The 144,179-nt window shown below is 45.3% G+C and overlaps 3 protein-coding genes across 4 annotated transcripts in view; 2 read left to right on the top strand and 1 right to left on the bottom strand.

Annotated features, from left to right (window-relative positions):
- Nucleotides 1–41,387: 41,387 nt before the first annotated feature.
- Fhip2a (FHF complex subunit HOOK interacting protein 2A) lies at nucleotides 41,388–71,401 on the bottom strand. Its single transcript, XM_006978446.4, has 17 exons — nucleotides 71,088–71,401; nucleotides 63,326–63,404; nucleotides 57,892–58,061; nucleotides 56,205–56,309; nucleotides 55,658–55,780; nucleotides 50,951–51,244; nucleotides 50,616–50,812; nucleotides 49,124–49,238; nucleotides 48,712–48,788; nucleotides 48,279–48,471; nucleotides 47,789–47,958; nucleotides 47,329–47,469; nucleotides 46,389–46,479; nucleotides 45,266–45,409; nucleotides 44,013–44,153; nucleotides 43,039–43,142; nucleotides 41,388–42,951 (listed from the first exon to the last, which is right to left on the bottom strand). The coding sequence occupies exons 1-17, from the start codon at nucleotides 71,130–71,132 to the stop codon at nucleotides 42,846–42,848; spliced, it is 2,295 nt and encodes a 764-aa protein (XP_006978508.1). The 5' UTR covers nucleotides 71,133–71,401; the 3' UTR covers nucleotides 41,388–42,845.
- Nucleotides 71,402–75,648: 4,247 nt separating this feature from the next.
- Nucleotides 75,649–76,145, top strand: LOC102906194 (large ribosomal subunit protein eL32). Its single transcript, XM_042266368.2, has one exon. It carries the CDS (start codon nucleotides 75,709–75,711, stop codon nucleotides 76,114–76,116), a length of 408 nt encoding a protein of 135 aa, XP_042122302.2. The 5' UTR covers nucleotides 75,649–75,708; the 3' UTR covers nucleotides 76,117–76,145.
- Nucleotides 76,146–142,481: 66,336 nt separating this feature from the next.
- Nucleotides 142,482–144,179, top strand: part of Ablim1 (actin binding LIM protein 1) — a 314,113-nt gene continuing 312,415 nt past the window's right edge. Inside the window, exon 1 of one of the 2 annotated variants that reach the window (XM_076563380.1) lies at nucleotides 142,482–142,655. In XM_076563380.1, coding sequence (XP_076419495.1) covers nucleotides 142,643–142,655 — 13 coding nt within the window. In that variant the 5' untranslated portion in view covers nucleotides 142,482–142,642. The remainder of the gene's footprint in view (nucleotides 142,656–144,179) is intronic. The other variant, XM_076563383.1, reaches the window with a different exon arrangement.

The raw sequence follows: 144,179 nt of genomic DNA, 5'->3' as shown, positions 1-144,179 counted from the left end.
CAAGCCAAGCTAAGGCCGGGCACTCATAAATAAGAATAAGCCTTCATATATTCATTTGGAAGTTGGGTGACAGGTCCCAAAAAGTAAAGAGCAAAGAATAAAAAAAAAAAAAGAAAAAGAAAAAGAAAACCCGCCAACTACAGACCATCATCCAAATTTGTGCTCTAAGCTCCCAGTGCAAGCCATGTCGTGTATGTGGCTACATGCACACACACAGTATATGCACATCCTCTCTTGATTGCACTAGCCCTTTAAAACCCCAGTTTACATGCCAGCGTGCCATTCATATCTGCCAGAGGTCTTTTCTACTTCCCAGAGATCGTGTCCCACCAGGGCGCTCAGCAAAGCCACCAAAGTCTCATACCAGCCCAAGGGTTCTTCCAAACCAACTTCTTTCTTAGTTCTCCAGCCTCACTCACCCCAGTGACCTGGCACCCAGCACTGCCTTTCACAAGCCCTACCTTCCTCGCTCACGCATGTGTCTCCTTTATTACCCTCCAGTCCCTGATGCAGCCCTTGCCTCAAGGAGGGGAGAGTTCTATTACTCATTTTCTCCATTTCGACAGCATTCAGACCAGTCCCGCCCCACTCCATGTCCCACAGACCTATAAGCCGGGTACAAAGAGGCTCTTCCAGGTCTTGTTTAAAATTCTTTCCTGGGCCAGTGAGATGGCTCAGATGGTAAAGGTGCCTGCTGCCAAGCCTAATGGCCTGAGTTCAATCCCCGTGCCCCACACCATGGAAGAAGAGAACACTTTCACAAGTTGTCCTCTGACCTCCACATGTATGTCACTACATTCACACACACACACACACACACACACACACACACACACACACACTAATTTAAAAAAGCTTTGCCTGCCAGGGTAGTGGTACACGCCTTTAGTCCCAGCACTTGGGAGGCAGAGTCAGGTGGATCTTTGAGTTCAAGACTAGACTGGTCTACATAGTGAGTTGCAGGACAGTCAGGTGTCTATAGTGAGGCCCTATCTTGGGGTGGTGGGGGATAGGGTTGGAGGGGAAGAGCCTTTCCCATTTCAAGCAGCTCATCGGCAGGCAGAGAGAGCCCAGAGCGCTTCCTGTTGATCACAGTTTCCTGTTGACTAGTAAAGCCCGTCTGGATGCTGTGCCCTAGATTACTCTACTGAAGGTCAGGCCTGAGGGTGTCTTAAATCACATGCACCTTACTTTCCTGCCTCACTGTCTGAGTCTCCCCATGGGCCCCAGCTTTGGGGTCCCAGAGGGCTATTCACACAGCTCTAATGTGGACTCTTCCCTTCTGCCCGCCTGGCATAAGGAACAGCTGGGCAGCACTTGGCCTCAGCTCTTTTCCTCCCAGCTTTTCTGCCAAGCCAGGAGCCGGCAGAGAGAACAGCGTTCACATATCTTTTCTTGTCAGTCTTCCTTTACCAGTTCTTTTGTGACAGATAGCTGGGCCTGGGCTGGGGGTCACAATGTCTACGGCAAAAGCCACAGGACTGCCATCACAGCCTGCTTACTCTCCTGACCAATTCCTGCCCCTTTCTGAGGTTTCCATATATTCCCTAGTCTACCGGCTAGGTTGGGGACATCCCTGTGCTCATACTGTGGGTCTCATCATCAAGGAGGTGTACCACTCCCCACCACACAGAAGATGCTATCCTGGAACTCCCCACCAGGTTCACTGCACACTCAGAGGGCTTGAATGTCTCATCACCCATGGCTGAGGTGATGCAACCTCTCCCAAATTCATCTGTGGCTTTGCTGTATTCCTTTTTGAGTGACAAATATGGTATGACTTTTCCTGGGGGCAATATTAACAAATATCTGCTCACCTCAGACAGGACACCAATGGCAGACCAAAGCAACAGTTTAGTCTACAGGAGCATGTGAAGCTCAGGTACAGCTCCTCCCCCAGCAATTCTCATCCACTCTCCTCAGGAAGGAAGGAAGGAGCCGTGGGCTCCTGTCTCATGAGCCCTCCCCGATTCCACAGCGGGGTGTGTGACCAAATCTTGTGAGGGTTCTATGTGATAACCACAGCTGCTTGCCTTCAAGATGGCAGGAACCATGCCATGCCTGGACGACAGAGTTCCACAAGTTGAGGGGTAGGCGGGAGGATTGATCCCCAATTTTCTTTTCCTGTCAACACAATCTCTCTCTCTCTCTCTCTCTCTCTCTCTCTCTCTCTCTCTCTCTCTCTCTCTCTCTCTCTCTCTCTCTCTCTCTCTTTCCCCCTTCCTCCCCCTCCCCTTGCCCCAAGCTGTAGGATGGAATGGTTTCCTTCCTTCCGGCTGCCTCCCCTCTCAACTTCATTCCCTTGGTACTTATGTCCCTATCAAAGACTTTACTCTTAATCACAAAGGGAAAATACAGACACATTAAACTTACATTATTGATTTCTTGTTCCCTTTTCTCATTCAACCATGGTAACTAAGAATCTGGAGAAGTTCTAGGCTCTGATATTTTAATCCTTAGATAAAACTTGCTGTATTCTAAAGGTGTTCTCTGCTTTTCACATATTGAAACCTAATCCTCAAGTTGATGGTAGCCAGAGATGAGGCCTTTGAGGGGTGGGGACCAAGTCATGAGGGCAAAACCCTCGTGAATGGGATTAGTGTCTCTATGAAAGAGGTTTGAGGGAGGGTGCTTGTCCTTTGCCTGTGCTCAAGGGGTAGACCTTCAACAAGTACTGAGTCTGATGATGTCTTGGTCTTACACACTACAGGCCTAAGAACTGTAAGCCCCAGATGTATATTGTTTATACCTCTCCCGGTCTAAGGCATTTTGTTACAGCAGCCCAGGTATGCTGGGATGACCTCACGCTCCCTGTCAGTGGTCCTCTTCCTCGTCCATCCTTTCTCTTCTTCATAGACCCCCGTGTGGAACCATTTGGTATATTTTCTTGAGAATGTGTGTGAGCTTTCTAGAGCTGCTATAGCAAACTGCCACAAACCAGGTGGCTTTCTGTAACAGAAACTCCTCCCAGGGGTTAGAAGTTCAAACTCGAGGCGATAGATGGTCGCGTCCTCTCTGCGGTCTCTAGGGGAGGATTCTTCATCACCTGTCCTGGCTCTGCAGCCCTTGGCATTTCCTGGGTTCTGATGTCACTCCAATCTTGCCTCCTTCTTCACGTGGTCATATCCCCTCTGTGTCTATGTCTATGTTCGAATTTCTCTCTTTTTATAGGGACACAGTCACATTGGATTGAGAGCCTACCTATGCAAATGTGACCTAATTTTAGCTTCAGTAATCCTTCTGTGATGACTTATTATGAAAAAACGAGAGAGATTACAACTTGAAGTACTGTCAAAGGAGTGCATAGGACTTCAATCCATCCTTCGGGGAGAGCCCATTCAACCCATAGTAGTGAGACTTTTTACTTCTTGTAATTGCTGACCACGTGACAGATAGCATCATGATATCTCTACCTCTCACCCACAGTGGACGACTGTGGACCGGTCCATTGGGACATCTGTTCTGCACCAGCCTCAGATGCTTCATGGTCTCCCAGGGGTGATGGATTTGTGCAGTTTGCCTCATATAGCCATGGCATTTGCTTATACATTTTCAATATTAGAAGCAATCACAAAACACACAGGATCTACGTGTCCACATGAGCAGGGCATACCCCCATGTAGGCAAGCAGCATGGGGGACATAGTATGTTGGACAACTGTTGGAGAGAGTGGGAGAGTCTGGAGCTGTGGGGATGCGTGGAGCCCAGTGCCTTGCTCAGCACTCTCAGGCTCGGCTGGTTTATCTCTGATGAGAAATCCGCAGCCCCCTTTCCGTGGATATGTATTTGTGTCTTCCATCTGGTTGCATCCATTCTCGCTGCCCAAGGAGCCGTTTGAGCACTTGGAGTACCCGCTGATTTCCCCTCTGATCCATTAGGAATTCACTTAGAGTTCAGCTCTGAGATCAGCTTCGTTCCTGAGGCTCCAAGGCCAGTGACACAGTCACATTAAAGGATTAAAAGTGTCCCCATCTCCCAAAGAGAGCGGGTGGTAACAGAAAAAGAGAGAGGTGGCGATGCCACAAGAGGATGTCATCTTGTGACAATGCTCTGCAGTCCCTCGGGAGTTCCAGATGACAGCAGAAGGGACTCAGGGAAATGAGAGGCTCCGAGGGAGGGATCCAGAGTGACAGCAGAAAACAGGACTGAAGGCCGATGCAGAGGCTCCCATTCTCCCCAGTTCTGATGCAGACGTCTCCTTCCTTCCTCGTCACAAAGAACAGCCAAAAAACCTGACGTGGTGACAATGACTTCTTTTTCAGGCGTATGTGTGGTGAATGCACATGGAGGTCAGAGGTCAGTGTCAACTGCTGTCTATGTACTGAAGTAGGGCCTCTCACTTGAACCCAGAGCTTGCCTATTTGGCAAGACTAACTAGCTGGCTCACCCTGGGGGTCCCTGTCTTTACCTCACGAGCCCTGGGACTATAAATGGGCCGCCACATCAGCCCTGCGTCAATGTGGATGTTGCTAACTCAGGCCCTCATGCCTGCACAGCAAATGCTTGACCCACTAAATCATGGCCCCCTCCCCGCTCCCCTTCCTGACTGGGCTCAGTCTGAGGCAGAATATTAGTGGCGAAGGGATCACTATCTCGTTATCAATCTCCGTGGGCATATAGTCTCCCTAAAAGACCTTATTTGAGTAGATAATGACAATAGGTGAGCATTGGTCAGCTCATCACATGCATTTTCATAGACTCTTCTCTTTTAACCAGTACTTTGAAATCTGCAATAGTCATACATAACTACATAGATGTATAGAATCTATACATAATGACATATGTATAGATAACTCAGATTTAAGGATCATTAAGTCCCTACAAGCCCTCAAAAGAAAAGCAGCTGCCTTATTGATTTACCCAGGCCAGGAAACACAGTGTCTAGATCCCCTCCCCCACTTTCTTTACATTCATTGAGCCAAAAATAGATTGAGGCTTATACCAATTTTCTCAGGAACCTGGTTGAAGGTGAACTTGAGGTCACCTTAATGACTATCAAAACGACTTCTGATTGCCAAGCCTGAAAAACTTTCCCCCGTTCTTTGTTTGAAAGTATGTCTTTGGGGGAACTTTAACCTCTCTCTGACTCCTAATTAGCTCTTCTTCAATGGCCAAAGTTCAGAGGAAATGAAGGTAGCAGCCGAGGTTGCCTGGGGCACAGGTTACAGAAATAATGGGGTCCCTTTCATCTCATCCTCTGAGGTGATGCTGGGGATTGATACCGTTGTCTTTAAAGTAACCCTTAGATCCAGGCCTCCCTAAGAAGCCAGCTCTGTGTACAAGCAGACCAGGTTCCCGGGGTAGCTGATTGATTGATGCTGGCACGGGCATCTGCACTCACAGATTTGTCTTCAGCATCAGATTTCACAGGACGAGCCATTCTTCTCTGGACTCTTCTTCCTAGACAGCCTGCTGTAGACCCTCCGCCTCAGCAGGAGGCACCTTCCGAGGTCAAGTGTTTTTCCATCAGGTGGGGACATCTTCTGAAGTAGAAAAATAATCTGCTCACTTGGACAGTGATAGAAGGGTGAATGGCAGACTCCTGTCTCAGAGAGCCCTCCAAAGTCTCCAAAGTCCCTTCTTGCAGTATTTTCTCATTACTGAAATAGCCGCTCAATGGGTTCTTTAAACAAAGGATCGATCTGTTTTCAAACATGAGTTTATCCTTTAATTTACCCCACAAGCCTTTATATAGTGTCTGCCCTGGGACAGGAAGAGTGTTTAGTTATTAGTTAGAATGTAATTTTGTCTTTTGTACACCTGACATTCTATCGAGAAGATGAATAAAATGAGAGCAGAGACACAAACTGACTTTTCCCAGCAGAGATAAAGTTCCGTGCACTTGTTTGCTTGGCTGCTTGGCTGGCTGGTTGGTTGGTTGGTTGTTGATTGGTTGGTTGGTTGATTGGTTGTTTTTGGCATAAGGACCTTACTGTGTTACCCAAGCTGGCCTCAAACTCCTAGACTTAAGTGATCTTCTACATTAGCTCCTTGAGTAGTTGGGACTTCAAGGGCATACGTATGTGGCTGTCAAGGAAATTTTATGTTAGGCCACCCTGATAAAGTAAAATTGAACTAAAATTTTAAAAAAGTAGTGAGAAGTGCAGGAAAAGTAGAGGAAGGTCCCCCTCACAGAAAGGTCACCAAAAGCAAATTTCTCAAAACCAGGGAAAAACAAAAACCAAAGTGGAGCATTAGGACATAAAGGAGCCGAGAATAGAGAAGTGAGCAGGCATTTTAGCTGGTGGTGAACTACCCAGAAGGCTGCAATCAAGAATTTTCTACAGGTAATGAGGAGCTGCTGCGGGGTCAGTCACACAAGTCAGGTGATGACGCCGTCCAATGAGTTCAAATATCGACCGCAACTCTTTTCCTTTAATTATAAAATTTAGAGCGATATACAGTGGGGTTCGTCATCTTGGTTTTGTTCTGGCTTCCTTTCTGTTGCTTTGATAAAACACTCTGGTCAAAAGCAACTTAGAGAAGGAAAAGATTTAGTTATCTTAGACTGCCAGGTCTCAGTCCATCATCGAAGGATGCCATGCAGGAAACTCAGTGGAGTTCAAAGGCAGAAACTACAGAGGAATGCTGCTTGCTGGCCTGCTCAGGCAGGCTTTTGTTTATCTAGCATTCTGAATACAGCCTAAGATCGCTTGCTTAGTGATGGTACCCACAGTAACTGGTCTCTCCCACAACTAACAATCAGCACAATACCTCCACAGATATGGCTCAGGCCCATCTGAGCCAGACACCACACTTTCCAGCCTCTCCTCCCACAAGACTCCAGGCTGTGTCAAGCTGATGAAGCTCAGAAGACCCATGTTGTAGAAACTACGAATCCTTAGAAACTACGAATCTGGAGATGTCTCTGTAGCACAAATCTTAGAAGGTCTTACTAATAATAACAAACCTGGAGCCAGGTACAGGGGTGAACGCTGAAAGATCAGAGAAGCAGAGTAAGCCACAGCTTCCTCACCTTGCCAGTTCCTCAGCTGATCTTGTTTCCTCAGACTGGAAGCCTCTGAGTCCTCATCCAAATAGATTTCAGCTGAACTGCTTCTAAAAGCCTAAAAGCTTAACTAGGCTTCTAGTTCCTTGTTCTCACGCCTTAAATACCTTTCTGCTTCCTGCCATCACATCCTGGGATTAAAGGCTCTTGTTACCACGCCTGGCTGTTTCCAGTGTGGCTTTGAACTCACAGAGATCCAGATGGATCTCTGCCTCTGGAATGCTAGGATTAAAGGTGTGTGTACCACCATTTTCTGACCTCTATATCTAGTGGCTGTTCTGTTCTCTGACCCCAGATAAGTTTATTAGGGTACACAATATTTTGGGGAACACAATGTCACCACATGTCTCTCAAGTGCTTGTTGAATGACTCTGAATTTTTTCTTCTTAGCAACACATTGTGGAATGACTGAATTGATGGCAGTTCTTATGATAGTTTTGTGTTCTGACACATTTAATATCAAAATTCAAGTGCAACCTATACCTTAATATTTCACGGAGGAATATTTGTGTCTGTAGGGATTTATTTCTGATCTTTTGTTGTTGTGTTAAAATGTAATTTTCTATTTATCTACTCTTTTAGCACTTAAAAATTGTGTGTGTGTGTGCCACATATGTGAAGGGTTTTTTTTATATTTTATTTATTTAAAATATATATAACTATATTATAAATATATAAATATATGATTATAAATATATATAAATATATAAATGAAATATATATTATGTTTTTATATTAATTTTATTGTCTCTTTAAAGACTTTATTTTTTAAAACTATATATTTGTTTATATAACTGTATATATCACCTTTGTTGTCTCTTTCAAGCCTACGTATATTTTACACACATTGTGAACTATTACATCTGAATCTGTCTTATTGTGAATCTATTGCTTTAAACTGCAGCATTTGTAAGACTGAAATGGCGCTATGACTGCTGGCTCCGCACCTCAGCTCCCAACATGGCGGTGGTATGTTTACCGCCAGCTCTGGGAGCTATCGTGGGTCTATGCTTTTATCCAAGCAGCGTGTAGCCCAGAAACCTCTTTTTTTTTGTTTTGTTTTGTTTTGTTTTGTACTAGCAAAGGCTAAATCCACCATACAGCTTAATGTGCCACTTGCAGAGGCTTCATTCCTGCCATACTGCAGGTCGAGCGCACACGCCAGGAACCCACAAGTAGCTCAAACCAGCAAGCTGCCGCTCATTTGAGAGAGACAATTAGGAAGCTGTTTTTAGCTCCGTTTTAAAATCTTTTCTCAGGTTTTAGGTGGAAACTCTTGCCAACTCGTTGGGCATCATTTGTAGCTAGAGTTTTCCTGCCTTGCCCACAGTCAGGACGAATCTCTGTCACCCGCCAGTCCCACAGCCGCTCAGACCCAACCAAGTAAACACAGAGACTTATATTGCTTCAAACTGTATGGCCGTGGCAGGCTTCTTGCTAACTGTTCTTATAGCTTAAATTAATCCATTTCCATAAATCTATACCCTGCCACGTGGCTCGTGGCTTACCGGCATCTTTTCATGCTGCTTGTCAGGGTGGCTGGCAGTGACTCCTTCTGCCTTCCTGTTCTTTCTTTTCTCCTCTCTGTTAGTCCCGCCTATACTTCCTGCCTGGCCACGGCCAATCAGATTTTATTTATTTACCAATTAGAGCAATTTAACATACAGACCATCCCACAGCATGCCTGTGGAAGCCAGAACAGGGTGTTGGATCCCCTAGAACTAGAGTTAGAGGCAGCCATGAGCTGACTGACATGGGCGTTGGGAATTGAATCCAGTCCTAATACAAGAGCAGCAAATTCGCTCAACCACTGAGCCATCTCTGCAGCCCAATGTTTGTGTATTTAAGACATTTTCACCTTTATTTCAAATGAAAATCAATGTCTTTTGCTATTTATGAGTCATACCCCTAGTTTCTTAGGTGATATGGTTGTTCTTGTCTCTTGGCACTTCCTTTTTAGTATTTTTAAAAAATTCTTCTAAATTTCTCCTTAACAGTTTTAGGCTTGTGGCAGAGGTAAGTTTGAGCTGCTGATGCTCCAGACCTTTTAGAGGTATGCTGTCACTAAGTCAGGTAACTTCCTTCCTTCACTTACAGTTTGTAAATTGGTACCGAGTCTACATTTATACTTTATAACTTTCCATGTCAGAATTGAGAATTTTAGGATTTGATACCTAGTGTGGCCAAGGAAGCTACTTCTCACTTATTTGGATTACCGTGTATGTTAATTTGAATTCAAATATTATTTGAAAATTAAGGACTGTTATTGAAATCATTTTAAAATAGATTTTGATGACTGAGCAAGTTTGATAAATATGACAAATTGTTTATTTGGCAAATTATCACTGGATAAAATAATCTCAAGTATAACTTGGCATTTGATGGGTTTGTTGTTAGATCATTCATCAAGAAATGACTGAATTCCATGATTGAGAAAGGAAGACTGGCATCAGATGGAAAATGTGTGTTGAATTTGAACCTCCAGCTTCGGAGAAAGGCACAAATCTGCACACAGACTTACACTGGCACTCTAGAAATTCCAATAATTAGAGTTGCGGAGAACCCAGCCTGCCCAGCCTGCCAGCTCTCTAAATGCAGTTTTAGCAAACGTATCAAATGTTCTGTTTTCTGCTCTTGCCCATGACAACCTTCCTCTAGGAAGAAAACACAGTAACTAAGGCCGGTGGCTTGTTTCAAGGCAGCAGATGCTGACATTCATTACAGCTTACCATTTAATCTTCTTTGAAATTATTTTTCCTCTACGGAAGTACCTGCTAGATAGCCAGATGACTATCCAAAACGTTGTTACAATTGTGGGACGTATTTTATGACTTAAAAGTAATTTAAAAATCGATTCCCGTCACCATTTACTCTAAGGGACATTTGCTTTGTATTGTTTAAAATGTGAAGTGGAAGTCGCTTCCCTGGGCGTCCACTCTCCTGCAGCGGGCGCCCACCCTCCTCTCAAGCGTTGTTTTCAGGAGCCCAGCAATGCCTTTCCTGTGTCTCTGATCTCCACTCCTTGTGCCTGTTCCTGCAATGTTAGAACTGGATTCTGAATTTCCCACCTTGCATCCTTGCCCAGACATTTCCATCTTTTCTCATCCTTGTCCATATTTTATGTTTCTGCACAAACATGTACAAACATATACATGTATAAACTTAATGAATATATCATTGAATTTAGGAAAAGAACCCACTCTAAAGGCAGTAAATACACTTGAGGTCTTAACTCTTCCTCACCCAGAGATTAGCCCTCTGTAATTAAGAGACACACTATTTCCTTTAAATGAATGACTTCAACTTTTTTCTATATTGTACAACATCTTAAGGGCAATATAGATGGGTTGTGTATGTTTGGATTTTGAGATAGGGTCTCTCATTTTCTCACCACTGTGTAACCCAGGCTGGCCTCCAATTCCAGGTGATCCTCCTGCCTCAGCCTCCCCCAGTGCTGGGAGTATAGATAGACATGAACCTCCATACCTCAAATGAGTAGCTTTTGACTTAATAAATAAATGTACTTGGCTCATTGTGAGACCTTAGGTAAGTCACATAAGGATTCCGAGCCTCTGTTTTCTCAGCTGTAGGACCCAGACATCCGTCCACAGCTGGCAGGATTAAAATGAGAACATAACTGGTTAAAGGTCTAAAGAACACAGTATACGCTGGTAGGTTGTTTCAAGCTGAGGTGTGATTTTTTTTTTTTTTTAAGAATTTTACAAACTCTATCTATTGCTTATCCAACCAAAAATCTGGTTAATTCCTTGCATATCTTAGTTTATGAAAAGTACCCTCTAGTAGGAGAAGGTGCTGTCATGGGCCACAACTAGGGTAAAATCCAGTAGGAAATGTAGATTGCATGGGCACCGTCTGGGTGGTGGACACCGAGAGAAGTCCTTGAACCAGAACCTCCAAGCCATAATTATTATTATTTTTTTTATTTTTTCCAAATTGTTCTTTAAAGTCATTTTGGTAGATGGCTAAGTGCATGTCTCTATTTTATTAAATCTAAGAACCTCATTAAGTCAAACCATCAGCAGGGCTTTATGGCCAGGAAAAACTGGGAAGCCTCAGTGTTTATCACAAAAACCTTGCAAACAAAATCAAGACAAACACAATCCCCTCCCATCGCCCATTCACACAAGATTAACTATTGTGCCCATTCACAATATTCAATCAGCCTTCCTTCCTGTTCAAGAGCTGCTTGCATGAATTAGGAAGCAGAAAACAGCAGGATCCATGACTGGTCCACACCCACAGTTCTAGAAGATGGCTTAATTCAACACAATAAAGACACTGGCACTATTTTTATTAAGAACAAAAAATGCTAAAGCTCTTTCCCCTCCAAATTAAAGGAAGAGACAACAGGACAAATTCAAGTGTCTGTTCCATTTTCCATGACCTTCCAGGCTGCCCTCTGGTTTTGTACATTTCACAGGTCATTCATTACCCCCAACCTCCCTCACACATACCAGCACTTCATATCTTGCCTTACCTGTTACATCGGTGGTCTCTGCTAAAAACTAGCCATGAGCATGTTTGAAGGGAATAACAATTTCATATGGTTATTGGAGAAATTATTTTGGCCACTCTACGTAATTAAAAGGATATTTATTTAATGGCATAACTCACAAATTAAGTAATGGGTAGGTCGCAGGGTCTGGGGAAGGTGTAACGCAGTCCAGCGGTGTTCTCCGGAGCTCTGCACAGTCAACCTCCACCGTTCAGCGTCCCGGCACCGAGAGAGTGCCCAGAGAGAGCGCTGGCCCATCCAGCTCTCGGGTCCCCAGGCACCTCCCCTCGCCCCGCCTCGTAGGCGTGACAGTTGCCAGAGTCTCAATGGGGGTTGGAACTTCCAGAACCAAGCTGGAATGGCTACCCACTACATATGGTCAGCAGCATAATTTACGATAATAACCTTTTCCACACAGTTTCAAGAAATTCCTACATCATTAAAGCGGAACTAATATCTTTGCACTTGCCTGAGTGTCAATATGGTGTCTGGCACACAGGTGGGCAGGAAGTATTCGTGGAGTGGAATGTGGAGCCACAGAGGTTTCCTAGTGAGGCCTGATCTTGCTTTATCCAGCAGGGCTGCATAAGGGGATGGACTGACCACAAGCGTGGTTACTAAGTGATTGGAAAGGTCTGCACTTGGCTGTGCTGGGGGAGGTCTTTTGCTCCACCCCTTGGCATTCCTTTAAAAAGCCCTTTAGAAGAGACAGAAGGGGCTGGTGGATAAGGATTCAGGCCCTCCCCAGGCTATCCTGTGTTTCTGTCTGTTTCTCTCCCCTCCACCCTTATATCTAAATCTCTTATCCCTCATTCCTCAAGAGTACCCTGGGGAAAAAGGTGGGGACAGGTCCCCCACAGTAGAAGCCTTGGGTTCATTCATATTGTTTTCTGTTATCATTGAAAGACTTGTCCAAGAAAGACCCACAAAGTGACCTCAACTTTCTAGGGAGCAGAGTTACCTGATTTAGTGCTATAATGCTAAACTAAGATTTTGTTTTGTTTTGAAGAATCCGTTTCTCCATGCAGTAAGGAAAGTATTTGCTGTGCAAACACAAGGACCTGGGTTCAAATCCCCAGCACCCATGTAAACAGCCACACATGGCAGCACATGCCTGGTTGCTCGATGGCCAGCTGGTCTGAACACTTGTGAGCCTGAGGTTCAGTGAGAGACCCTGTCTCAAGATACTAAGGTGGAGAATGATAGAGAGAGAGAGATGCCAAGGTTGACCTCTGGCCTCTACAGGCATACACATGGGCACAAACACCTGCATGAGTGCACAAACACACACATCACACATATCACCCACACATTAGTGCACAAGCATGTATACCATACATACAAATAAAAGTGCTAAAAGAGGGAGAGAGAGAGAAAGAGAGAGAGAGAGAGAGAGAGAGAGAGAGAGAGAGAGAGAGAGAGAGAGAGAGAGAGAGTCATTTTAGGTGTGTATGGGGGAATGAGACTCCATGGCCCCACAACACGTTTATCTACTCTCCCCTCTTCTTTCCCCCACTGCCCTATAAGATTGTACAATACAGTTTTATAATCAGCTTTTTCATAGAATATATTTTAAAGACCTTTCTTTATCATTATATGGTCCTTGAAAATAAAATTGTATTTACGTGTGTATGTGTGAGTGTGAATGTGCATGCTGAGGCCACAGGTCAACCTCAGGTGCCATTCCTTGTCTTGTAAAGCAGGGTCTCTCGTGGCCCAGAACACACTGGTCAGGCTCTGGTGGCTGAGCAGCAAGCCCCAGTCATGCATCTGTCTCCATTTCCCCAGCACCAAAATTACAAATGGTACCACCACACCTGGAGCAGGAAGTTTCTCTGGTCCCGCCTGGCTCCGAGGTCCAGACAAATCTCTCCCACCCGCGATCCCACAGCCGCTTATTAAATAATTACTCAGAGGCCTAATACTAATTACAAACTGTACGGCCTATGGCTCAGGCTTCTTGCTAGCTAGCTCTTACAGTTAAAGTATCGCCTTGTGTTCTGTGGTTTTACCTGCCTGGTATTACATCTTGCTTCCCTGGGTGGCTCTTAGCATCTCCCCGACTCCACCTTTCTCCTCCCTGTATCTCTGCTTGGATTTCCCACCAGAGCAGCTTACTTATTAGCCAATAAGAACCACACATATTCACAGCATACAGAAACACATCCCACAACACACACCCAGTATTTTTTTTTAATGTGAGTTTGGGGATCAAGCTCAGGTCTTCTTCATGCTTATAGGACAAACACCTTACTGACTGAACTATAAATATCTCACTAATTGAACTATTTCCCCAGGACCCAAAAATATATTTTTTAATTTTTAAATATTATTATATTTATTTGCATGTACATACATGCATGTGTTTGTATACATGTATGTACAAGCATGTTCCACGGCATGTGTGTGGAGGTCAGAGGACAATTGCAAGAGTTAATTCTCTCCTCCACCTTGTGGGTCTTGGAGATCAAACTCAGGTTGTCAGTCTTGGACTCAGAAATCTTGGGGACCACCAAATAGACTTTTTAATGAATGTATGTCATCTAGTAGTATGTGTATGTGTTGACCCTTCCATGTGTGTACATAGACAAGTGGACACTCCTGTGCCTGAATTTATCACTTATCATAGCAAAGAACACACACACTCTATTGCTTACTACAGTAAGGAGAGCAATGCAAACCTCACTGAGCAGAACAAACTGAGGATGTTAAATATGAGCTGGGAATGAGTGGAGTCCTGGATTGGCAGAATTTCAGGGGCATAGACTAACACCAACAGCAGACATGTGATTACTTCTGTGGAGCTGTTAACTGGTATTTAGATGAATAGCTCATTTCTGATTATTTGTCTTTCATGCAGATTGGTGATTGGTTGTCTTTCTTACAGACTTATGATTGGTTGTCTTTCATGCAGACTGATGATTGGTTGCTTTCATGTAGACTGTTGATTGATTGTCTTTCATGTAGACTGTTGATTGGTTATCTTTCATGCAGACTGATTGGTTGTCTTTCATGCAGACTGATGATTGGTTGTCTTTCATGCAGACTGTTGATTGGTTGGCTTGCCAAAATGTGTTCATTCAAACAACTTACATTGACTGATAGGAAGAGTTAAAAATCCTCCTAGAGTGGCATTTGTCATTGTGGCTACAGAACAATAGCCTTTTCATAGAAATATGAAAATTTCATTACTTTCAATATAATAATGTATCTATTTTATCCTTTTGGGAAAATCAGATTATTTATAAATTTTCCAGCTTTACCTATGTAGCTCTCTTGGGTATCCCAGTGACCCTTCATGCATGTCTTCAACTATTCCCTCAGGTAAAAGTCTAGATGTGGGTGGCTGATTCAACAGATGGTTTTTTAAAAAATCAAAAAGGCAATATAGGTTTGTTGTTTGAATCTTAGGTGGTCTTTTAATTAAAAAACAAAACAAAAACTCCTAGAGCCAGATATTGGAGTGAAAGCTGAAAGTTAGAGAAGCAAAGCAAGCCACAGCCAACCTCACCTTGCCAACTCAACAGCCAATCCTGTTTCCTCAGACTGAAATCCTCTGAGCCCTCACCTGAAAGGATCTCAGCTGAACTGCTTTTGTTCCTGTCTCCTCACGCCTTATCTACCTTTCTCCACCCTGCTGTCACTTCCTATGTGCTTCCCAGTACTGGGATTAAAGGTGTGTGCCACACTGCCTGGTTCTGTTTCCAGTGTGGCCTTGAACTCACAGTGTTCAAGAGATCCAGTGTAGATGGATCTCTGCCTCCTGAATGATAGGATTAAGGGTGTGTGCCACTACTGCCTGACCTGTATGTCTAATCTAGTGGCTGGCTCTGTCCTCTGATCCTCTGGCAAGCTTTATTGAGGTATAAAATATATCACCACATTTCCCCCTTTTTGTCTAAAATGATAAAAGGTTATAACTAATATAAGAAAAATTATATACAGTAAGTATATACAACACATACAAGTCAAGAGTTACATTGATAATGTCCAGTCCATAGACATTTGACAAATTCAGAGAAAATACTCCATTATCTGTCCTATTTTGGTGAGTCCAAAGTGTTGTACCTAATTCACTTTCTATCCTAACTTGTGTTACCAACTGAAACTATATTTTGATGTCTTTCAAACTTACACACTTTACATATCTTTAGTGAGTTTCTTTTCTGAATTTGTTAACAAGGAAAACTATTACTATAACTATCTAATCTCCAACTCCCTCAGAGTTCTGAGAAGGAAATAATATTAACTGAGTAATCAGGAAGTGCAAACAAGTGACTTCCAAAAAAATGTGAGAAATGATAGAAACAGTTGGCTACCTAGACAGTCACCCAAAGTTTCTCTACAATGTTGGGGCATCCATCTTCAGCCTACAGACCTAACCTATCTGACAGACTAATCTGTGAAGCAAGATTTTCTAAAGTACCTTCCTACCTTGTCTTGGCAAGATTCAGCAGTCCTTTCTTTTATGTCCTGCTGGTCCATTTTAGACAGCACACTGTCAGCAGTTGAGGAAAAGGCATTTTCTTGCCCAGTGGCTAACTTGCCACAATGAAAGTAAACGCCATAAGGAGTTTTTTCAGTGCCCATCATCTTCTCTGAAATAGATTGGCGCTGCCAGGAGCATACATATCACATTGTCAAAAAAAAAATAAGAATCTATGTTATTAAAATATCTTAAATGCCATATTCTGTAGATCTCTGAAATGTTTGAAGATTACCTATCTAAAATATATTTCTGTTTGACCTTGAAAGCATACCTAATATGACTACAAGTTAAATTGTAATAGGTGACTAAATACTAGCTTGCATTTCTTTATATCCTAATTAGTTGGTAATAATAGCTTTCAAGGACTAGCAATTTGCATTACATTGTTAAATGGATTGTATAGGTACAATAACTTGAACAAGATTAGAAATATATGTACAATATTTTCTTACAAAATTGATCTCTAATTTGAATCATATACATATACAAAAATCCAATTCAATGTAAAATATTTAAAACTAGTGCTTGCTTTTTAAAAGTAGATTCAATAATCTACTCCCACCCCCACCCCCAAGACAGGGTTTCTCTGTGTAGTTTTGGTGCCTGTCCTGGATCTTGCTCTATAGACCAGGCTGGCCTCAGACTCACAGAGATCCACCTGGCTCTGCTTCCCAAGTGCTGGGATTAAAGACATGTGCCACCACCGCCCAGCAATAATCTATCTTTTTATCTTATCATACCCATATTCCCCCTTTTTTCTTTTCAGAGTAGATTCAATAATCTGCCCTTTATCCATCATTTCTATATCCTTTTTTCAGAGTAGATTTAATAATCTATCTTTTTATCTTATCATATCTATACCCTCCCCTTTTTCTTTTTAGAATAGATTCAATAATCTATCCTTTTATCCTATCATTTCTATATTTTTTTCAGATTCAACAATCTACCTCTTATTTATATCCTCTTTTTTTTCCTTTTTTTTGCAAACAAGAACCCTGAATCTAATCTCCTTTGTTTAACTTTTTTTGTGACAATTATCAGTTAACAACTTGTAATCAACCATCCTAAACAATGACAATTATCCAAAACCCATTGAAAGGCCAAAAACCATTCATCTCATCTCTTGGAAATGTGGGCATGTGTTCTTAAAACTACCTCCTGCTGTCTGGGAGCAATGGCATCTTTAGAGGATCCTAAAAAAAAAAATTCTGGGTTAATTGTCAAGTCCTGGGAGAGGTAGCTGTATCATTTGTTGTCCAGTTTTTGCATAATGCAAAAGTATAGGGCTTGGTTCAAGTCCTGGCTAGAGTAGTCTGTGAGGCTGGATCATCTCAGATAGCTGTCTTGATATTGTCCTGAGCAGTTTGTAGTCCAAAGCTGATCTTTGGGTGGTGTTTGTCAGCTTGGTAGCATTATCATAGTCCTGATGGAATCATTGTTGTGGGGTCCCATCATCTTTTTGGAGACTTCAAAGATTGCACTGGGTCAGATTATTCCTTTTCTTGGTAATTTTTTTCCAGGTAGTTCTCTCTTCTTCTTTGGATGCTTTTGTTCAAAGATCTTTAAATTTTTCAAGATAGTTGTTTTTATTTTCCTAAAAGACAAAAACAGAACCCTTCCCCAACCCTAATTTTGGGGAGTTTCCAAATCTAATCTTTATCAATTTTGATTTATTTTTTTTTCCTGAATTTTGTGTTCTCTCTTTTATAGCTGTTCTACCATACAGATCAGTATGGTTTTTTACAATAGGCATTAAGTTCTTTAATTGCTCTGGGAAGGAGTTTCTTCCCTGGTAACAGGAAAGAACTGCACAGAATTTGACAGGGGAGTCTGTGAGAAGCCCCTCAGGGAGTTTCCCCATGGAAAAGGCAAATGATTACCTTGTCTGTCCCTTGCTGATCTACATTCTTTAGTCCAGTGTTTGCCTCTGCCACACCATCTGCTTAATCCAGAAAGGAGTTCTGTTGCCATTGTTCCTTGAAAAACCATTGTTTCTAGGAATGCCCTGTTTACAGTCCCTTTTTAGGTGATCTTGTTTACCACATTTCAAACATTTGACATTACTCTTTTTCTTCAAACCTCTGAAAATCACCTCTTCTGTCCAAGTATCATCACGGTTATGAGATTCAATATTCATTGTATCTCAGATCTATTCCTCCAAGGGTGCTGATCTTGCCTTTAACAGCCTAATTACCCTTTTCCACTGTGATTAGCATTTTCAGACCCAGAGATTCAATTATTATCTGTCTAACTTCTGAATTGGGTATTATTGTATTTACTGCTGAAGACAGCCTTTCTAAGAAATCAGTGAAGGTTTCTTTAGAGCCCTGTGTAGCTTTTGTAAATGACTTAAATTTCCTTCTACTTCTTTAATTCTGTCCCAAGCATTCAAGACTGCCATTTGGCATAAAACCAGGGTGTGCTCATCATATAGAGATTGCCTTTCTACATTAGCATAATCTCTTTCTCCAAGAAGTTGATCTTGGGAGAGTTCCATACCTCTAGCCCTACTTCATTGTTCAATGGTGTTAGCCTCATCCTTCTACCAGGTCCTCTATTGTAATTGTGGACCAGCTTCTAGGACAGCTGTAACCAAATCTCTCCAGTCTTGAGGGATAATTCTATTACAAGATTACCACAAGTTTAATATCTGCTTCACAAATGGGGAATGCACACCATATGACACTATAGCTTCTTTGAATTTCCTCAAAATCTAACATTTGCTCAGGAGTCCACTCAGCTCTCACACAGCCTTGAGCATTTGGCAGTTCCTGTAAGGTTACTGGATAGATTAAGTTTGGCTGTTTGAAAGTCTTGGGCTGTTTCTCTGTAACCTTATATTGTAATGCTAAGATTGGTTCACCTTAAAATTCTTCTGTCTAGGTCTGAATATCTCTATGATCTGTTTTAACAAGTTTTTCTAAAACTTTTTATCTTGGCACTCATATTAACCAATTTTTAATGATCAAACAAATAATATTTATAATTGACATTATATCTATCCTATCAACATTAATTATCCTCTCATTTAATTGTTCCATTTCCAGAACGTCAATCGTATTATCAAACAGAGACCAAATTCCCTGCATTGAAAAATGTTTTTTGCCGGGTGGTGGTGGCACACGCCTTTAATCCCAGCACTCGGGAGGCAGAGCCAGGCGGATCTCTGTGAGTTCGAGGCCAGCCTGGGCTACCAAGTGAGTTCCAGGAAAGGCGCAAAGCTACACAGAGAAACCCTGTCTCAAAAAAAAAAAAAAAAAAATGTTTTTTTTATGTGGGAAAAAAATTCTGTTTTAACTAATTTCTCCCTTTAAGAAATCCCTATTGTCTCACCAAATCTGCCGACAATGATGGTTCAGATGTGAGGCTGGCTGCTTCTACATAGAACAGAAGAAGCTCAAGCAGGTTTCAAGGTAGCTACCTAGTGTGGTAGCAGCCCAAGATGGGGATTCAGAGAGCGTCCACAACCCTTCAGGAGAGAAGAGGCCAAAGAGCCAGCTGTCTGCACGAGGGAACGGGAGAAAGCGGCTAACTCCCGTGGTTTTTGGAGTGTGTGCACCACTGTCTGGACTCTGTGTCTAATCTAGCTTTATTGGGGTACACAATATATCACCACACAGGTTTGTTATAGAACATCTGGGAAATATCTCTAAATAAGACGTAGGAAATGAAAGCAATCCATATTCCACTTCCCTCCATGGTGTACAATCCCTGCCCAATGTTTGTGCTTCTGTAATCCCTGCAGAGAAACACACACTAAAACTCTAGATGTTTCTTCCCTGAACTAACTGCCGAGTCTCTTCCCTTGATGTCACCCAGTCTCAAGGAATGATCGGATACCCTGTGTGCTCTTGCTGTGTAGAATATCAGCACTTACTGGTCTTTTTGTTGTCCTAGGAGTTAGGTCTCCCTTCTTTGTTCCATGCCTTCCTTCTTCCTTTATTATATTTATTATTATTTTATGGTCTTTAACATCTTTGTCTTTATAAATGATTGTATAAATACTGCATATATCTGTTCCTAAATATGTATACTATCTTAGGTAAAAATATAGACATTGGATTTCTTATCAAGTAGCAGGACAAAGTTTGAGGAATAAGTTTTGATAAATAAGTTGCAAATCAATCTCCAGAAAGATTTTTTTTTTAATTTATGCTATCTATGCTGCCCATTTTCTGTATCTCCAGATAGACTTCGTTTCATTATTCTCTCTACTTATTGCCAATTTCATTGAATGAAATAATGTAGTATAATCTCGAGTTGTATTTTACAGGTTGGAGAGTTGAATAGGTATTTCCAATTTCATTAATATTTTTCATCTATCAACTTTGTGCTCACAAACTATGTTCTTGCTCTGTAGATGGGCTTATGTTGTCATATATGTTTGTTAAAATGCTTTATGTAAAACATCTTTAAGGTATTTGTGGTATTCAAGTTTTTATTATGTGGTTAAAATACAATTTTTAGAGCCTTAAAAATCTAACATGAAAAACTTCAATTTTTCTAAACTGTTACATTTGATGTGCAACTCCAGATAGAGCAGTATCTGTTCCTGAATACGTGCTTCCATTTCAATGATTGTCATGGTCCATGTAGTGTCTTCTATGCCTCCCGTCTCCTTTCGCCCTGTGGTCTATCCCAAGCAAATGTCAACCATGACAAGGTCTCTCCAGTAGCAGGCATGGCAGAGCAGATAGGTTTTTTTTTTTTTTTTCTAGCACTGTTTACTGTTCCTAGAGCATCTGCCTGTCTCCCCATTCCCAAATGGTAATTCTTGTGGTGGTTTGACTGAGATTCCCGTAGTCTGGGACGTTTGAAGGTTGTGTCTCTCATTGGTGGTGCTGTCTGGGGAGGCTTGGGTGGTTTGGCCTTGTTGGGGAGGTTTGTCCCTGGGGGCAGGCTCTGAGAGTTTAAAGCCATTTGAGTTTGCGCTCTCTGTCCTTGCAGCTCAGCTTCAGCTTTCCTGTCTGCTGCTTGCTGTGGTCTTCCACGCCATGACAGACTCTCCGCCCTCTGGAACCACAACAGACCAACCCCTCCTCCTAACGTTGCCTTGGACACAGTGTTTCATCACAGCAATAGAGAAGTGGCATGTATAATTCCTGACCATCCTTGGGGCATCACTGTAGATTTCCTGTCTTCTGAGGAACCCCCTTTCTCTCCACGTCTGGACTAGGTATCCTGTCTCTTGTAATCTCCCCTGCTTACGCCTGGGATAGCAGGCACCAGGCAGGCAGGAAGGCATGCATGAAATGCCCTCTGCAGACTTCTGCCTCCCAGACACCATCTGGGACACGTGGATATCTGGACAGCATCCTCTGGCACAAATTCCACAGTCGGTGGTTAACAAAACTCTTCTAATGTAGACAACAGTGTCAAGGAGGAAATCCTCCTTACAGCCCAAGGAAGACTGTCTAAGCCAAAGGTGAAAAATCGGCTTCCATGAGGACAGACTAAGGAACAGAAGGAGTAAGTGTCCCTTCATGGTGTCATATGTATTTCTGTCCCCACAAAGCACAGGCTCCAGGCAGACATTCTCAGGTTTTCACGCAGGGCCTGCCTGCTTGGCTTTCTTCTCAGGAAGTCTAATGTTTCTGCTTCCTCATCTTTGTGTCGCCCCCCCCCCCCCAGGCTCAGACTGCACTTGCCTCTCCTGTTATACAGGGCACCCTCTCTCTTCCTGTCCCCATAAACTCCCCCAAGTTCCCTCTGCATTTGTTTAAAATATCATTTTTATTTCTCTCTGTCTGTGTGTGTGTGTAAGTATGTGTGTGTGTGTGTGTGTATGAGTGTGTGTGCATGTGTGTGAATGTGTCTGTGTCTGAATCTCTTGCTCTTTGTGTGTGTCTGAGTGTGTGAGTGTGTGTGAGTGTGTGTGTGTGTGTGTGTGTGTGTGTGTGTGCCATATGTGTGCAAGTGCCCTAGGAGGCCAGAGAAGGGTGTCAGATTCCCTCGAGCTGGAGTTACAGACTTTGGGAGCCCTGCACCATACGAGGGTGCTAGGAACCAAGCTTGGGTCCCCTGGAAAAGCAGCAAATACACTTAACCTCTGAGCAGCCTCTCTAGCACGCCCCATGACCATCCTTAACGTCCTTTATCCACAAGGCCAGGAACGGACAGGGGTGGGTGGGCTGTGTCCTTGAACAACACTGCTGTGTCCCCACCTCACACCCCGCTACCCCTCAGTGGTCCTCAGGTATTATCTTCTGACACCCTGACCAAGTCTTCCTTCTGAGCCCTCCCACACCTCCTGCCTGTCAGTGTCTTCCTTAGTTACAGTAGTACCTACAGTGTGGGTCCCTCCCTCTCAGCTGTTTCCTCATCCTCCGGGAGTGGGGGAGCATTTGTGACACAGGTAAGCAGAAAGTGCCCACTAGGCTCTCCCGCTCTGTGAGGATGAGACGTGCTGGGATGGACTCTGTTCATGCTTGGCTTGGCAGCATCTGCCTGAGGCAGCTGCCTCCCCAGCTCCGGATGGATGAGCTTGTCTGCTGCTCAGAAAAGTCCAGGAGCCTCGCTGGTCTGCAGGCAAGCGTGCCCCCCCCCCACGCCCCGCCCCGCCCCGCCCCCAGCACGGCAGGCAGGGCTGATTTGGGTCAGTGAGTCCAAGCTTGCAGCTCCATGCACAAGCTCTTTAAATAGGAAGACATGGAATCGGCTCCTCGGTAAAAACCAAAGCCACTGCCAACCAGCAAAGCGCACGTGCTGTCCTAAGAGCCATTTAGTGACGGGGCTTGATCATCTCGGGATGGATCGTAAATAAACAAATGAAGCAGACCATGTTTGGGTTTTTCTAAGGAGAGATGTATAGATGGAGGGAGGGAGAGAGAGACTTGTGATGTCCTAGAATGGGCGTTTTGGGAGAATGGCTGAACTAGTCAACCTTGAAACGTGGAGATCTTCCTCCTTCTCCCCGCTGAGGCTCTGCAGGCTGCAAGGCACTGTCAGAGTGAATGAGTAGCTCCATAAACCCAGCCTCTGTGGCTAAAAGGCGGGGGCAAAGCATTCTGAAGCTCTTTGAGCCCAGCAGGTTTCTCTAAAATATTTATGGCAGGCAGCAACATGACCAGCCAAGGCTTAGAAATCCGGGATGAAGGCTAGGGAAGGAGGCTACAAAGGATGGATGGATATCTCTGGTAAACTTCTTAAGGACTCAGAACTTCCTCTATTATATTTAAAAATATCCCATATTTAACCGGGGTAGCGCTGTCTACAAGATGGTGAGGAGGTGGGACAGGCATTGACCAGGCCCCCGGCAGAGCGGGTCACAGCTGGGGTTATGTTTCAAATGCTGCTCCAGTCTGCCAGCCCTCCCCTGGGGATCGGGGAGGCTTTCAGAGGGCTCTTCCGGAAGACAGGCCCTGGCATCTCACTTGTCTAGAAATGTCTATAAATCAAAGGCATACAGTGAGACTCAGCTAAAGGAAGCTGATCCCTGGGGATAGACCACTTGCAGGCCCACAAAGGAGAGCAGGGAAGCTGAAGGGCTGTTTACATCATCTATGCTACTCAGGGTTCGAGGCACAGTGGTGGTCTGAAGTTCCTCAAATGCCCTGTGACAGAAGTAAGGTGCAGAGGGTTGGGGTAGCTCCAGGGCTCTCTGTTATGTTTGTGTGGAAAGGGTTCCTTTGGTCTCTGTGAGAACAGGAGGGCCATATCATAACTGGGGTGGCCCTGTGAGGAGGTGGAAACCCTGTCAGGGCCAGGCATGCTGGATTGGCTGGGTCCTGGGTAAGCTAAGGGAATGTCTGCTGTGGGTCTCGGAGCCTCCCATGAATGTTTAGTCCACTGCTCTCCTCACACTGGGATTGCTCACAGCACTTACTGGAAATACAGTTGCGGGTATGCAGACATACAGAGCCCAGCTAGACCTGGAGGACGTGGGAGTTCAGTGTCGATGCTCAGTATTCAAAACATCTCCAGAGCTTGGTGTAATCCAGACCTGGGCGGATGAAGGCCTGGGAAAGCTGACCCTTTGGCTTCCTTCAAGACAGCGTTTGTTTCCTGGTGCTGTGGAGCAAATTCCCCCAAGACCGAAGCATTCCATCCTTCAGGGAATGTTTAAGAAAGAAAGCAAATACCTCAAAATAGCCTGAGGAAGTCCCCCAAACCCACCAGATTTATCAGCCCCACCCACCCCACCTCCACGAGTAAGCAGTCGAGAAGGGGAGTCACTCTCGACCTGCTGAGCCGCTGGGAGAGGCTGCTGTTCTCCAGCCTGTTGAGCGGCCTGCAGCCTGCACACTGTGCTCCAGGTTCCCAGCCTTGGATACCTGTCAGCCATGCTGGGGTGGCTTTAGTGATACAGCCGCCATTGAATCATTCTGCTCCTGTAAGAAGCCCTCACCCATATCCCTTTAAGTGGCCCCAATAAAATGCATTGGTTCACCAAGTGGTACTTTGGTGGCATCTATACTTTGGTCTGTCGTCGGCTCCTTAACTGGGGTGAGTAGATGTTTGTGTGTGTGTGTATGTGCGTGCGTGTGTGTGTGTGTGTGTGTGTGTGTGTGTGTGTGTGTGTGATGTCTCCCTAGGAAGAGTCTGTCACACTCCAAGCGGGAAGAAAATCACAGAGCTCTCGGCCTTTTTTGGGTTGCTTGCTGCCCATTAGGTCTTCTCCAAGCTTGCAAACCTCACTATGTGGCCACATATGACATGATTCCATGTATAGGAAATGCTTGGCGTAGATAAGTCCACAGAGACAGGAAGCAGTTTTGCAGTTGTCAAAGCCCAGGTGATGGATTGGTTGCAGCTAAGAGGCTCTGGGTTCTTTGGAGTTTATGAAAATGTTCTAAAATTATGTAGCTGGAAGCTCAGCTCTGTGAGTTGGGCAGGTTGTATGGTACATGAGCTTCACCTCAGAACTTAACTTCTCATCCTGCAGATCCTAAGCCTAGATTCAAAGCCAGTCTGGGGTACATAGTAAGACCCCATTTCAAAAACAAAACCTAAACAGACTTTCAAAGCTCTATTTATGACACATTTTTTCTATACCATTGTTCTTGGGGTTTTGTTCTGTTTTTGAAATAGGGTCTCATGCAGCCTGAATGGCCTCAAACTTGCTCTGTCGTCAAAGATGACCTTGAACTTCTCATCCTCCGGTCTCTACCTCCCAAGGCTGGGGCCACAGGCATGTGTCACTGTTGCAAAAATTCCTTCCCGGGGGAGATAAAACAATGAGTACTCCTTCTTCTAAGGTCCCAATGATAAACTGAGGCAATATCCACCAGTGAGTTTACTGGGGCTTCCATACAGAACACAGGTGAGTGTTCCTTAGAGAGGCATGGGCACTCCTCCCCCGTCAGGCTGAAACTGCAGTCTTTACCCGTCAAGGATAAGGGCTTTCCTGTAGATAGGGATCACTCCCTCGTCACCCCCACCTGTTCACTCCAGCCCTCGAGGCCTCGTGCAAATAGGGCACAATCATACACAACTGGTTGAGAGAAGGGCTGGATACTCAGGTGAGGGTCTCACAACCCCCCATCCACTCCGGCTAAGCAGGAACATAAACAGTCAACAAACCCAGATGTGTTCATCTTCGTCAAGCACGCTCAGCTCAGCTGGACTCTTGAAGATGGCAGCAGTTAGCGGGGAAGACAGTCCTGACAAAAGCCAGCACGCACGCCTAGCTTATGCTGCTGGCCTTGAAACACATCAGCGTGTGTGTGTGTGTGTGTGTGTGTGTGTGTGTGTGTGTGTGTGTGTGTGTGATGTGTGTGTGGTGTGTGTGTGTGTGTTCGAAAATATGTGAGTGTGTGTGTGATGAGTGTGCTTGAACGTGTGTGTATATGGAGGGTGTGTGTGTGTGTGTGTGTGTGTTCGAAAATATGCGAGTGTGTGTGTGATGTGTGTGCTTGAACGTGTGTGTATGTGGAGGGTGTGTGTGTGTGTGCATGTGTGTGGGGTGTGTCTGAGTGTGTATATGTGGTGTATGGTGTGTGTATGTGGTGTGTGTGTTCGAAAATATGCAAGTGTGTGTGTGATGTGTGTGATTTAACGTGTGTGTATGTGGAGGGTGTGTGTGTGTGTGTGTGTGTGTGTGTGTGTGTGTGTGTTCGAAAATATGCAAGTGTGTGTGTGATGTGTGTGATTTAACGTGTGTGTATGTGGAGGGTGTGTGTGTGTGTGTGTGTGTGTGTGTGTGTGTTCGAAAATATGCAAGTGTGTGTGTGATGTGTGTGCTTGAACGTGTGTGTATGTGGAGGGTGTGTGTGTGTGTGTGTGCGTGCATGTGTGTGGGGTGTGTCTGAGTGTGTGTGTGGTGTGTGTGTGTGGTGTGTGTGCATCTGTATCAGATTCCATGCAGATTTCCCACCTGTGGTTTGGTCAAGCTGCAGCCTACCCATTTTGGGGGAACACGTTCCCATCTCTAATGCTTCTTTCGGGTTTATATAAATCCCGAGGGGCAGAAAGTAAGATAAACAGTAAAGACTTGGCTTTGTTTTTTAAGATGATTCTGATTTTTAAAGCATTTTAGTGATCTGATGGAGTCACTCACTAGCGGGCGGTGGCAGGCGCCCAGCACTATGTGACTGGGCGTTGGCTGCCCGAGTTTACGTTCTGATGGACCCACTTAACAGCTTTACCTCCTTCTGCCTCAGTTTTGTAGTCTGTAAATCTGGAATGTGGGTACCTTGTTCCTGGACTGCTTCCAGAGAGTTAATGATCAATGGACAGAGTCTGGCCCAAATCTGCCCGGTAAAAACGCAGCAAGTGATACTGCAATTTGATTCCTCATGTTACGTGTGGCACGTGTCTTCACTGCGATTCTAACTTTTCAGCATAGTCCCCTGATGCTGTCTCAGCTTGCAGCACAATTCTCATACCCAAGGAGGGAGAGATGGTTCACAGAGGACAAGAACAGGCCACACGCCCAGCTCTCTTTTAACAAAATTATTATTGTGGGGCAGGCCGGTGGAAGAGGGGGTGGGCATGCACGCCCCAGCACACAGGTGGAGGTCAGAGGTCAACGTGGTGGTGTTGATTCTTTCCTTCCTTCTGCATGTGGTTTCTGGGGGACAAACTTGGGCAGCCAGCTTAATCATGCAGCAGGTGTCTTTATTGGCTAAGCCATCTCACCAGCCCCCAGCTGAATTTTTCTAGGTCCAGCTATCCTCATCCCAAATCCGCCCAACGGATTGTGGAAACAGGCTCCCCGCAACTTCTGTGGGTAGTGCCAGTCCTGTAATCTGTTGTCCCCGCCACATATGATTGAAGACACCCAACCCAAGCCTTGATGGTGAGGTTGTGTGTGTGTGTGTGTGTGTGTGTGTGTGTGTGTGTGTGTGTGTGCACTGGTTTGTTTTCCTGGGAATTTGAAGTTGGGTCCATGAGATTCTAGCCTGTCTATGAGATTCCTGCCTCTTAGAAAAAAATATTTGTAACCTAACCACAGTAGGCAGTCATGTTTTACTAGAAGCACTAAACACAGTCTATGCTGGACAAGGTGGCACAGAACTCATATCCCAACACTCAAGAAGCAGGAAGGTGGCAGGTTACGGACCAGCTGGGGCCACTTGAGTGCATTCCATGCCAGCCTGAGTTGCTGGTGAGCTCTTGTCTCACAAAACCAAATAAAATAAATACAAGGTCTATGAAAGGTGCAGACATAGACCAGCCTGTGTATAGCCACAATGCAATTCCAGACAACCACTCATGTGCTCCTGTAGAATTTTCCAACCTAAAAAGTTTACATTATATTGAGCTATGAAAGGATAGGACAAAATTATGTAGGATGCACAGATTTTAAAACAATGCATAAATGTGGGAGAAAAACAAGTGTAGGTAGTAATGAAATAATTGTAGCTGATTTTATTTAATTTTTAATAGTTTTGGGTCTTTCAGAAAGTCTGTATCGGAGAGCATGAAAAAGTCCCCCTTCCTTTTAAACATGTATCTCTTCTGGCCTCATTTTTCTCCAAGCCCTATTTTGTATCTGATAAATTAACTCATACACAAGTGTTAATAGCTTAGCTGATAGCTAGTTCCTTGTAAAGGATTATCTTAAAAACGGTTTTCCAAGGGGTGATAACTTCAAGATTGTTCTCACCCCCAGGCTCTTCCAGAACTAGGCAAAACAGTATTCTAAAACCAGACATCAGCAGTGAGGTCTCAAGCCACAGGGGAAACATGATAAAATGATCTAAAATGAAAACTTGCTCCCATGATTCCCTTTGGATCCCCCACCCGCTACCCCGTGTGACTAGATGCTTGGGGTCCCTGTTAGAATGACAAAGGAGCCAATGGAGGGCTGGAGAGGGCCGGGTTGTCAAGAGCACTCACTGGGCTTGCAAGGGGACCACTACTCAGCTCCCAGCACTCAGGCTCACAGGCAACTAACTGCAACTCCAGTTCCCGGGCATCTGAGGGTGATTCTGAGGACCTGAGTTCCACCTTGAACCTCACGTGGGGGGAGCCGATTCCCACAAGTGGTCCTCTGATCGCTAGGCATGCACGGTGGCGTGCGAGCACCCCACCAAATAAACAAGTTAGTATAAAACAGAGACGGCTTCCGTGGGCCTCACTGCTGTGTGTGGGCTTAGAGCTTTTTAAAGGGAACCAGGACTGAGAAGCGCGGGTGTAGAATAACTGTTTGGATGCAGAATTTTACATCGGAATTTCCAAAGGCGCCTCGCGGCTGCCATCTGCTCCGGAGCGGAAAGAATTTGGAGCCGAGCCGGGGTCTGACCCCCCGGTGGCCTTCCCCGCAGGGAGAGACCGTTTGGCGCCATCGCCCCCTCGCGGCAGCACTTGGTAATGGTCCGCAACCGCGGCTGACCTCGCTTCCGCTGTTTTCAGGCACCGAGGCTCCCTGAGCTCCAGGAAACACATCTGCATCCTGCTGGGTCAACAGGGTCCCCTGATGTGCTGTCCGTCCGCCCCTGCCTGCCACGTCAGCAACGGACTTGGAACCATAAACCTGGGACAAAGTTTACAGACAAGCTCTGGTCGGAGTAAACAGTTGGAGATAACACGCTGCAGGGTAGCTTATCACACTGGGAATGCTGAGCAAAGCTGGGCTCACTCCAGAAACCTTGAAGAAAATGCAGGACAGGGGTTGTGGGTGTGGGAAGGAAGGGGAACGCAAGTGTACAGCGAAGCTGACTCTCAGTTCTTACCCTTCTGTGAGGGTCGGAGTTCAAGGTCAGTGGGTGCCATGCAGGGAGAGACAGTTGGGAAGTCTAGCCAGGGTGGACCGGGCCCGCTGTAGCTGCTGTGTAGGAGAGATGGTCTCTCTAAAGGACATCTGATAATCCATCAGCAACATCTGGGAAGCTTGCCCAGGCAGCCGCTGGCAGAGCCGCCGACTGCAGCCATTAGGATCCAGGAGGCCTGCGGGGCTGGGAACACGAGGAGACGCCAGCCAGAGCTGCCACCGTGCACTAGGTCGATACAGCAACCCTCCGAGATGGATGGCACCATCTCCATTTTACACTCAAGAGACAACAGTGGGCAGCCGAAGCCTCACAGCTGCGCAGCAGCCTCACAGCTGGGCAGCGATAGAACCTGGGCTGAGTCGGTAGGGTGGGAGTGAGCGTGGAGGTCACAGGAGCAAACCCTTCGTTTTCAAGCTGAGTACCAAATGCCAAAGCAGGGCCTGAGATAGGAGACGGCCCCGGCCTGAGGCCACGCTGCTCCCTAGGAGTGGGGTTAGTTGTGGAGAGGAAACAGAGTGTAAAGAGAGAGAAGACGGGGTCCGACCACCAGGCAGCCGTCCAGGCTGTGGTCTACACGGGCACAGAGCAGGGCACAGCTTAGCCGGGAGTTCCAGGGCGGGCTTTCCCCTGCAGTGCCTCTCTCCTCCATCAGCCTCCCACCTGTCTTCTGTGGTCTCTCGCATTCTTCCTTCCTGCTTTCCCTCTTCATTAGAGGGGCGTTCTCTTCCTTCACACAGCCAAGGCACACCCTCATAGCTCACCCATGTTCTTCTCAGGGCGTTAAGGAGAAGCAATCCCATAATCATTCCCACTCCCTCCCCTCGAATACTCACACCGAAATCGGGGGCTGGGCCGTAGCGCAATGGATAAAGTGCTTGCCTAGCATGCATGAAGTTTGAGTCCCCAGCTCTGCATAAACTGGGTGTCGTGGTGCACACTTGTAATCCAGAATTTGGGAGACAGGCAGGAAGATCAAGAGTTCAAGGTCATGCTGAGTGTGGTGGCACACACCTTTAGTTACAGTACTACGGAGGCGGAGGCAGAGGCAGGCGGATCTCTGTGAGTTCAAGGCCAGCCTGGTCTACAGAGCTAATTCTAGAACAGTCAGAGATACACAGAGATACACAGTCTCAGGGGAGAAAAAAGGAGTTCAAGGCCATCTTTGACTACATGTCTAGTTTGAGGGTAGGCTAGGTTGCATGGAAACCCTGTCACATAAAAATATCATAATCAGGCCCATCGGCCAAAATCCACTCCTGTCTTCACAGAATGCTCAATGCCTCACTTGTCCCAAGCCCTCCTCAGCCCAGAAGCTTTCTTCACCCGGAGCAAAGCTCATCCTGGGCTGGGAGGAGCTGCCTGCAATTCCCTGTGGCAACCACACTGGTCTGGTTCTCATGTTTAATGCAAGCAAGTTTTTAGAACAGTAGAGCTTCTGGATGTAGCCGAGGACACACAAGTGCTGCCCTTGGCCGAGCAAATTGGAGTGCCGGGCTCGCCCACCTTACAGTAATTGTGTTCTCATCTGTACAGATGGAAGCAAGCCATTTCTGTCAGAAGACAAGAAAAATGCATATACAGGGGCCAGTGGCCTGGAGAGCCCTGGATCCGCTCTGCTGTTTGAGTCTCCTGGTGATTTCAAAATGAAGGGATGCCATTGTAAGTTTAGGAAAGTGCAGTTCTTCACAAACGTTTATTATTGGCAACTTAGTATCTTAACACACAAGAGAGCCAAATAACCCTGTCCTGGCTTCAAGGTAATTACAGGATTTTTAAACTGTCATCATTCATCTTGAACGTCAGTAAAGATAGAATGCTCTGCGTGCGTGCGTGTACGTGTGTATGCACATGTTCATGTGTAGGGGTAGGGATGCAGGTGCATGTGGCATCCAGCTTATTTTTTTTCAGACAGGGTCTATCCCTGACTCTGGGGTTGACCTGCAAACTTCAGGGATCCTCCTGCCTCCACCTCCCCAGGGCCAGGACTGCAGACGTGTGTGTGGCATTGTGATGCTCAAGCTTTCATGCCCCCATGGCAAGCACCTTCCTACCTGTGCCACCTTTTCAGCCAACGAATGACTTCTTGCAGACCTTTCAGTATCAAACTCCTTTGGAAATGGAGCCAAACATCTGAAATGGAAGTCTTATGCGTGGCCATGTTCACATTCGTAACGCTGGTAATTATGGATGTATTCCTTCTGCTAACAGACATTCTTGTCTCAGAGCAAGATCTGCCCTGCCCAATTCGCCACCTGCTCAGGGTAGTTCTGATAGAATGCCAATGTCTCCGAGCCTAAGAATATGCAGGTCGGGAGGTTTTTAGTACAGCAGCCTATCCCAGACTGTTTGGCCCCGAGCAGTGAGTCAAGCAAGCATTGCTGTGGAAGTGTTTCTAAAGGGACTCTGTGCTGCCTGAAGAACTAAGGCACGAGATGTGTTAACTGAGCCTGAAACATCTTATAGTCCAAGGAAACAAAGAAATACTCAGAACCAGACAAACATGCAAACAACCTACATGTGTCAAGAGCCCAACTGGACAAAACTAGAACAGTTTTGGAGGGAAAGATCAGTGAGGTGGTACTGGATTTCCACCACAGTCTAAAATAAATGTCCAGACTTTAAAAACGGACAGGAAACGAAGGGAGCACATTTCACTAACTCTCTGAAGCTATAGTGGTTTGCTCCACGGTAGAAAACATGACAAGCAGGGTTGGGTGGGGGTTGCAGGGCAGCAGCATGCTGAGCGCTTGCTCTTGATGAGGCGGAACCTCATGTTTGTGGCACTTGTGCTTGCTCTTGATGAGGCAGAACCTCATGTTTGTGGCACTTGTGCTTGCTCTTGATGAGGCGGAACCTCATGTTTGTGGCACTTGTTTTGCAAACCTACAACCCTGCTTTAATTGTGAGGAGGAAGACATCAGAGGAATTCCAGTGTGGAAAACTCTACAAAGTACTTGACCAGTACAACTCGGAGTTTTCAAGGTGCTGTGGGATATTAGTTGAAGATGTGTTACATTCATTTATGCTGTGCAACATTTGTTTAATAATGCAAAGATGTGTTGCATTCTTTTATGTTGCATTTGTTTAACTCTGTGAAGCTGTTAACTTTGCCTGTCTTACACACCTGATTGGTCTATTAAAGAGCTGAATAGCCAATAGTGAGGCAGGAGAAAGGATAGGCAGGGCTGGCAGGCAGAGAGAATAAATAGGAGAAATCTGGGAAGAAAACATTGAGGAGCCAGAAAAGGAGGAGAGGAGGATTCCAGGGGCCAGCCACCCAGCTACACAGCAAGCCAGGGAGTAAGAAATAAAGAGAGGTAGATAGAATAAAGATAAAGGCCCAGAGGCAAAAGGTAGATGGGATAATTCAGGAAAAGCTGGCTAAAGCCAAGCTTAGGCTGGACATTCATTAGTAAGAATAAGACTCTATGCATGTATTTATTTGGGAACTGGGTGTTGGGCCCCCAAAGAGTTTTACAGTAAAAAAAATCAAGGTCATCAAAAACAAAATTCAGGAGCTGCTTGGAACATAAGGCACCAGAGCAATGCTTTCCTGGGGTCTGAGACGCAACTCTCCAGGGTGTCCTCCTCCATTCTATGTCCCCATAATGCCAACTCCTCTTTGAATCCTCAGCTTAGGGGTGGCTCTGCTTCCTCTTGGTTGCACTAATTTTCTCTTTAAAAAAAAAAAGATGGTTTTTAAAAAGATGGTTATTTATGTGTATGTGTGTGAACCTGTACCACATGAATGCAAGAGCCACTGGTGACCAAGGCAAGACTGAAGATTTGGTTAATCCAACATGTTTTTAAAAAAGAACAGTGTAGCAATTGGTACAGACAGGAAGAAAAAGAAAGAAAGAAAAAAGCTCTTGTGTGGTTTCTGTTCTGACTGAGCTGACTGATCCAGAAAGAGACCCTCAGAGGTGAGTTCGGGAATTGGTTTGGTTAACCACTCGACCTTACATGTCAGGATGTGTTCTTTGTCTATGGCGGAAACTACACCAGGGCTCAACAGCACAGAGAGGTGGTTCAATCAGCATTCTCATTGATCAGGACTGTAATGGGTCTTTCTTTGGACCACCAGCTCCTGAATAATGATACAGAGACTTCTTATTAATTATGAAAGCTTGGCCTTAGCTTAGGCTTGTTCCCAACTAGCTCTTATAACTTAAATTAACCCATTTATATTAATCTATGTTCTGCCACATGGCTTGTTACCTCTCCTCTGTACCATACGCCTGAATTCCTCTATATCTAGCTGGCGAATCCACCACTTCAGATTTTTCTGGAAGTCCTGCCTATCCTCTCCTGCCTAGCTATTGGCATTCAGCTCTTTATTAAATCAATCAGAAGGTGCCTTAGGCAGGTGAGGAAGGATAGAGAAACACCTTCACACAGTGTGACCAAATATCCTGAACACAGGATGAAGTAGCTACTGACAGGGATGGTTAGTGAGATGGCGTGGATTTTCATATACAAGCAGAATGTAAAGGGACAAGAGGCACATGATTCTTACTGCCCCTTGCTTACTCAACTGGACTAAATATGTCAGTCATTATATCTGAGAATCTGTCTGTTTGGGGGGTTTCCCAAGTGCTGGGATTACAGATGTGTGCCAGATTATATTATGAATCTAACATTATAAACTATGAATACCAGGCAATATGTGATAGTCAATACTGTCTACTTGATAGAATATAGACCCACGAAAGGGCCAAGCTTCAGGTATGAGGGGGATTTTTTAGATTAGGTTAAGGTTGAACGACCCACCCTAACTGTGGGGTGGCACTGTTCGATGTGCCGGGTCTTGGACTACATTAAAAGGAGAAAGTCAGCTGAGCACAGCGTTCATTGTATCTCTGGCTCCTGGCTGTGGATGTTCTATGATCACATGTCTCTTGCTCCTGCTTCCCTCACACTATGGACTGTGAGCCCGAATAACCCCTCCTCCCCTGAGCTTGCCGTGGATTTGGCCACAGCACCAGAAAAGTTTGAGACACAATGGAATAGGATGGCCTCGGCCAAGCGGCAGTTTTCAACTGCTACGTTTCTGCCCATGACAGAGGACCAGAGACGATCTACGGCAGCTCTCAGGGGATCTCATTCTTATTTCTAGCAGCAAGGACCAATTTTCCACAGAATCGCAACCAAGAGACTCAGCCAGGCATTTACTGAGCCTGGCCATGACATTGACGTGGAAATTCATTATTTGGAAGGGGTTTTGAATGGCCACATCTGGGAAGAGTCAAACGAAGTTAAAGCCAGATTCCTTCTCTGCCAACAGGTGCTTTCTACTTTTAAAACAATAACTGGGGTCAGATCTCAGTTCCTGTGAGAAAAAATGAAGTCTAACAGAGGGAATTAGCTTATACTCAGCAGAATGCAGTATCTGACTGACTTGTGCAGGCAGCGGCCTGGGGCTTATTGTGGGAATGGAGTCATGGACCATCATCATTAAATCGAATGCATGGAACCGGAGTCTGGATTTGATGTGTCAGTCTGTACAGCTGGAAGTGTCACTACAGTTTTTTCAGTTGATTTAACGAACTGTCCAAAGCCCAGTGACCTCAGTGGTGAGGGGTGGGATGAGAAAGACTATTTGCTGAAGTCTTCGGAAGTAACCCAGGAAGCAGCTGCCACTACAGGGCACCACAGGGTTCCAGATGGAGATGCTGTCGAAAGGGGCCCTGGGAGACAGAAGTTAGTCCTCTGACAGAAGCAGCTGCCACTCTGCTATCCTGGGGGCTTAAAGTACACGGAGGGTTTTGACCCTTTGTGAACTTGTGCTGAGGTGATCTTGACAAACTCAAAGGAAGGTCCCTCTTCCTCTGTCCCCAACCAAACCAAGCAGACAACACATTAGTAAAGGGACAATCTGTAGATTCCTTACTCAGCTACGCAGCAGAGCACAGGAGTGCAGATCTGAACTGAAGGGCACAATGCCTTGTCCCTCATACCTTAAGAAGCAAATGTTGACCGGACAGGGACCCTCCCCTTGACAGAGCCGTACCGTACTTAGTAAATATTTGCTGAACAGCATGGTTGACACACAATGTCCCAGTTTCAGACCTCAACAATGGCTTTCAAATAAGGGGTTCTGTGTCTAGTTAGAAATGTCATTCTACTCCAAAAAAGATAATCTAGGAAGGTCTCTGTAAAGATGGAATGTCTCTTGGGATAAGTGGTTTACTAAATAGAGAACCTGAGGCAGCTTATCTGTTCCTGAAAAAGAAAATTTTAAAGGAAAAAGTTATTGCAGCCAAGTATAGTGATCCATGCCTGTAATACTAACATTTGGGAGGTTGAGGCAGGAGGATTATTGCAAATCCCTGGCTCTCCTGACCTACAATACATACTGAGTTCCAGGTTATCCAGGACTACATAGCAAGATAACTCTCACGCTCCTCCCTCCGGGGGCTGGGGAGACAGAAGTCATTGTTAAGGGTTAGACGCAGCTCCCATGGTGACAGTGTTTCTGAAGAGTTTGCAGATAGAGATATGACGTAGCTTCTGAGGAACTGGTAAGGACCTGGTAAAGCTCAGGAGTTGATAGAAAAACTGAGCTTTGGTGTCTATCCAGCATCTTGGTTTAACCAAGAGGTCCATCCATGGTAGTTGAGCCATTGATGACACAGATCAAGAAAAAGCCAGCAAGCAATGGCCTTGTACCAGAAAGGGTAGCAAGAGCAAGAAGTGCAAGCGAGGACAAAGGACTTTTAATAATGCGGAGGTCTTAAAATGGTGTCGAGATTGGAATGTTCAACCCAGAATTATCTGTGTCAAATTAATTACACTCCCCTCATCCTTTCTTCCCACTGAAATAAAAATGATAATGAGCAACACCGCTCTGCAAGATGAGTATCAGCTTTTCCTCTGAAACATTCAGAACTCAATGAATATCAATTATATTACACGCTATGCATGAAAAGATGCCAGCCACGAAGGGCTGTGAGAAAGTATTTTTATTTCAACGTCAAATTTCAAAGAAAAACACTCAGAAATTGCTATGCACATTTGCCTTTACAGCTTTTATTCTTGGGATGTGGTTCTGAACCCAGATTCCAGTGAGTCTCATGTGCTCCTGCCAGCAGTGTGTTCAGGGAAAGATTTGGTTGATCCGTGTCACACTGGGTCACTCTGGATAACAAAAGCCTTTGCAGTATCAAACACGCTTTTGTCAAGAAGTCTAAGGCCCATGGACCGTGATCCCAAAAGCAAGTGCTCTCTTTGCTTCTGTTTCTGTTGGAGCCCAACACTGAGGCAGCTGAAGGTGGTCTGTTCACCAAACACCACTGTAACAGAATGGAGCCCGCAAAGGTCACAGCTCTATCCACACTAGTGGTCTGTGAGCCTTCTCTTCTTTCTGCATTGGAGTAACACGGATTTTGTGATTGCTCTCTCCTCAGTTTCCGGCTGGAGGCAGCAGCAGCCTGGAAGGGTCCGTGATGCCTCCCTTCTTCACAGGCTGGGCCCATCACTTGCTCTTCTGAACCACACATCTAGCTCTTCAAGCTTTCAATTCTGGTAATGGCTCTCAACCTTGACAGGAACGCCCTGTTAGACATGGGATGTGCTCTTGGCTAGTTTGGGGCCTCTACCCGGAGCATCAGCCCTGGCATCTTCAGCGAATCTCTGGAGAGGGGGTACGAAGACTCACGTGGACACGGTGGGAGGAGTTGGGGGAGGGGAAAGAATGGGATAAAAATACATTGCATCAACATCTTCCCCATCTGTGACCCGCTGGGGTGTGTGAAGGGACTGGTCCTGAATGGTCAACATGACTCGGGGCAACAGCAGGATGTCCAAGGAGTTTCTGTGGGGGTTCTGTGTTGATGGTTTGCTGGAGGCCAGAGGCCTTGAACCTGATCAACAACACATTACACAAAGAACATCTGTAAGGAAACTGCAAGATACATGGCAGCTTCCAATGCCACCAAGACAAAAGAAGATGGAGGGTCGGAGGAGCCAAGAATTTTGTTTTTTTGTTTTGTTTGTTTGCTTGTTTTTTGTTGATTTGTTTTTAATTGAAATTGATAGTCATGTATTTTTTAATTATTTTATCTTTTAAAAATCTATATTATTATTATTATTTTAGTTTTCCTTGGGGGGGGCACTACAAGGGTGAGGGGCAGGTGTGAAGGGACTAGGAGATGGTGTGATCAGGGTGTATGATGTGAAATCCATTAAAGAATCAATTAAAGCGTTTAAAAATTTAAATAAAAAAGAATGACATGGATACCATATTGTAAACAAACATGCATAAAATCCAGGACCATATCCTCCCCAACCCTCCCCTGGCACAAGAACAGAGGCCCTGTGTGGTATTGGCCTTTCTGGGAGTCAGCTGGTGTGATCTGCTTGCCTGGGAGGATTTGCTCAGCCCATTGACAGAATCAATACCCTAATGTTGTTTTCTTTTTGGAGACCCCTGGCCAGTCCCCAAATATGCTGACTAGTCTAACCACAGGGAAGAGTAGGGTAACGTCATTCCGTGACATTATCGGGCACACTACCTTTCCTTTTTAGTCCTTAATGTCAAACTTGGGAAGGCAGGAAAACCCCTTGTCATAAGGAGACTGGGCAGGAAGACACTGAAGTTGTTATCCTGCTTGCTGGCAGGTGTAAGCCCGGGCCGGTGGAATGTCAATCGGGAGGTGTTACCTACACCTGTCTGCACACGCCCACAGCCTCTGGATTCTCCTCACCGATTCCCATCAGCACCAACTGATTCTTTTAAATGGATGTGCACCACCCCAACATTGGGAACGATGTTGGCAAGGGAAAAAGGGGCAGTTTTACAAATGATCATTTAAGCCAAATCTTACCCCACACAGTTGAGGGAAGTGCTCTGCCGCCGAGTAGCCCATCCTTGGCTTTTCAAAACAATGTTTCACTTGGACTTTTGAACCCTCTGCCTCAGCTTCCTTCCCAAGTACTGGGATTATAGGCATTCACTGTCATTCTAGCCTGGATGCCCTACCTCTTTAAGTCCAGATATGTCTTCAGTTTTAATATTTTAATTAGCCATTTGCTTTCTCTATGACAGATCCCCGAAGGTCATGTAGAACAGGAAACTTGGACTCACCAGTAGAGAATATAAAGGTTCCAAATCACAGCTTCTTTATGCTGACCTCAGAATGGAACAGTTTGGCATGAAGAACATGGTGGGGTGGAGAGAAATTTCTTACTGAGCTGGCTTTACTATAGTTATGAGATCTGAGTCTCCAAGTAACACAGTCCCACTAAGAGTGAACCGTATGACGTAGCTGGAGACGGGCTCCGTGGTGAAGCGCTTGCCTAGCACGTGAAGCCTGTGCGACACAGATTGTCTGTGTGTGTGAAACCCATGGTATTAGTCAGGCATGGCGGGTCAGCATTTGGGAGGTAGAGCTAGGAGGATCTGAGTTGGGGGCCAATCTGGGATGCATGAGATCCTATCTCATCTCCTGCCACCAAACAGAGTCCACTGCAAACTTGAGCTTCAGATACTACATTTGTCTTTCTGGGCCTGAGCTACATCACAACTTTTTCTAGTTCCATCCATTTACCTGTTAATTTCACTTTATTTTTTAACGGCTAATACTCCATTGTATAAATGTATTTTCATTATTCATTCATCTGTTGATGGACATCTGGGTTGTTTCCAGTTTCTGGGTATTATGACTATAACAGCAATGAACACAACTGAGTAAGTGTCTCTGTGGTAGGACGAAGTGTCCTTTGGGTAGATGCCCAAGAGTGGTTTAGCTGGATCTTGAGGAAGATTGGTTCCCTTTCTGAGGAACTGCAGCACTGGTTTCCACAGTGGCTGTACAGTTCAAACTGCTGTCTTCCTTTGAAATCCACTGGGGAGTAAGGAACGGGATTTGTCACTTAGGCATGCTTGGTCCTTCCAATCTAATGTCCCCATTTCCTTCTAAAGCGATCTGGCTAACAGTGACTGAAAGACCAAGAGAAACAGATTTTCCCTCTGGTTTTCCACCCCCCATTTCCAATTAAGTTATTTGGGCAAATACTCAAGTAAATGGGTAAGACTAGATAGAGTCTGGTTTAAATGTCAGCTAAAATGAAAAGTTTTCAGAACGTTGGAAAACGTGCTCAGAAACAGTATTCAGATGACTGTTTCCCTAAGACTCTCACAAACAGCTCTTACTTTAGAACATGCCTGTCAAGGAGGGAACTAAGACATATGTGGAACTCCCCCAGGGAATCCATCAGATGCTACGCTCTCCCATGAACGAGTACCACAGTGACTCGATGGCTGTAGCCTCCCATATCTTCACTGCTTCACAGTGTCTTCTGGAAGGACACTATGGTAACCCTTGGGAACCCACAGCCACCGTGGCTACCTGCACAAGACTGGCCTGCAACACTCCATCACGAATGGAGGAGGGGTCCACCCTCTAAGGAGCTGGGTGAAGGAACGGGCGGTGTGGCCACTGTCCAGTTGCCCTGCTCAGTAAAAAGCCGCACACTGTGCTCACACCAGTCACGTCCAACCCCAGAGGATCAAAGCAAAACAGGAGAGTCGTGGGGAAGAATGTGTCAGTGGGAGGGGACGGGAGAAGGAAAGGGGGGCAGAAATGAACGAAATGTATCACATTCATGTGTGACGCTGTCAAAGAATAAAAACCAGTAAATGTAAAAAAAAATCATTTCAGACTTATCAGTGGATAAGGTATTTTCAGTTAGGATTCTACAAAGATATAAGACAACATTTTGTTTAAGTTACAGTGATTTATTTTCTTGATTTCCCTCTTAATCCTGCATGCACTGTTAGCGCAGAAGCTGAAGTGGATCTCCACCTCCCTGGATGGGCGGTAGGCACACAGTCATCTGAGAGTTTCTCCATCAGCAGCCACCATCAGTGACCTACGCGATGTTCATAGAAATGTACCAAATATCCTGTTTAATGTAAACAAGGCAGGAGGCCAACAGAGTATATTAAGTGACATATTTTACAGGGCCCAGAAGTAGGATCTTCTGTCTTAACATAGCAAGTATCACAATGACATGCATATTTTACTGCATTGTACAACCCAAAATGTACAATTACCATATAGTTTGTGGGTTTAGTATTCCACTGTAACTTCTTCTGTTACATGGTAAACTTACTAACTAAATGGTAACTGTAGAATAATGTAATAACTTATGGAGACGTTACCATGAAAGTATGAAGTCATTCTATAATTTGTGCCCTGTAAAATTAAATGTAACAATCTTTACACTAGCAACAGTGTAAGCAAGCTAAGGATTTTGGTCCATATATATATATATACACACACACATATATATGTATATATATGATATATATATATACATATATATACACATACACACATTTATATACACTCATGTACAAACACAATAATATATAGGAAAGCCAAAAAGCTATGACTCCACTCATAGCTTCATATTGCACAGATACATTATGAGGACATTAAGTTATAATGTGGGCATTACAATAAAAATTGGCAATGGCAAATCTGATTTTGTCAAGGGAAGATTGGCTCATTACTGAAACTAAACCCAAAGACTACTGTTAGGAAGTAAAAAAAAAAAAGTGCGCACTTATTTCCTATTTATACAAACATGAAGCAGGCCAGAGTTCAGTTTGGAACTCACCATGGCAACCACTTGCTAAGGTGGTACTTTCCACCCACACAGCTTGTGGAAATACTGGAAATAGCCGGGTCTCTGAGGGCGCATGGTTTCCTTAACAAATCACCTTAGTCCCATGACTTGTGCTGACTCTAGGTCTGAATTAAGAATGAAAAAGAAATTGAACTTAGAAGAGAAACTGGCTGACCCTAGCTGGTTACAGATCAAGGTCATTACGACACTTAGGAACACAATCTCAGAAGCAGCAAACACACAAATAATAGTTAAAGCTTTACTGAGCTCATCTGTGTGGATTAGCGATAAGGTCCTGCTGGGAAGTCAAGGACGAGAGTATTTGGTCTGGGAGGTAACCTCACTGCTACCACACCTACTGAGCACTAGAAAGGCATTAAGAGATATCTGACACCTCTCAATGCCTTATTTTAACACACCTTCATCAGAGTAGACTGCAGCAACATCTAAGAATGGAGGTGCTGTGGTAACTCTTGCACAAACTGGTCAATAATACAAGAAAACAAACCATTTGTCATCACTCAAAGCCACAGAGGGAAAATCATGCAGAGAACCACCATCTCCTCTGGTTACTGTTTTATGTAAGGGATTTTTTGAATGAGCAAAGGAAGATTTGCATCATGAAATGGATGGTTGTTTTGTTGATTTGACAAGGATGACCATTCTAGAACTGTGGCTATTCATATCTTTTGGTAGTTTGCTTCTAAGGAGCAAAACTGAACTATAACATGAATCAGAAATGCTAGTAAAACAGACTGAGCAAAGTGTCAAAGTGCTCTGAGCACATGCCACGTGCTGTGGCTGTGCACACGCATCTGGTGACGTCACAGAGGGTGGAAGCAGACCCACTGGAGCTGAGCTCCCAAGCGCCAAGAAGAGTCTGCTGCTGAGCACCTGAGCGCCACAGCCAAGCGACCGCCCCAGCCACCTGAATACTGCAAGGACAAGGAGACGGGGGACCTGCAGCCGCGCCCTGCAACTTGGCTAACCCAGACATCCAGGCATCCACACACTCACACACACTCAGCCTCCTCAAACCCTTTAAGGTGTAAACAGAACATGAGAAGACTTTTTAAAAATCTCTTAAGACCAAAGACCGAACGAAATGAAAAGCAAATGTAAACATGAAGAGGCCCTCGGCATTCTGACCGCCGCCTAAGAGTTGAGTCCGTTCCTACCTGCAACTACCACTTCGTAAGGAAATCAATTAGAAAGCAATTTCATAAAGCAATTCTCAGAGAGGGGATGGGGAGGTCCCAACCAGTATGTGTCGATTAGCTTAAAAAAATACTATTCCAGCAAACACCACCAAAGATGGGCCTAAGTCCAATGCTGCTGCCAAAGTGACAGTTAAAATAAACTGGGAGCCACGTGGAAATCAACACGAACATGGCTATGTGCACACAAGAGTAAAAGAACATTTCTTTAAAAATATATATATTAATTAATACTTTCTTTATCATATTAAATTGTTATTCTTACAAAAGCTGAAGAGGTTGATGTTGCTCTGCGTGTTTCTATCTCCTAGAGATCCCTTTGATGGCTCCTCAACTAAATTTTTTCCTCATTTACAGTTCTCTTAAATATTTTGTATGATAAGAATCTTAACCTTAAAAAGTTATAAAATTAGTGATTTTTTTTTTTTGCTGCTTATTAATACAAAAGAGTATAAGCATCTGAGTCCCAGAGAATGTCAAAATGCTCTGCTGCCTGGAGAGATTTTAAAATAACAGAAATACCAGCAAAGTCCTAACACCACAAGTTTTGCAGCTTTCAGTCACTGGAAACGCTATCTCCGGAAGTTCTGGTTGCATCCCGGGTTTCAACAACGTGCAATTTATACAGAGAATCATGACAGAGCCGGGGAGCGACATCAGGCGCGTTCATCGACAGCAGTCACGCAGTGGATTCCTACGCCATTTACCAAGGGTTTCTGTCCTCTCGTGACTGGGTGGAGCTGAGTCTTTCTGGATGAAATGTACACAGTAACTTGGGTTCCCAGAGACCTGGGCGACTGTGGCAGAAGCATGGTGACGTCACTCACGGCGTGGCGGAAGCGTGGTATTTCACAAAGGCAATGGCCGCCAGCTCCTTACAGAACTCCTCTAAGACAATCACACCCTCTAGCAGCGTGATGTGGTCGATGCTGGAAAAGGCAGAAGGAAAATCAGGAGAACAGCACAGCACTGAGCAGGGGAGATGTCTGGGTAATGTGTGTAAAACACTGACTCACATTGGCCCTTCAGGCTCCAAGCCCAGCAGCCGCTTTCTGACCAGGAGAAGCTTGGGGGTGAAGTCCTGAATACGCTGGATTCGAACCATCAGGTCACCAACAACCTGCATCAGAAGCAAGAATTCAGCTCCTGAGTGACTCCTTCCACCCCATCACGAAGAACCCTGAGCGTCGCGTCGTATCACCTCTGACAAACCAGCTCCTATCTATTCTTCAAAACAATGTCAGGGCAGGGAGGCGGATCTGAGGGTGAGGCGCTTTGCTGTTCAGGCAGGAGCACCTGAGTTCGGATCCCCAGCCCCCACATGCGAGCTGGAGCAGTGTGTGTGTCTGTAACTCCGGCCCTGGTGGTGGACACAGGACAACCCCAGGGGCTCATTGGGCAGCCCGCCCAGCTGAAAGGGCGAGCTGTGGGTTCAGCGGAAGACCTGGCCTCAGTAACTGAAGTGGAGAATGACAGGAAGACACCAGACATCAGACTCTGGCCTACACAGAAGCACACGTGGCCAAGCACATCTGCACACGCGTGCATGCAGCATGGGCCCATGCACACTCACATGTGTACACTCACACATGTGCACACTATATAAATAAATTTTAGATTAATTACTTTATGTGTATGTGTGTTTTGTCTTCATGCATGTATACCATGTGCATGCTTGGTGCCTGCAGAATTCAGAAGGTGTTGGATCCCCTGGAACTGGAGTTAGGGATGGTTGGGAGCCACTGTGTGGGTGCTGGGGAGTGAATCTGGGTCCTTTGCAAGAGCAGGTGCTCTTAACCCCTGGACCATCTCTCTGGTCCAGATATCAATAATGTAAATGAATTCTCTTAACTCTGTAATGGTTCGGAATGCGGAGCAATTATCTGCAAGCAGCAGACATGTTCTACTTTACCCCAACTACACACAATGAGATGAGGATGTGGACCAGGTGGCTGACTGAGCCCAGAGAACAGAACATTTATGAACTCACCCTGACGATCACAGAGAAGAGGGATCTGCAGCCAGAGGCCAGGTTCACATAGGGATCCAGGAGGTACTCATGTGTGTGTGGATGCGGGAAGAGGGAGAGCCTGGACAACACTGAGGTCACCTGCAGATTCACATCATAAGGCTGCGAGGAAGCGAGAAGAGAAACACTCATGTGCTGTGCTTCCCTGACGCGTCCACGTGGCTCCCCCACCGCCCTCCCCTGCAAGGGGGACACTGGCAGCTAAATTGGGCCTTACCACGGAAGTCAAGGCACTCACTGCAGTGCGGAAAACTTACAGAAAACAAGGACACTAAGAAAGACAGAGCTGCCATACAGAAGACAGCTGATGTCATGAATGAGTGCAGCAGGCCATCAAACCTGCCAGTGTGACAGATGTAGCATTAACTAGGAACCACAGGGGACACACTGACACGAAGTCCTAGCAAAGGTGTCTGAACTTCTAAACAGTGTAACTTTAGGTCTGCTCTCCATGACTCAGCACGTGTGCACTCCTCAGATATCTCCTGCACATAGCATCACAACATTCCCTGAACTCGATTGCTCACTGCGGTTTACAGGCCATGGAAAGGCAGCAGTAGAGAACAGCCTTGTTAGGACTCCCGATGATGCCCCTGTTCTCTTTTTCCAAGCAAACACAGCAAACTGGTGGACTTAAAACCAAGTACCCAAAGGGACAGACATGGCAGGCTGGGGCAGCACAGGTGGCCAGGACTGAGACGCTACACAACACTGCCATTCACTGAGTACAGTGAGACCAACCACCGCATCTCTGGTATGCAGGAGAAGGGCTGGGCACATGGAGGAAGGCAGCAGACAAGCTGATAAACTAAGTTCCCCCCATACTCTATTACAAGGTACCCAAAACACAACTCGCGGCTTTAAGTTCAACTGTAGGCTTTCTTACTTGCTATGAAATCATAAACACAGGGATTTTTCTGTGAGAAAAAAACTACCTTTGAATCACCCTTTTTCAAAATCTTGCCTGAAACAAGACAAAGGAAATCTGAAGTCCCAATAAAGAGTTTAAAAGTATATTTTCCTACTTGTGAATATTCACAACAGAATACACACACACACACACACACACACACACACACACACACACAGCCCATTGGTGCGGGAATTCACAACCTATGGACAATCATCAAACACAAAAACCAAGGTCATCATCCAGCATTACCCCACGGGGCCAACCACATTAGTACGACAACCGGTACCTTCCGGAGCATTACCTGATCAAGAATTCTTCCCATTCTGTCAAATAAAACTTTCAAAAAATGTCCTTCAAAAAAGGTTGCTTCTAAGTCACACTTCTCCAGAGGTTTGGGGGCGCCAGGCCACTCCCATCGTAAACAGACAGCACAGAAGTCTCGGAACTGGGAAGAGCATTTCGGATCATTAAAGAACAGTCAGGAAACAGGTTGGGATGAAACAGAAATAATTTCCTCAGATACCGTATAAAGAACCACGTGACTGTCAGCTATGCCTGAGGCGTGTGTGTGTGTGTGTGTGTGTGTGTGTGTGTGTGTGTGTGTGTGTGTGTGATGGCTCAGCCGATGAGGAGGTGCATGGGACATGACTATGACCAGGAGCACACTGAGGTTGGTGGGGAAACAGCGTATCAGACTTTGAGAAATCACTCCTTCAGGATCTGCTATGTGCCTTCCTTTAAAGGACTGAATCCTTCAGTCATCAGGGCAGACTTGGAGAACATTTATAAAGCAAGGTTCAGAACCGAAGCCTCAAATGTGTCCGAGGTGTTACACATAATGTTACATGTATGGATGGACGGTGCCCGTTGCCAAGCAAGCTAACTGTTCTGAGACACTGGGCCATCACCATGAAGGCACGGGACAGTGCTCCCCACAGGGTGGTCCACGGGTCATTGCTGACCCTCAAAGTCTTGTGATCACCGTCAGTGATGAGAATGGGAAGGGAGAGTTAGCACACACAGCTCCCGTAACCTGACTAGGCAGTTTCACATTGGCCAAATCTAACAATGAAATAATTGGGAGGGTTTTTTTTCTGTTTTTATTTTTCTAGTAATTCATTCTTGATCGTGTTTAAGTAAATGTGGTCCTTGAGAACTATGGTGGCACACATCTGTAATCCTGGCTCTCGGGAGATGGGAGCTAGAGTTCAAGGCCAGCCTGGCTAACCTGAGACCCCAGATCAAAAACAAACACACAGATAGATAGGTAGGCAGATGGCGCCAGCAGACTGCAGTCTCATTTCCCAGGTGAGCTGATGCCTTTCTTTTGAGTAAGAGTTGATGGCACCTGGGCAAGGTAATGGGGGAGGGGAGGGACAATGTGTGTGCATTTGACACCGACATCCGTCAGCTCTGTCACTCACCTGCCTGTGAGCGTCTCTGAGGTAGGTGTCATACCCAGTGCCCTCCACATGGTAGGAAGACTTTGCTTCATCTGGCACTAAACAGAGGAAACTTAAAGGGAAAAGGCCATGATAAGCACAGACAGTCTCCACGGCAGCATCTTATGTACTAAACATCAAATTCTGCTGCAAGCTTAACCAGCTAGAAATGCAAATGGAAACTTGAAAAATTAAAGTACACATTGTGTTGATAAATGGTAGCTCTGTTCTCAGATTAAGTAAAGGTTTTATTAAAAATAACTAATTCTGTATGTAACACAAACCTAAAAGACTTAGTACTGTGTCACAATAATGGGTTGTTTTATTTATTAACCTCAAAAACTGGCTTTAAGAAACTGAACTTGAGATATTTTTATGGACTGTAATTTCACATTTGAGCCGATACACTTGCCAGGACCAGACATATTGTTGACAGCATTAAAAGCAAAGACACTAGAAAATCGTCATGAAAAGACACTTTAAAAATGTGAAAACACAAATCGAAAAAATAGTTCGACACTTAGCACACCTGCGTAGTGAGCACAAGGGCCACCCTGGCTCTCGTCAGTGCTGCTGCAGGGGAGTCACACAGCGCTCAGTAGTCTCTGTCAGACCGCTGGCACACTTAACCGGCCCGCACTCCTTTCTCAGCGACTCCTTCCTTTCCTCGGTCGCTGCGCTAAGGGTGGACCTCAGAAAGGGGCACAGACTGTCCGGGGCTCCACTGGACTGGGAGGAAACAGCTTCTCTATGAAGCTGGGCTTCACTTCCGGCACAAACTGTGACCCTAGCTGTCACTTGCTACACAATCGAGACAAAAAAACTAACAGCACCTGTAGAGACTGAACCCACAGTGCGCTCCTGTGACGGCCCAAGGGCAGAGCTACGGGATTCAGATCAAGCCAATGGCACAGTGACCCACCTGTTGACGACTTTATGGACTTCCGTCTTGCCGTCATTTTTGGGGTGGTCTGGGCTGGCATGGGGTGAACTGATCCACTCTTGGCTTGGTAGAATATTATCTGGTGAAATGTCAGTAAATAATGGATCTTCCTCCAGATCTCTAAGTTTAATTTAATGATGTATAAAAAACAACATTTATTATGACATTTTCTAAACCAAAAGATTCTTTGCTAGTTTCTGAGAAATACTACATAATTTTTCTAATACAAAGAAATAAGGACTAATGTATTTAATATGCAAATTCCCATTTTACACTAACGATCGCCAGGGCTCACTGCTACTTTTGTTAATGGGCTCAAGGAGTCGTTAGCATCTCCTGACATTTACAAGGAGGTGGCTAAACTGCGGGGCCCTTTTTAAGGCCCTGGGAGGGAACCCACACACCGGCTGGGGGGGACGCTGCCGCCTCAGACACTTACACGGCTCCTGCCACCAGCCCGTTCTCCACCGCGTCCTTGTCTTCTGGGCACACGGGTTTGTATTCCGTATAGTTCCTTTCTTCAAGGTTCCTCAGGACCAAGTTGTAAAGAATGTGCTCGTTGGGTTTTTGCAGGAGATGCTCAAACATCCTCAGGGTCATTATGCTTATCTGAAAGCAAGATGGATAAAAGCGGGAGGGAGAGTTTTGAGTCTGCTGCCCTTCTTACCATTTCACAGGTCAGACCCCAGGTGGAAGCCACACAGACTCATGGGAAGGATCACGAGCCAGTGGGGACTTGACACCAGAGGTGATTACCCGATTCCATCCTGGAACACACGAGGTTCCTGCGAGCTGCCCTCTGACTTCTACATGTACCACGACACATGCATGCCACCAACCCTCACCACCACCACAAAGCTAATCACAAGGACATTTAAAAAAACAGCATTTCAAAGACTCAAAGGCCAGCGCTGTCACGCATGGCTTACCTCATCAGATATGTGATCACAATGTTCGATTAGCCTATGTCTTAGGGGATGCCTGCTGATTTCTGACAGAGTTTCTGGTTCCCTCTGTTCTCCGAGGATAAAGACCACCATTTCCTGAAGCAGGACATCCGAGGTCACTTGCCGAACAATGCGGTGCAGCAGAGCCGTGGATGTGAGAATCCCCATCTCGGAGCTAGGTACGGCAGACAGGGGCGGTCAGCGGGGGAAGGGATGAGGGCAGGGACTGTGGATGTGAGAATCCCCATCTCGGAGCGGGGTCTGGCAGACAGGGGCGGTCAGCGGGGGAAGGGACGAGGGCAGGGACTGTGGATGTGAGAATCCCCATCTCGGAGCTGGGTCCGGCAGACAGGGGCGGTCAGCGGGGGAAGGGACGAGGACAGGGACTACTTCTGTAAGGTGAGAGGGCACTCACGTCTGCATCAGCTGAGGTTCCATAACACCAATGAAGAACCTCTCGTGGATGGCTTTGGCGAGAGCAACAGCAGCAGTCTAGAACACAGCAGAACATCAATAAATCGATCTGGGCCTAAAGACCACTGGCTCTCACTAGAAGCACGTGGAGGTGGGACCCAAACCTGGCTCTTCTGCAAGAACAGTTACTTGCTTTTATCCCGCTCCACTTCCCCCAAACTAAAAAGAACAGGGGAAAAACCCAGTAACTTTGGGGAAGCTGGAGAGGACCCAGCGCTGTCTAGTGAGTGAGTGTGAAGCACTGCCCGCGACAGGAAGGCGCAGTTCGCAGTTATGACACTCTTGGAATAGTGACTCACGTTTACTTCACAGACACATTTTAAAGCCATCAACAAACAATGAAGAATTCAAACCTTTTGTGCTTCCTTGATGAGTTGATCACAATAATCAAACCAGGAAAGAAATGAAATTAAGGCTCGCTTCCCTGGGAACGCTGATGCATCCTCTTTATGACTATATGAGTCCAACCTGCACGACACAAGAGAGCACACTGAGGCCGGGAACCGTGGACAGTCCCTGGTTTAGGAGGTGGAAGAAACATCCGAACGAGCTCATTCAATACACCAACCAGGAGAGACTTAGGGGACAGGACAAGAGACCTCCCTTCAGACAAAAGCTGTAAATCAGTTCACCCTAATACAGAAAACCGTCCAGAGGGCAACGAGACAGTGCGGGAGCCAGGGAACGGAAGGTCTGCCCCCAAATGCAATGTGCTCCTGACATTAACAAGTGCAGCTGCCTGAAGGACACACGCAGAACACCGTGCGGGGACAGGAGCACAGGACAGACTTCCGAGACAAATGGCAAGGAGAAGAGATGAGAACACTAGCTGGTCATAAACTGGACTCGCTGGGTTTAGAACCAAAAGGGATGAGCTGGGAGGGGAGGAAGGCAGGGTGGACCTCAGAGGAGCGGGGCAGAGGGTGTGAACATGATCAAAACACACTGTATCAAAGTCTCAAATAATTAATATAAGCATTCAATTTTCAAAAACAATGAAAATATTAGGCTGCTGGTAGGTGGTAAGTTGTGAGTAGTTTTTAATGTTTTTATTTTAAAACAATTTATAAATGTTATAAAAATTCATTATTTTCTTAAAGATTTTTATTTTTAGTGCTTGTGTGTATTGTACAGAAATGTGTGTGTGAGTGTAGACTCCCATGCAGGCTTAAAGAGTGGATCCCTAGAGCGAGAATTATAGGCGGCTGTGAGCTGCCTGTGTGGATGCTGGGAACCGAACTCAGGGCTTCTGCAAGACTAGTATGAGTTCTGAACTGCCAGCTGCCTCTCTAGGCCCAAAGTCCCATTTTTCAGTGAGAATATAGTGGGTGAGTCTGGGAAACAGAACTGAAGTAGGAGAGTCTGTAGTGCAGCCACAGGATCCCCAGCCTGTCTAGGGCAAGGGGAAGTTACTAAGAGGCAGTCTCTCCTGGGCCAGATGAAGCGTGAGGCAGAGGCAGGTGGATCTGTGTTTAAGGGTAGCCTGATCTACAAAGCAAGTCTCAGGCCAGCCAAGGCTACATACTAAGACCCTGTCTCAAAAACAACACAAAACAACAAAGCCCCTCTTTTAAAGATTTCTGTTAACATAACAACCAATTACTGATCTTGGCATAAACCCTGTAATGAGCAAAATAGGAGCTGGACTCTGTAAACCCTGGTCTGGCTCCACACCATTTTGTCAGCCCTAAGAGACAATACAATGAGTACCAAGAAAATATTCCATTAATGATCACAGTAGAGCTAACTTTTCAAAACTAAACATTCCTGCCACTATAAAGGAGAGGTGGACTTTGGAATGGAGGCACACAGGCAGCCCCCTCTGTGGAAAACAGTGGTGCTTACCCCCAGTTAACCGCCTCCACGGTTTCAATATCTAAGGGATCCACTGACGGAGGTAGGGCCTTGTACAGGGAGGTAAGTCTGCCGGTCAGCAGCTCGCACAAGCAGGTGCTCTGAGCAAGGCACTTGGCAGCCGCAGGCTCTGGCAGGCTCACCAAGAGCATCAGGCCCTCGCACGCTTTCACGGCTATCCGGCCGTCCTGAGGAAGAACACACGCGTTATTTGTGGAATTAAACATGAAAGGATTCAGTGTTTCTCAACAAGGGAGAATAAATTTGTTTCTACTTTAGAGGGGCGTTACTGTGAACATGCTGGGGAGGGTGAGACTGTGACTCACAGGGCTCCTTGTCAGGGTCAATAGAGAGTTCACCAAGTTGTAATCCTGCTTTGGCCGAAGGACAGAGGCCTCTGGCAATGAAGAGACACTGAGGTCATCCAAGCTCGCAGACAGGTCATCCACCTGGGGAGGGGGCTCATCCTCTGACTCTGTGGGCCGCACCCCAGTGGCACCTGACAGCTCCTGAGGCTGGGGGCCCTGGCTGGTGTCCGCTGACACCGGGTCCTGACTTTTGGGGGCATCTTCTGAGATGACATTCGGGGTTCCTTTGGAAGTCAGCGACCTTGACTTGTTCTGAAAAGGAATGTGTGTCTGTGAGGGCCACGTTCAGAACAGAAATCATGCTACACAGTGAGGCCCTCCTCAACCGAACAAAACCCAGAGCTCACACAGAAATGGCCTCCTTCCTTCTTTTCTGATGTGCTGGGGATCACGGCCCGTCCTCACTCGGGCTAGACAAGCCCTCTACTTCTGAGCTACATCTCCAGCTCTGATGGATTATGGGGGTCAGAGGTGTCGCTGGATATTGAAGGCAAGGTCCCACCCATACTTGGCAAGTGCTGTGCCACTAAGCTGCATTTCCAATCCTTTCTTGAATACTTGTGTTGAATTAAGGCCTCATTTAGTTGCTCCGGCTAATCTGGAACCCATTTTGTAGCCCAGGCAGGTCCTGAACCGGGAATCCTTTTGCCTCCACCGCTAAGTGGTCCCCTAGTAGCTGCTGTAACAGACCTGTGCCATGGGGCCCAGCTTGGATTTTTCTATGATTAGCATTCCAGGTGCTAATTAGAGTGGTAATAAGTGTTACGTCAAATGAAGACGTACGGACTCAAACCACATTTCAGATGTGATGCTACAGTCACGTGACGTCACCGACTCCCCACACACGGACGGGACGGTCTTAGCAACACCGTGGCTGCTGGAAGCACCAGTGCTGGCAGGTGCCAGTGCAGTGTTTCAGTTCCCAGTTACCACAGACACATCACCTCAGTGCTAGTCCTGCTTGTGTGTGTGTGTGTGTGTGTGCGCGCGCACAAACCCCGAAGTTCAAAGGTCGCCGGCATTAAGACTTGAGGTTTCCACAAAAGCCTCAAATTTTCTTTAATTTGTAAGAACGTTTTTTAAAGGATTTTCAAAATCTTAGCCTCTGCTTAGGAAATGATAAGAAACTACCCCGAGGACATTTTTATTTGTGTCTTAGAGGATTCGATTTGCTTGCCTGGTCCCCAAATACAAAGAGACCCTTAACTGGAGCAAATTGTGAGTTTCAAGGCAAATGTCTTGCTTCCTATTTGACACAGAACCTAAATCCAATTACTCACAAGGCGAAGCTGCCCTGAAGCCAGCCTCACCACGGGGCACAGGGAAGGCTCCACCGAGTCACAGGCCACTCCCCGGCAGTCACCAGAACCCATGGCCACTGCTGGGGAGCAGCACTAACTCAGTGCCGACACAGACAAGCTCAGGGCACACAATCGGACAACTCCATGTAGCGAACAACTTGCCAACTGCCTACCAAACCCACAGCAAATCACACTTTACAAAGGAGCCTCACCTGAGCCTGTGAGGTCTCAGGGTGAAGGCGCCTGCTGCCAAGCCTTATGATCTGAGTTTGATTCCCCAAGACCCACACAGTGGAGGAAAGGAGTCCCTAGAACTTGTCCCCTGACCTCCCCACAAACACATACATAAAATACACATTTTAACTAAAAAGGGAGAAGCTCAGCATTTTCCTGCCTCCTAGTTTCTAATTCTGTCAGAATTGGTGTCTCCAAAGTGCTGAGGGCAGCCGCTCCGTAGGCTGGAGTCCTCGTCGCCTGTGACCCTGAGAGGAGCCGACTCCTGGGTTTGCGGATGTGAACTCTGGAGGCAGAGCCAGGAAACCTTCACTTATAAAGCTAGTGTCAGGAACTGCGGCGGCCATCAGCAGCAGAGTGCCCCCTCTCCTCGAGGGCAGGTCTCTGCCACATTTGTGCAGGTAACTCGAATCGCTTAAACCCAGACTTCTCTCCAAATCACAGACCTGTGGTCTCAAATACCAGTTCTTATGTCCATTCGTCCAGAAGGGCATCAGGACAGCTCCCAGTACTGAGAACCCAAACACCAGCGTCCCTCAAGACCAGCCCCTCCAGCGCTCCCCTGCTTCCTCCTCCAGCCGCCTCAACATTTCTCCAGGATTCCACGTACCCAGATGGCCTTTCCCTGCATCCTGCACACAAGCATCCCACAGCACACCGGGCCTGCTGCAGCCACTGCAGACAGGCCCACCTCAGCTCAACCCACTGCCTCCCACTCAGTCAATTCCCCACATTCTCCCTCCCGACAGAACCAGCTCAAAAACGCTGCCTGCAACCTCAGTTACTGAGGCCCAGATCTGACCAGGTAATAACATCGCTGTTCAGAATTCATCAGTGGCTCCATGTGAAGAGACTCATCAGAGCCTTTGACAATTTCCGGCCTGTCCACTCTTACTTAGACTGCTTCCTGAACAGACTCATTTCTAGTTGAGCATTTCTCAAGGCTCGTCTCAAAGATGACTCTTCTAGGAAGTCTTTCTGACGACCTTGAGCAGACGTCATCTCCCCATCCTAAGATTTATTCTGCATCCTTCTGAGTCTCAGCTTGCTCTACCTCACACCACTGCACTAAACACCTAGCAAAGACTGACCCTAACTCTTCTATCTGCGCTTAACACACAGCAGATGCCTGTAATGGCTGGTTATATGAACAGATTTCAGGGACGCATGCTGGAGAGTCACAGAGCAGTAGTGGGTGGTGACAATGGTCACTGCCCATGTTAAAGTGATAAAGCTCCATCTCCGGGAAGGCTTGCCATTCTGTGAGGATCAATGAAGCAGGCGTTGAGCTATGTTAGCTATGAGAAGCTGTGCAGACCCAAAGACTGGAGAGGCAGAATCATCATCCTCAAGAGGAAACTTGGTGAACAGGAGGAAATCACGGCACACGAGTGATTCTGAAGCTGGGGAGGCCATGGCTGCAGTGCCGCCCACTCAGCACCTTGTGCTCGTGACTAAAGCAGACCTGAGTTCACAGGGGTGGCAAGCGCATCTCAAGACTGACACACACAGGCCTGCAGATCTCCTCTGCTTCTGGCAGACAGATTATGGGGGTCAGAGGTGGCACTGGATACCGGAGGCAAGGTCCCACGCGTACTTGGCAAGTGCTGTGCCACTAAGCTGCATTTCCAATCCTTTCTTGAATATTTATGTTGAATTAAGGCCTTCCAGGCAAGTTTTGGGGAAAATCCATCTAAAGTATACCAAGTGTCTAAGAAAATATTAGAAAAAATGAACTTTGAAAACAAAAATCTCAGCCAGTAGTAGTGGCTCACGCTTGACATCTGAGCTTTCAGGAGCTGAGACATGATTTCCCCAAGTTCAAGGACAGTCTAGGCTATATTGAGAATTCTAGGCCAGCCTGGCCTACAGAGTGAAATCCTATCTCAAAAATGAAAACCAGCCAGGTATTGGGGAGGCAGAAAGAATATCCCAAGTTCAAGGCCAGACTGGTCTACACAGCAAGTTCTGGGCGAGCCTAGGCCACACAGTGATATCCTGTCTCAAAACACAAGGTGAAGAAACCTCACAGACAACCAAACTAACCTATTTCCTATACAAACATTAAGAACAAAAGAACTATAATGTAGCCTAAGTAACATATCTTTAGAAATCCAAAACTTGACTAACAGAAGAACTCTTTTGATGGAAACCTGGAGAAGAAGATAACGGCACACAACAGAAAACAGGCGTCTCATGGCCCTAGTACTACACGCAGAATTAAATTCATGTAAGTGAGCTGCTGCCAGCCTCCAGGAGCGTTGCAGATAGGACCCCAAGTCATTTCTTCAACAACGGAAGACAAACACATTAGGGTGGCAGACACTAAGAGCCTCCCAGCACCCGAGACAGACGGCACACACAGCTGACGGGAGGGCGGACAAGAAAGACGCTTCCCTCAAAGAGCCCTCAAGGATTTCACCACTAGGAAGAAAGGGGCTGGGGCATGGCTGTGTGTGAAAGCACTCGCCTCCAAGCACAAGGGCTTCAGCTGAGGTCCCCAGCGCCCATCACAGTGGCACATGCCTGTATCCCTGCACTGAGGTTTGCTGGCCAGTCTATCCTAACTGGTGAACTCCAGGTTCAGTGAGAGTCAGTCTCTCTCTCTCTCTCTCTCTCTCTCTCTCTCTCTCTCTCTCTCTCACACACACACACACACACACACACACACACACACAATATGTAAACATACATTTTAAAAAGTCTAAAAAAAGATTAAAGGAAAAAAGAAAGTGAACGTAAGCAGAAAGTAGATACAATTTATTTTCCTTTTTAAAGCTGTAAGTTAAATCTAAAATACCAATTAAAACAGACCATGTCTTGATCATGGCTATAAAAATAGTACAAAATACTGCAGCCATCCAAAAGCAAAGCAGGCTGATGGTAACTGGAGATTGTGTACAGCCTGCCCACCTCGGCACCTGCTGCCCTTCCCCCACTCCCCGGCGCAGCGTCTATCTGGCTCAACTGCATTCCTTGAAATTCTCCTTCCAGGGTGATTTCAAGTTGGAATAAACATTGATTTTAAATGAAAACTACTCTGGTAGGCAGACCTTGCAGGCCTGAAATGCTCCTGAGGATTTCATTTCAATTTTCATAAGGAGCTTCGAGTCCGAGAAGTGTGGCATACCTCCAAAAAAAAGTTAACCAAGTAGGGATCCTGTTTCAGCTTCGCACACACGATGCAGAGAAACTGAATCTCTTCATTTTCCGTTGGTGTTGCAAGGACCTCACCACAGAGTCGAATTAGTTTCTGTCAAAACATTTTTTAAACTTTAAAATTCTCTTTGTACTATTATGTGGGCAAAGTAAAAAGACAATGTATAGAACTTTACAGAGAAATATAAATACAGTGAGATATAAGAAAACCCAAATGTTTGCTAATTCTCATGCTATTAGAATAATTTCCTCCATTATTTTTACCCCTAGAAAAACAGCCGGGCGGTGGTGGCGCACGCCTTTAATCCCAGCACTCGGGAGGCAGAGGCAGGCGGATCTCTGTGAGTTCGAGGCCAGTCTGGACTACCAAGTGAGTTCCAGGAAAAAGGCGCAAAGCTACACAGAGAAACCCTGTCTCGAAAAACAAAAAAACAAACAAACAAACAAAAAAAAACAATACAAAATCACTTGTATCTGAATTCACTGAGTTTTTAACTTGAAGTCAGGGGAGTAGGTACCTGCACAGGCCTGTGTACGTTGATGTGTGGAAGCAGGGGTTGCCGGATTCTTCCCAGAAGCTTGGTGTAGAACAGTAAAACCTGCTGCTTCATCCCTGGAGGACACTGGGCATAGGACAGATAAACACATGCAAATGTTCACAGCAAGACAGACCATGTCTGTCAACATAGTCCCCCTCGAAGACAATGCCAGTGACCAGTTAATGACTTTACCACAATGAACACTTACTTCCATGACTGGCATTCTAGAAACACAATTACACACCTGAGACCACACATGGCACGTGAGGGAACAGCCTCAGGTGATCACACACACTTCATGGTGAGCATGCACTTTCGGGCAGTCAGCTGGTTATTGCTGGGACAACACCAGCCTATGAGAGCCTACTGGCTGCCATACCAAGAGTGGATCTTGTTACTTACAAAACGATCCAGTTCTAACAAACAGACACTGACAGAAGGGACCTTGTGCATTGACTCCTTTAAGTTAACTGCAAGGATATTTGGATGATGAGGACTATAAAGAACATTACTAGGAAGTTCTTATAGCATGTCAGCTACTTTGCTGAAAAGCAGCAATCCTGATGATCACTCTGGATTAAAGGAGCATGAGTCAGCCAAGTCATAAGTTCTGTAATAAAGTAGATGACATTGCCTACATACAGTTAAGCAGTCATGAGATCTGTATGCCCGAGGATCATCACAACATGCTATCTGGAAACAACCTAAAATATAATCTTAAGTACGATGATATTTTCAGGTAACAACTACCTTATATTATTCAGATAAAATGCTAACAACATTTATAATCACTTGTATCAGAAATAAACTTACTAGCAGTACAATTATTACCATCTTGCTAAAACATCAAATTAATTCAATTCAGTGTTGTAAAACTCCTCACTCGAAAGGATGGGGGCAAGAAAGCATGATGTGGTCCAGGTGATTAGGGAACAGATTTGCTCCTTAGAAAAGGGTGCACTTAACTCAAATGCACCTCAAATAAGTTGGGGTATTATAGACTTCATTAAAAAGAAATTGTCTTTAATATGATTTACAATTATGTAGTATTAAAACGATCATCATTTCATTTTAGTTTTTTACATTACAGAAGTTCACAGTACTACTGAGTTTTCGAGCTGGAAGAGGATCCTACAACCACTGCAGCTAAAATAATACAGGTCACCCAGCGTGCAGGTGTGCAGCAGGCAGCATTATGGAGCTTTGTGAACACCATGGTGTCCACATCACGACAAAACCAGCTGACACATTTCTCAGAACATGTCCCTGCTGCTAAGGATGCAAGGGTTTGAAGCTCCTGTGGTAAAATACTATTTATGTTACATTAGCTTTGCAAAGATTTTTCCAAATTCATTAGGCCTAAAATTTGCATTGCATCCACTGTGATGATTCAGTGAATGTCAGAATAACCAAAGACGTTCCCTTTTAGGACCACAAACTCTTACAGCACAGTTGTCATGGAGTTCTTATCCCCCTTGACTGTGAGCACATGTACTTGAGTTTATCTTCACAAATGTTTATCCTGGGACTCTAAGCAGCTAAGTAGGAGTGTGGTCCAGAGCACGGGCATCTCTGCTCTCTATGGATGTTGTAGCTGCACAGGACACATACAGCCCCCATCTTCCCCATCTCTGGCCAAGCTAAGATGGGTGGGTCAGGGACTTACGTCGGCTTTCCCTAAGGTGTACAATGTTTCCAAGATCTTGTGGTGGAGCAGGTATTCCATACATGGCCCTGTTTCTCCAGATTCTCGCTCATTTTCTTCTTGGACCAGTATGTCTAACATCTGTTCCAGGTGGGACGGAATGTTCGTATCAGTCACTGGGGCTTTATCATCTAAACGACAGAAAAATCATAAATACTCGAAAAACTTCTTACACTTCCTGTGTGCAGCTGCATTACCCTCCTTCCCCATTCCAACTCCCACAGAAACGTCTGAACCACACATGTGAGGTGTGGCTACATGTGGCTATCTTTGTTAGAAACAGCATATTCAAACTGTGATCGCAGCCTGGAAGAGACCTTGTCAGAGAACATTCCTCCACATCATTTAGAAGTGTCTCTGAAAGGCAGACCTGACTTCTGTCTCCTCTGGTCCACTGCTCCTGAATTATTAACACCCCTGTGCCCCTGCACACACTGATGCCTGTGGTGTCTCTGCTCTCCGACTCAGGAGCTCGGTCCTGCTCCCTCTGACTCCCCTTCTCTCATCCTCGGTCCATCCCAAGACTCTACCTGACTCAGACTGGATTTGTCCCTCACTAACTAAAGTACACACTTGTTTCTCCTACTAGATGAGAAAAAAAAAAAAAAAACCTTTAAAGCAAGAATGTATTTCCTTAAAGCCCAAAGAAGGAAAAAAAAATCACAAAAGCTAACAGTAATATTGAAAGGTGGCTTGTCTCAAAGAACAAAAACAAAAACAGAAAACACCTGTACAGGTCAGCCGCTAAGCATGAACCGCACTCAGCGTATGTAAACTTACTTTCCATCTGAAGGGCCATGGCCCAGCCTTCACTTCCTGCAGAGCTACGCGGGTTTCCTGTCTTTTATACATGGATTACCTCTGACCTCACCAGCTTGCCAGACAGCCACTCTCCTCTTTTCACTCTTGTCTGATCTGTCTGTCCACTGTGGTGACTGCATGATCCTCCAGAGAGCAGGTCAAACCCCAGCATGGGGGACACGGGGAGCTACGCCTCAGTTCTTATACACGCCATCAGCCACAAGGAGTGCCGTTCTGCATGATTTGCAGGTGGCTGCTTTTGTGCTCAGCAGCACAGATGACACACGCAAAGGAGACTGGGTGGCCCAGAAGGGACATTACATTTGCTAATTCTGAAGATAATCCACCCATGTCCTTCTCCTCACTGAGTACAACAGAAGCAACCAGGAGATAGTTTATCAAGCCTGTGGAGACTACTCCCGGCTGCTCTGCTTCCTGCCTTGTTTTCATGGGCACACCATCCACTGGCCTCCAAAGGCCAGGTCCCCACTTGAGCACTGGCTTTCTCTCTTTCCTACTTAATGATGATGCTCACCAACACCCCCGTCTTACTCTGGTATCTGCCTTTCCCTCCACTGGACTCTCTGAAGCCTATCTTACATCCTTCCAACCCTCCACCATCAGTTTCTTTTTTAAAATGCTAGTGCTGTGTTGCCAGTATACGTGATGGCGGCATGTAGAAGATTGCAAATAGATCCATATCTATCGCCCTGTACAAAACTCAAGTCCAAGTGCATCAAAGACCTCAACATAAATCCAGTTACACTGAACTTGACAGAAGAGAAATTGGGAAGCAGCCTTGAACACACTGGCACAGGAGACAACTTCCTAAATATAACAACCCCAGTAGCACAGACACTGAGAGCGACAATTAATAAATGGGACCTCCTGAAACTGAGAAGCTTCTGTAAAGCAAAGAACACTGTCAATAAGACAAAACAGCAGCCTATAGAATGAGAAAAGATCTTCACCAACCCCACATCTGACAGATGGCTGATCTCCAAAATATATAAAGAACTCAAGAAACTAGACATCAAAATACCAAATAATCCAATTAAAAAATGGCATGAAAATCTAAACAGAGAATTCTCAACAGAAGAATCTCAAATGGCCAAGATACACTTAAAGAATTGTTCAACATCCATACCCATCAGGGAAATGCAAATCAAAACAACTCTGAGATGCCATCTTACACCTGTCAGAACGGCTAAGATCAAAAATACTGATAACAGCTTATGTTGGAGAGGATATGGAGTAAGGGGGAACACTCCTTCACTGTTGGTGGGAGTGCAAACTTGTATAGACACTTTGGAAATCAGTATGGCTGCTGTGGGATGGTCTGTATGTTAAATGTGTTGCTCTGATAGGTCAATAAATAAAACACTGATTGGCCTGTGGTCAGGCAGGAAGTATAGGTGGAACTAACAGAGAGGAGAACTGAGAGGACAGGAAGGTGGAGGGAGACACTGCCAGCCGCTGCCATGACAAGCAGCATGTGAAGATACCAGTAAGCCATGAGCCATGTGGCAAGGTATAGATTTATAGAAATGGATGAATTTAAGATGTAAGAACTAGATAGCTAGAAGCCTGAGCCATTAGGCCAAAAGGTTCAAATAATATAAGCGTCTGTGTGTTTATTTTATAAGTGGGCTGTTGGACTGCCCGAGTTTGGTGGGACCTGGAGAGAAAACTCTCCAGTTACAGTATGGCAGTTTCTCAGAAAATTGGGAATCAATCTACATCAAGACCCAATAATACCACTCTTGAGCACATACCCAAACGATGCTCAATCATACCACAAGGATACACGCTCAACTATGTTTATAGCAGCTTTATTTGTAATAGCCAGAACCTGGAAACAACCTAGATGCCCCTCAACTGAAGAACGGACAAAGAAAATGTGGTACATATAAACAATGGAGTACTACTCAGCAGAGAAAAACAATGACATCATGAAATTTGTCAAATGGCAAATGGATGGAACGAGAAAAATCATCCTGAGTGAGGTAACCCAGACTCAGAAGGACAAACATGGTATGTACTCACTCATAAGTGGATACTAAATATAAAGCAAAGGATAACCAGGTTAGAATCCACAGCCCCAGAGAAGCTAGGTAACAAGGAAGACCCTAAGAGGGACACATGGATTGCTCTGGGAAGGGAAAATAGATGAGATCTTCTGGGTAAACTGGGGCCTGGGGAGGGGTAGAGGGGATGGGATGGGAGATGGGAACATGAGGGATTGGGATGGTCAAGTTGGGGGAGGGACAGAGAGGGAGAGCAATGAAAGAGATATCTTGATAGAGGGAGACATTATGGGGTAAGGGAGAAACCTGGTAACAGGAAAACTTCAAGGAATCCACAAAGACGACCCCAGTTAAGACTCCTAGTGATAGTGGAGAGGGTACTTGAACTTTGGCCTTCCCCTGTAATTAGACTGATGACCACCCTAATTGTCATCATAGAACCTTCACCCAGGAACGGATGGAAGCCGATGCAGAGATCCACAGTCAAGCACTGAGCCAAGCTCTGGGAGTCCAGTCCAGTTGAAGAAAAGGAGGAGGGATTATATAAGCAAGGGGGTCAAGCTCATGCTGGGGAAACCCACTAGACAGCTGACCCGAGCTCGTGGGAGCTCCCGGACTCTAGACCGACAGCTGGGGGCCTGCCTGGGACCAACCTAGGCCCTCTGCATGTGAGTGATAGTTGTGTAGCTTGGTCTGTTTGTGGGGCCCCTAGCAGTGGGACCAGGATCTGTCCCCAGGCGCATGAGCTGGCTTTTTGGAACCTGTTCCCTATGGTGGGATGCCTCGCTCAGCCTTGATGCAGGGGGGAGGAGCTTAGTCCTGCCTCAACTTGACATGCCATGCTTTGTTAACTCCCATGGGAGCTTGCCCCTTTCTGAGGAATGGATGGGGGGGGAGTTGAAAGGACAGGGGAGTAGAGAGGAGATCGTGGAGGAAATGGGAGGAGAGGAGGGAGTCGAAACTGTGGTTGGTATGTAAAATAAATTTAAAAATTTAATAAAAAAAAATGCTGGTGCTGGAACCCAGCACCTAACTCATGCCAGGCAAGTGCCCTACCACTGAACTATGCCCCCATCCCAATACCTTACATCTTTTGAAGTAATTAAGACATTTGGGGGGTACTTGAGATGTGATTCGGTAGGCAAAGTACTTGTCATTCAAGCATTAGGACCTGAGTTCGGATGCCCAAAACCCGTGTAAAAACCAGGCGTGTGGCTGTGGCTGTGATTCCAGTAGTTTGGGGAGGGAGAAGACAGGTAGATCTCAGGAGCTCACTGGCCAGTCAATCTAGAGAATCAGTGAGCTTCAGTAAGAGACAATGTCTCAAAAAGTATGGTGGAGAGCTGTGGGATGTCTTTCTGGAGGCTGTGAATATGTGTGGCACCCATTGGTTAATAAATAAAGCTGCTCTGGCCTATGGCAGGGCAGGATGGAGCCAGGCAGGAAAATCCTAAAGAGATAGTGGGAGAAGGGCGGGGTCGAGAGAGACGCCAGCCCGAGGTCCAAGGAGCAGCATGTAACGCCACAGAACACGTGAGATATATAGATTAATAGAAATGGGTTGAGTTAAGTTATAAGAGCTAGTTAGCAAGAAGCTTGAGCCATAGCCAAACAGTTTGTAATTAATATAAGCCTCTGAGTGATTATTTCATAAGTGGCTGTGGGACCGTGGGTGGGAGAGATTCGTCCAGACTGTTGGGGAAGGCAGGACCAGAGAAATTTCCATCGACCTGAGTTCACTCCCTGGAGAGAACCAACTCCACAAGGTGTACTCTGATCTCTACATACACCAAGGCATGCTTATTCACATACGTCACACACACACACACACACACACACACACACACACACACACACACACACGGAAGGGGCAGGGACAGAGAGGGACAAAGGGAGAGGGAGACAGAGAGACTAATTGACCAATTTTAAAAAATAAAAACAAAGGTGGAGTGACTGAGGAAGATCCCCAGGATGGTCTTCTGTGCCCCTCCCCTCCCCCACCCCCCTCGGGTCTCCTCGCACAACACTCCTCAGGACGCAAGCCACATACTGTCCATACATTTTCTACCCATTTTGTCCTAAACTTCAGCACTGATCATCTTTCCTCGGTGCCATTAAAACAGGGTTCCTCAAGAACACCAGTGAGGGGCTGGACGGATGGATCAGTAGGTAAGAGCACCCAGGTGAGGGCCTCTCCAGACGAACGTGGCCGAAGGGCAATGTGGTCTTCTCTAGATTGAAGTAGCCACGTGCCGGTCCCACACCCAAACACACACTGCCACGCCCCCATCCTGCCTGCTTCATTTCTCCGACTCTTAGCTGACACACACTTTCATGTTTCCGTTTACTGTGTGCCTCCCCGAGTCTATCAGGACAGAGCTGCTGTGCCTGCTGTGTGTGAGACGTCTACTCAGCTCCCCACTGCCTAGAACACTGCCAAACACAGGAGATGTCCAAAGGGGACATTTGAAATGACCCTAAAAGAGGAATCAAAGGTAAAATCGTTTAAAGTTAAAAATAACTGAAAACTCATCTTGAAGCAGATCATACGCACGGATGTTCCTTACCTGAAGTCTCTATGTAGTAATGGGTGATTGCCTTCCAGTGATAAACAAAGTCTTCTTGTAATGGAAGAGACGGAGCAAGCTACACAAACACAAAAGAGCAGACTTAGAGCGAGGCATTAAACGCGCCTGTCAATTTTAATATTACACTTGTCCAGGATGCATGAGAAGCATCAAAACAAAGGGTAAACTTGAGTTGTATGTCAGATATCAAGTAAGATCAAAATGAGTTGAATCCAAGGAAGCAATATGACTTAAGAAGAACACCCCTTGATCAATATTATTAGTAAACTACGGCATTCAACTTTCCCCCAGTCTGTTATCACACGGCTTCAAAGGTGACTAGAGCAAAGCACCGTCATTCTGACTAAGCTTTCTGTGAAACACTACTGATGACCAGAGGTCTCTGGACCCCGGACTTTGGAAGGGGAGAGGGTGGCGAGTAGCTGGCAATGGCTTACACATCAGCACAGCACACACACACACACACACACAGAGCGCTGCCAACGTCGGTTATAATCAGATTAAACTGCTCCTACTTTCCACGGCTGTCTTTGCAAGCCTGGGTCAGGCAATGTATATTTTTAGCAAAATAACTACATGAACAAGACACTGTAATTTAAATTCTACAAAATGTGTTACAGTGCAAGCTTTGAAATGCACTTCCTAAGTTTTAAGGCCAGAGTTACAGCCCCCAGCCACTTTTCTGCCATGGGCTAGCACCAGGGAATTCAAGTTAAATGGAAGAAAGACAGATGTGGCCGCTCCTTCTCCAGGAGCCTTGACTCTTTCTTGAGGGAGAGGGGGAGGGGGGAAAAGGGGAGAGGGGGCATCCTAGAGGTGTTGTCAACTTCTGACAGAAGTACAGCTCCCACCTATGGTAATGCAGAGCTGGAGGTTTCTAGCCTGGGAACCCAAGTCTGATGGGGTAAAGTGCCATTTCATGCTCCTCTAAGGGCCAACACTGTCCAAACTTCAACACTGTGGCCAGTTGTCATCTACAAAGCTCACACTTGGGAATGCAGCAAACTGAGCGCACACGCACACACGCACACACGCACACACGCACACACACACACGCACACGCACACGCACACGCACGCGCACACGCACGCGCACGCGCGCACACACACACACACACACACACACACACACCCTCATCATGTCTTAAGAAGTCTATGGTTTTGTGTTGGGCCCCATTTATGGCTTCCCAAGGCTGCAGATTGGGGACACCCACCAAATGACCTGCAGTCAGATCTCTCCTACACTTCCACTTGTTCCAAGTTGACCTTTGGTTTCCCAGCTAGTGACCTTGAAGTTGACAACTCTGTCAACACAATTTCTCAACTCTTGTGCAACTTACGGGTACAGTCCTGGACACGTTAAGAGGCTCAATCCATAAGGTGCCTACATTTATGAAAATGGGACTCAAGAATTTCAAACCATCATTGGCTGCTTAAAGCTGATTCTCCCTACACTGTCTGCCTATGTGCAGAGAACTTGACCAAGAAAGTAGAAATACCCAGTGCAATTGTGAAAGACTTAACAGGCAGTTAAGCTTTGGGAAGATTCAGCTTTATGGAGTTAAATTTACTAAAATGGGACAGACACAGGAGGAAATGATTGCATTTTTAATGTAGTAACAATTCCACCTTTTGGGTGGTTACAGTGTCCTTCCTCCAGCTCTGCCCCAGGAGGCCCCCAGGCTGGAGGCTCTGCCACGGAACACCATCAAATCCCAAGCAGGACGGTGCTATTATTCCGATGCAGGGGAGAAATAGCAGAATTGTTCTGAATTATAGTAACTCAGATGAGTAACAATCTCATTCAAACATGAATAAATTCTCTTACTTCATGAGACTCCAGTAAACTTGCCTTTTCTGTAACTAACATGCAAATGACCTATTACCATTGCATAAAAACATCCATCCTCTGAAAGGGATGTGTGAATCAGCAGCAGGAGACTATAATTCAATTTTTTAGTATTTGGAGATTAAATTTTCAAAACTCTCATTCCTATAGCCCCCCCAAATCGCCAGGACACCTATCTACTGTGACTTCCTGTTTTCCTACCTGGGACTTCCTGTTATCCTATCTGGACCGTCCTCCTCTCTAGGAAGTTTCCCCTCTCCACTTTGAAGCACCTGCTTCCTCCTAGCCTTGACCCCAACTTTTACCACAGCTTAACTGCTCTCATTTAGGCTGCAACTGGACAAGGGCTGGGGTGGTACCATTCTCTTCATCATTTAGACTCCTGGTTTCAGCCCAGTGATGGAGCCGAATCAGCACCACACTGTTCATTTGACACACAGATGTGCAGGCTGGCACCCACTGGTCAGGCACACTAGTGAGTCTTTAGTTACCCAACCAGAGATCAAACTGAGGGCCTTGCAGAAGCAAAGACTCCACCATCAGGCCACACTCTCAGCACTCTTCACTTCTTAGACTGCAGCAGGGTCTCACTACATATTCCAGGTAGGCCTTGAACTTGAAATCCCCCTGCCTGAGCTGCCTGAGTGCTGGGATTACAGGTGTGCACCACCCCATCATACCCAGCCTAAAACAGTGTTAAATGCTCACTGGCGCTCCTCTTTTGCTCAAATTCCCATCAAAGACCAAAATACCAGTTAGCTGACTTGCCTTAGGTAACAATGCTTTCTGCTAGAAACCTGGACTTTGTCCAACACATCACATCCACAAAAGGACTTCCATCAACAACCTGGACAAAACCTCCCAGTCACCACCTCTGCTTGAAATGTCTACAAAATGCACATTCTAAAAGATCTTTTAGAGTGTCCTTTTCTACCCCAAACTTATTTTATCTTTGTTATGGTGTTTGTTTTTGTTTGAGTCAGGGTCTCTTGTAGTTCCAGCTGGCTTCAAACTCACAGTGTACTGGCCTTGAATTCCTGCTCCTCTGGCTTCCAGCTCCTGAGGGTCGGGATTACAGCGTGTACGAAACCCACATCTGGGTTTGCCTTGTGTTTCTTAAGACAGCTCAGGCTTGCCTGGATCTCACTCAAGAAGGTCTCGGAGATACAAGTATGAGCCACCACATCTGTTTCCAAGTCCTTAACACCCTCCCTATCTTTTCTGCCTCTCGACTACCCTGTTCCAGTCTCACCTCCAGAGAATCTTCAACTGCTCCTAAGATCAGCTTCCTTCCTCCTACAGGCTCCAACCTGGCCAAACCGATCTAAGAAGCATTATCAACCAAGCACCCCACAAGACTCTCCTACACACCTCGTTTTAACCCCCCGCAGCAATCTGCGCATCTCACTACTCATACTGCGTGGAGAAAGAGCTTGAGTGCACAGACTCAATCAACTTCCGGGTCAGGACAGAAGCGGGGACAGAGGCTGGCCCGGACCCCTGCTCTGTCCGTTCCAGGGCCATCACACCCTTGTGCATTCCTCACAGTATGACCTCCCAGGTGCTTAGCCAGTTGGCACTGTGAACCAAGACGCAGACCCACCATGTTTCCTTAGTGTGTCGGGGCTTTCACCGCGCCTCCTAAAACACTTGCCGAATGAGAGAAGGGCTCAAGTGGGTTGGAAAAGAAGTCCCAGGACAGAGTTGTTTTCAAGAATCAGTAGCCACTAGCCATGCCCCTGGGCAAACTGCTGAAGAGGGCAGAGGATCGAGGCCAGCCTGGGTTACGGCTTTCAGAGGTAGAGGGCTCTAGCAAGGCAGGAGGCCCATGTTCAGTTTCCAATATGGTGGATGGGGTGGGATGCTGTTCCCAACAACTGTCTTTGAAACAAACCTATACTTTGAAAACATTGATTCACATTCTGAAGGATGACTTCCACTGTGCTGGTTAAAACAGATAAAAGCTCAGAAAGGGAAAAAGCCACTCCGCAGGACCTGGCCCTCAGCAACACTAATGGAAACAAACGGCTACAATCGTCCAATCTAACCTCAGGACCGGCCTCTCAGAGTTGAGACATGTGGCAACCGGCTAACAGAACACATCATTCCTACAACTCTTACTGTAACTCAAATTCCTTAATGGTCTTTTAATAAATAACCCGGAGTCAGATATTGGGGTGAATGCTGAAAGTTCAGAGAGACAAAGGAACAAGCCACAGCCACTTCTCACCTCGCCAACTCCACGAATCCTCTGACTGAATGCCTGAGTCCTCAGAGGTCCAGCAGAAAAGGGCTTTGGCCGAAAAGCCTTCAACCATAACGGGCTTTAGTTCCGTCTCCTCACACCTTATATACCTTTCTCCACCCAGCCATATCACTTCCTTCCTAATGCTGCGATTAAAGGCCTATGATTCCCAAGTACTGGGATTAAAGGTGTGTGCCACCACTGCCTGGCTCTGTTTCTCTCCTAGACTGAGTCAATCTCATTGTAGTCCAGGGTGGCTCTGAACTCACAAAGCTCCTGAATGCTAGGATTAAAGGTGTGCGTCAACACTGCTTGGCATCTATGTTTAATCTAGTGGCTTGTTCTGTTCTCTGATCTTCAGGAAACTGTATTAGGATACACACTATATCACCACATCTTACTAACCAGGGCATGCTACATGAGAGGAAGACCATCTTTTCCGGAAAAGGAGCTAAGAGTTATATTACAGGTCTTGGCTTTTATCGGCTTAAAACACATTTACAAACGTGAGGCTTTGAAAACATCTTCTATTTCCCCTTTTTGTAGTTTTTGGCAAATGAGGAAAAACCATTTAATTAATACATGCCAGGTGTGATAGCACGCTCCTGTAATCTCCACATTTGGGAGGCTGAGGTAGGAGGACCCCAAGTTTGAGGTCAGCCCCAGAAATTTAGTGAGACCCTATTTAAGAATAAAATTTTAAAGTCTGGAGAGATGGTTCAGCAGTTAAGAGTACTTGTTGCTCTTGCAGAGGACCACATTTGGTTCCAGGGACTTCGGTAATCTTTTCTGACCACCACAGGCACCTAGCATGCACTTGGTTCATATACATATGCAAACAAAATACTCATACACATGAAATAGTGAATCTAAAAAGATTTTTTTTTAAGAAAAAATTTTAAAGGGGTAGGAACTGGCATGGCCCAGCAGTCAAAGCTACTTGCTGGTGTCTGATCCCTTGTGTTTGATTCCCCAGGACTCACACAGTAAAAGGGAAAGATGTCCTCAGACTTCCACCTGATCAAGTGCTGTGGTTCTCTCTCTCTCTCTCTCTCTCTCTCTCTCTCTCTCTCTCTCTCTCTTTCTCTCTCTCTCTCTCTCTCTCACACACACACACACACACACACACACCCTACATACCACATACGCTTACGCATGCATGCACTCACTCAAAAAAAAAAGGTCATGATAAAAATGTTCAGAAAAGGCTGGGGTGGCTAGAAGACTGTGGTACAGCGATTCCCTAGCATTTACCAAGGCCCTGGGTTAAATCCTCAACACCAGAAACTACATGAATAATGAAGCACTAGCCTGTGATCCTAGCTCTTGGGAGGCGGGGGCAGAAAGATCAGGAGTTCAAGGTCATCTTTGGTATTTAGCAAGTTTGAGGCTGGTCAGGGACCTTAACTCAAAAACAAAACAAACAAAAAAAACCCAAACTCCTTACCTACCCTCATCTAGATGAATATACATCTGATTAACCTTAAAAAAAAATAGAAGTCTTATCTGACTGAATATGGACACTTAGACAGGACAACACCAGGTAGGAGAGCATAGCTCTGAAGAAGCATGCAGTCACCGGCGGGCAGGGGTTCCCTCCCAAGTCTGCAGAACCCTGATGATTCTATTCTTTGGAATGCTGCATCAGAACATAAAAGGAGAAAGAAAAAGCCAACAAATTAAGGAATGCGAAGACTTGTTTATGGATAAAAACAAGCAAAAAGTCAGAGACTGAGTAACGAGGGAACTAATCTTGGGTTATGAAAAACATTCAACTACCAAAGGATGGCTTTATGTATCATTATCTAAGAGTTCTTTCCCAGGAGAATGCTGAAGGGGGCATCAGAAAATATTCTTCAAGGGATGAGGGACCAAGTCCATAACCCCAGCCCTTGGGAGATGGAGGAAGGGAGGTTTACAAATCTATGACTCTAATTTTGTTAGCTGACCCTAAAATCACTGTGGTATTTGATTTGAAAAAAAAAAAAAAAAAATCATGTGAATTTGAAAGTGATTAGGTCATTCCCAACATAAGTACAGGACCAGCCAGCCTGGGCTACGTGAGACTCTATCCCAACAAAAAAGCAGAGCAGAACCAATCAGATTTCAGGAGCTTTACTTTCTCTTGGTAAACTGTGTGGGTGGTATAGCATATCAGAAACAGGCACTGAGCAAATGAACTTGACATTTCCACAGGCCAGACACTTACTCCTGGGACTAGTGAACCTAGTGAACTCCTACTTCTCACTGACCCGAGCAAGACAGGGAAACTATTACCCAGCCAGAGTCTCACTCAGGTAATCTGGTAGATGTTAATGATACATGCAATTATAAAAAGATTACAAAAAAACAGAAAACACAGGCCTTAAGACAAAAACGAGTCAATAAACCAAAAATCCTAGCTAGGTTTGGCGGCATGCCTAGACAGAGGCTAAGGCAGAAGTTCAAGGCCAGCTTGGGAAACTTGGTAACACTTAATCTCAAAAAATAAAAGAGAATAAAATAAAATTCAGTGGGAGAGCTTTTGCCTAGAACATGACAGGCCCCAGGGTTTAATACACATAACTTATGCCTAATTATCTCTTATTTATCATTATATTAAGTTTGAAGACTATACTCTAAAGTATAATTCAAAATATCGATATAACTGTTCTTAAAACTTTTAAATCATTTTAGAGATGCTGCTGCAGGCTGACTCTGTATCGGGCAGGGAAAGGAAAAGTGTGTCTCAAAGCCCTGTCTTCTCCCCGTGTGTCAACATTGCTCCTCCCCCTTTCTTGCTTGGTTTGATGTGTCACCAAGGGGGGAAACCAGAACGAAAAACCTAAATTCCATATACTACATAACTGGAATTGTATTAAAGTTTTGTCTCCATAACTGAAATTTACAACTCTAATTTTGTTAGCTGACCCTTCACATCACCGTGGCATTTTTTTTTCCTTTAAAAAGTCGCGTGAAGTTGCAAGTTCTATTATGAAGTCATTCACAACATGTAAAGAAAACGTCATTTTTAAAATTAACACAGAAACTTTCGTCACACAGGGTAATACTCAATCCAAAACAAGCAAGTCAAATAAAGCAACGGGATGTGTTTGGTACTGGCAAGGCATTCTCTTTCTAGGTTCTTCGGGTCTGTTAGGAGGTTTGAGTAATGTCCCTCTGTTGTTTAAGACCAGCCTCAAAGTACAGCGGTTGCAGGCTGCGCCAAGAGCGTCCGGGAAGCGCATTATTAGACAAGAAAAGGGAAACAGATGGTGAGCGCTGGGCGATCGCGGACCTGCAAACTCCTGCAGATCCATCTCCCAGGTCCTGCCGAGGTGAGCCGCCGGACCCGAGCGAGCGAGCAAGCAAGCAAGCAACCGAGAGCCGGCACCGGCGTCCACCGGGCCCGCGGTCCCCAACGCTCCTCTCCCACCCGCACCGAAGCAAAAGCAAGCCCAGCCCACCGGCACCGCCGTTCTATTGTCTTGCGCGGCGCTGGCCACTCGGCCCCGGAGGTTAACGGCCAGGAGGCCCCGGGAGCCGCCCGGTCCCCCGGCGGGAGGGCAGAGGCCGGGCGAGCGCGCAGGCCTTCCTTCCCCGCAGCCTCCCCGCTCCCGGCAGCTCGGGCCGCCGTCCCCCGCACCCCCACGCCCCGCGCGGCCTCACCGCCTCCACGGCGTGCTGCAGGATGGACGTGAGCTTGGAAAACATCCTGTCCCGGGACTGCAGCAGCCTCTCCCGGGACGACCTGGAGAGCTCCTCGATGCGCCGCCGCCGCCCCTGCTGCGGCTGCCCGGGCCGCTCCAGAGTGAAGGCGGGTGCGGGCGGGCTCGGGCGGGGAGCTGAGGGCGGAGGCCGAGCGGGAGGCGCGGCGGCTCGGCTCGGAGGGCGCGGGGCCGCGGCGGGCGGCTCCGAGGACGCTCGGCTGGGACTCGGGGCCCCGCGGAGCTCGGCGGCGGCGGCGGCGGCGGCGCGGACACGGTGGCAGGAGGCTCGGGCTCTTCCGGCAGCTGTGCCCGCCGCGGCCTGCAGGGGGCGCCGGCGCATCCCGGGGAAGCCCAGGCCTGGGCGGCCTGCGGCGCTGGACGTGGGGCGGGGCGCGCAGAGGCCGCGGCGGGGAGGGCGGGGCCGGCGCGGTGCACCGGGCGGGCGGTGCTCGCCCTCGGTGACCGGCGCAGTGTGCGGATTTTGCCGCGACACGTTGACATTGTGCTTACGTACGTCCCATACCCGGCAAGTTTGGAAAGGCCGCTAGGGAAATACCAGCATCCCTAACGCGAAAACGAACAGTGGGTCCACGTGCTAGGAATTCGAATGCATCAGAGGCAGGTGAAGAAAAAGAATCCTCCGGGCTGTAAAATTGCTTATTAGTCTTATCAAAACCGGAAGTGCCGAGTGGACACGTGGGACGAGGGTTCGGTTAAGGAACTCAGGATAGTGAGTTACAAGGTTTCAGTGTGTTCCTGGAAAAGAAAAGAATATTCCAGATGCCTAAGACTGATAAGTGGAGCTACAGTGTGATAAGCACTTAGCTGGAGGTCTCCTAAAACTCCATGCAACAATGTATTAAACAAGCCTAGAGGAAACACTGATCCGACCTGACAATTTTAAGTTGGTTGATAAAACTTCTGAAAGAACTTTAGAGAACTTTGCTTTAAGCTGATATTAGCATTTCACCAAGAGGATCGATCCGGAAGTTCTGGATTAGAGTGGAGTAGATTTCTCATAACCATTGGTGAAAATACCTATTTATAGTAAAATTCGTTGAACAGAGGACAGATAAAGGGCAGAAGAGGTCGCCACAGATCTTAGGGTTAAGAAGCCAGGCCCTGGAGCTGCGTCCTGTTTGAATCCAGCTCTGCCACTCTTGGGCATGGGGTGGAGGGATTTTCGCACTTTCCTCAACTGTTGTCATGTTGGTAACGACACAGAGGATGGGAAACCAAGGTGTAAGGTGAAGGGAGACAGACAGATTCTTGTCTCTTTTTCCCTTCTTTGCTTGTACTTCCGCTGAGGCTGGTAGACATGACCTCGTAAACTAAAATGCTGCCAACCTCCTCTGTAATTTGTTGAATATTGAGAAGTGTTTCTTTCCAAATTCAGGCTCCTTGTTCCTGCTCCAACCCAGAGCATATAATGTTTTTGTTGTTGTTGTTATTACTATTTAAGAGGTTTGGTCATTTTATTAACTATAATAATTTTCCTGGCCTAATTATATGGCATTTTGTATTTTCATAATGCCTTACAACCCCAGCTTGTGTGGGGAGTTATGTTTAAACAGACTGAGTTGTGTACAATGGATACTTAAGTTTGCATACTTATTATAAGCTCAATAAAATATATATTTGGGTCTAGCTTAATACCAGTACTCAATGGTTTGTCTACCTGGTACCTAATTTCTGAGATGCACAAGCAGCTGGGAACTGTAACTGAGCCAGTGGTTGTAGTTCCTGTTCCCACCCTGGAATGCTTAGAACGACACCAATGTACAGCCTGCCTAATTCCTGGGAGCGGCTGGACTCTCCCCAGCAACTGATGTGGGAGACCTCAGGAGGAAGCCTTTCTCACCTTTGAAAACGCCATGGTTACCTGGAATTCCTCAAGTTAACTGGAACTTGTGTATTGATTCTGTTTGCTTAAGGCAAATAATAAATTTAGTCCTTTTTGAGAACTGAAACAGGGCTGGAACCATGGCTAAGATGGCTTGCTGCTCTTCCAGGATGCCCAAGTTCCGTCCCTCACACCTGCATCAGGTGTCTACAACCTCCTGTAAGCCCGGTTCCGGGGGATGCAGCACCCTTTCCTGGCCATGTGCACATGTGTGTACTTGGAAGAAACACACACACACACACACACACACACACACAGAAGGCCTGGAAACTGACGCCCAAGTAGGATGGAGCTGAGAAAAAGAAAGAGATGATGCTAATTTTCTGTTTGGTGACTTCTGGTTCAGTGGGTGGATGGGAAAAATTAGCAACATTCTCTTCACAAACCCTGCCAAACTGAATAAAAGTTTCTCCCCCACAAACCCAAAAGGACAAGTCAGCCGGTAGCAGAACTCCGAGAACTGCTCGTGGTTTAGTGGTTAATGACAGAAAGTGGTCTGCGTGTGAACTGTCCCCCGGAGACTCAGGTTTGAACACTTGGCCCCAGCTGGTGCTGCGGCCTGGGGGTCACAGACCCTCTCGGAGGGGGGACTTGTGGGAGGAAGTGCACACTGGGAGCCTGACTTTGAGCTTTATGGCTGGCCCCACTTCTGGTTCCCGTCCATGTTCCCTGTGTGGGGGTGAAATTGGATTACTCAGCGTCCTGACTGCCAGGCTGACCTCAAGCTCGGCCGCCCTGCCCTCCCTGCCGTGATAGATTGTCCTCTCTGGAGCCATAATGCAAATCCTTTCCTTCCTCAGTTGCTTTCAGCTGTGGTATTTGTCACAGCAACTGAGGCAACCACAAGAGCAGGTACCTGGGCACATGGCACAAACAGGCTCCAGAATGGAGGTACGGGGGAGTTTGTTGAGAACTGGGTAGTTCTGTGAGACCCTCTCACTGCCCCCTGCAGTCCTGGCCGAAGACGACTTAACTCAGGAGAGGGTAGAAATGCCACATTGGGATAGCGGGGAGAAAAGAACGAAGTGAAAATGGGCACATCCCTAACCCACTCCTGTTTCTAGGGTGGTCACCTCAGTCTGCTCCTGCCAGAGGGAAGAACGGAGAGTCTGGAAAGACCTGGAGATACTGGCAGGGAGCCTCGAGCAGAACTCTGAGCTCCTGCTGTGTGCTCCGAGAGCTCAGCCGGTCTTGTGCACCTCTCCTAAATGGATCAGACTCCATGAGGTCATCAGAACCAGGAGGAGTGTGTCTAAGACCGGTGATTGGAGGCACCGAAGAAGGATGTGAGACAGTGGATGGACTTGTAAGAAACGAGTCTGTATGGAACAGATGGAGACTAAAACTTAAGGAGAAACAATGTTCCCACCACTCTCCAAGAACAAAAGAAGATAGGCGTGAATGAACGATCTGCTGTTTCTAAAATAGCAGCTTTGGAGCACAAAGAAGGAAGGCTTAGGAACCTGGAGTAAAACACAGAAGTTAAAAACGAATAGGAAGGGGCTGGAGAGATGGCTCAGAGGTTAAGAACACCGACTGCTCTTCCAGAGGTCCTGAGTTCAATTCCCAGCAACCACATGGTGCCTCACAACCATCTGTAATGAGATCTGGTGCCCTCTTCTGGCCGGCAGTCATATATGCTGTATACATAGTAAATAAATAAATCTTAAAAACAAAAACAAAAAAACAAAACAAAATAAACAATAAAAAAAAACGAATACTAAAAAAGATGGAAACATTTCCCAAAGTATTTCCTAAGCACCAGTGAAAAGCCAGGTGTGGTGGTATACATCTCTAATCCCAGCTCTCAGGTTAGGAGTTCAAAGCCAGCTTGGGCTACAAATAGTATTCTAGGCCAGCCTGGGTTACTCAAGACCCTATCTGTCAAAACACTGACCAAAACCAACATGGACAGGGAGGCGTTATTTCAGCTTATAACTCTCAGGGGTCATTCTCCATCGCTAAGGGAAGCCCAGATAGGAGCTTGAACAGGGCAGGAACCTGAGGCAGGAGCTGCTACAGAGGCCGTGGAGGGAGCTGCTTACGGCCGGCTCCCCATGGCTGGCTCAGCCTGCTTCCTTATAGAACCCATGCCCACCTGCCCAAGGTTGGTACCATCCATGGTGAGCTGGGCCTTCCCACATCAATTGCCAGTCATGAAAACACTCCACAGGCTTTCCCACAGGCCAGTCATGAAAACACTCCACAGGCTTTCCCACAGGCCAGTCAGGCGGGCACTTTCTCAGCAGAGGTTTCCTCTTCCCTCTATCTGTGTCGAACTGACGTGAAACCATCAGGCACACGACTGAAAAAAGCAAAGATCAATGACAACAAAAGGCCAGAATTATAGGTGAAAGTTCTTAATTCGAGGGCCTGTCTAGTGGAAGTAATAAAGTGGGCAATATTTAACAAATAATTCATTTAATAACTTGTTAATTTCATAGCATGAGTTTCCAGGTTGAGAGCATCCACTACATGTCAGAATGATGAATGAAAACAAACTCATTCTACTGGACACTTGTAAAATTTCAAAACACTGGGTTCAAAGAAAGATTGTGTAATACTTCCAATGAGAGGAAACAAAAATGTTGTTCGAATCTTGATGGTCTTTAAAAAAAAACAAGCCCTTCTTCCTCGGCGCTGCCTGCGAGGTGGCTGCCATCTGAGTAGCGGCATCATGGCTGCCCTCCGGCCTCTGGTGAAGCCCAAGATCGTCAAAAAGAGGACCAAGAAGTTCATCCGGCACCAGTCAGACCAATATGTCAAAATTAAGCGAAACTGGCGGAAACCCAGAGGTATCGACAACAGGGTGCGGAGAAGATTCAAGGGCCAGATCCTCATGCCTAACATTGGTTACAGGAGCAACAAGAAAACCAAGCACATGCTCCCTAGCGGCTTCCGGAAGTTTCTGGTCCACAATGTCAAGGAGCTGGAAGTGCTGCTGATGTGCAACAAATCTTACTGTGCTGAGATTGCTCACAACGTTTCCTCCAAGAACCGAAAAGCCATCGTGGAAAGAGCAGCACAGCTGGCCATCAGAGTCACCAATCCCAACGCCAGGCTACGCAGCGAAGAAAATGAGTAGATGGCTTGCCTCTGTGTTTCATTTGTGTTTAGATAAAACCACAAAAACTGCAAAAAAAAAAAAAAAAAAACAGAAAAAACAAAAACAACAACAACAACAACAAAAAACAGAGCCAGATATCAGGGTGAAAGCTGAAAGATCAGAGAAGCAGAACAGCCAGCCACTAGTTCTTAACCTCTACAAAATCCTCAGTCTAAAGAGAGTGAGTTCCTGTTTCCTCACACCTTATATACCTTTCTCTACCCAGACATCACTTCCTGGGATTAAAAGTATGTGTGTTTCCCAGTACTGGGATTAAAGGTGTGTGCCACCACTGCCTGACCTCTATGTCTAATCTAGTGACTGGCTCTGTCCTCTGATCCTCAGGCAAGTTTATTAGGGTACACAATATATCACCACACAAAAACATGCTCTTAAAAGCCTCAAGAGTTGTGGTGACATGACAGTTCCCAGCAGCAGCATAAAGCAAAAAGGCACTGGATAATGCCTTCAAAATTCTGAGGCAAAATTACTTCTAGCCTGAGTTGGACTAAGATAAGGTTGTATGAGTGTGAGGATAAAGGGAGACATTTCAGATGCAGGAGATGGTGAACTGTTTCCGGTTTGCTCTGTCCTGGGAAACTGAGATGTGTTCCATCCAACTCAGGGAGTAAACAAGCCAAGGGCTGGGAGGGGCAGGACAAGGAGGCAACAAGAAGCGAAGGAAATTCCTGGGACAGATGAAGGTGAATCTGAGAATGATAGCGGCTCGGGGAAGGACCAAGCAGTCCAGGTAAGAATGGTCAGAAGATTTTGGGGTTGTGGGGATGCACTTGATAAATGGAATATGTATGTGTTTGAGCAGATTTTCTAGAGAACACGAAAGTTTGATGTTGGAGTAGTAATGAATTAAAAACAAAACAGCAGGAGGAGGGAGATTCTTGTTAACACCAAGAGTAAAGCTTGCAGTATAGGAGCAGGAGGTCAGTCCACAAGACACTAATACACACGGTCAGTCCACATGGTGCAAATACACACAGTCAGTCCACATGGTGCTAATACACGAGGTCAGTCCACATGGTGCAAATACACACAGTCAGTCCACATGGTGCAAATACACACAGTCAGTCCACATGGTGCTAATACACAAGGTCAGTCCACATGGTGCAAATACACACGGTCAGTCCACATGGTGCAAATACACACAGTCAGTCCACATGGTGCAAATACACAAGGTCAGTCCACATGGTGCAAATACACAAGGTCAGTTCACATGGCACTGATACACATGGTCAGTCCACATGGTGCAAATACACATACCATTTAAAAAGCCATTACAACGTAAGCTGTGGACGCTGGTCCAGTTAAGGCAATGACATTGCTGTATCAGGAAGAAGAAAAGACTCATAGGTGGTGGGATGGTGTGTGTATGTAGACTGAATCATCATCTCAGATAAGGATGCATAGGTGGTGGGATTGTGTGTGTGTGTGTGTGTGTGTGTGTGTGTGTGTGTGTGTGTGTGTGTGTGTTGAATCCTCATCACCTCAGTGAGGAAAGATTAGCAATTGCTGAAAAAATGGTTTGGTGCTTAAGAGCACATACTGCTTTTGCAAAGAACCCAGGCTCAGTTTTCAGCACCCACATGGCTGCTGACAAACCTGTAACTCCCACTCCAGAATCTGATGCCTTCTGGACTCTGCTGGTACCTGCATACATGTGTGCACATGCATGCACACGTACAAGTTAAACAATAAAATAAGGGCTGGAGAAAGGCTCAGGTGAGCACTGGTTGCTCTTCCAGAGGGCCAGGTTTGATTCCCAACATCCACATGGTGGCTCACAACTGTCTGTAACTTTTTTTCCAGGAGATCTGAAGCTTCCTTTTGGCCTCCCTGGGCACCAGATCAGCACATGATAAAAATACTTACATGCAGGTAAAAAGACAGTCATACACCTAAAAGTAAATACAGCTTTCAAAAGTACCATAAGCATATAGGAAGGACATAATGACAGCATCCTCACATAGTGTTGAAATGAGGGGCCTCTGTGAGACAGGAAACTGGGGGTTTGGAGGAAGGACTGAGTGAGGCTTTCATAACAAGCCCTGTAAGAAGCTCTGGGCGAAACTGTGCTGGCGTAATGCGAATGTTTGGCAAGGGCAGAAACGAGAGGCAGAAAACCATTTTTAATGCCTCTTACAAAAGTTCAGACAAGATCCTAACCTCATAACCCTGGGAGTTAGTAACTTGTCAGATAGGAGGAGCATGGAGGACTTGAAAACTGAGGTAAGGTCAACCAAAACTTTCAGGTTACAGGAAAATATGATTGAGAAGAAGAAGCAGCCAAACATTGCTAAGTTTCTGGCTTGGATGAGGTTAGCGAAAATGTCATTGAGACGGTGACTGTGGAGACATAGACAGCGAGGGGCTTGGGAGACAGACCAGTTGGTAAAGTGCCTTCCACACAATCTCCAGGACCTGAGTTCAATTTCCAGGAAACAGAAAAAAAGCAGGTACTGGATCAGCTACTTGCCATCATATCACCAGGAAGGGGAGACCGAGGATCCCTGGAGCTTGCTGGCCAAGAGGCCTTGTCCAATCAGTGAGCTCTAAGCCAATGAGAGACCCTGTCTGTGAAAACAAAGTGGGGAGCCCCTGAGGTTGACTCTGGCCTCCATGTACACACGCATGCTAACTCACACCACACATGAGCAATACATATGCACAGAAGAAAAAAAGGAATAAATGAGAGGAAAGGGGGAAGATTCTAGTATGTAGGGTTGATTAGCTGTACAATTGCTTCTCTGTAGAGATGCCTGGTTTGAGGTAATAAATTTGACTGGAGAAATTACAATGTTGTACCCAGAGTCCCCCAAAGACCACCAAGAGACTGAATCTGATGAAAAAGCAGAGTCTTTGTATTGTTACCATTTAACTCAGGACTCTCCATCTGCCTGATGCAGCAGCAGAGCAGGAGAGACCCCAAGTAGCAATGGGGCAGGGTTTTTAAAGCAAGTGGGGGTGGGGGAGCTTGGGGTCTACAGACTACATAGGAACAGACTCAGGATTGGTTTATGCAAGTGGCAATCATATTAGTAACTTTTAAAATTGGCTAGGGTCAGTTGGGGGTTACAGTTACCATTTTTGGGCAGGCCTGGACAAGTGCCAGGCTCTGTCCTTGAGCTGCCATGGAGGCTGGCTGGCCTAGCACATTCACATTGACCCATGCATGCAGCTCTAAGTTGGTGAGGGGTCCCAGGAAGTAAATAATTGACTGAACCTTGAGCAGTCAGAGTACAAGTTCATGCAGAAAGGGAGCTACTGCAAGGGCTATGACTTTTGTTTATGCCCCATCCCCCCAGAAATTGCTTGCTCAAGTCTCAGGAAACTGAAATTGAGGCCTGATCTCTGAGAGAAGACTGAGCAGCCTGTTATGGCATCTGCTTGGTCCTTTCAAGAAGAGAGATGTGGGCTTGGAAAAAAAGATATGAGAATCATCTCTAGAAGGCAGTAATCAAGATAGAAGAATAAAGATAGTTCAGTAAGTAGTATAGCCAAAGAGACAAGTAAACACAAACTTGAGATCCCTGTAGCAAAGGACTGGGAAGTAATTCATTTTTTGAAATGAGCAGTCTGAGACAGGAAAATATATTTTATGGAAGTCTGGAAAGGAGTGCCAAGTTCACTCAGCCAAGGAGTGGCTGGTTCATACTGTAATGGTGACTTTGGTGCTGACTACAGGCCTGGTCTACTGGAGGTAATTCTACAGTTGTAACATGTATAGTTTGTATTTAAACTGTCCCCCAAAGGCTCACATATTTAAGGTACGATCCCCTGCTAGTGCAGCCAGTGATTGGATCATGAGAGCTCTAACTCCTTCAGTGGGTTAATTTCTTGATTGGGTCACTTTATAGTGGCACTATTATGAGGTGGGGCCTAGTTGGACAAAGTAGGTCACTGGTGCTGTGCCCTGGAAAAATAATACTCTGTCTCCAGCCTCCCCAATGTTTCAGGCCACTTCTCTTATGTTCCCTCACTGTTTCTGTGTCCTAGCTGCCTGCTCTGTCGAAGCCTCTCTCCTGTGAGCTTCTGCTTCACCACAGGCACATGGTGATGGCACCAAGTGACCTTAGAGCAAAGCCTCTGCAATGGTGAGTGAAGATAAACCCTTTAAAGTTGTTCACATCACAGCAATGAAAGTGGATAACACATCCAGGAACAAGGAGAACCAGGCGGACCTCAGAAACATGAACTAAAACCCCAAACTCCTACTGTTGGTGTCACGGTCCCTCGCCTACTTGTAAGATCATCTTTTTGTACACTGTGAAGATGTGTCTTGCCACACCAACTCCAGTGTCGTCCATGTGACATGAACAATTATGTCAATAATAGCGGATGGGAGATACGTGTCCCACGGGACTAAGCTCCCTGGAGGTCCCAGGCAGAGTGCCCGCGCTATGCTTCCTTCTCAAATAAGACGTGCTTCATGGATCATGAGCTCCCTGGGCTATGGGTTCTGTATAACTGCTTTCCTGATAATGTTCTAATTAATCTATAAAACACAGCCAAAATTAATGAATGCATGGGTTATGAACTATGGAGAAAAGGAGAAGCTGGACATGGATCTTAATCAGATATAGCAAAATGAGCTATTTCTTAAAGACCCCAAGCCGCTAGATAAAGAAAGAATAAAGGTTCAGGCACTTCTAGGGAATGAACACTCACCCACTAGAAATCCTTTAAGAATCCCAACTAAAATGATTTATGGTAGAAAATGTTATCTCATAGGAGGCGGATGTTGGGTCCCTCTGTTGAGGAAGTTCAGCATAGAAAACTTAAGGACTACAGCAGAACCCCTTCCCCTTACAGGTGTAAAACAAGAGTCCATATTCCAACAGGTAAAAACGTTTTATATTAAACGAGATATATAATGAAAAATAAAAATAAAAATAAAAAACTTAGCCGGGCGGTGGTGGCGCACGCCTTTAATCCCAGCACTTGGGAGGCAGAGGCAGGCGGATCTTTGTGAGTTCGAGGCCAGCCTGGGCTACCAAGTGAGCTCCAGGAAAGGCGCAAAGCTATACAGAGAAACCCTGTCTCAAAAAAAACCAAAAAAAAAAAAAATAAAAAACTTAGAGAGGGTCTACAGCACCCAAATTGGATAAATGGGCCTTGGGAACCAAAAAAGTAAAAATGTATTATAAACTAAAAAACTGCTGGGATAAGATAAGAGACACAACTACAACCACAAAAAGTCTACACAAGTCTAGGGACTGTACTAAGTTTAAAAAACACAGACTGCTCTTTGGGTCCTAAAGTTCTTGTGGGTGAAGGGATATGTCTAGCACGGATTAATAATTGTGTGCTTGCTGTTTTTTAAAGATGATATAATTGAATTATTGTCAAGCTCTTGTTGTTTCTTGTATGACTTAATAGTTTTCTTTTCTGTATATAAACTACTGATTTACAGAAGTAAAATTGCAACAGATTCAAACCACTTCTGAGTGTGTTATCTGTCATTTGCCGAATCCTTGCCTTCCTGACTACCCAAGCTCCGATTCTCCTACGGTTGTGGTACCCCCGATGGGCCAGTCCATGACAGTGTTTCTGCCAAGCCACCTTCTAATTGGTTTAATAAAGAGATGAATAGCCAATAACTAGACAGGAGGAAGTAAGGCTAGACTTCCAGGGAGAGAGAGAGAGAGAGAGAGAGAGAGAGAGAGAGGAATCGAAGAGATGAATCTAGGCACTGGCAAGATGCCAGAGGATACGGAGAGGAAACAGGAGGTGCAAGATGGAAGAGAGGTAAAAAGCCACGACACAAAACATAGATTAATATAATGTATAATTTAAGTTATAGCTAGTGGGACAAGCCTAAGCTATAGGCTGAGCTTTTATAATAATAAGTCTCCGTGTTGTTGTTTTTTTTTTTTTGTTGTTTTGTTTTTTGTGAGCTGGCAGCCCAAAGAAAAACCTGTCTCCCACTTCTGAGGATAGCCTGCAAACTCAGCTCTTGGTAACAGTGTCTAACCTCATCCCCAAGCTCCTTTGTACAGGACTGGGCTTCAAGACAAACTGCCACCATCTTCAGGAGTGAGGTTGGGCCTGCGGGCCAACGGCCATTACAGCTGGGCTTGTTGACTCCTGATGTCCCCTCATGCAAAGAGGGAGCGGAAGGACATGGGACCCTCCTCTGAGAACTCAGCCGCCCCTCTCACAGTGGTATGCAATTCTGCCCTAATTTTCCATGGTCCCAGAGTCTCTGGAGAGGGCTGCAGATATGGGTGAGTAAGGGAAGGGGCTCCCTCTGCACAGCCATGGGGCTCCGGGAGAGGGGGTGACGGTGTCATCGTCCCTGCCGGTGCAGACCTTACAGTGAAACCACTTTAAGGTCACCTGTCGGTCTGTAAATAAGCCTAATAAATTAACTGGTTTCCTTCCCAGAGTGAACTCTGGTGGAATTACACCTTGTTTTGTTGGGATTGTAGGAGGACTAGACATTGTTTGTATCGCTCCAAAGGAAGGAATTTTAGCAACACCTCCTCTTAAACATTTTATCCATGGAAACATCTCTATGTGGGAAAGCCTGCTGTTTCTAAACGGACAATGGAGTTTACACCCACTGGGAATACTCAGCAATGGGATAGAACCTGGTAGATGAATTTGCAGAGTCCTGTCCTTCATGGACGATCCTAGGAGGAATATTTTTCATGAAGTCTCAGTGGGATCATGTACCCAGTGACCATGGGGAACCTCAGTGTCCTCTTTTGCCTTTCTTGCTCCTCCCTTGTTCTCTCCACACACTCCTTTCCTGAGATCCGGAATACGCCACCACAATCGCATCTTTACTTCAAGATCTACTTGTAAGAAACCCACTGTGGCCGGGCGTGGTGGCGCACGCCTTTAATCCCAGCACTTGGGAGGCAGAGGCAGGCGGATCTTTGTGAGTTCGAGGCCAGCCTGGGCTACCAAGTGAGCTCCAGGAAAGGCGCAAAAGCTACACAGAGAAACCCTGTCTCGAAAAAACCAAAAAAAAAAAAAAAAGAAAAAAAAAGAAACCCACTGTGTTGGGAAGTGGGGGTAGAAAGGCCTAGTGAGGAGGCCAAGCGCCACAAACTGAGGGAGGCTGAGGGAGACACTGCTTTGCCACCTCCCCTCCCCCACTCCACCCCAGCACCACCACCTCCCCTCCCCCACTCCACCCCAGTGCCACCACCTCCCCTCCCCCACTACACCCCAGTGCCACCACCTCCCCTCCCCCACTACACCCCAGTGCCACCACCTCCCCTCCCCCATAGCCTACAGTAATGTAGCAGCTCCAGGAAATGAACAGTTCCTGTTAGATCCAGCTGCACAGACCAAAAAAATCCCACATAAAGTGGCTTAAAGCAGTTTCTTTTTTAAGTAAAAGAAACTTGGGGTGGCTGGGAAGGTGCTCAGCAGTTAGGGCAGCTGCTGTTTGCAGGGCCTAGTGCCCACATCAGGTGGTTCACCAGCACCCTCTTCTGGACTCTGCAGGCACTGTATACACATGGTATATAGTCACAGACATGTACACATACACATAAATAAATATGAATACAAATTTTAGTTAAATTTTTTATTAATTCTTAAAAACTATGTGTGGGTATTTTGTTGCATGTAAGTATGTATATCATATGTGTGCCTGGTGCCTAGAGAGCCAGGAGAGGGCATCGGATCTTTTGGAACTGAAGTTACAGATGGTTGTGAGCTGCCATATGGGGTCTGGGAATTGAACTTGGGTCCTCTGCAAGAGCAACCAGTGTTCTTAACCACTGAGTCCTCTCCAGCACAATAAAATAAATTTAAAGCAGTTTCCTGGGTTGAGTTAGAGCCACTATGATGGCTCCAAGATCGCTGCGTGCTCCTAAGAGTTCTAAACCACCATGTGGCACGCCCCAATCAGGTCACTTCCTGGTCCCATAAAGGTTCAAAAGCACTGGTTCACAATATTAGGGCAGGGTCTGGAGGAAGGAAGAGACTTAGGAAGCACTTCCTCACAGCCCCGTACTCCTGCTTACATTCCTCTGATCAGAATTTACTTTTATAGCAACTAAAGATTAGGAAATGTCTGTGTCCCAACAGTCGCTCCCAAATATCCACACAAAGGCTAATTATTCATTATAAATGCTTGGCTGATAGCTTAGGCTTGTCTCCAGCCTGCTCTTACAACTTAAATTACCCATTTTTACTAATCTATGTGCTGCCCTGAGGCTCATTTACCTCATGCATGAATTTCCCATGTTGCTTCTTCTAAGTCTGGCTTGAGACTCCTCAGACCCTACCCTCTCCTCCTCCTCCTCCTCCTCCTCCTCCTCCTCCTTCTCCTTCTTCTTCTTCCCAGAGTTCTCTTAGTCTGGTTCTCCCCCTAACCTTATCCTGCCTGGCTATAGGCCAGCCAGCTTCCTTATTAAACAAAGTGACATATAGTCACACAGTGCAAAGGAATATTCCCCAGTTCAATTCTGGGTAACTAGCAGAAAAATGGTCTTGGAAGGTATAACAGTCAAATTCAGTACAAATTTTCCCCTCAATCCAGTGTAATACAGGAAAGAAAAGTTAAAGAATAGAGAAAACATAAAATAGGCCTTTCTATGATAAAAATTGTGAATGGGTTTAAAAGTCAGAGGATTTTTAAAATATTTAAACAATATATTTCTTTTTCTTTTTTTGAGATTTTTGTTATTCTTTTGTTAGCATACTAAGTAATTGGTTTTACCATGGCACTTTGATACATGCTTTGCTCTTATTCATCTCCATTTCTCACTTCCTCCCTGATCCCCTGTCTCTGCTACCTCCAGATGACGTGGACTCCTTTGCTCTTTCCCCGCCACACCTGCCTTAAGATCTTATCTCCCCTCTCATGTTCCATTTTCTGGCGTCATGACCTACATACACACTTACACAGAGTTACAACTAGAATCTCCACATAAGAAAAAAGATGATTCTCTTTCTGAGTGGCTTATTTCACAGTATAATGATTTCCAGTTGCATCAATTCCCCTCAAATTGTTTCACTTTTCTTTATAGCCTGATGGAACTGCATTGTGTATGTATAACATGCTGGAACTGCATTGTGTATGTGTAACATGCTCTCATGGCCCACTCATCTGTTACCACTGTGACCTGTGCAGCAACAACCCTGGATGTGCACATATATGTGCAGCACTTAGAGTGCTTTGGGTATAAACCCAGGAGTTTGATTTTATTTTTAAAGCTCGGTCTTATAAAAAAATAGCTCGGTTCTATAAAAAAATAGCACTATATTTCCTAAAAGAGAGAGAGATTTAAAAGAGAAGAGATAGGCTCAAATAAATTTAAAAAATCAGAATTTTTAAAAAGCTAGGATAATAATTGTGTCATACAAAATCAGACCAAAGGTGTAAAAACTCATAGGAGATAAAGACAGAACATAGAATTAAACAACGGCATCTCAAGAAGACATGTTGTCTGGGCTCATAACATACTTAATGAGGAGCCACAATGTACATGAGACAGTAAAGACAACATTAACTTATAAATTTAAATCTAGACTGAACAGGAGAGAAACACAAAATATTTTTCTTAAATTTGGTTTACTTAACACAATGATCTCCAGTTTTGTCCGTTTTCTTACAAATGTCATAATTTCACTTTTCTTTACAGTTGACTAAAACCACCACATTACACACCACATTTTCTTTACCTATTCAGGGGCTGGTGGGCCCTGATCTCATAGCTTAATTATCACAAAACCACAGCAGTAGCCAGGACTACGCATGCATCTTTCTGCTATTGCTGATAGCAATGGTGTACCTTTGGGTGCACACCAGGAGTGATATGGTTGGATCATGTGATGCTTCTGTTTCTTATTAGCATTAATTCCTTAACCAAATCACTTACATAATACACACACTTGGAAGCTATATCCACCTGAGAAAGATCAATATCAAGTATTATGTAATACAATCTCATGTTGGAATAAAATGGTATAAAAGAATAAATTTGAGTAAAGGGAAGGAAGATAACTTGGAAAGTTATTATTTACATTTGGGTGTCCAGGATTGTGGGTGTAGTTTGGTGGTAGAGTGTCAAAACACATCCCAAGAATGGAGTTGTGTGAGAATTCTAAGTGCTTCTGAGAAAACTTGAGAAAAAAAAAAAAACCCAAGAGTTTTGTGACCTCGGTTTCCTCAAAACACAGAATTGTTCTTGGAATGTTTCTGTGCCCCTCCCAGGCATAGCAGGTAGGAGTGAATTTACTTCAGCTGTTATTCACGTGCATCTATGAAAAAACATGGTTTTGCCATGTGTGGCTGGTCCTTGTGACTGTACACTCTTCTTAACCCTGGGAGTATGAACTGCCTGATGTTCTGAATACAGTTGGCTATTGCAGGAGACTTTAGTCCGACTCATGTTTAGACCTGCTCTCGCAGGCTCACACTGCCTACTAGAGCAGTAAACAGTAGAACGCTCACATAGCTGAGAAAGGCCATGGGCTCTTGCACCGTGATCCTAATTAGTCTTAACAATAAAAAACCAAAGTCAGATATCGAGGGTGAATGTTGAAAGATCAGAGAAGCAGAGCAGCCACTAGAAACTTCTTACCTCTATGAATCCTCAGACCAAATTGGGGACCGAGATCCTGTCTCCAACTCCCCAGTGCTGGGATTAAAGGCATGCATCACCACCACCCAGCTTTATTTCTCTTTTAGACTGCATCAATCTCATGTAGCCCAGGGTGGCCTTGAACTCCTGATCTTCCTGCTTCCTCCTCCTAAGTGGTGGGATTAAAGGTGTGTGCCACCACTTCCTGGCCTCTATGGTTAAATAGTGGCTAGCTCCACACTCTGATCTCCAGGCAAGTTTTGTCAAAACACAAACAAAATATCATACAACAGGTTCTATATACAGTACTTTAAAAATAAATCAATGAATAAGTGTTGCTGGAGGGCTTCTCTCCAGGTTCCCCAAGCCCCGCAGTCCCACAATCCACTTATAAAATAATCACTCAGAGCCGGGCGGTGGTGGCGCACGCCTTTAATCCCAGCACTTGGGAGGCAGAGGCAGGCGGATCTTTGTGAGTTCGAGGCCAGCCTGGGCTACCAAGTGAGCTCCAGGAAAGGCGCAAAGCTATACAGAGAAACCCTGTCTCAAAAAAAACCAAAAAAAAAAAAAATAAAAAACTTAGAGAGGGTCTACAGCACCCAAATTGGATAAATGGGCCTTGGGAACCAAAAAAGTAAAAATGTATTATAAACTAAAAAACTGCTGGGATAAGATAAGAGACACAACTACAACCACAAAAAGTCTACACAAGTCTAGGGACTGTACTAAGTTTAAAAAACACAGACTGCTCTTTGGGTCCTAAAGTTCTTGTGGGTGAAGGGATATGTCTAGCACGGATTAATAATTGTGTGCTTGCTGTTTTTTAAAGATGATATAATTGAATTATTGTCAAGCTCTTGTTGTTTCTTGTATGACTTAATAGTTTTCTTTTCTGTATATAAACTACTGATTTACAGAAGTAAAATTGCAACAGATTCAAACCACTTCTGAGTGTGTTATCTGTCATTTGCCGAATCCTTGCCTTCCTGACTACCCAAGCTCCGATTCTCCTACGGTTGTGGTACCCCCGATGGGCCAGTCCATGACAGTGTTTCTGCCAAGCCACCTTCTAATTGGTTTAATAAAGAGATGAATAGCCAATAACTAGACAGGAGGAAGTAAGGCTAGACTTCCAGGGAGAGAGAGAGAGAGAGAGAGAGAGAGAGAGGAATCGAAGAGATGAATCTAGGCACTGGCAAGATGCCAGAGGATACGGAGAGGAAACAGGAGGTGCAAGATGGAAGAGAGGTAAAAAGCCACGACACAAAACATAGATTAATATAATGTATAATTTAAGTTATAGCTAGTGGGACAAGCCTAAGCTATAGGCTGAGCTTTTATAATAATAAGTCTCCGTGTTGTTGTTTTTTTTTTTTTGTTGTTTTGTTTTTTGTGAGCTGGCAGCCCAAAGAAAAACCTGTCTCCCACTTCTGAGGATAGCCTGCAAACTCAGCTCTTGGTAACAGTGTCTAACCTCATCCCCAAGCTCCTTTGTACAGGACTGGGCTTCAAGACAAACTGCCACCATCTTCAGGAGTGAGGTTGGGCCTGCGGGCCAACGGCCATTACAGCTGGGCTTGTTGACTCCTGATGTCCCCTCATGCAAAGAGGGAGCGGAAGGACATGGGACCCTCCTCTGAGAACTCAGCCGCCCCTCTCACAGTGGTATGCAATTCTGCCCTAATTTTCCATGGTCCCAGAGTCTCTGGAGAGGGCTGCAGATATGGGTGAGTAAGGGAAGGGGCTCCCTCTGCACAGCCATGGGGCTCCGGGAGAGGGGGTGACGGTGTCATCGTCCCTGCCGGTGCAGACCTTACAGTGAAACCACTTTAAGGTCACCTGTCGGTCTGTAAATAAGCCTAATAAATTAACTGGTTTCCTTCCCAGAGTGAACTCTGGTGGAATTACACCTTGTTTTGTTGGGATTGTAGGAGGACTAGACATTGTTTGTATCGCTCCAAAGGAAGGAATTTTAGCAACACCTCCTCTTAAACATTTTATCCATGGAAACATCTCTATGTGGGAAAGCCTGCTGTTTCTAAACGGACAATGGAGTTTACACCCACTGGGAATACTCAGCAATGGGATAGAACCTGGTAGATGAATTTGCAGAGTCCTGTCCTTCATGGACGATCCTAGGAGGAATATTTTTCATGAAGTCTCAGTGGGATCATGTACCCAGTGACCATGGGGAACCTCAGTGTCCTCTTTTGCCTTTCTTGCTCCTCCCTTGTTCTCTCCACACACTCCTTTCCTGAGATCCGGAATACGCCACCACAATCGCATCTTTACTTCAAGATCTACTTGTAAGAAACCCACTGTGGCCGGGCGTGGTGGCGCACGCCTTTAATCCCAGCACTTGGGAGGCAGAGGCAGGCGGATCTTTGTGAGTTCGAGGCCAGCCTGGGCTACCAAGTGAGCTCCAGGAAAGGCGCAAAAGCTACACAGAGAAACCCTGTCTCGAAAAAACCAAAAAAAAAAAAAAAAGAAAAAAAAAGAAACCCACTGTGTTGGGAAGTGGGGGTAGAAAGGCCTAGTGAGGAGGCCAAGCGCCACAAACTGAGGGAGGCTGAGGGAGACACTGCTTTGCCACCTCCCCTCCCCCACTCCACCCCAGCACCACCACCTCCCCTCCCCCACTCCACCCCAGTGCCACCACCTCCCCTCCCCCACTACACCCCAGTGCCACCACCTCCCCTCCCCCACTACACCCCAGTGCCACCACCTCCCCTCCCCCATAGCCTACAGTAATGTAGCAGCTCCAGGAAATGAACAGTTCCTGTTAGATCCAGCTGCACAGACCAAAAAAATCCCACATAAAGTGGCTTAAAGCAGTTTCTTTTTTAAGTAAAAGAAACTTGGGGTGGCTGGGAAGGTGCTCAGCAGTTAGGGCAGCTGCTGTTTGCAGGGCCTAGTGCCCACATCAGGTGGTTCACCAGCACCCTCTTCTGGACTCTGCAGGCACTGTATACACATGGTATATAGTCACAGACATGTACACATACACATAAATAAATATGAATACAAATTTTAGTTAAATTTTTTATTAATTCTTAAAAACTATGTGTGGGTATTTTGTTGCATGTAAGTATGTATATCATATGTGTGCCTGGTGCCTAGAGAGCCAGGAGAGGGCATCGGATCTTTTGGAACTGAAGTTACAGATGGTTGTGAGCTGCCATATGGGGTCTGGGAATTGAACTTGGGTCCTCTGCAAGAGCAACCAGTGTTCTTAACCACTGAGTCCTCTCCAGCACAATAAAATAAATTTAAAGCAGTTTCCTGGGTTGAGTTAGAGCCACTATGATGGCTCCAAGATCGCTGCGTGCTCCTAAGAGTTCTAAACCACCATGTGGCACGCCCCAATCAGGTCACTTCCTGGTCCCATAAAGGTTCAAAAGCACTGGTTCACAATATTAGGGCAGGGTCTGGAGGAAGGAAGAGACTTAGGAAGCACTTCCTCACAGCCCCGTACTCCTGCTTACATTCCTCTGATCAGAATTTACTTTTATAGCAACTAAAGATTAGGAAATGTCTGTGTCCCAACAGTCGCTCCCAAATATCCACACAAAGGCTAATTATTCATTATAAATGCTTGGCTGATAGCTTAGGCTTGTCTCCAGCCTGCTCTTACAACTTAAATTACCCATTTTTACTAATCTATGTGCTGCCCTGAGGCTCATTTACCTCATGCATGAATTTCCCATGTTGCTTCTTCTAAGTCTGGCTTGAGACTCCTCAGACCCTACCCTCTCCTCCTCCTCCTCCTCCTCCTCCTCCTCCTCCTTCTCCTTCTTCTTCTTCCCAGAGTTCTCTTAGTCTGGTTCTCCCCCTAACCTTATCCTGCCTGGCTATAGGCCAGCCAGCTTCCTTATTAAACAAAGTGACATATAGTCACACAGTGCAAAGGAATATTCCCCAGTTCAATTCTGGGTAACTAGCAGAAAAATGATCTTGGAAGGTATAACAGTCAAATTCAGTACAAATTTTCCCCTCAATCCAGTGTAATACAGGAAAGAAAAGTTAAAGAATAGAGAAAACATAAAATAGGCCTTTCTATGATAAAAATTGTGAATGGGTTTAAAAGTCAGAGGATTTTTAAAATATTTAAACAATATATTTCTTTTTCTTTTTTTGAGATTTTTGTTATTCTTTTGTTAGCATACTAAGTAATTGGTTTTACCATGGCACTTTGATACATGCTTTGCTCTTATTCATCTCCATTTCTCACTTCCTCCCTGATCCCCTGTCTCTGCTACCTCCAGATGACGTGGACTCCTTTGCTCTTTCCCCGCCACACCTGCCTTAAGATCTTATCTCCCCTCTCATGTTCCATTTTCTGGCGTCATGACCTACATACACACTTACACAGAGTTACAACTAGAATCTCCACATAAGAAAAAAGATGATTCTCTTTCTGAGTGGCTTATTTCACAGTATAATGATTTCCAGTTGCATCAATTCCCCTCAAATTGTTTCACTTTTCTTTATAGCCTGATGGAACTGCATTGTGTATGTATAACATGCTGGAACTGCATTGTGTATGTGTAACATGCTCTCATGGCCCACTCATCTGTTACCACTGTGACCTGTGCAGCAACAACCCTGGATGTGCACATATATGTGCAGCACTTAGAGTGCTTTGGGTATAAACCCAGGAGTTTGATTTTATTTTTAAAGCTCGGTCTTATAAAAAAATAGCTCGGTTCTATAAAAAAATAGCACTATATTTCCTAAAAGAGAGAGAGATTTAAAAGAGAAGAGATAGGCTCAAATAAATTTAAAAAATCAGAATTTTTAAAAAGCTAGGATAATAATTGTGTCATACAAAATCAGACCAAAGGTGTAAAAACTCATAGGAGATAAAGACAGAACATAGAATTAAACAACGGCATCTCAAGAAGACATGTTGTCTGGGCTCATAACATACTTAATGAGGAGCCACAATGTACATGAGACAGTAAAGACAACATTAACTTATAAATTTAAATCTAGACTGAACAGGAGAGAAACACAAAATATTTTTCTTAAATTTGGTTTACTTAACACAATGATCTCCAGTTTTGTCCGTTTTCTTACAAATGTCATAATTTCACTTTTCTTTACAGTTGACTAAAACCACCACATTACACACCACATTTTCTTTACCTATTCAGGGGCTGGTGGGCCCTGATCTCATAGCTTAATTATCACAAAACCACAGCAGTAGCCAGGACTACGCATGCATCTTTCTGCTATTGCTGATAGCAATGGTGTACCTTTGGGTGCACACCAGGAGTGATATGGTTGGATCATGTGATGCTTCTGTTTCTTATTAGCATTAATTCCTTAACCAAATCACTTACATAATACACACACTTGGAAGCTATATCCACCTGAGAAAGATCAATATCAAGTATTATGTAATACAATCTCATGTTGGAATAAAATGGTATAAAAGAATAAATTTGAGTAAAGGGAAGGAAGATAACTTGGAAAGTTATTATTTACATTTGGGTGTCCAGGATTGTGGGTGTAGTTTGGTGGTAGAGTGTCAAAACACATCCCAAGAATGGAGTTGTGTGAGAATTCTAAGTGCTTCTGAGAAAACTTGAGAAAAAAAAAAAAACCCAAGAGTTTTGTGACCTCGGTTTCCTCAAAACACAGAATTGTTCTTGGAATGTTTCTGTGCCCCTCCCAGGCATAGCAGGTAGGAGTGAATTTACTTCAGCTGTTATTCACGTGCATCTATGAAAAAACATGGTTTTGCCATGTGTGGCTGGTCCTTGTGACTGTACACTCTTCTTAACCCTGGGAGTATGAACTGCCTGATGTTCTGAATACAGTTGGCTATTGCAGGAGACTTTAGTCCGACTCATGTTTAGACCTGCTCTCGCAGGCTCACACTGCCTACTAGAGCAGTAAACAGTAGAACGCTCACATAGCTGAGAAAGGCCATGGGCTCTTGCACCGTGATCCTAATTAGTCTTAACAATAAAAAACCAAAGTCAGATATCGAGGGTGAATGTTGAAAGATCAGAGAAGCAGAGCAGCCACTAGAAACTTCTTACCTCTATGAATCCTCAGACCAAATTGGGGACCGAGATCCTGTCTCCAACTCCCCAGTGCTGGGATTAAAGGCATGCATCACCACCACCCAGCTTTATTTCTCTTTTAGACTGCATCAATCTCATGTAGCCCAGGGTGGCCTTGAACTCCTGATCTTCCTGCTTCCTCCTCCTAAGTGGTGGGATTAAAGGTGTGTGCCACCACTTCCTGGCCTCTATGGTTAAATAGTGGCTAGCTCCACACTCTGATCTCCAGGCAAGTTTTGTCAAAACACAAACAAAATATCATACAACAGGTTCTATATACAGTACTTTAAAAATAAATCAATGAATAAGTGTTGCTGGAGGGCTTCTCTCCAGGTTCCCCAAGCCCCGCAGTCCCACAATCCACTTATAAAATAATCACTCAGAGCCGGGCGGTGGTGGCGCACGCCTTTAATCCCAGCACTCGGGAGGCAGAGGCAGGCGGATCCCTGTGAGTTCGAGGCCAACCTGGGCTACCAAGTGAGTTCCAGGAAAGGCGCAAAGCTACACAGAGAAACCCTGTCTTGAAAAACCAAAAAAAAAAAAAAAAATCACTCAGACGCTTATATCACTTATAAACTGTATGGCCGTGGCAGGCTTCTTGCTAACTGTTCTTTTATCTTAAATTAACCCATTTTTATAAATCTATACCTTGCCACGTGGCTGGTGGCTTACCAGAGTCTTTATATGCTGCTTGTCCTGGTGGTGGCTGCAGTGTCTCCCTCCTCAGCCTTCTGCTTCCCAGAATTCTCCTCTCTCCTTGTCCCACCTACTTCCTGCCTGGCAACCTACTTCCTGCCTGGTCACTGGCCATCAGTGTTTTATTTATATAGAGCAATATCCACAGCACTTCCCCTTTTTTTCTTTTTTTAAAAAGGAAGGTTTTAACTTTAACATGGTAAAATTACATATAACAAAACAATTACCGAGCAAGAATTATAGTTACAATATTAAAGAAGATGTCCTATCTATCTTATATTTGTGAGTTTAAGGTTTTATATCTAACTTATCTTTTATCATAACTGAGGAAATTACAACTATCTAGTTTTCAACCACATCAAAGACCTGAGAAGGAACATAATGGTACCTGAGAAATGGTAGATGGATGCAAGCAACTTTCGGGAATCTTGCAAGAGTAGACCAAGACAGCTGGCAGCCTGGACAGTCACCTAACGTTTCTCAGCATTATTAGTGCATTCAAATTGGCTACAGGCCTAGAGTATCTGACAGACCATTTTCAGAAGCAGGAATTCTGAGAGACCATCTTAACCTGTCTTGGCAGAGTACAGTGGTTGCTTTCCTTGTGTCCCGCTTGTCCAGAAAGGACAGCATTGCATTTGTACTGTCAGCCGTCAAGGCAAGGACAGTTCTTTGCCCAGTAGGCCATTTTGTGCCAAAAAGACAAACTTCCAAATGGAAATGTCTTAGAAGCCCAACATTCTCTCGGGATCAATTGGTGCAGCCAGGAGCAATTGTGTCTCATGTCAAAAGAATTTTAAGTTATTTAAATGCCATATTCTCTAGGTCTATGAAGTGTTTGAAGATTACCTATCTATCTGAAATATATCTATGTATACCTAGAAGACTTAACTAACATGGCTACAAATATGATTATCATAGATGACTAATTATTAATCTATTTTTAATTATCCATTACAATTTTAAATGAGTTAAACATAATACCTCAAACAAGAATAGAAATATATATATATATATAGATATTATAACAAAATTAACTTCAAGTTTGTATCAATAAACTAAACTAAAATCTATACCAATGTAAAACATTTTAAACAAGTTGTTCTTTAAAAGTAGGTTCATTAATCTACCCTTTTATCTTATCATCTCTATATCCTCCTATATATCTATATCATATCCCCTTTTCTTTTTTAGAAAGAGATCACATTTATAATCAACCTGTTTTAAATAAAAATATTGGTTTTTCTCTGTCCCACACCAGAGGGCTCTTCTGATTTGGGACACAAGAATCTTTTAACCATTTTTTTTAAAAGCAGTATGTCTGGGTTTAGAGGGGGAGTGAGCCAATTCCACCTCTAAAGCCAGCTTGGTATATTTGGGAATTTGGGTGTAGCATCTCTTACTACTTCCTGCTGGAGGGGGGCGCTGTATCTTATGGGGACACAAAGAAAATTTTAGGCCTATGGGGTAGTCCTTGAGGCTGTATTGTGTGAACCAGTTGCCTTGAAACCGCTCTGGATGTTGGATCATCTGGGCCATGGTGTCATCGGAGACCTTTCAGGGGGTCTTGGCTGGTGAAACCTGATGTATCTTAATCTGGAACAAATCCACAGCCTCTGGCTTTTTGTGGAAACAAAAGCAGAACCTCTTTTCCAAAGCAACATATCCTTATATCCAAATTTTGAAGTCAAGGTACCTTTAAAATTTACATTTTGGCATAAGTGAACAGCTTTTACAATTAAATGTTTTTCTTTAGTTACGAATATCAAAGACAACATAATCCAAATTTTATGTGTGAGAGCCATCTTTACGTGGCTTATTACCTTCACTGTTTTTTTTAAACACTTTATTTTTAGATACTATTTGTTTATATAACAGTATATATTTTTTCTTTTAAGCCTATGTACATTTTTACATGTATTATAAACTATTTCATCTGAATCAGTCTTATTGCAAACTTATTGCTTTAAACTGTAGCCTTTTAAGCCTGAAACAGCGCTGTGGCTGCTGGCTCCGCCCACTTCAGCTTCCCAACATGGCAGTGGTACGTTTTCCGCCAGCTCTGGGAGTCATCAAGTCTCAGAAATAGTGGGTCTATGCTTCTTATCAAAGGAGGGTGTAGCCCAGAAACCTCTTTTTTTTTTTTTTAAATACTAGTAAAGAGTAAATCTACCACACAGCTTAATGTGCCGCTGGCAGACGCCTCATTCCCGCCATACTGCTGGTCAAACGCACACGCCAGGAACCCGCCAGTGTTCAAACCTGCGTTTTGCGGCATCTAGCTGCCCGTATGAGACAAGAAGCAGGAACCTGGTTTTGGCTCTGTTTAGAATTGGTTATTAAATATTCTCAGGTTTAAGGTGGAAACTTGAGCCGTTGGGCGCCATTTGTTGCTGGAGAGCTTCTCTCCAGGTTCCCCAAGCTTCGCAGTCCCACAATCCACGTATAAAATAATCACTCAGACGCTTATATCACTTATAAACTGTATGGCCGTGGCAGGCTTCTTGCTAACTGTTCTTTTATCTTAAATTAACCCATTTTTATAAATCTATACCTTGCCACGTGGCTAGTGGCTTACCAGAGTCTTTATATGCTGCTTGTCCTGGCGGTGGCTGCAGTGTCTCCCCCCTCAGCCTTCTGCTTCCCAGAATTCTCCTCTCTCCTTGTCCCACCTACTTCCTGCCTGGCAACCTACTTCCTGCCTGGTCACTGGCCATCAGTGTTTTATTTATATAGAGCAATATCCACAGCAAATAAGTTAGTAGATAAGGCAGGCAGATGAGGTGTCATGTGAATAAATCAAGGGAAGAGGAGCACCTCTGGGGAGAGCATTGGAAGGGCAGATGTCTGGTGATGGGAAACATGACTGAGGACGGCCAGTGTGGATGTGGCAGGAAGCCATCAGGAAGTGTACAATGCCTGAGGCAGCCGGAAGTCAGAGCACACAGAACAGTAGTACTGAGCCCAATCAGCTCCCCCTTTATGTCACGTGGAAAGGTTAGTAGAAATATAACACATGCATCCTGACAGCTTAGAAAATGTCCCATGCTGGGGAACACCTGGAGGAAGATTTACTGTATATTTGTGGCGTTATTGTTGGTCTCTCCTCAGGAGAACATGGTCATCCTGTCAAATGAGACCCCGTACTTGTGACTTGCCCAGTCTCAGATACTTACTAAGAGGTTTGCCTGCATGTCCTGTTGATCCAGCCTGATCCAGCTCTATAGCTCCCATAGTTTTAGTAGTCTATCCATCCATTCCATTCCAGTCCCATGCGCATCCTGATCAATAATTTGCAGGTCAAGACACTCTGGTTATTTGAAGTAATTTCTGCTGCCATTACAACACATCCCTTAGCTTGACTCTCGGGGTTCGGAGCTGCTATCTGGCGGCACCGCCTCAGGATCATGCTGTGCACTGAACTCAGTCACCTCTCCAGCAGCAGCACGCACTGTCTCCCCACCACCGCAGAGCCTTTCCAGGCTGCTGGCATTGTCTCCCTGAGAGTATCTTGTCGTGTCTCGTGCATAGATGCCGCCCTAAGCTCCATGAAAGATCTAGTGGGGGTGGGGATGCAAGTTGCAAATTATAAATGAGTTTCACATTCTTTCATGTCTATGCCAAGAGTGTTCTAACATGTCAGTTTTATGGAATGCTGAACCCTGAGTTCAATCAGCCAACCAAGGAAAATGCCAGAGCCTCTGCGGCTACTCTAGCACTCACACACCAAATCTAGAATGGCTCTTAAATGCATCCGTACGAGTACATTTGGGCCAATCTAATTCTGACTTATCTCTTCCCTGGAGTAGCACTCTTCAAATTCATTGACAACATGTTCCTCGGGTGTCTGTTTTTTTTTTTTTTTTAAATCTCCATATACACTAGAAAAATAGGAAATTCTTTCAAAATATAAGCCATATGCTCCCTGGGCTAGACTTAGCATCCATCCCCTCGGCGCATACTGAGATCTGACTCCAGTTTTGAGTCTGGAGTCATCCCTGGGGTCAGGAGGGACTGAAGAAGACAGGCATCTTCCTCAAGGAGGCCTGACCTTATCAGGAGGCCTTGGAGCCACAAGCAAGCCAAGTTTAGGAGAGCAGATGGGGAGCTGATTGGGTGCAATTATGTGCGTTTTAACACATACATGGAGACTTGATTACAATAAAAGACGTGATGAAGTCGTCAGGTTTTTATAGCTACGTGCAGAGTTAGCATGAAAGGGGCAGCTATAAATGTGTTCAGACACAATCGGGCATGTGGAAGGTGGTGTGGCCATGGGACTCAAATATATTCAGATGTGGGGTAGTCCTGGGGATACAAATTATAAAAGTGGCCATGCCAAGAATAAAGGGATTTGCCACAGTGGTGAGAAACTTTTTGATAATATTAAAACAAAATAATGTATTATTTTTCTTACAGAACAGTGCAGTCTTGAAAATGAATTGCACACTAAATAGTCGAGCAAGGGTAAATACCTTTATCCTTATGAATATCCATGCAGAAATTGGAAAGTTACGTAGGAAAGAGGTGATTAGCACTTTGTGGGTGTATACTATATATTAAAAAAATAACCCTCCACAAGACCCCAAGGAAACCGCTAGGATGGTAATGTCATCATGAAGACTAACCAACCAGAGGGCCTTTGGCATGAGGATTTTGAAATTCATCATGAGTGAAATTGGAAGCCAGGTGGACTTTTGTTTTTACTGGGTTTGTTTGCTTGTTTGTTTTTATAGGGTCTCAATATGTAGCACAGGCTGGCCTTGAATTCATGATTCTGCTGCCTTAGCCTGCTTGATGCTGAGACAGCCGGTATGTGCCACTGGACAGAGCTTACCCTGGTGGCCTCTGTGTGGAGAACAGACTGTGGGGAGGCACGAACGGCAAGAAAGCCCAGAGTAGAGGCTCCAGGACTCCAGAGAGGCTGGACTATTGCAGTTACTTTACTGAGGGAACTCAACGAATGGGAAAGTTTGTTTTGCTTCTTAGTTTTTAGGGTTAAGTCCAAGGTTGTTTGAGCAGAATATGGTGGTGGTTCTTTACCTCACAGTGAGCAAAAAACAGAGAAGCGACATTCAGGAAAGAGGCAGGGAGAAGTAGAGCCTCCAAGGACAAGACCCAGCAAGAGCTACTTTCCTCCACCTCCCAACAATGCCATCCTCTTATGAGTCCTCCAAGGGGTTAATCCACCCATCAGGTTGGAGTTCTCAGGGTCCACTTGCCTCATGAAGTATCATCACAGACACCCCCGAAAGTGTACTTAAGTAATTTCCTGATGTTTCTGAATCAAATAGGTTTAGAGAAACCACGACAGAGGGGACTGTGGCTGGAGTGAAGGCTGAGGTCTTACACAGTCAGGTTCTGGGTGTGTTTGTCGGGCAGCACAGTGGGATTTGCTGAGAACTGATCTCGAATGAGGAAGAGAGCAAGGACCATGCTATGGTTCTAGCCGCCACAGCCCCGAGAGGTGGTGCTGTTGACAAGCATGGGAAGTGTGGGCGGGCGGTTTTTAGAGGTGGGAACCAGCAGTGGTCTTGCTATCAGGCTGGAAGTTGCCTGCAGGTACTCTGGTGGGGTGCTGAAGAGGTGGAGACCCAGGCTGGGGCAGGTGGGCAGATCAGGGCTGGAATTACACCAGAGCGTCACAGAGCTGAAGTGGAATTTTAAATGAGAACGGCTGCAGGAAGGAGGAGAGGCTGAAAGGGCTCATGTGGAGGATTCTAAGCTTCAGAGGCAGGAGAGTGATGTCATCTGTTCTGTATTTTCTGACCATAAAGCAACAACAGCAGTTGTTGGTGTCACAGGGTGAACCGAGGGCCTAGTGCTTGCTTGGCAAGTGCTCTACTGTAGCACGAATCTTAATTGGTCTTATAATAAAAACCCAGAGTCAGATATAGGGGTAAATGCTGAAAGATCAGAGAGACAAAAGAGCAAACCACAGCCACCATCTCTTACCTCGCCAACTCCTCAGCCTGAAAGAGACTGAGCCCCTGTCTCCTCCAGCCTTATATTCCTCTCTCCGCCCAGCCATATCACTTCCTGTCTCCATCTCCCTAGAGCTGGAATTAAAGGGGTGAGATCAAAGGTGTGAGCCACCGCTGCCTGCCTGTTTCTCTTTTAGACTGGATCAATCTTGTGTAGTCCAGGGTAGCCTTGAACTCACAGAGATCCATCTGCCTCTGCCTCCCCAGTGCTGGGATTAAAGGTGTGCGCCACCACCGCCTGGCCTCTATTGCCTTAGCTCCACACTCTGATCTTCAGACAAGCTTTATTTGTTAGATCACAAACAAAATATCACCACACTCCACCATGGAGCTCTGCTAGTAACTCCATGCTAGTAACATTTAATATCAGTAATTACTCTGTGTTTGCTTTGTTAATGACAAATAAATTTGAAGCAGAGCAGAATGGATCTGACCAGCCATTCAGGCTGACTGAAGATGTACAGAACCAGACAAAGAAGATTGCTACATAATTTTGAGCAAGGATTGATACCGTTGAATCATTCACTTTGAAATGGCTATTTTATGTCATGTGAATTTCACCTCAATAAGAAGTAAAAGAACAACTATAAAACCAAGGTAACAAGGGCTGGAAGGGTTGCTCAGTGGTTAGGAGCCCTGGCTGCTCCTGTAGAGATCCTGCTTCAATTCCTAGCACCTACATGGCTGTTCGCAACCTTCTATAACTCCAGTTCCAGGGGATCTGATGAATTCTTTTGGACTCCATGGTACCAGGCACACATGTGTGCACATACATACATACAGGCAAAGCACCATATACATGAAGGAAAACCAAACCACAAGGCCACTCGACAGTGAAGTTACAACGTTGTTATGATGCGGGAAGAGATGGGTGAGGCACTCAGCAGAGGGTTGTCTTTAGGAGGTCTCCCTGGCGCTGCAGGACAGGTCATGTGGCCTTCTGCAAATGACTGAGAGACATAAACACAAAAGGGAAATCTGTATTTTCAACAGCAGAAGAAAACGAAGGAGAACATAGTGAGGGCGAGATTTTGTTAAACAAAACCCTAAAAGTCAGACCATAAGGAAAAATACCAGGCGTTTGGCAGTGTCAGAACTGAATGATTTCTGTTTGGCAGTAGACAGCATTGTGAATTAGGAGATAAATACCAGGGCTGGAACTATAGCTCAACAGCAGAGCGCTTGCCTGGGGTGTGTGTGTGAGGCCCTAGGTCCCATCCCCAGCACTGACCAGACACACAAATAATTTCCTTTTGTTTTATAATGACTCACCACAAATCTGTAGCTCAAAACAACACAAATGTTTTCCATTCTTGCAATTCTTGGAAGAAGTTCCACTGAGCTAAAATCCAACATTTCCTTGATCAACTATGAGTACTACTAATGGAACTATTCACTTAATCTTTAAATGGTGTATAGTTCTATATATTTTACTCAGTGTAGTATATGGTAGTGAATTACTTTTGTAGAGAAGATAAAGGAGAAAACAGTCACATTTAACTTCACTGAATTAAAAAGGACATCACACAGTTAACTGCTTTATATATTCAGTTAATAATAAAACAGTGTGTGGTGGCCTGTACTTGCAATCCCAGGATGGGAGCAGAAAGCAGGAGGACCAGGTACTCAGCTGCTCAAAGTCGGCTTACATTGTGAGTTTGAGACCTGTCTGGGCTGCACGAGACTGTCTCAGAGAAACAGAGAAAGAGGAGAGAGATCAGTGTCTCAGAATGTGTGAGGAAAGGGAGTTTTGAGCACAGATGGAGGGATTGAAATCATGTCAGAGGAGGGAGTTCCCTTTCATTTAAAAAAAAAAAAGAAAGGAGCCGGGCGGTGGTGGCGCACGCCTTTAATCCCAGCACTCGGGAGGCAGAGCCAGGCGGATCTCTGTGAGTTCGAGGCCAGCCTGGGCTACCAAGTGAACTCCAGGAAAGGCGCAAAGCTACGCAGAGAAACCCTGTCTCGAAAAACCAAAAAAAAAAAAAGAAAGGAAAGGTCCAGGCATTAAGGTGTGTTCACTTAGTAAGTTTTATTTTTACTAGAAAGGAAAAAGAAGATGAGGCTTAAGGGTATGCCCTGAGGAAAGTGGAGAATGTCTGAAATAGTCTTTGGCCTTTGTGGAGGGGGGAGAGGTGTTGGTGGTAAGGATGTGGGAGATACATTTACTGTGAACTAGTCTATACTGTTTATGCTTTGGAATCTGGTGAACATGTAACCAGTCTATACTGTTAAGGGATTTTCTTCAGTGGCCTTCAATGACCTATATTTCAGTAACAGAGACAGTACAAGGTAGTCAACTTGAAATCAGTCAATTAGAACTAGGGTTTTTCCAAATCACCATTCAGAGAGTGGTCTGCTTTACGACGAATTGCTAAATGGTCTTATTAATTAAAAAAAACAAAAACAAAAAAACCTGGAACCAGATATTGGGGTGAAAACCAAGAGATCACAGGAATAGGACAAACCCCAGCCAACCTCACCTCACCAACTCCTCAGCCTCCAAAGAGACCTACTTCCTGTATACCCATGCCTGTATGCCTTTCTGTCCCTGCCCTCTCACTTCCTCTCTCCGCCCAGATCTATCACTTCCTGTCTGTCTGTACAGACCTCCAGACCTCCATGGTTAGTGCTGGGATTAAAGGCATGTGCCACCACACCTGGCTCTTGAACTCACAGTGATCTGGATGGATCTCTGCCTCCTGAATGCTAAGATTAAAGGTGTGTGCCACCACTGCCTGACCTCTATGTTTAGTATAATGACTGGCTTTTTCCTCTGATCCTCAGATAAGCTTTGTTGGGGTACACAGATAAAATATCACCACAGTCAGCCAAAGTGATGGCACTTAAAATCTGATCCCAGGACTGAGGACTATGATGGTATTTTATTTGTACTGAAATGTGATTTTATTTGTATGTTAATAAATAAAGTTGCCCGGGAGTCAAAGCTATTAGCAAGCCATAGTGAAAGCCCGGCGGTGGTGGTCGCCTTTAATCCCAGCACTTGGTAGGCAGAGCCAGGCAGATCTCTGTGTGGTCAAGGATACAGCCAGCATTGGAGACACACGCCTTTAATCTCAATACCAACCATAGAAGACCTGGAGGTCTGTACAGACAGGCAGTGACGAGGCGGTCATGTGGTTGGGTTTATAACCAATGAGAAGGCAGAACAGAAAGTCTTTATAAAGATAGACACACAGGAAGTAGGTCTCTTTTGGAGAGGTACTGCCAGAGGAAGGATAAGGTTTTTAGCTCTTAGGTCTGATCTCTTGGGCTTTCATCTTTGCATTGGTTCTGTGTTTCTTATTTAATAAGACGGTTGGTTACTTCTACAGAGGACTGTGGAAATGGATCAGTCACTAAAGGGCTTGTAGTGCAAGTGTGCAGACCTGAGCTGGACTGTGGGGGGCCACAGAGACTCTCCCCATAGTGTGGCCTTATTCCATCTTGACTCAAGGTCAGAGAGTCTGAGCTTGTTTTGCCCTGCAAGGCTGAATAATAGGATGTTTTGGCCAAAGGCGTGGTTTCCAGGTGTCTTATACGTCAAGGCCTAAACACAGGATGTTTTGCTGTAAGGTATGGCTACTGATATTTTGAGAATTAAGGAAGTGTTTACATTTATCTGTACTTTGTACCTTGAACCGTTGTGTCTTTTGCCTCTCTCCTTGCTGGTGTATAAAAAGTCCATGAGGAATAAACTCGGGGTGACTGTGGTATTGACCCAGAGCCCTCCCAGTGCTATTCTGTGTCTCTGTCTTTTTCTTTTATGTTGTCTATTTTTCATATCTATTATTTCTTAATCCTCACTCCTCGCTGCAGAGGGAGATGGGTGGAAATAGCTGGATCACTGGAGTTCACTGTCAGCTAGACTAACTGAATCAATGTGTTTCCAGGGAATGTGAGAGACCTGTCTCAAAATTATGGTAGAGGATGACTTCAAACAAACCCTTCCCTCTCCAATTTGCTTTTTGGTCATGGTGCTTCATCACAGCAATAGAAACCCTGGCTGAGACACTGGAGACCAGGACAGAGGTGGTGATGATTAAGTCCGTTGCCAACTCCACACAATCCAGAGTCACCTGGGAAGAGAGTCTCAATGAGGAATTATCTGCATAGGATAGTGGGCATGTCTGTGGGGATTATCTTGATTATATTAATTGATGTGGGAATGTCTGCCCACAGTGAGCAGCATCGTTTCCTAGGCAGGGGATCCTAGATTGTCTAAGTGTAGAGAGTGGGCTAAATACAGGATAGCATGCATACATTCCTCCTTTCTCTGCTCTTGACTGTGAGTGTGACCAGATGCTTCAAGCCCCTGCCTCCCTGCTCTGCCCCCACGATGGACTGTGAACCTGGAGCTGTGAGCAAAAAGAAATCCTTTCTTCCCTATGTTTTCTGTCAAGGTTTTGTCTCACTTCAACAGAAAATACAAACAAACAAACAAAACCAAGACTCCATCCCTTGTACAAGACTCCATTTTCCTTTCCCATATTCAAGTCAAACCCAAACTGAGATTTGTGGCCTGGGTGGATTTCAGGGAAGTCAATATGAAGCAGAAGTTAAGAGACATTTATTTGTAACACAGACCTGAGGCACAGAGTTAACAGAAACAGGTAAAGAACGAGGCATGCCCATGTGTGGGTGTGGACTTCTCAAGGGGTCACTCTTAGGTTTCTATTTTCTTTCTTTCTTTCTATTTTTTGAGGACATATTTATTTTCTGTGTGTGAGTGTTTCCCCTGCATGTATGCATTGCACCATGTACATGCTTGGTGCCCACAGAGGTCAGAAGAGGGTGTCAGGTTCCCTGGGACTGGAATTACAGATGGTTGTGACATCGCTGTGGTGGCCACAAAACTTCCCTCCCCATTTTAACATTGCTCCAAAGAGCATTGCTTACAGCAGGTTAAAAGTGAAAGAATTTCTCCATAAACAGAAAGGTATAAGGCAGATTTGGGGTGGTTATGGTGGTGTTTGGATTTAGGAATGGGAGAGGAGCACTACAAAGCCATGCATGCATTATTTAGGCACCAAGTAAATATGGCTTATTGAGTGTTCTTTTTTCTTTTTTGATTTCTGAGACAGGGTTTCTCTGAGTAGCCCTGGCTCTCCTGGAACTCATTCTGTAGACCAGGCTGGCCTCGAACTCACAGAGATCCTCCTGAGTGCTGGGATTAAAGGCCTGCACCACCACCACCCAGCTTATTTAGTGTTCTTGACAACTGGAAAATAGAAATTGGTCTTTATCAGTGGTACCTGAAGTTCCCTGCCTTCCTCAGCAGAAGGGGTGATCAGAGCCTGGAGTGAAGGGCCCATGCCACCCCTATGCTTTCCTCTCCGTTTCCACAATCTTCCTGTCTTTCCATCTCCCTCACTTGGACTTCCCGTCTGTGGGTAGGAAAGTGTTAACAGAGCTGGCGGGGGGGATGGTTCATGGTTTTGCTTTTTCATAGTCAAAGAAAAGTAAAACCTGTGTCATGCTTCCTCCAGGGAAACAGAGGGAGACTCAGCAGCGTAAACATCTTCTGTGTCCCCACCAAATAGCCACACGGAAGCATTTCTAAAGGACTCTTATGGCTTTGGGGATCTGGAAGGATTGGGATCAATACAGGAGTGTGCAAATCGCTCAGAGGCAAAACCAGAGAAGCATTTCTTCTTGGCTGTTTACCCGCTGGCGGGAACGGGCTCACGTACCTGGGTACAGTTATGCCTTTTAAATTCTTAAGTCAAACTTTCCTGGACTGTGAATCAATGACAGGATCTAGTGTCTGCATTTCTGCCTGTGACCTCTAAATGCAGTACTCAGAGAAGGGCAGCTTGCCAAAAAGGCACTTTGTGGCTCTGTTTCTATGTCACAGCATCTGCAATTTGTATGCAGATGATCCTTATGCCAGAGAAAGATCTCCAGTCTCTGTGACCCTTTGACTTCTAATTTCGACCTCAGGTTTTAAAATAAAAATGCAATTATACCACCTTAGATTTCCCTGCCTTAAAAATATAACTAGAATCAAGCTGCCTTTAAAATGCTTATCTTTGGCTAGGCAGTGATAGTACATGCATTTAATCCCAGCACTCAGTAGGCCGAGGCAGGAGGATCTCTGTGAGTTGAGGCCAGCCTGGTCTACAGAGCAAGATCCAGGACAGCCAGGGCTACACAGAGAAGCCTGTTTCAGAAAACAAAGAGAATGCTTATCTTTGTGCCCATAGAGGAGTGCAGCTCTCAGCCCCACCAGAGAAGTTTCTTTTTGAAGTGGATAATGGTTAATACAGAGACTCACCACCGGTCCAAGAGCAGAGAGTGAGTGTGAGGTGCTTAACTCTAATGGGAGATCTCTAACACAGGGCCTTGAAAGGCTAAAGGGACGCTGTAGAAGAGGAGAGTGGGAGGATCATGAGCTAGAGGTTGGGGAGGACTTAGAAGACACAGTGACTTCAGGACATGGCCTTGGAATTCAGAACTCACAACACTAGATCAAGCCAATGAACTGGTGGGGGAGGGGCTCCCCCAGCTAAGGAGCCATTGGCTGCTGATGGTTGCTGGGAGAGGAAGAGCAGTTTTTCCTCACGGAGGAGGCCCCTGGTAGATGGCCAGCTGATGACTCTACACTCACGTCCATATAGGAAGCACTAACTGGACTCAGTGAATATGCATGAGAAATGTCCCCCACAGTCTCAGGCATTTGAATCCTTGTTCCTCAGTTGGTGGTGCTTTTTGGGTAGCTTCAGGCAGTGAAACCACTGGGCATGGGTTTGGGGATTAAAAGTCTCAGACATTTGCAGTTTGTTTTCTTTGCTTTGTGTGTGTGGTTGAGGGTGTGAGCTCTCAGTTTCCAGCTCCTGCCGCCATGGCCACCTGCTGCCCATGGCCACCTGCTGCCCTGCCTCTCCATCCTTAGCCCTCTGGAGCCAAATGATCCCATTCCCCTCCTTCTTTAAAAAGTGTCCTGATGGTGGTGCTTTATCACAAGCACAGAAAAGCAGCTAACACAGAGGGTTATTGTTGAAGAAGTGGTTAGGAGTTGGAGAGGGAAGTGGTGGAGGGAGGAGGAGAAGTTGGAAGGGGACAGCAGGCAGATGAATACAATCAAATGACATTGTATCTGTGGATGGAGTTCTCAAAGAATAAAAATGTTACACAAAAAAGAATGGGACCAGGAAAGTAGCACAATCAGCCTGAGTTTCAGTAGAACATGCATGTTTTAAAAATAAATTTCAGTAAGCTTTGTAAAGTTCTGACTCATCTTTCAGTCTCACCGAGTTCGGACGTGTCTGTCCAGTTACCGCTCATTACAGTCTCTAAACTAATTTGCTGTTGTATAGTCTTAGCAATAGGAGAGTCTTGAACGTTTTCCTGTTTTAATTTTTTTCTCTCACTAAGTTTGGGGGAAAAAAAAAACAACCCAGCAACTTGTCAGACTTCCCTGGAATCACTCATAGTCTTGAGAGTCATAGACAGACAATTTTCACTCCCTTGACATTAAGCTCTTTCCTGGCTAGAATCTTGCTAATTAAGTGTGGGTTGAGCTTACTTGAGATAAAAATGTCATTTCATATTTCTTTGTGAGCAAGTTAGTGATAAGTATGTGGTTGAACTTTGGAATTACAAAACTGCAACATAATTTCATTTGTAGCAAACAAGAGGAAGATGTTTGCTACGTATGTGCCCTCTTTATTATTTTACTAATATTTTTTGGTTTTTCAAGACAGGGTTTCTCTGTGTAGCCCTGGCTCTTCTGGAACTTGCTCTGTAGACCAGGTTGGCCTAGAACTCAGAGATCTACCTGCCTCTGATTCCAGAGTGCTGGGATTGAAGGCGAGGGCTGCCACCACCCTTCGTGCCTTCAATTAAAAAAGATTTTATTTGTTTTTTATTTTAAGTGTATAAGTGTTTTGCCTGAAAGTATGTCTGTGCACCTGGTGCTGAGGAGGCTAGAAGAGGGCATTGGACCACTGTAAGCTGCCCTGTTGTGTGGGTGCTGGAAACTGAACCCTGTCCTCTGCAAAAGCAGCAAGTACTCTTAACCACGAAGCCATCTAGTCCATGCCCTCAGCTGCTGATGGTGTTAACCTCTCTAGTTGTCTCGGAAAACTCAGATGTTGCTAAGCAAACTTGGGCATTTAAAATCTTTTTAAAATTAACCCTATAAGTGGTTTTAGCAAGAATTTGTTCCTTTATTCATTCAATGGCGTTTGTTGAGTATCCCGTGTGCTGGGGACATGGAGGGTCATGGTAATGGAGGAAGACAAATGCACAGAAAAATCACATACTGTGTTAAGTTGTAATGAAATTCCATGAAGGAAAATAAAGCTGAACAAGAGGATGGAGAATGCCAGACCCGAAAGAGGAGGATCACACAATACATACGCGGAACAGAGGCATTCCAGAGGCAAGGGCACACGCAAAGGCAAGTAAACCGTGTCTGGTGGGTCAAGCAACAGCCGGAAGACTTGTGTGGCAGTGGTGGAGTCCGCAAAGAGGAGGTGGGAGGTGTAGGCCAGCGGCGCCCAGGTTGTGTAGGGCCTGGGGAGACGCTGGTGAGTTTGATCACGCCTGGTTACTGTCTGATGAGTCTGAGAGACTGACTATGGAAACAGAACCATTAGGAGACCACGTTAGTCGGGGTCCTCCTGGACGCGGAGATGGCATGAGGCACGCAAGAGATGCATCAGGCGGGATGCCTGACAAGGGACCGGGGGTGCCAGACTAGGCTCCTTCTGACTTCCACGCAGGTCTGGCCCCTGGGAAGGACGGAAGGAAGACAAGGAGGGTCAGAGGGAAAACTCTTAGCTTCTGGTAAGTTCTGAGAAAAAACAGCAAGGCTTAACAGAGACCTTAAGTCAAAGCCACCCACCTGGGAAGATCTCCTGTCCTAGGAACGGACCCGCTGGGGCAGCTATGGAGAAATTTGTCTTCGGAAAATTCGACGATAGTTTTAGAATACAGCCGCCGCCGAGGCCATGGGCCAATCACACCCGCTCTCTGGGTGATCTGAGAGGTGCAGTCTCTTGGCCATCCTAGAGACCCTTGCCCCAAAGCAGGTACAGGGGACACGGTCTCCTGGATTACAGTGGTAGGAAGACTTTTATCTTTGTTAATGTGGATATGTTCTGAAGGATAGGATGACTCCATTTGCCAATAGATATGGTATCGAATATGACGGAAGGACAAGAGATAAAAATGCCTCCACGTTTTTCTACTGTATCAGAAATATGGGTTGTTATTTACTGAGGCCGTGAAGACAGCGAGGATATTGGAAGGGAGAAATATAGAGTTCACTTTCATCTTGTTTGCTCTGAAGTGTTGACTAGATCTTCAAATGGAGGGTGGAGAAGCCAGATGAATATACAAGCCTGGCTTCAAGGAAGATATCTAATCTGTAGACACAAATCTGAAAATCATCCATGCATACAAATTGTTTAGCTTATTTTTTAAAAATGTGTATATGGGTGTGCATCTATGTGTACATACATGTACATGTGAGTGTGGATGACCATGCAGTCCAGAAGAAGATGCCAGATCCCCTGGATCTGGAGTGACAGGTGGTTGTGAGCTGTCCATAAGGGATGCTGAGAACCAAACTCAGGTCCTCAGTGAGAGCAGTGGGCGTTTTCTCCGTTGAGCCTTCTCTCCAGCCCCTGACTTGGTTCATCTGATGGATGTATATTATAAAGAAGAGTTTCAGGTAATGACTGACAGGAAGGAGAAACACCCAGTAGGGACTGTGGGTGGGGGGCACGAAGGAGCAGAAGTCAGTTAAAAACTGTCTCTGGAACAGTAAATTCTCATGATCTAACCTACTGTTTTAATTTGATGTCTATTGGGTGAGAGTTCTATTAATACCTTGGTAAGTGGTCCAGTTTTAAATAATTGAGAAGAGCATACAGGCTCTAAGCGTGATTGGTTTTTGCTGAGTCCTAAACCCACATATATTAGTCACTGTGTCTCTGGACTCGTTTCTTAGCCTGTTTGCTTCTGGGTTCTCTTTCCTGTAATGGGAATTGCAGAATTGTCAAGGACACCGAGTTATGAATTGTCAGCAATGGTTGAGATGATGTTTAATAAGTGGTACACAGCAGACCACATTTCCTGTCTGAGGCTTGCTAATGGGAGAAGCTGGGATGGAGGGAGAAGCTGGGATGGAGGGAGAAGCTGGGATGGAGGGAGAAGCGGGGATGGAGGGAGAAGCGGGGATGGAGGGAGAAGCTGGGATGGAGGGAGAAGCTGGGATGGAGGGAGAAGTGGGCATGGAGGGAGAAGCTGGGATGGAGGGAGAAGCTGGGATGGAGGGAGAAGCTGGGATAGAAGGATTCAGTGCAGCTGCTTTCAGATCCCACTTCCCTGACCTAGCCTGACTGTTCTGTCTTTACTTTTTCGGGGTGCTGGAGAGACGCACCCTAGCAAACACCTTGCCCTGAGCTACACCCCCACTCCCAACCCCCACCTTATTTAAGACAGGGCCTGATGTAGCCCTGTCTGGCCTCGAACTTGATATGTAGCTGAGGCTGGCCTTGAACTCCAGATCCTCCTGCCTGTATCTACCAAGAGGTGGGATTATAGGCGTGTGACCACTGCACCCAGCGCCTGTCCCCTTTTTTCATTTTGAAGTAAAAGTAGTTTTGAAGACCTGCACACTTCCTTGTCTCTGACCTTTTTAAACCAGTTACCAGGAGAGGAATGGTCTCTCTCTTCCTTTTGGATTTTTGAGGCAGGGTCTCACTGTAGTCCAGACAGGTCAAGAACTCACTATCGGGGCTGCCAAGCAGACTCTGTGAGTAAGAGCACTTGCTGTACTACCATGAAGACCAAGTTCCCTCTCCAGCACCTACATGCTAATAGCTGGGCATGGCCACATGCACCTAGTTGAGCCTGTGACTCCAACACTGTGGGTCACTGAGACAGGCAGGTCCCGGGACTTGCTGGCCAGTCCAGCCAGAGTAGGTGAGCTCCTCGTTCAGGGAAAGACCCCTGTCTCCAGGGAATAGTGTAGAGAGTAATAGGATCGGACTCCTGATGTCTTCTGACCTCTGTGCACGCTTATGGACATGCTTACATGTATTCCCCACACAATAGTTCATTACATAGTCCAGGGTTGCCTCAAACTCAGGCCCATCCTCCATGCTGCTCTAGCAGAGGCTTTTCAAATGGGAACGTGGGCCCAGTGGTGGCACACGCCTTTAATCCCAGCACTCGGGAGGCAGAGCCAGGCAGATCTCTGTGAGTTTGAGGCCAGCCTGGTCTACAGAGCAAGATCCAGGACAGCCAGAGATTTATTAACTAACTAGAGATTGTTTCACAAAACTCTGACGTGTAAGATTTTGTGAACTTTTTTATCCTTTTGAAAGTAAGATGGCATCTCTTCCCCAAAACTGAACCTGAAAATAAATGTGCACACATACATGTATACACATGTACACCCAATGTACACCCCCATGTTACATTCATATGCACACAAACACAAGAACATATACATGCATACACATGCCCTTCATACACACATGCAAACACACACTTGAATACAAATACACATACAAGGGTATATACACACATGCAACCACACATTCATGTATACATGTACACATGCATGTATATATACAACCATGCATGTATATATATATATATGTATATGCAGACATGCATATACACAAAAGCATGCATACAGGTATATATACTTGTATGCCCATGTATAGAAACAATAACATACATGTACATATACATAGACACATATTAACACAAACACACACATGAACACACAAACATATGTGGTTGGTTGTTTTTGACTCATTTGGTGGGGCCCACAAAAAATCACACACAGAGGCTTATTCTTAATTACGAATGCCCGGCCTTGGCTTGGTTTAGTTTCTAGCCAGCTTTTCTTAACTTAAATTATCCCAACTACCTTTGCTTTTCCTTTTCTCTAACTTCTGTAAATCTTACTCTTACTCCATGGCTGGCTATGTAGCTGGGTGGCTGGGTGGCCGGGTGGCTGGTCCCTGGACTCCTCCTCCTCCTCTGGCTGCTAGATCTTAGATCCCTCCTCCCAGTTTTCTCCTCCTATATATTGTCTCTGCCTGCCAGCCCCACCTATCCTTTCTCCTGCATTGCTATTGGCCAGTTCTTTATTAGGCCATCAGGTGTTTCACACAGGCACAGTAACACAGCTTCACAGCTAAACAAATGCAATGTAAACAAAAATAACACACCTTAAAATAATATTCTACAACAGACATATGCTGATATACCCAATATGCACATGTCATACATATACACACATGGAAACACATTCATGCATAACACATATGTGAACACACAGAAACCTGTGCACTCACAAACATGTACACATACATGTGCATGCATGCATATGAGTTCATATGCAAACACATAAACAGACACATATATATGCACACAATAGACACAAATTTATACACACAAGTATAATACATGGACACACATACACTGAGATTACAGATTCTTCTAAAATTTTTAAATTAAATTTATTTATTTAATTGGGGGGTGTGGCACACACATGCCACGTGTGCATGTGGAAATCTGGGGACAATTGTCAGGTTTTGTGGTAGGTGAATTACCCACTAAACCATCTTACTAACACCCAGTCTTTTTTCATACAATGACTGATACATGATAGTTTTCTTTTTTTTTTCCCCCAAGACAGGGTTTCTCTGTGTAGCTTTGCGCCCTTCCTGGAACTCGCTTTGGAGACCAGGCTGGCCTCGAACTCAGAGATCCGCCTGGCTCTGCCTCCTGAGTGCTGGGATTAAAGGCATGGGCCACCACTGCCCGGTCGATAGTTTTCTTTTAAAAATAAAACTGTAATTAGCGTGTACAGTATTTGGTGTCGTTATGGAGTTTTTCGAACAAAATTTATTTTTGTTGATTCTCCGCTTCCCTCTTCTCTCTCCTCCACCCCCCAGACCTCTAGTACCCTTCCCCTCCCAGCATGGCTTCTTTTCTCTTTTTAGTATGCATCAATTGTACAAAGATAGGTCTCAATATGATATTTTCCCACAGGCCACATGGTGAATAACCTTGCTGACTGCCTCCGTGTTTCCTGGCGCCTGCAGGTGGCAGTGTGATCAAATAAGTTCATGGGATCTGCGTGGCAAACTCTGGTTCAATGTCCTACACACATAATACATCTGCTAAGACACTTTAAATACAAGTAATGGAATTTTCACGAAAGAAGATACATTTGAAAGTGTGCCAAACGATATAACTTTTATCTAACCTACTATCAAATTCAAACTCACGTGTGGTCCAAACTCCTGCAAGCCACAGTGCTTTTATATTCCTCTGGGTTTTTGAAGAGGGCATGTAGTTTTCCATGATGCTCTAACTGAGGTCTCTCTCTTTCCCCTGTATTTTCAAACAGACTGCTTTTGTGGTGTGAGGTGCCATTGGTTTTGCACGTTCGTTTTGGATTCGTATTGCACTCCCCTAGTCCATGCTAGCGTTGCTAGAAACACTCAGATATTCTGTCAAAGTATCTGCAGATCACATGGTTTCCTCTTTATTTTCAAACAGCAATAAAACTTTTTTTCTGCTTCAAAAAACTAAATATGGGACTGGCAGGATGGCTCAGTAGGTAAAGACGTCTGCTGTCAATTTTTCCTGGAGCCCCCGTGGTGGAAGGAGAGAAAAGTTTCCCTAAGGTTCAGGTTGCCCTCTGACCTCCACACATGCCCTGTGGCGTTCTTACACACATACACATGCACACAATAAGTAAATACATGTAATAAAGAAAGACATGGCTCTAGGGGCCAAGGAGATGGCTCAGTGGTTAAGAGCACTGACTGCTCTTCCAGAGGGCCTGGGTTTGATTCCCAGCACCCACATGATGGCTCACAACCATCTGTAACCCCAATTTCAAAGGATCTGACACCCTCTTCTGGCTTCCAAAGGTATCAGGCATGTAAGTGGATCAGGCCATACAAGCAAAAGGCCCATACACATAAAACAAAAATAAATAAATAAATAAAAAGACCTCTAAAAACAAACTTCTATGATTTTACTTAATGTATATAAGAAACACGTATACAGATGGTCTTAAAAACTATGCTCATCACATTCACCTGGCATGGGGGACGCCATGACACAAAGGTGGTTTTCTCAGGGAGGTCATCCATTGCTCTCTGGACACTGCATTTCCCCCAAATCTGGGAAACTCGGCTGCGTAACTTGTGATAGCTTGCACTCTCGCTGCACGAATCCTATTTAATCTTAATAAAAACTGGAGCCAGATATCAGGGTGAAAGCTGAAAGATCAGAGAAGCAGAGCAGCCACAGCCAACCTCACCTCTTACCTCACCAACTCCGCAGCCTGACAGAGCCTCTGCAAGAGAGCGAATTCCTGTCTCCTCCTGCCTTATATTCCCCTCTCTGCCCAGCCATATCTCTTCCTGTCTCAACCTTCCTAGTGCTGGGATTAAAAGGTGTGTGCTACCACTGCCTGGCTGTTTCTCTTTTAAATCGGGTTAATCTCCTGTAGTCCAGGGTGGCCTTGAACTCACAGAGATCCGTCTGCCTCTCCCTCCCGAGTGTTAGGATTAAAGGTGTATGACCTCTAAATCTAGTGGCTTATTCTGTCCTCTGATCTTCAGGCAAATTTTATTTGTTCAAAATATTACTACATACTCCCCTGAAATGTAAAAAGAAAGAAAGCTATTCCTACCAGTATAAGATTTTACAGCCACTCAAAACTATTATTATAAATGATTTAATACTAAAGTTCAAAATGCATGCATAATCTTATAATTGTATTTACACATAAATAATACAGAAACAGGACCCTGGTTGTGTATTGCATCCACACCCTGCCTCCCCTTAAATCAAATCTCTCCTCCACCCCCCACTCCCCCATCCCTTCCTCTCTTTGAGACTGGGTATCACTATATATGACTGACCTGGAATTTGCAATGCAGGACCAGGATGGCCTTGAGCACACAGAAATTTCCCGCTTCTGCCTCCCACGTGCTGGGATAAAGGGGTACACCACCACACCCAGCTCTGAACTGACTGTTTATTTTTATCTCACAGCCCTATCTGTACAAAGTCAAAGGCCCAAACACACCCAACAGATGAAATTGAGACTCTATCGACTTATCCCACCGTTAAGAATAAGTCTTCCTTCTTATTTTACTTTTTAAAAATATAATTCCTTTTGAGTTTTAATACAATAGCTTTCAGATTTTTACCAAAAAATGACATCCCCACAGAGTGCACGGGCTCAGCCACATCCAATGCTGTGGACCAGTGAAGAACTAGACTCTGTGGATATGAGCTTACAAGGTAGCACCTTTAGGTGTTTAAGTTCACAGTTATTTTAATGTGCGCTGATTCATAAGCTGTAAAATGCAACACAGATCAAAATATTTATTTGAGACGTAGACTTCACACTAGGTGGCGCTGTTTGACAGTGCGATACTAGGGTTGGATCATGGTTTTTGGTTTGTTTAGGTATTCTGAGGCAGAGTCTCTCTGTGTAGCCCCACTGTGGGCTATGCCCGCTTTTAGACTTGAGGCACCCTCCTGCCTTTGTGTCTGAGTGTCGGAATTACTGGTGTGAGCCACCACATTTGCAGATACGTAGAACAACTGAGTGTTTATGATTTTAAAGTAATGAGCTCTTCATTTAAAAATAGGGGACGACACAAGACTGTAGACAGGAAACCCATCTGTAATTCTATGTTGCCGTAGATTTCGAACATTTCTCTATGGTTCAGAAGCCTCTCTGAGCCAAGCTTGGGTCCCACCCTGCCCTCCACTCCCATAGTACACACTGCAATCAGACTCGCAATCTCATTGAGCTGTAGCATTGGTGTTTTTTCTCAATTTTGACTCTTCTTCCTCCTCCTGCTACTAACCTTTTCTCATTATTGTTTTAGTTAGCATAGAGATTGATGGCTTCCATTATGAATGTATATATGAATGTATATGTATATGTATATATCACTATTTTGTTTGCACTCACCTACCCACCTCTTCTGTCCCTCTCCCCTCCCTAGCTGACAACCCTCCCCCACAAGAGTCCCCTTCCTTTTTTATGTCATAGCTACAGCTACAGCTACAGCTACAGCTACAGCTACAGCTACAGATACAGATGCAGCTACAGATGCAGCTACAGCTACAGATATAGCTACAGATGCAGATACAGATACAGATGCAGCTACAGATACAGATACAGCTACAGATGCAGCTACAGCTACAGCTACAGCTACAGCTACAGATACAGATACAGATACAGCTACAGATACAGATACAGATGCAGATGCAGATGCAGATACAGATACAGATACAGATACAGATACAGATGCAGATGCAGCTACAGATACAGATACAGATACAGATACAGATACAGATACGGATGCAGATGCAGCTACAGCTACAGATGCAGTTGCAGATACAGGTGCAGATGCAAATGCAGATACAGCTGCAGCTGCAGCTACAGATGCAGATACAGATACAGCTATAGATACAGATATAGATGCAGATGCAGATACAGATACAGATACAGACTCAACATATAAGAGAAAACGTGCAACATTTTGTCTTTCCTTCCCCCATTTAACTGCCAGGAAACTGTAAATTAAAACTACATTGAGATTTCATATCACCTCAGTCAGAAAACAAACAGCAACAAATTCTGGGAGGACGTGGGGGAAATGGGACCCTGATTTGTGCTGATCAAAGGTGGTGGGTCTTATCACCTGTACTGGCTGATCATGTCAACTTGACATAAGCTAGAGTCAGGAAGGAGCCTCAGCTGAGGAAATGCCTCCATGAGATCCAGCTGTAAGACATTTTCTCAATTAGTGATCAATGGGAGTGGGCCCAGCCCATTGTGGGTGGGGCCATCTCTGGGCTGTGGTCCTGGCTTCTATAAGAAGAGGGGCTGAACAAGCCAAGGGAAGCAAGCCAGTAAGCAGCTCCCCTCCATGGCCTCTGCATCAGCTCCTGCCTCCAGCACCCTGCCCTGTTTGAGTTCCTGTCCTGACTCCCTTCAGTGATGAACAGCAATGCTGAAGTGTGAGCCAAACAAACCCTTTCCTCCCCAGCTTGCCTTTGGTCCTGGTGTTTTGTCGCAGCAGTAGAAACCCTAAGACATCACTTTTTCTCTATCTGTTAGGCCCCCACTCCCATAGTCCACCCCAAGCACACACATGATCCTTCCTATATAAAGTTGAGGTATCCATTTTTCCAAGTCTGGCTTAATTCACGTAACATGACGGTCTTCGGTTCTATCCATTTTCCCTGGAAAATCACATGTTTTATTCATTATCACAACCGAATAAAACTCCATTGTGTATAAATGCCACATTTTTTCACACCCTCTGTTGATAGGCTCCTGGGCAGTTCCTTCCTTAACTGTTGTGAAGAATTCAGCACTAAACACGGACACACAAGCATCTCTGCAGATGAAGCTTCTTCCAGAGGTTCTAGAGCAAGCGGGTCACTGGGTGATTCTATCTTCAGTTTGTCGAGACCTCCACGCCACTGAGACACGGCACTGCACCAGCGTATGCTCCCTTTGGCATGAATCTGAGCCCCTCCGGCCACGTCCCTGCCAGCGTTTGTTACTTGCTCTCCTGACTGGGTTGAGATGAAATCTCAACGTAGTTTTAATTTGCATTTTCCCACCGGTTAAGGATGTTGAACGTTTTTCATGTATTTTTTTGGACAATCTGGCTGCTCCATAATCCAGAAACGGCCCTTGTTGATGTTGTCAGCAATGTGCAGGCTGCCAAATAGTTTCCCTGTCTGTGTCCCATGCTCCTCTCTGCAGCAGCGTTGACCTGAACATACCAATGAGAACTGACAGCTGAGAGTGTGCAATCTTTCCAACTGTAGGCTCAGCGGGCACAGAAGCCTGGAACTAGGGAGAGTATCGGGGTGGGAGGGGTGTGGGGGGGTGGGGGGGGACACGACTGATGCCACGGACATCAGTGGATGCTCCACACCGGGGTCTTTTCCCTGATGGCCACGTGTTCTTTGCCTCCACAGCTTCTCTCTCATCCTAGTGCCTTAGGTCTAGTGCCTCTGTCTTAGCCGATCCACTGCCTTTTGTCAGCTTTCTTCTGGAGTCAGTCCTGAGTCTCCCTCTTTCAAATGTTAGCTAGCTGCAAAATCAGTCTGACCAGTTCCCTTCTATAGACCACACCCAGATCGGTGTCTCTTTGCCCCGTTACCCTCCCTCGTCACCCCTCACCCTCTATTTAGACTCCTTTGTCACTGAGCTACAAACCTCTTCTGTCTGACATCAAACCATGATTTGAATTGTGTCTCTCGGACAGAGATTTCAAATGCCAGAGCAGAGTCCAGCTTGACCTCGCAGGGTGTTCCCTTCCTTCTCCACCCCACCACTCTCCATGCCCTCTTCTGGTTGAAGCCAGAACCCAGAGAGCCAGCCTCATCTACCCAAACGAACAAAGCCTGCCAACGCTACCTCCCAGTTGTCTTTGACTGTGTGTGTGTGTGTGTGTGTGTGTGTGTGTGTTCAAGGTGTGTGCACACACATACATTTTCTTCCCATCTCAACATGGGCTTCTATCATTCTTCAGTTCAGCTGGTGTAAGAGCCTCCACCCTGTCTCTGATCTTCAGTTCTTCTCTGCAGTTCATGCTCCATGGAGAAATCAACAAACATGATGTCAGTGTAAGTGACGTCATCCTCCTTTCCTCCAGTTCACGCTCTATGGAGCAATCAACAAACATGTCAGTCTAAGTGACATCACACCCCTCCTCTGCTTAAAGACTTCAAATGGTCTTCAACTTCGTGCAGTTTAAGAACTGAATTTCAGGTTTTTAGCTAGTCTTGATTTGAAGTGGGATCTTTAGGTTCCTTGTGTTCTGCTCCAGCTCAGGGTGCTGGGCTTTCTAGTCCTCAAACCTGCAGAGCCCTCTCTCTCAGACCAGACACATGGTCTTCTCATATGTGCCCCTGTATAAAACGAGCGTCTCCTTGATCTTTCTGTACCTCCTTCCCTCTATTCCTTTAGTTATCAAATCAAATTGATCGTTAATTATTTAGGTTTTTTGAGACAGGATTTTATTAGTCCATCCAGGGTGAACTTGAACACATAAAACCTTCCTGCCTCAGCCTCCTAGAGTGCTTGGATTACAGTCGAATACCACTACATCTGGCTGTCAGATTACAGTCATATATGCCACCACATCTGGCTGTCAGGTTACAGTGGCATACCACCACATCTGGCTGTCAGGTTACAGTCATATATGCCACCACATCTGGCTGTCAGGTTACAGTCATATATGCCACCACATCTGGCTGTCAGATTACAGTCATATATGCCACCACATCTGGCTGTCAGGTTACAGTCATATATGCCACCACATCTGGCTGTCAGGTTACAGTCATATATGCCACCACATCTGGCTGTCAGGTTATAGTCATATATGCCACCACATCTGGCTGTCAGGTAAGTTTAATGTACTCTTTCCATTGTCCTTAATTTGGTCCCCTTGTTTATTTCTTGGTGGAATCAATGAATGTTCATAACTTAGGATTTTTGTAATATAGATGAGTAGTAAAAAACCATTAAAATTTTCTTAGGATTTTTGTAATATGGATAAGTAGTGAAAAAGCATTAAAATTTTCTTAGGATTTTTGTAATATGGATAAGTAGTGAAAAAGCATTAAAATTGTCTTAGTCTGGGCTGCGGAGATGGCCCATTTAGGAAAATGCTTGCTGCGGAAGTGTGAGGACTTGAGCTTGGATTCCCAGGACCATGTGAAAAGCTGAGCACAGAGACACACTTGTAATCCCGGTACTGGGGGCAGAGAGAGGAGAATCTTTAGGGACTTGCTGGATAGACAGTCTGAATCAGTGAGCTCCAGGTTCAGAGAGAGACCCTGCCTCAAAAAACAAGATGGAGACCAAGACTGAAGATGACACTCAATGTTGACCCATGTGTACCTGTAACACACACACACACACACATACACACACTCACTTCTTAGCCTTTGACACAATGTAAAGTAAGTGTTAAATAAATGGTAGCTTTATTTACTGTTACTATTTCTCAGTTTCATTTGGTTTAGTGTTAGCATCCCAGAGTACCCAAATGAAGACCTGAATCCTGAAGGAGGCAGCGCCAAGTTGGGACATTGTCAGCTCCTTGATTTCATACGTGAGCTAAGCAGACATCACCTCACCAGTGTGTTCTCAGAGGGAGAAACCAGCATGGTGGAGGGCCATGGTGACCCTCACAGGTCAGAAGAGAAGAGCACAGGTACTGGGAGACCCTGGTTTTCCCTGACAAACCCACACAGTGGAGCACACTGGGATTTGGGCCGTGTGAGCAATCAGAGTGATGCCCCTGAGGCTCTTCTAAATTTAGTTCCTAGTTTGATTCAGAGAGTCCTGCAACTCTAATCTTGCATTAAAAATGCAGCAGCTTGCTTAGAGCAGCAGGGAAGTACAGGGATGAGGAAGTGCAGGGATGAGGAAGTGCAGGGATGAGGAAGTGCAGGGACGAGGAAGTGCAGGGATGAGGAAGTACAGGGATGGGGAAGTGCAGGGATGGGAAGTGTAGGGATGAGGAAGTGCAGGGATGAGGAAGTGCAGGGATGAGGAAGTGCAGGGATGAGGAAGTACAGGGATGGGGAAGTGCAGGGATGGGAAGTGTAGGGATGAGGAAGTGCAGGGATGGGAAGTGCAGGGATGGGGAAGTGCAGGGATGGGGAAGTGCAGGTATGAGGAAGTGCAGGGATGAGGAAGTGCAGGGATGAGGAAGTGCAGGGATGAGGAAGTGCAGGGATGGGGAAGTGCAGGGATGGGAAGTACAGGGATGGGGAAGTGCAGGGATGAGGAAGTACAGGGATGGGGAAGTGCAGGGATGAGGAAGTGCAGGGATGAGGAAGTACAGGGATGGGGAAGTGCAGGGATGAGGAAGTACAGGGATGGGGAAGTGCAGGGATGAGGAAGTGCAGGGATGGGGAAGTGCAGGGATGAGGAAGTGCAGGGATGGGAAGTGCAGGGATGGGGAAGTGCAGGGATGAGGAAGTACAGGGATGGGGAAGTGCAGGGATGAGGAAGTACAGGGATGGGGAAGTGCAGGTATGAGGAAGTGCAGGGATGGGAAGTGCAGGGATGGGGAAGTGCAGGGATGAGGTGTGGGGGAAGTGCAGGAATGGGAAGTGCAGGGATGAGGAAGTGCAGGGATGAGGAAGTGCAGGTATGAGGAAGTGCAGGGATGGGAAGTGCAGGGATGGGAAGTGCAGGGATGGGAAGTGCAGGGATAGGAAGTGCAGGGATGGGGAAGTGCAGGGATGGGAAGTGCAGGGATGGGAATTGCAGGGATGAGGAAGTGCAGGAATGGGGAAGTGCAGGCATGAGGAAGTGCAGGGATGGGGAAGTGCAGGGATGGGGAAGTGCAGGGATGGGAAGTGCAGGGATGAGGTGTGGGGGAAGTGCAGGGATGAGGAAGTACAGGGATGGGGAAGTGCAGGGATGAGGAAGTGCAGGGATGAGGAAGTACAGGGATGGGGAAGTGCAGGTATGAGGAAGTGCAGGGATGGGAAGTGCAGGGATGGGGAAGTGCAGGGATGAGGTGTGGGGGAAGTGCAGGGATGGGGAAGTGCAGGGATGAGGAAGAGCAGGGATGAGGAAGTACAGGGATGGGGAAGTGCAGGGATGAGGAAGTACAGGGATGGGAAGTGCAGGGATGAGGAAGTGCAGGGATGGGAAGTGCAGGGATGAGGAAGTGCAGGGATGGGAAGTGCAGGGATGAGGAAGTGCAGGGATGAGGAAGTACAGGGATGGGGAAGTGCAGGCATGAGGAAGTGCAGGGATGGGAAGTGCAGGGATGGGAAGTGCAGGGATAGGAAGTGCAGGAATGGGGAAGTGCAGGGATGGGAAGTGCAGGGATGAGGTGTAGGGGAAGTGCAGGGATGGGAAGTGCAGGGATGAGGAAGTGCAGGGATGAGGAAGTACAGGGATGGGGAAGTGCAGGGATGAGGAAGTGCAGGGATGGGAAGTGCAGGGATGGGAAGTGCAGAGATGGGGAAGTGCAGGGATGGGGAAGTGCAGGGATGAGGAAGTGCAGGGATGAGGAAGTGCAGGGATGGGAAGTGCAGGGATGAGGAAGTGCAGGGATAGGAAGTGCAGGGGTGGGGAAGTGCAGGGATGGGGAAGTGCAGGGATGAGGAAGTGCAGGGATAGGAAGTGCAGGGATGAGGTGGGGGGGAAGTATAGGGACAGGCAGGTGCTGGGATGGAGAAGTGCAGGGACAGGGCTGTGCTCAGTATTTAAAAAATAGGAAGATGAGATTTGCTGGGCAGTAGTCAGCTTACTCTAGTAGAGGAATAGAGCCAAGTCCATCGGGAATTTAAATAACAGGAATCCCAGCATCAGATTAAAGCCTCTTTTATTATTATTATTATTATTATTATTATTAAGAGATTTTTCTATTCATTTTATATACCAACCACAGATTCCCCTCTCCTTCCTCCTCCCACCCCCTAGCCTTCCTCCCCAATCCACTCTCTATTCCTACCTTCTCCAAGGCAAGGTCTCCCATGGGGAGTCAGCAGAGCCTGGTACATTCAGTTGAGGCAGGTCCAGGCCCCTCCTCCCTGCACCAAGGCTGCACAAAGTGTCCTGCCATAGGCACTAGGCTCCAAAAAGCCTGCTCATGCACCAGGGATAGGTGCCAATCTCCCTGCCTGGGGGCCCCCTAAACAGTTCAAGCTAAACAACTGTCTCAATTATCCAGAGGGCCTAGTCTAGTTCCATGGGGGCTCCTCAGCTATTGGTCCACAGTTCATGCATTTCTACTAGTTTGGCTGGTCATCTCTGTACATTTTCCCATCATGATCTTGACACCCCTTGCTCATAGAATCCCTCCTCTCTCTCATTGATTGGACTCCTGGAGGCTCTGCTTGGCACCTGGCCGTGGATCTCTGCATCTGCTTCCATCAGTCACTGGATGAGGGCTCTATGATGACAGTTGGGGTATTCAGCTATCTGATTACCAGCCCCTAGGAAAGACACATGGATCACCCAACAAAGGAGAAATAGATGAGATCTACATGAGCAAACTGTGTGTGTGTTGGGGGGGGGGGAATGGAGGGCAAGGGATGGGGGAATGAGAGGTTCAAGCTAGAACAGGGACAGAATGGGAGAGCAAGGAAAGAGATGCCATGATAAATGGAGAAACAGGGTGCTAGGGAAGTTCACAGGAATCCACAAGGACGACCCCACCTTAGAGTCCTGGCAGTAGTCGAGAGTTTAAAGCCTCCTAAGGAAGTTTTTATTCAAATGCTCAGGAGAAGTGGTTCTGATGCCATTAGTCATAGTACTTATCTGTGTGACCTGAAGGATGTCTGCCAGGGGCCTCCAGACAGTTGGGTACTTCTAGATAAATCTTCAGGCTGTACCCTCTCTGGTCTCCTGATCTTCCTTAAGGGATTAGAACAGAATTTTCTGGAACTGCATGCTCTATAATCTTTAATCTTGCTTCCTGTCTCAACCAGTGTGACCTTGCAGGGGTAAGGGAGACCTCTGGATATCATTTCACTACGCAGCCCAGAAGTGTAGAGACAGAGAGTCAAGAAGAGACTAGAAGCCCCACCTATTCTATTTTCTCAGGGAACTCATTATCTTTTTTCCAGGAATCCTGGTGTGTCTTCTCAAGGGCCAGCCTGGGTCTGTTTTGCAACTTCCATTAAAATGTCCCTTTCTTAAAGAGGAATGGTGCAGAGTGAGGACTTTGACTCAGAGCTGATTTCCAGGAGCCTGTGCTCACTCAATTCTTTTAATAGATGAATATGAAAGAATAAGAAGAAGCCCAGCTTTGCATGAGGGCAGCTAAGGAGCCAGGATCAAAAGAATAATTCGGACTCCATCTCTGAGATGTCCTTCCTTCCTTCCTTCCTTCCTTCCTTCCTTCCTTCCTTCCTTCCTTCCTTCCTTCCTTCCTTCCTTCCTCCCCATCTTCTTTTCCTTTCCTTTCCTTTCCTTTCCTTTCCTTTCCTTTCCTTTCCTTTCCTTTCCTTTCCTTTCCTTTCCTTTCCTTTCCTTTCCTTTCCTTTCCTTTCCTTTCCTTTCCTTTCTTTCAAGCAGTCAAGGCAAGGGGCACTTTCTTGCCCAGTGGCTAACTTTTGCCACAAAGAAAACAGACTCCATAATGAGTTTCTTTGATGCCCATCATCCTCTTTGAAGTAATTGGTGTTGCCAGAAGCAGACATGTCTCAATGTCCAGAAAAGTCTAAGTTCTTAAAACATTTTAAATGCCATATTCTGTAGGTCTTTGAAGTGTTGAAGATTACCTACCTAATTGAAATATATCTATGTATACCTAGAAAACTTAACTAACATGACTATAAGTTTGATTATCATCAATGACTAATTATTAATCTGTATTTCTTAATTATACATTATAATTTTAAATGAGTTGCATAAACATAATATCTTAAACAAGTAGAAATATATATACAGTATAATAAAATTAATTTTAAATTTGTATCAATAACCCAAATCTATACTAATGTAAAATATATAAGATTAATAGTTGTTTTTTGGATTAAGGTAGATTCAATAATCTATCCTTTTGTCCTATAACTTCTATATCATATCCCCCTTTTATTCTTTTAGAATGAGATTGACTATGACTTACAAAAATAGGATAGATGATAGAGCATTTTTTTAAATTTTGCCAAATACAAATAGACTAGATATTGTAACTATAATTCTTGCTTGATAACTGTTTTGTTACATGTAATTTTACTATGTTAAAGTTAAAACCTTCCTTTTTGATTAGACAGAAAAGGGGAAGTGCTGTGGGATGCCTTTCCGTATGCTGTGAATATGTGTGGCTCCCATTGAATAATAAATAAATCTGTTTTGGTTTATGGCAAGAAATCTTACTGCCAGGTGGGAAATCCAAGCAGAGACACAGAGAGAGGAGAGGGGCGGAGTTGGAGGAGCCACAAGATGCCAGCAGACCGGTAACACCACGGCCACGTGTCAACATAGAGATTAATGGGAATGGGTTAGTTTAAGAGTTAGCTAGCCAGAAGCTGAAGCCATAGGCCATACAGTTTGTAATTAATATAAGCCTCTGCGTGATTATTTTATAAGTGTCTGCGGGACCTTGGGTGGGAGAGATTCGTCCAGACTGCTGGGCAAGGCAGGACCAGAGAAACTTCTGGCTACGTTTCTTTTCTTTTCCTTTCTTTTCCTTCAAGACTCGGGTGGTTGGGATTAGGGGCGTGAGCCACAAACCCATCCATTCAGGAGCATTCATTGTAGGTTTGGCTAACAGTGAAGCTAGAAAACCCCCAATGACTGGCAGATGAAAGCTGGTGAAGTATCCCATAACAAACACCACAGATGATGCCACCCTGGGCAGCATCCAGACACCCAGATAGGAAGATCTCCAGGGTAAATTGGTAAATGAAAATGTGCTCCGTAGACTCAGAGCATGTTATGAACAAAGTCATGTCCATTGTGCACGTGTCCTACCGTCATGGACACGGTTTCAATGTGTGTGTGCTCTACAGCCATGTACACGGTTTCACTGTGCACACCTCCTACCGTCATGCACACAGTTTCATTGTGCATTTGTCCCACCATCATGCACACAGTTCCATTGTGCGTTTGTCCCACCATCATGTACATGGTTCCATTGTGCGTGTGTCCTACAGTCATGTACACAGTTCCATTGTGTGTGTGTCCTACCATCATGCCCACAGTTCCATTGTGCGTGTGTCCCACCATCATGTACACGGTTTCAATGTGCGTGTGCCCTACAGTCATGTACACGGTTCCAATGTGCGTGTGCCCTACAGTCATGTACACGGTTCCATTGTGTGTGTGTCCTACCATCATGCACATGGTTCCATTGTGCATGTGTCCCACCATCATGTACACGGTTTCAATGTGCGTGTGCCCTACAGTCATGTACACGGTTTCATTGTGTGTATGTCCTACCATCATGCACACGGTTCCATTGTGTGTGTGTCCCACCATCATGCACACATGCGTGTGAAGAGGGAAGCTGTGCAGAAGGATAACTGACAGGTAGAGCTCTTACGCATGCCCCAAAGCCCTGTGGGCTAAAAGCCTGGTCCGCAGTTTTAGGTAACTGAGAGTGTACCCCAAAGGGACTGTGGAGTTCTGATCTCTTTTTTTCTCTTGTTTCTCAGCCATAAGTTAAACAGTTCTACTCTGGCACCCATTCCTGCTAGGACACTTTGCCTTGTCACAGCCCAGAACAACAGGGCTACCTGACCAGGAACTGGCTTCTCCAAAGCTGTGAGCCAAAACAGATGTTTCATCTTGTAACACTGCTGATATGTTTGGTGTAGGGATACTGTGTAGTTTGAAAGAAAATGGCCCCCAAAGGGAGTGGCATTAATGGGAGGTGTGGCCTTGTTGGAGTAGATGTGGCCTTGTTGGAGGAAGTGTCACTGTGGAGGCGGGCTATCAGGTCTCATATATGCTCAAGATACAGCCCAGTGTTGGAGACCACTTCCTGTTGCCTTCAAGAAGTAGGACTCTCAGCTACTTCTCCAGCACCATGTCTGCCTGCACACTGCCATGTCCCACCATAACAGACTGAACCTCTGAAACTGTAAGTGAGCCACCCCAATTAATGTTTTCCTTTGTTTTTTGTGGTGGTCATGGTGTCTCTTCACAGCAATAGAAACCCTAACTAAGACAGAAGTTGATGCCAGGGACTGGGATATTGCTATGATGAGCCTGACCATGTTTGTTTGGAGGAATTTGGACTTTGGGTCTTTGGGTTAGGAAAGCAGTGGAATGCTTTAAGCACTGCTTAGCGGACCATGTAGGAACATGGAAGACAGTGGTGCTGATAATGATTTGAACTGTCAGGCGGCTAGCTCAAAAGTTTTCAGAGGAGAAGCATTTTAGTATGTTGCCTAGAGATCATTCTTATGATATTTGGGTAAAGAATGTGGCTGCTTTTTGCCCTTCTCTGAAAAAGTCTGCCAAAGGCTAAAGTGAAGCATTTTAGATTAATTGCACTGGCTAAGGAAATCCCAAACTAGCCTAGTATAGACTCTGTTGTGTGGTTATTAGTGGTAACCCTAATGAAGATTTATAATGAAAAGGAGCAAGCTGAGCAAATAAAAATACAAAATGAACAGACCGAGAAAAGGGGCACCAGGAAGTAGACTAGAGCTAAATCCTGTGTTCAAGGAGAGAAACATTAAGAAATGGAATAAAGGGAGTGGTGACCTCAGGTCAAAATCACACCCAGCTAAATTTCCAACTTGTGAAAAGGAATTAAAGAAAAGCTTAGAGTCGGGTGTGGTGATGCACGCCTTTAATTCCAGCACTCAGAAGGCAGAGGCTGGAAGATCTCTGAGTTTGGGGCCAGCCTGGTCTACAGAGCAAGTTCAAGGACAGCCAAGCTTAGACAGTGAAGGTAACCATCAAAACCAGAAAGCTGGTGAAGATGTGACTGAATGAAGAGGCCATGTTCCAGCCCCAGCAAGCAGCAGAACTTGGCATCTTTTGGCCATGTGGTTCTGGCTTTAAAACTAAGAATAGAAGAAACAGGTTATGGACTTTGCCTCTGTGACTAAGGAAAGCTGCTGAGGACAGGCACATGTCAGGGGTGTCCCTGAGTGGAGACCTAGAGAAAGGCCATTGAGTGAAGCTGTGAAGTTGAAGACTGGATTACTTGGAGAACCCAAGATGTTAGAGATGCCAGAGTCATGAGATACCTGTTAATATTCTGATCCACTCCTTGAAATCTGACCCCTTGGCACTGCCCTGTGTCCTGATGTAAAAGCCTCATTCTAAGGAAAATCTCCTCCCCTTCCTCTCTCTCTTCTGCTTTTCCTCCCACGAGGTGCGCACCCTTGACCTCTCCCCCTTCCTTCTCTTTCCTGTCTTTCACTTCATCCCTCTATTATAATAAACTCTCCAGGTAGATGCAGCATCTGGGTTGTGAATTACTGGCTGTGGTCATGCATCGGACCAGCATGTTTCTGTTTCTTTGCACGCACAAGATATACCAGCCCAAGAGAAAGAAGTGTGTTACAATCAATAAAGCTGAAGGAGTGGGAGAGCTGAAGAGTGTTTTTGACATCAGACATGCATGGAGATACAGAGTTTAGAGTTTGCCCAGCTGGTTTTCAGTCTTGCTTTGGTCCAGTGTTTCCTCACTATGCCCCCTTCCCTTTGTTTTGGAGTGATAATGCATATCCTGTGCCATTATATGTTGGAAGTATGTGATCTGTTTTTTCATTTTGATTTTATAGGGGATTACAGTTAAGGGACTGCATGAATCTCAGAAGAGACTTTGAACTTTTAAACATTGTTGAGACTGATAGACTATGGAGACTTTGAAGTTGGACTGAATGCATGTTTGCATTTTGATACGGCTACAAGCCTTTGAGAGCTAGGGAGTGGAATGTGGTGGTTTGAAAGAAAATGGCCCCTAAAGGGAGTTGCACTTTTAGGAGGTGTGGCCTTGTTGGAGTAGGTGTGGCCTTGCTGGAGGAAGTGTGTCACTGTGGAGGCAGACTTTAAGGTCTCATATATGCTCAAGATATCGCGCAGTGTTGGAGACCACTTCCTGTTGCCTCCAAGTCAACATGTATTTCTTCAGCACCATGAATGCCTGTATGCCACCATGTCCCGCTATGATGATAATGGATTGAACCTCTGAACTGTAAGCCACCAATTAAATGTTTTCCATTATAAGAATTGCCATGGCCATGGTGTCTCTTCACAGCAATGGAACCCTGACTAAGACAGATGGCCAGCTGACCGACACACCATCAAACACTGATCTCCTCATTGGATTTTGCTGTTTCTGGATGTTTGGTTCCAGTTACTGGGATTACAGGCTTGAGCTGCTATGCCTGGCTTTCCTGGTGCCTTTTGAACTACAGTTTCTGTAGCTTGCTTTCCCCACCCCTTGTGGCTGCCAGAACAACCACCTTGCTATGACTGTCTGTATCCCACCTAGAAGCAAAGGCCAGAAATCAGCCAACAATATCTTTTGAAAGGTCATTTCTTAAAATTGAGTCCTCTTGAGCCAGGCAATGGTGGTGCACACCTTTAATCCCAGCACTCAGAAGGCAGAGCCAGGCAGATCTTTGTGAGAAAAAACAAAACAAAACTACAACAACAACAACAACAACAACAAAAAAAAAACCAACAAAAAAAGTTGAGTCCTCTTGCATAAAAATCCCTTCAAAGTAAGATTGAACTTCTTCTTTTAAAATTGTCTCAAAGGGGTGCAGCTCTTGTCTAGCAGGCACAGTGCCCACATGGGGCTCAGGCCTCAGTGATTGTCCCCAACCCGGGACAGAATTGTGCCCAGCAGAGAAAGAGGGCACTGTTGGATGCTGGATTCAACTGTAAAGCAGCATAGAACAAAACACAAGGAAGTTTATGCTGAGTCCTGGGTGACTTGGCTAGTACTTTTTGGCCTGACACCTGTGAGGGGCAGAATTAGTTTCTACCTCTGCCCTGACCCATTTTACTGATTTTGTCCTGTATCATGACTTGTCTTGATCTCCCAGCCAGAAAGTCCAGAACTGGAAAGCTAGCCCAGTGTCCATGATCATGATTATTGTTACATGGTCTGGAGGCTAGAAGTCTGTAACCAAAGAGCCAGCAGAGACCTGTGCTGGAGGGAATCCTTTCTGGAGGGAATCTTTTCTGGATTGTTGATGGCCACCTTCTTGCCATGTTCTCATGAGCCCAGGAGTCAAAGTGAGCAGGTTTGCTTGTCTCTTCTTCATGTGGTGTTAGGGATGGAGCCCAGAGCTTACAACCCAGGTGAGCAGTCTACACACTGAGCTCTGCCCCAGTCCATTATCTCATATTGCCATTGGACTTTTCATAGTTTCCACCTCATTGCTGAAATTCCCTCTCCTATCATTCTCAACTTTTCCCACCAGATACTTTTTTTTTCTTTAAAGATTTATTTATTATGTATACAGTGTTCTGCCTGCATGAATCCCTGCAGGCCAGAAGAGGGCGCCAGATCTCATTATAGACAGTTGTGAGCCACCATATGATGCTGGGAATTGAACTCAGGACCTCTGGAAGAGTAGCCCGTGCTCTTAACCCCTGAGCCATCTCTCCAGTTCCCCACCAGATACCTTAATGTACTGTTATAATTATTTTTAAATTCTTCTCTGATACTTCTGATACCCAGATCCGTTGATTCTATCTAGTGTAATTTTCTTCCCTTCTGAAGAGTTTTCTCCATCATTCTTATAGTACAGGCAGCAGAGAATGGGACCAGAGTAGACCTTCCAAGACACTCCCAAGCAGTCCCCTCCTCACAGTTAGCTCCCATTTCCTAATAAGTCCATTGAACTAGGAACTGGTCAATGGATTCATTGACAAGGTTAGCACAGTCCTGATCTAATTACCTCTGAAACCATGAGTCAAAATTAACTCTGCATCTTCTAAATTGTCTTTCTCCGGTTGTGAAGGTCAGTTTTCTGTCACCTTGACATAAGCCAGGATCATTTGAGAAGAGGAAGTCTCAGTTGAGGAGCCGCTATACAACTGGCATGTAGTCTAGTCTGTGGGGGTGTTTTCTTGATTCATGATTGGTATGGGAGACCCCAGCCCACTGCGGGCAGTGCCACCCCTGAGCTGGTGGTCATGGGGTCTAGAAGAAAGCAGACTGAGAAAGCCAAGGTGAGCAAGACAGTAAGAAAGCATCCCTCCATGGCTTCTGCATTAGTTCCTGCCTTGAGTTCTTGTCCTGGCTTGCCTTGCTGACCACCTGCAATGTGGGAGTGTAAGTCAAATAAACTGTTTTCTCTCCAAGTGGCTTTTGAGAGAGAAAGCAAATTAGGACACAAGTATTCTGTCACAGCTATATAATATATACAGAGAGAGCCAAATCAGTTTCTTTTCTCATTATAGCCTTGCCTTTTTTTCTTTTCAATATGTGAACATAGTTGATTCACATCATCACTATTGTCTGCTGGTTACGGTCTGTCTGTCTGTCATTCTGAGCCTGTGTTGAGGACTGACTTGTCTTTGGGCTTTGAGGTACATTCTCCTTGGCTTCTTTAGCCATTTTTACTGGAGGCTGAGTACTGCAGCCATTGCTTTATTGAATGCTGGATGTTGTTCATTATTGTTCTTTATTCTAGTGGCTGTTGCCATCTTTGCAGATCAAAGTGCTCTTTTCAAGGCTTTTTTAAAAGCCACGAGAGTAGATAGAATAAATCTTTCACTCTGGCAATATTTGAGCTTTGCTATTCAAGTGTGACCCCTGTGGGTCCTCCACCAAATGCCGTAGATTAACTATCAATAATGTCTGCTGTACCTTGGAGACCATGTGAGCCCAAGAAATGGCTTGGTTTTCAAGTGTTTGTCCATTTTCCTCTCTGGGTCTCCAAGTGATGCCCACACAGCCAAACAGTCAATAAGGTCTCACGAGGATGCATGTGTATATTGGAAGTTCTCCTTGTTCCAGTGGCTGTCATTGGCCAGTAGCTCCCCAGCTAGGGCTGGGACTCTATGACCACCTCCCTCCTCCACGTTGGGATTTTTATGTGGCTTGATTGTTTACAGGTCTTGCGCATGCCATCATAACAGCTGCCAGTTCCTCTGTGCAGCTGCCCTGCTGTGTCGGGAATGCACTGTCTTTCTGTCTTCATCCACACCCAGGGCTCCTATAGTCTTTCTGCTCTCCTCTTCTGTGATGATCCCTGAGCCTTGAGAGGAAAGGGTGTGATACAAATGTCCATTAGCACTGAATATTCTCAAGTCTCATTCTCTGCATGTTGGCCAGTTGTGGGTCTCTGTATTATTAGTCAATAGCACTACAAAAAGTAACTTCTCTGAGGAAGCCTGATACACCAGTCTATGCATGAATCCGTGGGTATAATGATACGTCATTAGGAGTCAGCTTAATATTATGTCTGTTAAACAGAATAGGAGCAGTAGGTTCTTCTCTAGGGTCTAGGACTACCTAGTTGTGGGTTCTTGAGCTCCATCTTATGGATGGGCCTTAGAGCCGATCAGAAAGTGGTTGGCCGCTCCTGTAACCTTCATGCCACTGTTGTGCCAGTGGGAATATCTTGCTGGGCCAGTCATATTTTAACTCATAGGATTCATAACTAGGTAGACTGATGTTTAATTAATTTTATCCCCAGGTGGCCTGAATAGCTCTTAACCAACACCCAAACACCATGAAAGATAGCTAGTAGGGATGATGTTTCCAGGTTAGGACCACCTTGGTTTCTGCGTGTTTATTTTTCTTTGCTTTTTAGATCAGTCTAGTATTGTCCAGGTTCAAGGCAATGTGTCTGTTTCCGTCTTTAACTCATTCCAGTTGATATGTTTGTATTTCCTTAGTTTGTTGACATTCGCCGTATTCTCAGCTGTTTTCTTCCAATGTTGGTGCTCCTCTTAACTCTTTCTTAGGATTTTTATTACTTATATATCAATCCTTCTCCTATCCTCCATCTATCCTTTAAAATTGTTTTTATTTAAAGTATTTTTTCCAGCTGGGTGGCAGCGGCGGCGCACACCTTTAATCCCAGCACTTGGGAGGCAGAGGCAGGTGGATCTCTGTAACACGAATTCTAGTAGGTCTTTTAATACAAAGCCCAGAACTAGATATTGGGGTAAATGCTGAAAGATCAGAGAGACAAAGGAAGAAGCCACTGTCAGGTCTTACCTCTAGGACTCCTCAGTCTGAAAAGCCTCGAGTTCTTTTCTCCTCACACCTTATCTCTCTTTCTCCATCCAGCCGTCACTTCCTGGGATTAAAGGTGTGTGTCACCACTGCCTGGCTGTTTCTTTCCTAGACTGAGTCAATCTCATACAGTCCAGGGTGGTTTTGAACTCACAGAGACCCAGACAGATCTCAGCCTCCTAGGTGATAGGATTAAAAGTGTGTGCCACCACTGCCTGGCATCTATGTTTAATCTAGTGGCTTGTTCTGTTCTCTGATCTTTAGGCAAATTTTATTAGGGTACACAATATATCACCACATTTCCCTTTTTGTCTAAAATAATAAAAAAGGTTATAACTAATATAAGAAAAACTATATACAGTAAGTATAAGTATATTCTCTCTCTCTCTCTCTCTCTCTCTATATATATATAAAGTCAAGAATTACATTAACAATGTTCAATCCATGAACATTTGACAAATTCAGAGAAAATACTCCATTATCTATCCTATTTTGGTGAGTCCAAAATGTGTACCTAATTCACTTTCTATCCTAACTTATATTACCAACTGAATACTATCTTTTGATGTCTTTCAAACTTATACACTTTACACCTCTTTAGTGAGTTTCTTTTCTGAATTTGTTAACAAGGAAAACTATAACTGTAACTATCTAATCTCCTCTCTCAGAGACCCAAGAAGGAAATAATATTACCTAAGTAAGCAGGAAGTACAAGCAAGCGACTTCCAAAAAACTGTAAGAAATGACAGAAACAACTGGCTGCCTGGACCCAAGGTTCCTCTGCAACTTTGGGGCATCATCTTTGGTCTACAGGCCTAGCTTATCTGACATACTTTTCTGTGAAGCAGGATTTTCTGAAAGGCTGTCCTACCTTGTGTGCAGCAGTCCATTTGTTGTGCCCCGTTTGTCCATTTGGACAGCATACTATCAGCAGTCAAGGCAAGGGCAGTTTCTTGCCCAGTGGCTAACTTGCCACAAAGAAAGTAAACTCCATATGGAGTTTCTCTGATGTCCATCATCTTCTCTGAAGTAGATTGGTGCTGCCAGGAGCAGACATGTCTCATTGTCATAAAAAAAAAAATCTATTATTAAAACATCTTAAATGCAATATTCTGTAGATCTCTGAAGTGTTTGAAGATGACCTGTTTATATAAAATAAATCTGTTTGACCTTGAAAACATGCCTAACCTGACAAGTTCCATTGTAATAGGTGACTAACTACTAACCTGCATTTCTTTTTTTTTTTTTTTCTTTCTTTTTTTTTTTTTTTTTGGTTTTTCGAGACAGGGTTTCTCTGTGTAGCTTTGCGCCTTTCCTGGAACTCACTTGGTAGCCCAGGCTGGCCTCGAACTCACAGAGATCTGCCTGGCTCTGCCTCCTGAGTGCTGGGATTAAAGGCATGCGCCACCACCGCCCGACTGCATTTCTTTATTATCCTAAATAGTTGGTAATAATAACTTTCAAGGACTAGAAAATTGCATTACATTGTTAAATGAACTGTATAGGTACAATACCTTGAACAAGATTAGAAGTATATGTACAGTATATTCTAACAAAAATAATTTCAATTTTGTATCAATGTACAAAATTTGTATACAATATACAAAAATCCAATCCAATGTAAAATATTTAAAACAAGTAGTTGCTTTTTAAAAGTAGATTCAATAATCTACCTTATCTTATATCTATATCCTCCCTTTTTTCTTTTCAGAGTAGATTCAATAATCTACCCTTTTATCCTATTATTTTTATATCATTTTTTAAGAGTAGATTCAATAATCTACTTTTTTATCCTATCATTTCTATATCATATCCCCCTTTCTTCTTTTAGACTATGACCAATAACCATTTTTAATGAACTACTAAACAAAGACAAACATCCATAATCCACTTTTTTGGAATGTGGGTGTAGGCTACTTCCTGCTGATTGGGGGCACTGGTAGTCTTATGGAGACATAAATACATTTTAGGATTATGGTCAATTTCTGATTGGAGTAGATTTTGAGGCTGTATCATTATCTCAGCTCGCCATCTTGATATTGTTCTGAGCAGTTTGTAGTCCAAAGCTGATTTTTTGGTGGTGTTTGTCAGCTTAATGGCATTATCATTGTCCATGTGGAATCATTGTTGTGGAGTCCTATCATCTTTTTGGAGACTTCAGAGATTGCATTAGGCGTGGTCATGGTTCACTGTAGAAAATATTTTCTGTGGGGACATTTTTTCTGGATGATTTGTCCTTTTTCTTCATATGTCTCATTTTTCCAGTGTTCTTCAGATTCCTAGCCTTCATTCTCCAGAAAGACAAAAACAAAACCCTTCCCCAACCCCAACTTTGGGGAGGTTCTCCTTTTAATCTTTATCAATTTTGATTTCTGGTTTCTCCTGAATTTTTTGTTCTTTCTTCTATAGTTATTCTAGAATCCAGAATATGGTTTTTTACAATAGGCATTAGGTTCTTTAATTCCTCTGGGAAGGACTTTCCTCCATGATGACAAGAAAGCACTGAACCAAATTTGACATGGGGACCTGCAAGAAGCCCCTCAGAGAGTTTCCGGATGGCAAGGGATTACCTTGTCTGTCCCTTACTGACCTACATTCCTTAGTCTAATGTCTGCTTTTACCACACCATCTGCATAATCCAGAGGGGAGGGGCATTCTGTTGCCATTGCTGCTTGAAAAAACATTGTTTCTAAGAATGACCTGGTTACAGTACCTTTTTAGGTGACCTTGTTTACTGCAATTGAAACATTTAACATTACTTTTTTTTTAATTCAAACCTCTGAAAATCATCTCTCCTATCCAAGCATCATCATGATCGAGATTCAATATTTATTGTATCTCAGATCCATTCCTCCAAAGGTGCTGATCTTGCCTTTAATGGCCTAATTACCCCTTTGCATTGTGCATTAGCATTTTCAAAAGCCAAAGATTCAATGATTATCTGTCTAGCTTCTGAATTTGGTATCATTCTATTTATTGCTGAAGTCAGTCTGTAAGAAATCAGTGAAGGTTTCTTTTGGGCCCTGTATAACTTTTATAAATGACTCAGTTTTCTTTCCTACTTCTTCAATTCTGTTGCAAGCATTTAAGGCTGCCATTGGGCATAAAGCCAGGGGTATGGTCATCATGTAAAAATTGTTTTTGTATATTAGCATAATTGCCTTCTCCAAGAAGTTGATCTTGGGAGATTTCCATACCTCTAGCCCTACTCCATTGTTCAATGGTCTTAGCCTCATCCTTCCACCAGGTCCTCCATTATAATTGGGGACCAACCTCTAAAACTGCTGTAACCAAATCTCTCTAGTCTTGAGGGTTAATTCTATTACACGTTGACCACAAGTTTAATATCTGCTTCATGAGAGATGAGTGGATGTCATATGATACTATTACTTTTTTGAATCTCCTCAAATCTTGAGGATATCTATCATTTGTCAGTTCCTGTGAGGTTACTGGATAGATTAAGGTTGGCTGTTTGAAAGTCTTCGGCTGTTTCTCTGTAACCTTGTAATTCAATGCTGAGATTGGTTCTCCTTTAAATTCTTCTGTCTGGGTCTGAATATCTCTATGATCTATTTTAATAAGTTTTTATAAGACTTGTATCTTGGCACTCATATCAACCAACTTGGCACTTATATAAACCAACTTTTTAAATGATAAAACAGAAATGATCAAACAAATAATATTTATAATTGACATTACATAAATCCCATCAACATTAATTATCCTCTCATTTAATTGTTCCATTTTCAGACCATCAATCATATTATCAAACAGAGACCAAACTCCCTCCATTGTAAAACTATTTCCCATTTTTAAATGTGGGAAAAAACTTTCTTTTAACTAATTCCTCCCTTTAAGAAATCCCAGTTGACTCACCAAATCTGTTGACAATGATGATTCAGATGATGGTGTGACAGCAGCCTGAGGAGGGGGCCCAGAGAAAGCCAAAGGAAAGAGAGCCAGCTGTTTGTATGGGGGAACACGCAAAAGCAGCTGTTTCCAGCGTGTTTAGAGCCTGGGCCTGGGGAGTTTGCTGCAGAGAGACTGCAACAAAAACTTAGCCTGCAGGGTAGTGACTCCAGCCGAGATGGGGTGGAGATTCTGGCCCTGTGTAACTTGGGTCTTTGCCATAGGCAAGTGTTTTGTTGTTGTTGTTGTTTTTGTGAATTTGTGCCCCAAAAGTTGGATGAAAGTTGCTCAAAATCTATATGGCCTTGTCCAGCAGTCTGGATGAATCTAGTGGTTACAAGAATCATTGCCACGTGAGCTGCCTGGCCTACAGGTTCCCAGCACAGTCGCTGTATTCAGGCATTCCTGGGGCTTCAAGCAGCTCTGCAGGGCAGAGAAAGTCACCAGCAGCCACTTAGGGTTTGGTCACATGAGTAGCCCCAGTAGGGGTGCGTGGGGTTCTGTGTGGTTGGGCACCAGATGTAACACGAATTCTAATAGGTCTTTTAATTAAAAGCCCAGAACTAGATATTGGGGTAAATGCTGAAAGATCAGAGAGACAAAGGAACAAACCACTGCTATGTCTTACCTCTAGGACTCCTCAGTCTGAAAAGCCTCTAGTTCCTGTCTCCTCACACCTTCTATACCTTTCTCCACCCAACCATCACTTCCTGGGATTAAAGGTGTGTGTGCTTCCCAAGCAAAGGCATGAGATCTCAAGTGCTGGTGCCACCATGCCTGGCTCTGTTTCTCTTCTAGACTGAGTCAATCTCATGTAGTCCTGGATGGCTTTGAACTCACAGAAATCCAGATGGATCTCTGCCTCCTGGGTGCTAAGATTAAAGGTGTGTGCCACCACTATGTACTTGGAAGTTTTTCTGTGTCCCAGCCGGCCAGCAGTCAGGACAAATCTCTTTCACTTGTGTCCTCCAAGTAAGCACACAGAGGCTTGTATTAATTATAACTGCTTGGCCATTAGCTCAGGCTTATTACTGACTAGCTCTTACACTTAAATTAACCCATAATTCTTATTTTTGTTTAGCCACGTGGCTTGGTACCTTTTCTCAGTTCTGCCTTGTCATTTTGCTTCCTCTGTGTCTGACTGGCAACTCCTGACTCAGCCTTCCTCTTCCCAGAATTCTCCTTATCTGCTTGCCCCACCTATACTTCCTGCCTGGCTACTGGCCAATCAGCATTTTATTAAACCAGTGTACAAAAGCGTTATCCCACAGCACCACTGCCTGGCATCTATGTTTAATCTAGTGGCTTGTTTTGTTCTCTGATCTTCATACAAATTTTATTAGGGTACACAATATGTCACCATATTGTGACTTTGAGGCCAGCCTAGTCTACAGAGTGAGTTCCTGGACAGCAAAGGCTACACAAAGAAACTCTGTCTCAAAAAACTAATAAAATAAAATATCTTTTCATATAGTATGTTTTGATCATATTATTTCTCTTCCCCCAACTCTCAGATCCTCCCCACCTTCCTATCCATCCAACTTCATGTTCTTTCTCAAAAAAAGAAAAACTAAAAAAAAAAAAAAACAAAAAAAAAACCCAAAACTGAAAACCAAAAAAAGAAAACAACCAAACAACAATAAAGAAAATCAGTAAGACAAAATGCAAAAGAAAAGAAACAAAAGTATGCAAAAAACATGAAGTCTGTTTTGTGTTGGCCAGGTACTCCTAGGCATGGGGCTTACCTGGAGTGTGGTTGAGATACCCAGTCACGCTCCATTTGAGAAAACGGATTTTCCTTTCCCAGCAGGTATCAATTGCAAATAGCTTCCTGGTTAGGGGTGGGACTTTGTGTCCACTTCTGCTTCCCAGTGCTGGGATTTTGTCTTGTTTGAATCTGTGCAGGCTTGTGTGTGCTGTCACAGTCTCTGTGAGTTCATGTGTGCATCCATCCTGCTGTGTCTGGGAGACACAGTTTCCCTGGAGTCTTCCTCCACTTCTGGCTCTTAGATTCTTTCTTCCTCCTCTTCCTCTTCTGAGCCTTGAGGGGAGGGGTTTGATGAAGCCATCCCATTTAGAGCTAACCGCTCCAAAGTCTCTCACTGTCTGCACATTGTCCAGTGTGGGTCTCTGTGCTAACCACCATCTTCAGCAAGAAGCTGCTTCTCTGATGAGGGCTGAGCACTGCTCTGACCTGAGTCCCAGTCTGGTGTCTCCTTCATCCACCTTAACCATTTTTGTGTGTGTTTCCTGCCTCCTAAATTTTCAAAGCTTTCTTCCCTGTAGTTTTTCTACGCCACTTCCTTTTTCCTTGTTTCTTCTATTCCTATCCATTAGATTTAAAATTCTGACAGTAATTTTGTTTCTGCTTTCTTCTTTTTTATTTTACTCAGTCATTTTTGGTAGTCTCCTGGCTTGGTGATATGTATCTGTTATTATAATATTTATATATTTTACCCCTAATTTATATTTGCTGCATGGGAATTGTAATCTCTATCCCACTTAGTATCTATACCTGCTATTCTGACTGAGTCAGAACAGAATTGATTATTTTCATGTGTATTGATGATCTTTGAAGTTTGCATCATTTTTTGGTGGCTTTTACTCCGTGGAAATTGTTGGAATTTACATTGAGAATGCTTTAAAAATATTTACGCCCCCCCCCCCGTGTGTGTGTGTGTGTGTGTGTGTGTGTGTATTATGTTTGCGTGTGTATGTGTGTGAGTGTGTCTCTGTGTGTGTGTGTGTATGTGTGTGTGTGTGTGTATGTGTGTGTATACGTGTCAATGGGTGTCCACGGAGGTCAGAAGAAGGAGTCATATCCCCTGGAGCTCGAATTACAGGTCATTGGAACAGCTTACATAGATGCTAGAACTGAACTCAGGTCTTCTGAAAGAGTAGCAAGTTCTCTTGACTGACTTGCCATTCCTCCATCCCTGAGGATGCTTCTATGAAGTAGAATTTTGCTTTGTTTTCTTGAGAGTCTGAGATTCCACCAACCTGAGGTCACCTAACCTCCTCTTTTTTTTTTTTTTTTTTTTTTTGTTGTTGTTGTTGCTGTTGTTTTCAAGACAGGATTTCTCTGTGTAGCTTTGGTGCCTGTCCTGGATCTCACTCTATAGACCAGGCTGGGCTCGAACTCACAGAGATCTGCCTGGCTCTGCCTATGGAGTGCTGGGATTAAAGGCGTGCGACACCACCGCCCAGCACCTAATCTCCTCTTGAGGCCTGACTGAACAAATAGCCTGAGAGTCACCCTCTCTACCTCACATGCTAGCTGAGGTCTGGCCTCCCTTGTTTGACTTCCTCACTGTCTGCCACACAGATGGTCCTAAAAGTGTTTGATGCAGAAGTATGAAGTATCCTTTTTTTACTAGAAGTTATGCATGAAGCAGAATTATTCTCACACTACTTGTAAGAAGTTCAGGTTAATGAAAAGAGATAGTTAGCAACAGCCAAAAGCTGTGGGAGTGAAAAATCAATATTCAATCATTTAAAGACAGAAAGCATGAATAATGCTCAGTAGCTTCCTTCCACTCAAAGTTGAAAGTGTATTTTTAGCAAGAGTCAAAAGTAACTAACCATTTTTTTCCCAGACAGATCGGAATATGTTTCTTCTTTTGGTCAATCCAAACTCCTCTCGTTTGTCATATAGAATTTATAGTATGGCATTCATTAATCTTTAAAGTGGCACTCACTATGTTTTCATAGATATCTTGTTTTTCCAGCTTGCTTGCACAGCAGTTATGATTTTAGAAGAGACTGTCTTGATTTTTAGAGGTTGGGAGACTTTGTTCTTAGATTTCTAAGACTACAGATGTTCTGGAACATGACTGACTCTGAGGGCATTCCACAGTAGCATTGCTGCGAATTACAAGTCTCCGGGCTGAGGAGATGGTGCAGTGGGTAAATGCTTACCCTGAAGCGCTAGAGCTGGTACTCAGGCCCCCAGAGCCCCCAGAAAAGCTGGTGTGCTGGCATGTGCCTGAATCCAGCACTAGGGCTGTGGAAGGGACAGGTAGATCCCATCCTCCAACCAGGGTAGTGGGAACAGTGAGCTCCAGGTTCAGCGAAGAGACCCCGTCTCAAAAAAAAGGTGGCGGGTAACAGAGAAAGACATCTGATACAACCTCCAACACCCATCCATGCACCTATGTGCAAGCGTGTGTACACACACACACACACACACACACACACTAAACAAGTATAGATATATAAGCTAACCATATACATTTTAAAACTTGGAACTGATACTAAACTTGAAGATAAAATCCAACTAATAGGAAAACCTACTTTTAGCTAATGATGATCTCTAACAGTAAACCTATTTTTTAAGCTCCCAGGTCCTGAGTACACATATCCTTCAGTGTCTGCTAGTTCCAGTGTCCCTTGGAGTGGATAGTCAAACTTTAATTAACTTTATTAAATGCTGTCATAGCTGCCTGTAAACTGTACATTTCTGACTGTGTTCTTTAAACCATTTCCAGCTTAGTTACAATAACTAATGCAATGTAAATGCAATATAAAATGATATATTAGTTAGTTTAGGAAACTGGGGGCATGCGCGGGTGGGGGGGTGGGGAGGTCGGGTAGGGTGGGGGGTGCCATCCATGATCAATACAAACACCATTTATTTTCTATGTAGCCCAGGCTGGCCTTGAACTCATGACCCTCTTCTCTGGCCTTGGCCTCCTGGGAGCTGGGACTGCCGGCATGTGCCTCTGCATTTGACAGGACAATGTCACAGTTGGTGGAATTTGTGGACGACACAGCTGACTCGAGCGCTGGCTGCACTCGTCTCTGCCTGAAAACACGGTGTACATTGCCTTATTCCAGACAGAGTTGGGAGCATATTTTATGGCCATCTGTGTGGTCTATTCCAAGCGTCTTAAGGACATGAGGGTAAGATCTGCTTGTACTGTATCTATCTGTGGTTGCACAATGAGGTCACAAGGACCAGAATGACAGCAGCAGATGAAGAAAGGGACTAGGTGTTGTCACAAGGCCAAGCGTAGACAGGCACCCAGTTCTGGGACCTCTGTTCCTGTAGGACATCCACTACAATACATGCTCTGGAACATACTTTCAGAACTAAGTCAATTCCGCGGGACTGCCACATTCACGGAGTTTTTACAGTGCTCTGGGGGAAGAGGAGACACGCAACACAATCATTAAACAGCAACACAAAACAACACATTTTAAGTAGTGTGTGTTCGGTACAAACAGGCATTTCTGAAAACACGTGGAAGTTGAGGGGTCAGTGGGCATTGAAGTAGCTGGGACATTTCATGAGATGGCTTACAGGGTAATTCAGGTGGAGAGGAAGGTGTTTACAAAGAACAGTGAGGGCGAAGAAAGGCGGCGGGCAGAAAACATCGTTATTGAGAAATGTCAGCAGACAGAGGATCATGTAATGTGTTTGGGGAGTAGTTAGAGGTGACACAGGTGGACAGCCGTGCACAAGGTACAAAGGTCCTTAGCATTCCAGGAGATGCAAGCTCCTCTGGACACGGGCCGTGCCCGTTTTCACTGCTGTGGGCCCACTACCTGACATGGGCCATGCCCGTTTTCACTATTGTGGGCCCACTACCTGACATGGGCCATGCCCGTTTTCACTATTGTGGGCCCACTACCTGACATGGGCCATGCCCGTTTTCACTACTGTGGGCCCACTACCTGACACGGGCTAACTCAGGTGATAAGAATCAGTAGTGAGCTGAGGCTAGAGGGAAAGAAGGCATCTTGAGCCTGGAGCAACCGGACTGTGACCCGTTGGCTACCCTTCTGCCTGAAAGGCAGGAGAAGGGATGGTGTCAGGGTGACAGCCAGCCAGTTGATTTTAGTTGCTGAGTTTAGTGGTTGCTATTGAAGTTCGCAATTTTCTTTTCTCATTATATCTTTTTTCTAACACTTCCCTCCCCATAGATCATATGGTTGGACTTTCTCCAATTATCTGATTATTTTCCCTAGAATTGTGCCCACCTGTTCTTTGAACATTTCTGAACTGCCGAAGACTGCTGGGCAGTCAGAGCCAACCCCCGTCAGGTGTCCACGGAATTCTTCCTCCAGTCAAGGGCAGCACTCACGGAAGGCATAGAATCACTCCTTCTAACAATGTCTCTCTGGGACCAAGGCTGGAAGCTGGAAAGCATTCACTGACAGCCATCCTCCCCCCAACCCCCCACCGCATCATCATCATCAGGGACGCGGGTCCAGAGTGTGGACGACGCAGACCCCCATCACATGCCCCACCTTGCTCAGGAACAAAGCTCTGCCCAGGGCGATAGCCAAGAGGGCACAGTGCGTCCCCAGCACCCCCTGGACCCGAGTGGGCCCGGCCTGCCTGCGGGCACCGGGCGGGGGAGACGGCCCCGCCCAGCCGGTCCTTGCTGTCAGCTGCGCCGCCCTGCAGATCCCGCCTGCCCGCCGGGCCGCCCGGAGCGCCGCCGAGCAGGTGTCCTGCGGGAGGCGTCCGCCCGGGGCCGGGGAGGCGCGCGAGCCCGTGTGCGCGTCTCGGGATCCTATCCGCCCCACGCCCTGCCCTGCGGGTTTCTCCTCTCCCTCCTGATTCGGCTGCAGCTGCCTGAGCCATGTCCACCCGAGGTGAGTGGGGACCAGGTGGCATGGTGTGCCGACCCAGCGCCCGGTCTGGAGCAGGGGGCACTGGGTAGGTGTCCGCGGGCAAGGGGCTGCAAGAGCCGCGCTGGCCCCAGCCGGGCCTGAAACTTTGGCAGCGGCTCCCCGAGCTCCTAGGCTGGGAAAGGAAGCGCTCGCCCTTGACCTTGATCGCCGGATGTGGGCGAAGCCTGAGGCCAAGGTCCGGTGCCCAGCCCACCTGTACTTGCTGCGCCTCTGGGCTGGGAGGGTGTGGGGGATGGGCTGGCCACTGGCAGTCTTGCTGAAGAGCTGTGGAAGGACTGGCTGGGAGGAAGAGGCATTTTTTCCTCCTTTCTTGTTACCATTTTGTAGCTCAGTTATGGAAGAAATCCAGGGCTCGATGCAGCAAGATTTAAAGCTGCAGGGTTCACACTCCATCCAAAACAGAGTAAATTTACCTGTACTAACCTTAGCCTGGTGTCCCTCTTTCTCGCCACCCGTTTTGTTTTGGAGCGGAAATAATTACTGCAGGTGAAATGGAAGGATGAAAAAGAAAGGGGGAAATCAGAATTGCTTTTCAGGCAGGAGTGAAGGGAATGCGTTTCTTGCCATCTGGAGCCAGCAGTGATGCTGGGGAGTGAGTTAGTCATAGCTCAGAGGCTGCTACTATGAGTGAAGTATTAAAGAGATCAAATCATTTGTGCAGCTTGCAAGCAATGAAAACGAAGTGGCTTGGTTGCTTTGTCATCAGCATTGAAGGAAAATATTGATTATGTTTCGAAAGTGTATTTGCAAAGCAATAACTTCGACATCTTGGACTCCCCTTGTGACAGGTTGCAGAGCTGGTCTTTAAACTCTGAGGCTTTGGCCCTCTGGTAAGGGAGAAAGTTAGGTATTCACTTGTTAAATAATTAAGCTCTCCTTTTCAGGGCCATGCTGGGGATTATCATACATAATCTCTATTCAGAATGCTTCAAATCCATCTTGTGGAATCTGATCTTGGTTGATGATTGTTCACGTCCCTGTCTAGAAATGGGATCGAGGGGCCAGGATTTACATTTTAGATGATCAGGCTGTAGAGGTAACCTGAGGCCCCGAGTTATGACCAACCTAATCATGGCCGATGCTTTGTGTGTGTTAGGCTGGAGGAAGGAAAAAGGATGAAGCATGTATGGAAGACACGTGATGACCAGGCTCTCCTGTGTGGTCCCAGGGACTCTGGTCCTGGGAGTCTGAACAGTGTTCTGAAGACCAGGCTTTCAGCCCTGACCTTTGTACTTACTAGAGACAGCAAGGAGCATGTGGAGAAAATGTGTCAGAAGTTGTAAAACTCTCTTGGGTGAGAGTCTGGTTGATTTGGTTTTATTTACCACTAAAATCCTTTCCGGCAAAGCCTCACTGACTGTTGGTGCCCACTGACCACTGGGAACCCTGATATGTCCTGGGGAGCATGCAGTCCACCAGAGGACATCATCAGTTTCACATGGTCTCTGTGGTTTATCTGGGATGCCAGATGGAGATAGCCCAGTG

This window comes from Peromyscus maniculatus, chromosome 1 (assembly GCF_049852395.1).
Source record: "Peromyscus maniculatus bairdii isolate BWxNUB_F1_BW_parent chromosome 1, HU_Pman_BW_mat_3.1, whole genome shotgun sequence".
NCBI lineage: Eukaryota > Metazoa > Chordata > Mammalia > Rodentia > Cricetidae > Peromyscus > Peromyscus maniculatus.
The sequence above is the reverse complement of the archived record's forward strand: the minus strand, read 5'-3'. Positions and strand labels throughout refer to the sequence as shown.

Bases quoted from the DNA above. Each gene is read 5' to 3' on its own strand.
- Fhip2a (XM_006978446.4), bottom strand. From the start codon at position 71,132: ATGTTTTCCAAGCTCACGTCCATCCTGCAGCACGCCGTGGAGGCG. The intron at 47,959-48,278 runs GTAAGCCATGCG...TCTTGCTTTCAG, and splicing joins GTGATCACATATCTGATGAG to ATAAGCATAATGACCCTGAG. The intron at 42,952-43,038 runs GTGAGTCAGTGT...TGCCTTTTCCAG, and splicing joins TTGGAGCCTGAAGGGCCAAT to CATCGACCACATCACGCTGC.
- LOC102906194 (XM_042266368.2), top strand. From the start codon at position 75,709: ATGGCTGCCCTCCGGCCTCTGGTGAAGCCCAAGATCGTCAAAAAGAGG.